Consider the following 144,179-nt stretch of genomic DNA (forward strand, 5'->3'; position numbering starts at 1 on the left):
TCATATGTGACATATTTCTGCAGTATTAGGGGCACTGATGCTTGCTATATTGATTGTGACTCCAAATTGAATGTTGTTGGGGGATACTGTGCTTCAACCATGCTTAGCATGGTAGATTTGTGCAGCTACTGAGTTATCAAAGAGGTTTCTTATACTGCACTCATTTTGTTTTTCCAGATCCACACAATGTTTGCTCATGCTTAACCACTGAAACATTAAGAGCAGGGAAGGACTTCTCCATCAGCAAGCTAATGGCTTCCTAAATGTGAGTTGTTGTCCCATGGTAAGAACATCAGAACATAAGAATAGCCATGCTGGATTAGACCAAGGATCCACCTAGTCCAGCATTCTGTTCACACAGTGGCCAACTAGCTGTTGGCAAAGAACCCACAAGCACGACATAAGTGTAACAGCAGTCTCTCACCCATGTTCCCCTGGTGTGCATAGTCTTATTTCCGCTGATACTGGAGGAGGCAAATAGCCTCCGTCTAAAAGCCAGATTGCACCTGGCATTAATCACATAGTTTGCCCTCAAGTGGGAAGGGGGTGAACCTTTCACCACCTGTGAGCGGGGCAGGGAAGGATAATCTGGACTGAGACCCTGACATGGACTACAGAGTTGTTAACATGTTGCGCCCCCACCCCCCCGGGAGGTTGTGACCTGGATAAGGGAGCCCACTCCTTCTATCTGTCCTGAAGAAGCCGGTCTGAAACCAGCCACTTTTGCTTATCTCTTTGGGCAGAGTGCCCAGACTGGGAAGCACGCCAAGAAACAGCAAACACAGCAATTAAAGAAGTAACTAATAATGTGTATTGGTCACACAGCTGAAACAGAAATACATAGAGCAATTGCTGGTTGCTTACGCAAAACACAAAGGCAGTCCATAAAGCATTCCAGATGTCAGTGAGGGTACGAGAGAGTCACGAAAATCCATAAGCCAGTCCAGGTTCCAAAGGGCAGGAGAGAGTCACGAGGTCCAAGAAGTCCAGAGTCCAAAACGATACAACAGGAACACGGCACGGTCACGGGTACACGGTCCAGAGCTTCTCCCAGGCAAACCAGATAAGCTCTGACCATTTCCTGGCCTGCGGACTGCTATCTAAATACACCAGCTCAGCCTCACAGCTGTTCCTTGTTCAGCTGGCGTTTATTAGCAATCCGCTTAGATCGACGTAACGCCTCCTTCTCTGCCCTTTGCTGTTTGAACGAGGGCACGTGTAACAAGTCGGTTTGCTCCTCTTCTAAGTCTGCACTGGATGAGGCCTCTGCTGGCTGTTGATCAGCCAAGCTGGTACTGGGTCCCGCCTGTGGCTGCTCATCCCCAGAGTCCTCATCCTCAGACAACTCACCATTCCTTACACTATCAGGAGGGGGGATCCCATTGGTGCTTTTATTTCCCATGTAAATGGCAGGTTCAGAGAGGGGCAATCTGCAAGGGGGCAAAGGGCTAAATCCCATTTCTGACTGGGGGGCTTCACTGGTGATTCATGAAAGAAAAATGTTGCACTGAATGGCAAACCACACAATTAATGTTATGTGTAGTTTGCCCCTACTTAACACTAGCTCCAGTTTCCAATCTACTTCTATAAGGAAAGTGTTTGAGGAAAGACTGGAAAACCTTCCTCAACTGTCCCATTCAATTTCATTCACATTCCCACTTAGATCTTCAGTTCCTTTTAATGGGCCTCGTCGTCTCTTTCAACACAACTGAATCTCTGGCTGTTTCAAAACCAATTAGATATGTAAGGAAATGTTCCAGTTTTATTGGACTCCTGTAATATTCCAAAACAGAAATCTAGCTCAGGCAAAAATGTTTCATGCCTTTACATATCGAGATTTGATTGCACATTCCCTCTGATTTAAGGAAGAATATATTCATAGCTGCATCATCATAATCTAATCATAATCTGTTTTAGGTTTAGAATATGTGATTTATACATTTAAGCCTTCTAAATTATCCTTTTTAATTACAAGATCATAATATATTGCAATTATTTGAATGTTGAAAAAATTAAATGCTTTCCAGTGAAGATCTTGGCAAACTCCTTTTTCAGCCATTAATAACAAACCCAAACTATAAAACAGTAAAGTCACTTTATTGAACAGTGAACACAAAAACAGATCCTGAGACAATCAAAGGCAATGCAGAACGAATTGCATTTTGACCTCCTTAGATCCATTTATATTGAACCTATCAAAATGATCTTGGCTTCAAGAAACCCATCCATTTTAACTTGGGAACTGGACACATTTTTGGTAGTAAACACTTGGTTCCATCAAAGCCAACCAATCCAGTAAGTGATTTCACTAAGCAAATACAAACCTCACTGGAGCAAGCATAGTCCACCGACCCACTCCTGAAAAAAGACAAGCCCACTTACAACAAGAGCAAAGGTGCCATTCTTTCCCCGCCCCGCCCCCCCCCCCCCCCGCCGTTTCTCTATAATACTGCTTAGCATTTATTTCCATCAGAACAAATCCTCATGCCAAATAGGCATTCAGGGAAGGAGGCAATTTTCACTGTATGGCACATGCACCAAACCAAGTACATCATACCAGTGAACACTTCAGAAAACTTAACTTTGAGCAAGGACAGAAGGGCTAGATTGAGAGTGTCATCAGACGGGGAGGAAATCATGTTTCCTTACCGTCGCTTTTTCCCCTGCTTCTGTCCCACGATACTTCCTCTTTCTTCACACAGGGGAAGAAAGAGGAAGTAATCAAGGACCACGTGGCCCATTCAGTGGGCATTTTTATCACGCTGCTTTTCCTGCACATAGCAGGAAATGGTGGCACATTTTACACACACACACCAAAAAAACAGATTTACCGGGGTCTTATTTGTGACAGAGACCAGAAGGAGCGGGAGACATGCAGGAAGTGGACAGCATCATCAAAAGGACCCACGAAAAATGGTGTACGGGCAGTAAAAAGTGTGTGATAAAATGCTCGTATGATGACGCTCTTACACTACTGCTTTATAGTGGTATTGAAGTGCACAGATAACTGTTGGGGCACAATGCACATTCTATATACTGCTTCTATAGTGTTATTTCCTGCTTTTTATTCTGCATTCGTAATGATTTGACATAAGGTGTAGATCTGGCCAAAACCACACACTACCTCCAGCCTGGGCCAGATCTGCACCGACAATGACACCTTGAAAGCCATTTGAAAACTGTATATGCAGTGTGTCCTGGGCCCCGACAGTTGCCACTACTATTATAAACCATTTTAAAGCAGTAGTGTAGATCCTGCCCTGGCCCAGGTCCCTTCTCCAACTGAGAATCAATATGGAAGCACTTGCTACTAGTGGTGGGTGGACCTTTTAATGCAGGGATGGACAGCTTCAGATGGTCCAAGGGGGGATTTTCACCTGACACAAAGACACACACACACTGCAGGCTGCACTCTTGCTGCTGCAGTGCCCCCCCCCCAAAAGAAAAAGCTTGAAAATAAGCTACATTTGTCCTTAGTAAGGCTCTTTATTGACTTGCCACTGAAATTTGCTTGCAAATTGTCAGCTTTTCCATTGCCCCCCACCAATGTTTTGGGGTTGACCAGTGATGGAGTGTGAGCATCATGTAGACCATGGAACAAGTTGTCTACCCCAGTTTTAATGGATCAAAGCTACCACAACTGTCTCACTTCACTAATTTTTGTGCTGGACTTGAAGATTCGTGCACTATGATATAAGGAGTTTATGATATAGGAAGTTAGGAAAAGCTGGTCCATGTACCACACATCAACCTCATTTCTGAACGAGATCTCAGCAATACGTTTCTGTTGTTACTGGATAGAAAAATGTAAGATAAATGATAATTGTGAAGTTAAAACATGAAATTCCATGATGGCTCAGTAGGAATATATGGGGCTGTGGGTTGCCCATATATGCTCTAAGTTCACAGTACATCTTACAGCCAGAGTCTAACATTGCACCTTCTATTTCTAAACACATCCATCAAAACATATCTGTGTGTGGAATCTTATGATTACTTACATTTATTTAAATGTTGAAAAGGATTAAAGGGTGGAAAAGGAAACACTTAAAGAGATTTTCTGTGTTTGCCTTCCTAGCATTCAGCTTGCATTTTCTACACCTTGAATAAATGCACTACCTACCTCATGTATATTTGAAATACAAGATACTTGCATCAAAAATAACGACACTATTTTTTTTTTGGTGTTAAAAAGTTTTTTTTAAAAAAAAATGTGCCCAAACACACACACACCGCCATCCCTGGGATAGCGAAATTACTGCCAGTCAGACATCTTGGTAACTTACCAAATGCTAGGGGACACTGTTGAGTAGGGTGACCCTATGAAGACATGATAGCACTCTTCAAATACTTAAAAGGTTGTCACACAGAGGAGGACCAGGATCTCTTCTAGATCACCCCAGAGTGCAGGACACGGAATAACGGGCTGAAGTTACAGGAAGCCAGATTCTGGCTGGACATCAGGAAAAACTTCCTGACTGTTAGAGCAGTACAACAATGGAACCAGTTACAATGGAGCCCTGTCCTCCTTTTCATATGGTCACCCTACTGTTGAGTTACATCAGAATATGGTAGTTTGTCACACCACCATACTCTCCCATCTTCTTTTAGAAAGAATATAAAGATTTCTCGGTCATATTTTTTTCTTGACTCTTTGTATCCCACTGGCAGTTGGTTGCCCTGGCAACACATAGTTATCCTCTGAGGACCAGCATTCCGGAACACTGGCTGCAAACTGCCATGTAACAGGAGAGTTTGTAAGGTGCTTTCCCCCTCCCCTATAATGGCTTATTTAGAAAGTTAGTTTGCTTTAAGAAAATGGAACCTCAAAGGAAAATGGAATTGTCATATCTTTATGGCTTGAAAATAGATAGATTATGAACGTTGATGTTGAGCCAGCATAAGAACAAAGAATGTAATATTTTAGATACAAAATTGACAATTCTAGGAAATTAAGGTATAATCACGTTACACTAAGGATATGTTCTTATAATTACAGTAGACTAGAAGTTACTTTTGTGGATAAAACATTCTCCTCAGCCTGACCAGTAAAAAGGGAAAGAGTTATTAGTTTAATTAGGTTGAATGTCTCTTAATCTTTTTTTTCTTGTACAGTAAACTTCCTCTTGTAACCTTTTTATTTCATACTGAACAAGTTGTTAAAACCCAATTATTTCTCTGTATCATTACTTTAATTTTAACTTGTTCAGGAGCTGTTTTAAAACACGGTGTAATTTGAGCATACTCTATTTTATATTTTATGCTTTTTCAGTAAAATGTGTTAAAATTCATTCCTGAACTTGGTTTATTTCCTGGTAAGGTAGCTTTATATGTGCATCCCTCCAACTATAAGTAAGTTATTGAGCCAGCAATGCAATGGAAATTAAAAGGCCTGCTTTGAATGGTACTCTGCCTTATTCACTGTGCCTTGGGGTTGTCTCAATCCTCTTTTATGTCGCCGCTCTGACCTCTGGAACCAGTGGTGTTGCCTGGAGCCCACATAGGGATTTTGGAACATTCATCCACCTCATGAGTAGACACAGACAGCTATCTGATCTGTGGGATGAAAATCTCAGCTCCTGCTTCGTAGGGTGACCACTTGTGAATTGCCAACAAAGAGGACACATATCACCAAAAGAGAGGACAAAATTGCATAACATTTGCATATGCCAATTTCTATGTATAGATGTCAATTTAGAAATAATTATCATGATTTCAATAGAAATACAGTACATCTCACCACAGTGTGGAAGACTAGCCAGGTGACCTGCATGCCTTGTTCAGACTGCTGTCCAGGTGCTGTTGTTGGACAATTTCAAGGCCCAGCTCTTCCTTGTGATGGTTCTTTAACTTTAAACCCGAGTTGGGCTGGACAGCCCTTCAAACACAGGACAACTTCAAAATAGAGGACTGTTCCCCAAATCCCCTTCAAATAGAGTACTGCTGTCTGTAAAAGAGGTCACTTGGCCACCCCACGACTAGAACATAATCTCTCACCACTCTTTGAGTTCGTACCTGCTATTTCCTTCCAAGCAGGGCCATCTGCTAGGGAGTGAAACCATTCTGGAATTGCTTATCCAGATCCATGGACATCTCCCTCACCTTTGAAGAATGTTGGTTAGCACAGATTTCTGAGCTCATTCTGTGACAGGATTTCCTTGTTTCACAGATGCCCCCTAAACAACTCAGGTATCTAGTGTGGTATACAGCATCACAGGACTCCATACTGTATGTATGCATACTTATTCATCATTTGAAACTTCAGTTATCTGTGCATATAACATATTTGGGTCCCCCTGTCCCTAGATCTATATACATCACTTTATTCATATATTGCTGAATAAAAATATTGTTGTAATTCACTAAAAGAATGGAAACAAGATTGAATCCAAAGCTTGCTGTTGGAGCATGAGGAATGACAACAACTCTTTATGCTATATTATAGAATTCTGAATGCCAAGTTGAATTTCAACTGCCTGGGCTAAATAAAATTAACTGATACGTGCCACTAGCATTGACTGAATACTTTTCACACAGTTAAGGAGACAACACCACTCTGGAATATAAACAGTACTTTCCCCCACTTCCTGCAATGTGAAACAAAGTCTGAGCTGCATACTGATAGCTCTGTAGGTAATACCATTGATTAATGTGACCTGTAATACATACTTTATTGGTTTCAATCCCTCTCTTCTTGTACTCTCTTCTTGTACACTGGATCTTGCAAATATCATATAGTAGATAATTGCCAGTATGGTATGTTGACACAGGTCCAAGAATTTAAAAAAAATCTCTTTCTTTTCCATCTCAGCTGCCTTTCATTAACACCAAGACTTTCCAAGGTCAGCTTCAAAGCCAACTTTCTCATTGGCTGGACGCAAGTGTACATCCTTGAGTACACAAAGGTAAAGAGAGAATCATTCCCAGGACACAAAATTTGCAGCCTCAGAGCTTTTTTTCATGATTCTCCAGATCAATTTGTGCTTTGCAATCCTGGAAGCCATGCAAAGCCCCATCCAATATCAGAGGAGTTGCAACACATAGAGTCAATTGTTGGGTTAAGGCTTGCAGTACAATCCTAGACGTGTGTACTCAGATGCAAGCTATTGAGTTCAGCAGGACTTGTTCCAAGGTAAGCATGAATAGGGTTGCAGCCTTCATAAGGTTTTGAAACTGTTATCCAAAGATGGCACCGTTACTGACTGGCAATCCAAATCACTGTTTAATGCATAGCTAGACAACCTGATGACCTCCAGATCTTTTGGACTACAGCTCCCATAGATCCATGGCTAATTGTCAGGTATTATGGGAGTCACAATCCAAAATGCCTGGAGGTTACCATGTTGCCGACCCCTGATTTATGGTTATGCCAACACCATGGAGACAGAGGGGAAACCAATCACACACGTACACTATCTCCATACAAAGTACCATGCAGAATTCAATGTTTTGCATAGGTCAAGAGTAGGCAACTTGTAACTCTCCCGATATTTTGGCCGATAATTCCCATCATCCTTCACCATTTGCTGTGCTGGCTATGGCTAATGGGAGTTGTAAGCCAAACCATCTGGAGGGCCACAAGTTGCCCACCCTGGGAATAGGTGTTACATGGGTACACCCAGGTTGTGCTCCTAGTGCCAATGAAGCCTGACATCAGCCAAGGGTCTCTAGCGGACAGGATGTGGAAGAGAAGGGACACACCAGACTTTCATCCCCTCCTCATCCTGTGCTAATTGTTGTAAACACAGTGCAAGGATAGCACACAAATAGGAGACAGATTGGGCTGTGCATGACACAGCATATGTGAGAGATGCCCAGATTTCCAGCTAATCTAAGTCAGCATGCTCCTAAGAAAGTCATATTCAAAGAAGCTTCCATACATCAAATAAATATTGACGGGGTTATGAATGAAGATTATGAGCCTCGTTGTAACTGGATAGTATAAGTGACAGCTGGAAGAGTAAGGTGAAAAGATGTGTGCTATATCTTTTAACACACACACACACAAAGTGTAGTCTCATTTATAAAGATGAGCAGGAAAAGTATTTCTAGCTCTAAATATATTCATTGAATACATCTTGATTTAGAACTTGAACTTCTTGGATTGCTATGTGTCAGCTCCTTGTTGTCAATCACCCTGCTTTATAGAACTGTGTGCTATGTGATTGATGCTGCTTGATGCCATACATAAAAATTGCAAAGTGTAAATAAAGCTAGCGGTGGTTAAAAACTGAAAGCAGTAACATGCTTATTATATGAGCTGAACAGAACTTTTTTTCACTTAATAGGAAAGTTGAAAAACTAAGGCTGCAATCCAATGTATACCTACCTGGGAGTAAGCTCCAGGAATTGGCATGTGCTTCTTAGCAGACATGCGTAGGATTGTGCACTTAGAGAATGGAAATGAATCTGGAGCCAAAAAGACACCATGGAAATCACTATGGGTGGTGAAGTTTCAAAAAGGATCCACAAACATGGAAAAGGAATACAAACAAACAAAAATAATATCCACTATGGATCATCAATTATATACTCCAGACTTTTCTGCATGAGGCTGTTGATTTGGTATATCTGCTTTAGGTTTCGTCAGAGAATTGCGATCCAAGCACTTACGCAAAGTGTTTCCTTTCCTGTTTGTCTGCTATATAACCTCTAGGTGGCACTGTGGTATAGGGAAATAGTGTGATGACACAAGTAGAAAAAGTGTTTTCTTTTGCTTTCACAAATAATACTGCATTTTCCCTTCTCTGGAAAAAAAAACTCACTGAAAGTGTTGTTGAAAAACTGAAGTGAAATTGGAGGTCACAATGTCAACTAAACACCTGCAAATCACCATAAGTAGGGCATGACAAGCACACATAAATGTGTCATGTAGAAAAGCTTTCCAGAGTGAAATATAAAATGGTTTCTCCCATTGGACTTAGAAGTGCTTAACTTTGGCTTGAAATGTGTTCGAACACAGAATTCTGGAGGGAAAGTATTATTGATTTTTTTTAGGGGGGGAGATTTTTTTTTAATATGAAAATTCTGCAAATATTGGTTATATTTTGGAAATCATTTTCTAATTGACCTCCCCAAATATCAAACTGAACTGCTCAAAATAAAATTATTTGAGCAGACCACTGACCAGTTTGATCCATTACCTAATAAAATCAGAGCAGGCTCTCAGAAATGTTTTGAGTGATCTGATGTAGCGCCACCTCTAAAGCACTCATTGCCTTAAAAGGAGGCTGAGAATTCCATATACAGCACTCCGAGCAACTTGGCGGAAGATCAGGATCAGTTTCCAAACTATCAACTGATTAAAGTCATGTTGCATTTCATCTAAGCTATTTAACAAGATCAGGCTGTTGTTACAGTGCCATCCTATGCATGTCTACTTGGGAGGGGGGAGTCCCATTGAGTTCAATGGGATTCAGGATTGCAGCCTTAATCATTTACATTACTGTAATAGAGAAACATCAAGCATGGACATATAGCTAATTTTATCCCATTTCTTTACACCATGCACAAAATTTACATTTATGAACATGGCCTTAGACAAATGAAACCCCATACATTCGGAGTCAAGACCATACCACATGGTAATTCTAACTAAATCTTCAGTGGAGAGTATTTTTTTCCCATAAACAAGAGTAAAAGCCCAGTTAGCTGTGCATCAGCGCAACAGTTTGAGTCACCTTCTTCATACACACAGACTGCGAACTCAGTGCCTTCATGTCTTTCTTTAGGACACATGAATGTGACATGTGACACATTTTAGTCCCATGGTCTTGCCGTCTTCTATTTCACAGAATGATCTTAAATCTGTTTGCCTAGATCAAAAAAGAGGAGGGACGTTGTAGTCATTTTCTGCACCTCCTTCCGCTATTCCTGCGCCTGGCTATGCCAAGCTAGGCCTTGCCTTATCACAAAGTTGTCTAACCTGCCAGTTTTCTTCGGACTCTATTGCTCACCAGGCTCAGGGACCGAGAGCTGAAGCACACACCAACTGCTGCTGAATGCCTCCCCGTGATGAATGATTCCTCTGCTTGGCCATTACATAAGAACATAAGAAGTGCCATGCTGGATCCAACCACGGATCCATCTAGTCCAGCACTCTGTTCACACAGTGTCCAGTGCCTATGCATTTTGGACACAATGCATCCTTCCTCGGGGCTTGTTTTTAACAAGGTTTTTGCAGTTGTCTGCTCCGTGAAGTACTAGGCTTTCATTAAAGGAAAGGAAAGGAACCTCTCGTGCAAGCACTGAGTCATTACTGACTCTTGGAGGGACGCCAGCTTTCGCTGACGTTTTCTTGGCAGGCCTTATAGCGGGGTGGTTTGCCGTTGCCTTCCCCGGCCGTGATTACCTTTCCCCCAGCTAACTGGGTACTCATTTTACCGACCTCGGGAGGATGGAAGGCTGAGTCGACCCGAGCCGGCTGCCTGAAACCAGCTTCCGCTGGGATCGAACTCAGGCCGTGGGGAGAGTTTCAGCTGCAGAAACTGCTGCTTTACCGCTCTGCGCCACACGAGGCTCATAGGCTTTCATTAAACTTTTTTACAAATAATATTTTGCAGAAGATATCCTTGGTCCCATGCTCACCTTTGGCTTGTTTTTCACTCCCTCACAGAGTTTTCCTTCTTTTTCCGCACCACAGTGTCCACAGCTGTTAACTAGGGACCAACAAAGCAGGACATGGTGCAACAGCACCCTCCCACCCATGTTCCTCAACAACTACTGCACACAGGCTTATTGCCTTGAATACTAACTTACCACATGGATCTTCACCTTCATTTTGCACGTGGGATTGATGGCAGAGATCCCCATGGTAAACAGTTTCATTTCTTCTTCCACTGCAGTGATCATAGGGACCTGAGATCTTTGAGGGGATGAGTTTTATTTAGGAAGGTGGGACAATTATACAGGCATTCTGCAATGTGCATGGATGTGTGCACACTGACATGTTGAGCATGCGCAGAAGCATGAGGCAAAGGAGTGTTTGAATTCTATCTCCAGAGCAGTTTCTTGGAGAAATAGTGTCCATTATTAGTCAGTGGAGAATAGTATCATTGGAACACTATAAGATTAGGGCACTAGCTACTATCGCAAAAGATCTTCACCTTTCCTCAACCATGGTGTGGATTCCAAACAGCCAATCTCCCAAAGTCTACATTAGACCATCTATCATTTCTACACTGCAGCACTTTAATACTAGACCATGTATTGCCATTTTTTCTTAATTAACTCAACTTGAGAGTTTTCAATTCAAAACCTGCATTGTTACACAGATTTTTCTGCAGCAGCCTTCTGCACCTAACATTTTCATGGTTTCCCATGTTCTTCTTCCCACCCAAACTCTCTCTCTCTCTCTCTCTCTCTCTCTCTCTCTCTGTGCCTTTCTCCCAAACCATTTTATTTTCCTGGGTTCAGGGTGGGGTGAGGAGTGGGAGCGACTCCTGGTGTGTTATAGAGTCTTGCACCACTCAGGATCTGAAGAACCTGCTGCGAGTGAAAATTACTAAGACCATGTGGTTCATTTCTATCACAGCAGGTGTCATAAGAACAGCAAAACAGGAGCCCGGTGCTTTCCCTAATGTTAACAACTGGCCTTTGGAGCCAGCTATTAGCAGACAACCTCTGTGAACAGCCTAATGTACACACACCTCCTGTGAAAAGAAGTCACTTCTTTTCCTAACTGGCTTAAAAGTGAACTACACAAACTGAGCCCAGTCTGGTCTTTTCAAGCATTTGGAACAACATTTCACTGCTAGCACATCCAGGTGCTTCATTCAGCTCAGTGTAAAACTGGTTTCCCTCAAGAAGGTCAAAAGAAAACGCAGCAGACATGCACAATGATCATTCATGGAAGCAGGTCTGATAAGAAAGTTTGTCAGGCGCATATCAGGCCTCAAAATAGCCACTGGAGCAATAGTCAACTGCTATTTTAATAATCCACCAGGAATTTCTCCTGAGCAAGTCACTAAAGAGAATTAACTGTTTGCACGGTCTTCTTCCTGAAAAGCATTCTGGGTACTTTCACAGGATCATTGAGTCGGACATGATGACAGACCTGATGACTGTAGAGGCCTACAACATGCATGGCTTTTTCTCAACTTTCTCCATTAGTCAAAACCAATTCATCCAATTAGCCCTTTATGTCAATGTCTATTTTCACATCTCTCCACTGTCTGCATTGACTAGAGCAATATTGAAATTAAGTCTAATTAAGTAGACTTATGGATTCTCTCTAATGGTTATGTATAAGTACATGTTCCCCACAGCTATTTGTTCAAGGCACTCTTCGTATCATTTAGCTCACTTTAATTATGCATATTATAGCTTGTCTACCGATGCCTTTGCATAATTTTTAAAATATAAATAAATGTGACCTACAGCATTTTCAATATTAACTTAAGGTCTGAAGATATTTGTTTGACATGCAATTTTAGTTTCCTTTCTTTGAGTTGGAACTCTCCTTCGAAATTTAATTTTATAGTGGCACGACTGGGCTTTTCAGGAAGCAGATAATGTAAAAACAGATAGAATTTTCAAAGATATTTCTAATATATTAGTAAACATGCAGTCAAAGGATTGTGTTGTAAATCACTTTGAGAAATCATTGTAGTGAAAAAGCAACAAAAATAATTACAGAAAAGAAATAATAATATGACAAAGTATAGTCTCTTTAAATGGAATTAAATTATGCTATTGGCATGAGTCTGGCTGACATCGTATGGCAGAATCAGTTGGGTTGCTTGCTGTTCACCTTACCACAAAGAAAGTTTCAGATGCAGCCCTTACATTAATATGTCCTCTAATCATTATAGCTAAAAACTAAACGCAGAGTAGCCACACCTCTAGATTTCTTAAATCTTCATGCGAGTTAGAAGAGAGCCAGTGTGGTGTAGTGGCTAAAGTGTTGGACTGGGAGTCGGGAGATCCGGGTTCTAGTCCCCACATGGCCATGGAAACCCACTCGGTGACTTTGGGCCAGTCACAGACTCTCAGCCCAACCTACCTCACAGGGCTGTTGTTGTTAGGCTAACATGGAGAGGAGGAGGATTATGCACACCACCTTGGGTTCCTTGGAGGAAAAGAGGCAGGATATAAATGTAATAAATAAATAATAAGATGCCATCCACCCTTGTTATTTAACTCAGCTGTCTTTAGGGTGGGACTTACGCATAGGAGAGGGACCAGGATCCTCCTCCACCACACCCCATAAGGCTTTACCTGACCTGGCTCATGCCAAGGAGACTGAATAGCTGGGGCCCACCCTCTGTCTTCTTGCTTCCCCCAGTTACTGATGATGTAATAATAATCCAAGCAGTGGAAAGGGCAAGGAGTGGAGGAGGCAAGGAGACCTGCTGAGGCAATAGGCAAATGAACTTGGGGGAGGTGTATCTGGGCAAAGTGAAGAGGGCTGGGCAAAATGGCATCCATCTAAGACCCAGGCTATGAGCTGAATGTGTGCAATTGATGAATGTTCCACTCCCTCTGATTGTCTGTGCTTCTAATACACCACCTCAGGTACGTGCATGTGGAGAAGATGCCTTCTAGCTTTTTCTATTTAGCCAGACAGCATGCAGAGTTTGAGACTGGGATCGCATGTGTGGTATAAGATCTGTACAGTTATAGTGCGTTAGAACTCCAGGTGAAGTCTTCTTAAATTTAGTTTGATCCATGGGGTGGGCAGAGAGGGCGGGGCGACCCCCTGCCCAGGTGGATGGTGACCAATCAAGGGTCGCCATCTGCCTGACCATGCCTCTGCTGTGACTCCGGAGTGAGGATAGACAGTGAATGCACCATATTCATCTTGCTCTGCAGTTTCATAGGGACATCCTGTTATGACTGTGAAGTGGCTGATGCATCGTATAATCTATGTCGCTAGAGTTGCCATATTCTGAATCCACAAAACCAGAACAATTTTTTTTTGGGGGGGGGACTTTTCTTTTATTTCTCCCCTCTCTCCTTTCCTCTCATTCACCCACTCACCTCCCACTCACCCCCACAAAACTCTCTTTCTTTCCCCACAAATAACCCAGCAGCTCTGCCCAGCGTTTACCCTAAGGCTGTGACTGCAACCAGTCAAGCTCACCAAACTCCTTTGCATTGCATGGGACTCAGGCAGCCTGAGGAAAGCACGTCCACCTTTCCTTGCTGTTGTTCGTCTTCTATGCAGCTGCAGGTGCAGTAAGGTGAGTCGCGGTGAGTGACTGAGCTGAGCGTATGCAGGCGCGGTGGCACTCTGGAAAAGGTGCCAGTTTGATGCATCATTTTCTCTGCTGCTGCCACTCCACTGAGCAGGCTCGAGGCTAGGGTGACCATATGAAAAGGAGGACAGGGCTCCTGTATCTTTAACAGTTGTATATATGGAGAACATGGTGAAATTCCCTCTTCATCACAACAGTTAAAGGTGCAGGAGCTATACTAGAGTGACCAGATTTAAAAGAGGGCAGGGCACCTGCAGCTTTAACTGTTGTGATGAAGAAGAAATTTCACCAGGTTCCCCATATATACAAATGACACCTGCTGAAATTCCCTTTTCAATACAACTGTTAAAGATACAAGAGCCCAGTCCTCCTTTTCATATGGTCACCCTACTCAAGGCACCATTTCGGAGGTTGGGATTTCTCCGGCCGGCTGGATCAGGAATCCGAGATTTTTGACTGACCAGCCAGGACTTTTTGGAAATGCTTGGAAACTGTGACATTCCCGGTTTTCCAGGACATATGGCAACCCTATATGCAGCACAACCATATACCCCTCTGGGGCTTTCTATGTCTATAGACAGCCCCAGCATGTCATGGTTCAGGTCTCATGGCAATTGCAAAGGCCCCACAATGTGCCTTTCTCTTGGCTGCTTTGTGGATTGGAAAGTTTAGGCTTTAGTCCTGCTCCCTGCCCCCCTTAGGCATCTCAAATAATTAGTACCAGCAGAATACCTGAATGATAAACTCTGCCTTCTGTTGGTTACTACAAACATCTCTCCATGGTGGGGCTTGAATTCCCCTTCCTATTTCCCACATGGTCATGCTCTTTCCCCCAATGAACTGCCAAGGGACTCCTGTTGTTGTCTTCTTTGAGCTTTCTGCTATGAATTCCATCCTTACTTTTGCATATGGCACATACCCTATCAAAAACCTGGCTGCCTTCACACGGGCACTGATTTATGTGTTTGATGCTTGGGACTGATGCTAGTGGTGAACAACCAAGAAAGACATCTCAGGGTTTTGGTGGACAGATCAATGCAAATGTCAACCCAGTGTGAGTGGTGGTTGTGAAAAATCCAAATTCCATTTTACTTATAATTTGGAAAGGAATTAAAAATAAAATTGCCAAGATCATACTCACCTTATACAAATTTATGATGCAACTACACATAGAATACTGTGTACAGTTCTGCTCACCACATCTCAGATTTATTTGCAGAAAAAGGCAACTAAAATGATCAAGGGGCTGGAGGAACTCCCCTATGAGGAGAGGTTGTTGGGATTGCTTAGCTTGGAAAAAGGGAAAGTAAAGGGAGACATGTTAGAGGTGTACAAAATTATGCACGGGGTGTAGAGATTTTCTCCCTCTCTCATAATACTAGAACCCAGGGTCATCCCATGAAGCTGATTGGTGGGAAGTTCTGGTCAAACAAAAGGAAATATGGGCGGGGGGGGGGTGCTGTTGCACCATGTCCTGCTGGTTCAGATGGCTGGTTGGCCACTGTGCGAACAGAGTGCTGGACTAGATGGACCCTTGGACCCTTGGTCTGATCCAGCATGGTACTTCTTAAATACTTCTTATACTATGGACTTTACTTCCACAAGGTGTAGTGATGGCCACCAATTTGGATGGCTTTAAAAGGGAATTGGACAAATTTACGGCTACTAGTTCTGAGGGCTATGCGCTACCTCCAGTATCAGAGGCAGTAAAGCCTATGTAAACTAGTTGCTGGAGAACCTGGGTGGGAGGGTATTGTGGTACTCATGTCCCCACTTTGAGATTTCCTGTAGGCATCTGGTTGGCCAGTGATCCAGCAAGGCTCTTCTTATGTTCTTACTTTGCTGCTGGGTGTGCATGGGATTGCAACTGCATTACACCAACATTTTGCTGGTGTTAGTGGCTGCTGGTGTATTGGGATTCAGGATTGCACTAGAAGTCTCATCTCCAATAGTTAATTCAGCATAGTAGGTTATATTTTAAAATCCATTCAAAGGCTCAAGTACCATTTAGACATTTGAAAACACTTGGGTGCCTTCAAACCACAAGCAGGCATCTTTCTTCTGGGACGGTGGGGGGAACCTGTGAACACTTAAAGTTCTGTCTTGAACCAATGACTTCACAGCAAGTATGTTAAAGATACTGGAACTGAATGACTCCACTTTAAATATTAAGCTCAAGAATACCACCAAACCCCAGTCAAAAAGAATCTCCTGTTAGCAATGTCCACACTTCATCTTAAGGAACAGAAACTGGCTTTCCTGGGGCTTTTTATGTAAATAGTTGCAAAACTTGGGGAAATGTTTTGACACATTTCTATAAATATGGCATTAGAAGACAAGCAGTCTGCTTTTCAGCGCTCTTTATTCTGTGCCTTATGGAATGAATAGAGATGATTGGCCATAACCCTTGACTTTCAGTGGAACATAAAACAATGACGCTAAACGTTTGCTCAATCAGTTGAATTCAGTGAGATTCTGTTACAGTTAGTTTTGAATAAGTACGTTTAAGATGCTAATGAGAATATACCTGGCCACTGTAACACCATTTCCTTTCCTCACTGCTTGATCACCAATTTACACTTCAAATTATCTGGAGGTTTTACTGTTGCTATTATTTTATTTGTTTGTTTGATGTTTTGATTTATTGCTTTGGCTGTATATATTAAGAAATGTTGGGAAGTCTTGCCTCGGATGCTTAAATTGATTTCTACCACCCTAGTTGCAGTCTGTGTCTACAAGTGCCTGCCCATACACAGATTCCTCAACTGCACAGACATATTACACATGGCTGCATGTACACCTAGTTTCTCTGAGAGCTGTACAACAGTGGAATGGTCTACCTATAGAGGTTGTGGGTTCTTCATCTCTGGAGGTTTTTAAGAAGAGGCTGGACAGCCACCTCTCGCAGATGGTTTAATTGTTTTTCCTGCACATTGCTGAGGATTGGACAAGATGATCCTTGTGGTCCCTTCCAACTCCATGATTCTGTGATTCTATCTACACCTCACTCAGCCTTTATTAGGAATCAGGTGGAGCAGGAGCAATGTCAGAAGAGAGTTACAGTGGCCAGATCCATTTTCATCAGCATCCTTGGGATTTGGATGGTCAGTCAAGGCAGCAGAGACAAAAGGTAGAGGGGATAGGTTAGGATCAACCAGGCTGACATAGCAAGGAGATAGGCAACACAATGAGAATGGTTAGTACCATGGAAAGTAGTAAAGGCTGCCTGAAATCTCTCGAAGTGTGCAGCAGCACCAATGTTATGTTGACAAAAGCTAAATTTGTATGCTTTTATTTGTACACCGCCCAGAGATCCCAGTGATATAGGGCGGAATACACATGATTTAATAAATAAATAAATAAATATGAAAGGAGCTCCCACTTACATAGGTTGAGTGGAACCTGTGGCTACCAGAACCCTATTCTCTAAACTGGAGATGGGGAAACCTCTGGTCGGCTGGGGTCCCCATTCCAGCCCACCAAGCTTCCTATGATGGACACCCGCCCTTCCCCCATACTGTTTCACTTTGATCTCCCAGTATTCGCGGGAAACATCCGTCAGTATGTTAAAATCAGTTGACTTTTGCTTTTTTGTAAATTGACGGAATGTGATGTGATCTTCAGCCTCACACTCCAGCTTGTTCCCATAATGTATCAACTTCCCAGAGGGCCGGGGCAGGGAATGGTCATGTTCCCACAACCTCAGGTGACCTCATAACTTTTTGGAGCATGACAAAGCCTGTGGGGAAAAGACTGGTTGTGTTCTCACATCCTTGGATTTTTCCAGGGCTTCCTGGAGCATCTATTCCAATCCCTCTGAACTCTCCTGTGTCCACTCAGCCACAGCTAAGCATCACTTGCTAGAATGATTGTTTACAAGATACAGTTTAGTGAGTGGACCTCTGTCCTCTGTTCATGTGATGCTGTTACTGTTAACTGATAGTTGTTTTAACTGTTCTGCTTTGATTTTTGTGCTTAAGCAAAATTGAGGGGTGTGGCGGGGGGACTTTCATCAGCTGAACAGAATTTGAAAAAGAAATGGTTGGGGTTTCCTGTGCTCTGCTTCTACTTTACTTCCTGTACTTGTATGGCGATGGTTGGATTTTTAAAATCCACGACTTGATCATTCTGCTCTGGGGTTGCTGTGACTTATTTCTGAACAGGCATTCATAGCGAAGAGTTGTCTGAACTGTGGCTAGGGATGGGTAAGAATTTTGTTTCAGTGTAGTTTTGATAAGAATTTATTGAAATTTTGAAAGTTCTTCATATTCAGGAGAGAAAGAACTTGAGATTTTAACATTTTGAATTGGAAAAATGCAAAACTGAGAGATTCGCCCATTCCTAGCTGTGGCTTACTTCTGCCACATACGTCTGGGTAAACATGGATAGCATGTACAACAGAAAAACTCCCTGCTATACACTGGTAGAAATTGGATCTTTGGGGATTTGTGGCCCTGCCCACTTTACCTTTGGCCCTACCCACCCACTAGAATGCCGGCCAAGCGCTTATTTGAAATGAAATTCATCCCCCACCCTAAATTAAAGATGCAATGGATTTAAAAGGGCAGCACTCCTTGATGTAATACTTTATGCAGGACACGGAATAATGGGCTCAAGTTACAGGACGCCAGATTCCGGCTGGACATCAGGAAAAACTTCCTGACTGTTAGAGCAGTACGACAATGGAACCAGTTACCTAGGAAGGTTGTGGTCTCTCCCACACTAGAGGCCTTCAAGAGGCAGCTGGACAACCATCTGTCAGGTATGCTTTAGGGTGGATTCCTGCATTGAGCAGAGGGTTGGACTCGATGGTCTTATAGGCCCCTTCCAACTCTACTATTCTACGATTCTATGGTTCTACAGGCAGACTTCACACACTCATGAGATGAAAGGGGGCAAGGACATTTCTCAATCAATGTGTGGCTTTCAGGCAGGATTCAACTCTAACTATCTTTTGGGGAAAAGGTGGGTGGATTAATAATCTGAAGTCACTTATGAAATGAAAAAATCCCCACATATTTCATTCTAGCTGTTGCAATTTTACAACTGATCTCTAGTGAAAAATACACTGTTTACAGAGAAAGCCCTTCATATCTTGAGTGTATAGTTTTGCCCCAGTGCTATAGTTAAACCATCACACTGGGAGATTGCCCAGATTTTGAAAAGAGCTCAGTCCCTTTTCATCACATACAGTGAAACATCTCAACTGATGGAATTACTCATCATGCAACAGTTCTTAAAAATCTGGCCAGTAGATTGATGCCTCATCAGGAAGCCAAACAGCTCAAGAAATCTGTTTCAAAGTGCCCAATAAATACACCACCCTCTAAACTATATGAGGGGGAAGCAACATTAAAATGAATTGAAAGTAAGGAACAGATGCACACAGAGCTAAAATTAGCTGGTGTTAAAAATTAAGTAAAGAAAAGTAGGGGGAGCGGGAAAAAGATGATCCAAACGTGAGGGAAAGAAGCAATTGTGAACCAAATCACCACTAATGTCAGTCTCTCAAAGTACACACCTGTTCTCTCCACCCACCCCTGCTGAGTACATGAAAAAACCAATTTCAAAAGACTGTAGTGAATGTGAAAATTACAGGCCCATCCATCACCATTATTCCCTCTATAGAAACAACTGCTGAAAAGGGAACAGAATAAATGCAATAAACCCTTTTTTATGATATGAAAAGACACATTTTCTATAGACTATGTGCTGAATCATCGAGGGCAACAATATGCTGGAACTATCAAGTAATGTTTCAGTGCCAGGAGGCCTGCATTTAGGATTTTATATAGCGTAAGAATCTGTCCAGAATGGATATATTACGCAATAACTTTGTTAGATAGATAGATATTAGAAAACTTTTATATCGCTTAATAATTTATTTATTTATTTATTATTGCATTTATATCTCACCTTTTTTCCTCCAAGGAACCCAAGGCAGTGTACATAATCCTCCTCCTCTCCATTTTATCCTCACAACGACAACCCTGTGAGGTAGGTTGGGCTGAGAGGTTGTGACTGGCCCAAAGTCACCCAGTGGGTTTCCATGACCAAGTAGGGACTAGAACCCAGATCTCCCGACTCCCAGTCCAACACTTTAGCCGCTACACCACACTGGCTATTAAAATCCCTATTAAAATCCCTAAGCGATATATAGATGGATGGATGTTGTGATGAAGGCCTAGCACTGCTGAATAAAAACAAGCATACAGACCAGCAAACCAAAAGCTACGTTAAATTGAGCTTTTCCATTGCTTCCAGATGAATGATGAGCAGAGTTCTGCTCATGGGATGCTCCCACTGAAAAAGGAGGGGGGACAATTTTCTGTGATTTCTCCCTCTCCTAGTGCCCCCACCCCCCAGGGAGGGCTAGTGGACCCTCTGGAACAATGTGGCTGGTAGCATGGAGGCTGCAAAGGAAAGAGGAGTGGCAAAACCCCTTCCTCTAATAGAAATTTCCACTGGATCCCAGTCCCTTCCGGGAGCAAAAGGGCGTATTTGGATCCAACCCTATTAGGGTGACCATATGACCCGGATTTGTCCGGATATGGCCGGATTTTTTGCTGCAAACCGGCAGATCCGGGAGGGGGAGGGGAAGTCAGGATTTTTTACAAAGAGCAGCTCTAATGGGAATTAACAAAAATGCTTATAACTCCGTCATTTTTTAAGATAAAGACATGAAACTTGGCACAATGGTAGCTCTTAGGAAGGGCTTTAGTCATACCAAATTTGAAACAGATCTGTTCATCCACTGATTTTTTAGGAATTTTTTAAAAATTAAGGTTTTAAAATTATTATTTTTTAAATCGTCATTTTTAAAGATAAAGAGATGAAACTTTGCACCATGAAAGGACTTAAGTAGAGCTTTAGCCACACCAAATTTGAAACAGATCTGTTCATCCACTGATTTTTTAGGAATTTTTTAAAAATTAAGGTTTTAAAATTATTATTTTTTAAATCGTCATTTTTAAAGATAAAGAGATGAAACTTTGCACCATGAAAGGACTTAGGTAGAGCTTTAGCCACACCAAATTTGAAACACATCCGTTCATCCATTGATTTTTTAGGAATTTTTTAAAAATTGAGGTTTTAAAATTATTATTTTTTAAATCGTCATTTTTAAAGATAAAGAGATGAAACTTTGCACCATGAAAGGACTTAGGTAGAGCTTTAGCCACACCAAATTTGAAACCGATCTGTTCATCCATTGATTTTTTAGGAATTTTTTAAAAATTGAGATTTTAAAATTATTATTTTTAAAATCGTCAATTTTAAAGATAAAGCAATGAAACTTTGTACCATGATAGGATTTAGGTAGAGCTTTAGCCACACCAAATTTGAAAGAGATCCGTTCATCCATTGATTTTTTAGGATTTTTTTTAAAATGAGGTTTTAAAATTATTATTTTTTAAACTGTCGTTTTTAAAGATAAAGAGCTGAAAGTTGGCACCATGATAGCTTTTAGGTAGAGCTTTAGCCATACCAAATTTGAAACAGATCTGGGGCCAGTAGCAAACCCTGTTAACAACAACAGCAGCTTGCAATGAGTGAAGATACAGTCAGAAAAAATATTTGAGGGAAGGGGAGAATGATATAACACTTTTTATACTGTTGTTTTTATACTGTTTTTATGTTTTTAAAATTTTTGTATACTTTTAATGTTTACTATTTTTAATTGTTGTAAACCGCCCAGAGAGCTTCGGCTGTGGGGCGGTATATAAATGTAATAAAATAAATAAATAAATAAATAAATAAATAAATAAATAAATAAATAAATAAATAAATAAAATAACACAAAGAGAATATCAAAAGCTTCAAAGTACAGCAAAACCTACAAAAGTAGGAGTGAGTGAAGTTAATTTCAGATACATTGAATCTCTCACTTGTTCTTTATTTCAGTGATTTTAACATTAAGATGTTATGAAGAAGAGATTTGTCTTAAATGTGTGCTGTAAAATCAGACATGTAAAATCAGACTATGTTCGGGTGGGCACGCCCCCTTGGTGCTGGACACGCCCCCTTGGGGGCGACCATGTTGTCCTCCTTTTTGTTTTCCAAAATATGGTCACCCTAAACCCTATATTCCTGATTTTTTAAAAAAGTCAAGGCTAAAAGCCCTCTTTGTTTGTTTCTTCCTTCCTTCCTTCCTTTTTCTTTTCTTTTCTTTTCTTTTCTTTTCTTTTTTTTTTTGCAATTAGGCAGTATACAATTTGCATAGAAAACGCTTAACCTCTAAAACTAGTGTGATGCAGCAATGAAATGGAAGTAAAATGTGATGTGTGTGTGTGTGTAAGTAAACTGCATTTCTGTGCACATTTTTCAAAAGTATGGACTTTTGCCCCATTGACTAAAGCTAGAAAAAATGTTTGTTTGTTTTAAAAATGCACATTTCAAAGTATGCATTTTTCAAAATGTACATTTTTCAGACATAATTGCAATTTGTAAACTTTTCTTTTTTTAAAAAAAATGTGATTCTGTTCAATGGGGCAATTTCAAATGACTTGTGAATTGAAACAAAATTCTTGTACATCCTTACCCCTACCAACTACAAAGAAACATGGTTGGGCGGCCAGGTGCTCTTCTTATTCTCTCCCTGCCACTGCTGCCTCACTTTTTTCTTTTTCAAATCCTGGTTGGTGCTGTGCTCGGGGGGGGCAGGGAGGGGGGTCTGCTTAGCTTTGCTCCTGGCTGGGTGGCAAAGTGAATAAGGCTGCCACTAGCTGGAAAGCAAAACACTGAAGCAGCCATCTTCTAGACTGCAGCCACGTGCCATTTTAATTTAAATCATTCCATTTATTACATTTCTATACTGCTAAATAGTCAAAGATCTCTGAGTGGTTTACACAAATTAGAAACCGTAAAAATAAAATATTGTACATAATATAAAAATCAGTTACATGTGAACAATTAAACAGATCACACACACACACACACATCCCTAAGCAATTTCAACCATAAGAAATCCCAGGGCCTGAATAAATGCTGCCAAAAGGCTGAAAGTAGAGGAAGGTCTTAACATGGCACTGAAAAGATAAGAACGTCGGCGCCAGGTGCACCTCGCAGGGGAGATCATTCTATAAGGAGCCACCAATGAGAAAGCCCTTTCCCTTGTTGCTGCTCTCTGGGAGGAGACACCTGGAGGAAGGCCATAGAAAATGAATGTAGTGAACAGGTAGGTTCGTGCCAGGAGAGGCTCCCTGTCAGATATTGCAATGCTGAGCCATGTAAGGCTTTATAGGTCACAAGCTTATATACACAGTGTTGCCCGTGTTCCTGAATAACTTGAATATTTGGAACCTAATAATGATCTTTGTAGTCCGCTCTGCTCCCCAACTGTCCCAAGAGCACTTTGAAATGAAAGGAGCAACTGACAATTCAGCTGGAATTCAGAGCGTTGTTTTATTGGCATTATTGTGACCTCAGAAATTCATACCTGTCTTTATTTTAAAGGGATATACCATTTTTCTGCTGCAACAGCCTGCAATCCAGTTTACCAACATGAAGTAAAAATTACAGCAATAGATGATACCTGATTTTGGCTGGCTTGTTGCTAGGCATGGCGAGGGGAGGAATGCCTCAGTCCTTGAGAAATGGAGTCTAATATTATTTTACAAAGTGTTTTCTATCTCAAAATGGCCACCAAAGGCTGGTAAGTCTGGCCTCCTGCCCAAGTTGGGAGTTATAGGTGTAAGCCTTGGTTTTTTATTAAATTCTTACAAAATACTTAAAACCCAAAATTTCATGCTTTTAGATTTTTCTGCTACATTGTAGAACCAGACCTATCAACATGTCAAATTTCAAGTTTCTAACTCATCTGGAAGTGGGTAAACATTTCCAGACATGCAAGCCCAAACACAAACGTTGAGCTTTATACATAGAGAAAACTAGCAACTTGAATTCACCTTGGACACGTAGGCAGCCAGTGCAATTGGGCCAAAGTCTGTGTTATATGTTTGGACGGTCTGTTATCAATCTGGCTGCTGCATTTTGCACAAGCTGCAGCTTCTGAACCATCTTCAATGGCAGCCCCACGTAGAGCACATTGCAGAGGTCTAACTAGATCCCTTCCCACATGAGAGTGGAAGCAAGTGCAGCCAATCACATGATCCCTTTTAGAGCATGGACTTTGCCACTCTAGTTCTGGGGATGGGGCATTGATTTAAATTAAAATGGCGTGTGGCTGCAGTCATGGCCTGTGCTGTAATCTTTTCTGCATCAAGAGTTTTTTTATTCTCCCAGGCCTTTTGGTTACATGCCTTTAGTGTGTTTTAGATTTTTGGCACTGATCATTTCTTCCCCTGTTGGGTTCTATGCTGGGTTTGTGCCATTTTGGGGTGGTTTTATGTTGGTTGTACTACTATTGGTTTTAAATTTATTTCTTGCTGTGATTGGATTGTATGTCATGTTGTATTGACGTACAACTTTTTGTAAATTGCCTAGAAGACTTGTTTGATGGGTGGTATAAAAATGTCAACAATAAAATAAGAGGAAAAAATATTCTAAACTATGGCTAGAGATAATTCACTTCTAATAAGTGGGAATCAACAAGTGGTGGGTACACTTTACTTCTACGCTATTATGAAGACAGATGGCAACTTTCCTAGGGTAATAAGCACAAAAATGGGATATGTGCACAAACCTTTAGGGGCATAAAAGCCTCAACATTAATTGCCCTGTCATGGGATTTGGAGAACTGCTGCAGAAATAAAACCTTCACATTTAAATCAACCTAGGGAGGTGAAGACAGACAATATCTTTCTTTCTATAAACACTGTTAATATTTTACTAACTAATTTGTGCCCTACAGGGTATGCCTTCAATCTTGTCAGTTTCACAAACATGCACTGAATATACAGTATTTTTTAACACGGGGTAGGGGGGAAAGAATGCCATTAAATATGTACAGGTACAGACAGAAATTAATCTGAAATTAATCATGTAAAGCAATGCAGTTCCGCTACAGAAGGTCTGTGATTTCCTACTCCTAAGTAAATTCACATTTGTTAAAAAAAAAATGCAGCTCTTGAAAAACAAGCCAACATTAAACATTCAGGAAATGTTTGCCAAATCTGCTGGAGACAGTGTAGACAGCTAAAGGCTGTCAGTGGGGAATATTGTCATAACACTAAGAATAATGTGTTATCTGGTGCCTAACACAGAACACTGTGTAAACAATTAATCATGGGACAAAAAACCCTGCTGAAAATCAATAGGATTTGAGTTGCGTTTACAGCCTTCCACCGATCAAGAAATTTCTGTTGCTTACTGCATATGATGAATAAATCTTGTTAACCTTTCTTGACACGATATGTCGTTCTCTGAAATGTATGCATCTCACACTGGCATTTGTAGGAGTTGAATTTTAGGTGTTGGAAAATGCAACCAGGGGTCCAGGTAGGTTAGTTCATATAAGAGATGAGAGGAGTCATCCGTAGGAATGAGCCAAGCTCACTCCATCCTGGTTTCCACCACACACTCACACACACACAGCAAAATGTGTACATATTATTGTACGCATTTTGGATGCATGCTCCCAATGAGTAAAACATGTTTGCATGCATTTTGGAAGTCTATGCATTTTTCATTGCACATTTTTCAAAAGAGCACAAGTTTTTTTTTTTACATTGAGGAACGCAAGCTCGTAAATGTATAGACCGATGACTGGAAATTTTGTTCAGGTCTGCGCTTGGTTCTGGAGAAGTACAAAATGGGTAAATCCATTTTTAAAAAAAAACTCAATGGAGCAAATTCTTCATACATCCCTAGTCAACATCAATGCCAACCAAATGACTAGTATGGAGGAATGAACACATGATTCTTCCATTCACACAGGGTCTGTTTTATTCCCACGTATGTATGGACCATAACCCTTTGAGGAAGTGAGGTGCTGGCCATTACAAAACCTTAAGTTTATTGATAGCAGGAACCGGTAAAACAGGCTTATTACCATATTAGAAAAATTAGCAAAAAACTATCTCAGTGTGCATATCTCTTTCTCGTGTGAACTGGCTAAATACATTATGAACTCAGACTTCAGGATTAGAAGCCTGTGTTCAATTACTTCTAGGTAACAAGTTACTGCTCATGCCTGTCTTTTTCTTTAGAGTATACACTGTTTCTACACAGAGCTCCATTATGATTTCAAATATATAGTTCAACACTAAACTCCATTCTGAATTTCCATCTTAGATTTCCTCTAAGTACAACACAGACTCCATTTTTAAGTTTTCAATCACACTAGTAGTGCCAAGAAGCAGATCATAAGCAGAAGCTAGGTACCAGGCATTTCATACCTGGCTAACTGATAATTTATAGGTGGACTGTCCTAGCTACCATGTCAAGTAAAGTGAATTGTGGCTCCCCTTTCTGCAAGATGCCCAGTTTCCTTACCTGCATAAATGAATCAAATTGTATTCCTAGTTCCTTGGTTTCATAACGGTGATCTGTATACCTCCTACAATTTTGTTGTTTAATTGTACCTTTTGTCTTATACCTGACTATAGAGAAGGATCCAGCTTAGACATCTGCAGTCCAGGCCCCCATCTTGACGATGGCGCTTCAGAGCTGTGAGGCCCCCAGCTCCCACACTTGCGTTCCTTCCCAGCATCTGCATGGGAAGGAATGCAAGTGCGAACTTTCCTCCACAGCACTGAACACCGGGAGGGATCAGGGAGGAACAAGGCAGCCAGAGGAGGATGAGGAGAGGAATGCAGGGTGACCTAACTACCTCTCTTCCCTTTGACCTCCCTCGGGCTGCCCATTCCTCCCCCCACCCCATGTTTTCTTTATTATTATTATCTGTATCTGTCAGATACAGCTTTGCAGATACAGATTAAAAAATGGGGGGAGGAGAGGAATGGGGCCCAATCCCCCGAATTTTTTTCAGTGGAGTTTCTGGGGCTTGCCCCTGCATGGCTTCGCAATGGCAGTTGCATGACCTGCTGCTACTGCAAATTCACCCTGAGGCAAACCCTTCACCAAGACAAGCCCCAGCAACCCTGAGTTTGGTATGCTTTTCTCTTCCATTTAATCATTCAACCAGTGACTTTTGTGTTGTGGCATGCTGTGTAGTTCTATACTATAGTGTCTATAGCATTGTAAAAAGTGTGTGATGTCAGCTATCGATAGGCTTTCCCTCAAACTCCTCTTTAAAGATCTCTCAATTTCTTTCTTTCTCTCTCTCCATTCATAAATGATCAGTGTCTGTGTTGAGTACTCTTTTCTGACATGGAGTTCTCCAAACTCTAGTGAAGTAAATTGGGTGCCATTATCTGAGGTCAATTCCCTTGGATCTCCTGCTCAACTGAACACTGAAGAGAGGTACTTAATGACCGTAGCAGAAGTAGCATGTGGAGTTAAAGCCACTTCAGAACATTTACTAAAATAGTCGCTAAGATGATAGCATAACAACAACCAGCAAGTCCTTTATCAAATGGCCGCAGGCCGAATCAGGAAGTATGACAGACTGAAATGGCTGCACGCGTATGGATGCTGTCTTGTCATGAAGCTGGCAAGTCGTACAAGGTAATAGCAGCAACATCCTGCCACTGGCCCTGTGACCAGTCGGCAGCAGCTCCTTAACCATCTGTTAGTGCCTGAGGCCTAGTACACCTGCTTCTGAGTCCTAGACTGCACAGCTAGAGACAGGTCTTCAGAAGTAGCCTTGCACTGGTGGACTATAGGACTCCATTTCCTCCATATTATCACAGAGGCTTATTTAAAATTGTTTATTGGTTTGAATGTTAGTTTGGCTTCCTCCCCCTTTTCCTTCCCTGTTAAATAAATTGTAGCTCTTGTTTTATTATCCCAATAAGTTGCTTGCTACATTTTTGGCTAACCCCTTTAGGGAAAGGTCTTGAAGATTTGCCCCTGCAGATGTGTAAGATACCTGACAGCATTTGCAAAAGTTGATGGCAGTAGGAACAATTACAGAGTCACGGAGCCCTTATGTGTCTGTCATTGTAGTTGTGCAGAAAACAAATACACAGACAGGTATTCTGGTGAGTTGGAGATAGGGATGTTAGAGGAATCCATTGCGGGGGGGGTAGAGTTCAGCAAGTTTTCACCAGCTCAGCCCCCCAGACCCTGTCTCACTCATCCACGAGTTGTCTTGACTCACCACGAGAATTTCCATTACAATTTACCGTCGCAATTTTGCGCAAATCGCAACTCACTTTTCTTTCTTTTTTTAAAGCCAGCAAAGTTCCCAAATGCGAGCTGAGACAGTACAGGTAATGTAGATAATTCTGAGCTACATGGATCAATGGTCTGATCTCAGTATAAGCAGCTTCCTGTAGGTAGTTTGATACACATATGTTAAATAAGTTGGATACACAAGTGTAAACTGCACATGAGAGGGCCTTCTCTGCAGCGTCCCCACACCTCTGGAATAACTTGCTGTCAGGGGGCCACCATGCTCCGTCATTGCAGGCTTTTAAGAAGGCCTTGAACACATATTATTTTACTCTGGCCTTCTCTTGAAATGATTATTGTTGTGGTTCGTATTACTATTTTTATTGCTGTATGTCACCTCAGGTGGACTTCTGCCCTGAAAGGCGGACAAGAAATATTCTAAAGAATCTCTGCTTTAGGCCACTGGCTGACTTACCAAAGCAAGTCTGGAGCTGTAGAATATATCAGTCCCCAGCAACAATTGATAGAGCTCCAGCAACTCAATCAGTCACTCACAGAGATTTGTTCAACCTCGAAGTTCCAAGGCCCAGTAGGAACAGGACTGAGGCTAGATTTACACTACTGCTTTATAGCAGTATTGAAGTGCAGTGATAACTGTTGGAACTCATTACCGATTCCATAAACCACTTTCATAGAGCATCATCACATGGGAGGGATTGTGTTTGCTTACTGGCGCTTCTCAGCCCGCGCATTTGTCCCTCATTACTTCCACTTTTGAAAGAGGAAGTAAACAACGTGCACGGAGCCCATTCAGTGGGCCGTTTTGATCATGCTGCTTCTCCTGCACACAGCAGGAGGTAGCAGCAACTTCCATCTTTAAAAATAAGTTGGACTTACTGGGGTGTTTTTTGGTCGCATGAAGAAGACTAGAAGAGGCAGGAGGCAGATAACATTGTGAGAGGGACCCGCGAAAATCCGTGAGCGCCCAGCAATGAGAGTGCGATAAAACGCTCATCTGATGGAGCTCTTAGTGTTATTTCCTGTGTTTTATTCCACATTATGCCAATTACCATAATAAATATAATTGTGTGTCCTACAGGTTATAAATGTGCAAGAAAGATATATTGTTACCATGATGTGATCATAATAATGTGTCCTGAGTTTTGGTAAGAGCACAACCACTTTAGGTATTTTTCTTCCTTATCACGTAAGTGAGCAGGCAAACCGCTAGCTTACAACTTAAGCAACTGAAGTTTTAAAAGAAATTGAACCAATTTTGGTTTGGGTTAAAATGTTCTCTGAAGCAGGAAAGATAAATCTCCAATTAACACTTGCCTATAGCTTTTTTTCTTTTTTAAAAATCCAACAACATTTGTCAGCTTCAGGCAAATTAATTAATCCTGAAGGGAATGATCTAATGTTCTCACTATTCTTTCTTTTGTCTCTCTTTTTTCGAGCAAAGACCTAGGTCCTTCCTGGGCGACAGTGCATTTCAATGGCAAACAGCTAATGAGATGCATTTAGAGAGTACTGCAATGACCTCCTTAGCTTGATGGAACTATTATGTAAGACACATGTCCCTAAGAAGGAATTATTGTTATGCTATAAAGTGAAGCTACTTTAAACATGCCAATTTATGAGGTTTCATTTCTGATACTGAAAAGATCCCTGGGTTTCTCCATACTTGATGGACACTTGTGACAATCAGCTGAATTTGTCACCTGACACCATTCTAAACCATTGTGCTTGAGGTGAGATCAAAAGGTTTTATCTGTGCTGCTGGAACTGTGATTGACAACTCACTCATGCAGGCTGCAATCCTAAACACTCTTACTAAGGAATAAGCATACGATAGCATTGGCACGTGCCAAATTTTTGTTGTTGATTGTTGGTTTTGTACAAAGCTAACTCAGCTGTCTTTTTTTGAAGACAATGAGGTGCAGTTATTCTATTCCACCATATACTCTGCTATACAGGGGCAAGGTTAAATTTCCATCTCTGCTGGAAAATTGCAGCTATTTGGGAGGTTAAATTGGAGCCATCTCTTCACTGCCAGATAAATTAGATCTATTGGGTTTACCTATTGTTGCTGCTTTGGATGTTGATGTATTTAGAGTTAGCACTGTCCTGATTGATACCTGTTGCTGAGAATGCAAATGCTATGGCTTCTCAAAAGTCTCATAGCAGTTCTGCAAAGCACCTCAGGAAAAAAAACAAGGGCTTTCCCTAGATATACACACAGCAAGAGATTTTTTTTTCCAGGGGAATAGTTAAGTACAGATCGCAAGTAGGCCACCTTCTGCACCTGGCTAATTACTTTGGGCATGTCTACACCATGCATATATCCTGGGGTCTTCTCTAGGTTGTCCCTGTGAATCCAAATGATGTACAGGGGATCCCAGGGTCAAGCAGGGACAACCAAAGGCTTTCCCTGGGATAACTGGGACCATGGGTTTCCTGGGTTTTCCCACAGTCCTGGGACACCCCTGAGGACCGTGGCACGTGATCACTGGTCATCCCTTCTTCCCCATGAGTAGAGGAGCTCTGGAAACAGGCACAGAGCTGCACGGGGGCAGTCCGTACTCATCAGTGGTGGGAAGGGAGCAGTTTCAAGGGTGTGTGTGTTTTAAACTTACTTGCGGTGGACAGAGCTGGTGCCAGACTATTTTGAGCCCTAGGCAGGTGAGCGGCTTCCAGACAAGTATGCCGTTCTGAACCCGCCCCCTGCCCCAGCGTCCTGGCTTCAAAGCCAGCGCCCAGCCGGAAGTCGCTCCTGGCTTCGAAGCCAGGATGGTGAGGTTGGGAGGGGCGGGGGGCAGCTTCGGAACGGTGCACCCGGAAGCCGCCCCCTCAGAGCCACTGTGGCAGAGCAGCTTCCGGGCGCGCCGTTTGGCGCCCCCCTTTGCTTGGCGCCCTAGGCCGCCCCCTGAGCTGCCTCTATGGCAGTGCCGGCCCTGGCGATGGAGCACACTTGCGCTCCCATCTCCATTCAACGGGGGGGGGGGGGGAATGGCACCTGCAACATCCTTCCTTACTTCTGGGATGTCATGCTGGCATTTAGATGCTGGGGGAGGATCCCAGAAGCTGGAAAGCCTGAGATCCTCCCCACCTAGATGACCCCTTTCTCTAAATCTGTAGCAAATACCTTATCAATCACACCTTACTGCAAGAAAAAGGGGGTGACTTTATTATTTAAGCATTTACTAGTATTCCTGATATTCCTGTTGTTAGTTTTAGAGATAAAATTAGTTTGTTCAGAAAAGAGGGCCATTCTGCCAAATATTCTCCACCATTTTTTTATGGCAGCCACCATTTCCCCCACACAATGCCCCAGAACGATGCTAGGTCTGAAGCATTGTAGAGGTCGCTAAAATGGTGGGTGGGCTGTCAACACAGGAGCATCGCTGACATTTGCAGCAGTGGCAACAGCAACAAAAAGCCCACAAAAGTTGTGGGGGGAGAGAATGAAGCTGTACTGCTTCTAATGAGCAGCTGCAGCCTCAAGAAACTGTGGGAAAATGTCATTCTCCTCGCTGAAAAATATTTCACACACACACACATTTCTCTGCCCATACAGTGGACAATTTGAGATGTGCATTTTCACTCACCTCTTTTTTCTTAAAAGAGGGAACCTTTAAACTACCATCTAAACATGTACTCCAATTGACCCTATTCCCTGCTATCGGTCCCAGGTAAATCACTTTCCATATTAATCCCTTTACTTATACATAGCAAATATTTTCAAAACCTGAATGCTTCATTTCGTAAATTCTTTTGGGCTTCCTCTCCACCAGGACTATCCCTGAAAAGGATGCAACTTCCAATTAAAGATGGCGGGTTTGGCTTTTCGGACCTTGCTACATCCCATCGGGCTTATTTGCCTCCCTGCATCAAACTTTGGGCTTTTCCACTTAGATTTGGTTTTCCACCTTGGTCCATTTTGGAATCATTCTGCCTGGAGCCTCTTTCCAGATGGGTGGCATTAGGTTCTTGGCATATTATGGTGGAAAGTGCTCCTCCCACAATCGTAGCAATTAGAGATGTGTGGCATGCAACGTCATGCCAATTATAGTTTGACCCCTTTTCTTATTCTAAACTGACTATATGGGGAAATCCAGATTTAAAAATTGGGGGAAAATGTTTTTGTGGTGGACTTGGACAGGCAGAATGATTTTTACCCTGGATCAATTCTTGGGTACAGATGATCAGTTTTTGTTATTTTCAGCTTTGTGAGATAAATTTAAATTACCCGCCAAGCTGAGTGGCAGTATTTGTAACTGGAACACTTGTTAGAATCCAGATTTGTCCCTGCAGCTTGAACTGCTTCAGAATCTCCCTTGCTATTGGAAGCACCTATTGAAGCTGACCGGGTAAATCGACCCACGATTCATGTTTATAAGTACTTATTATCAGTGAATAAATATGATACGATGGGGCTTCAACAGGAATGGAATAGGGAAATGGAATGTCCTATTTTCTTAAATCAACAGACCACTGTTTCTGGATAAGATGTTTCTGGATAAAATGGATAAGATGTAACCGAAGATATGCAGGTTGCTTACCTGTAACTGTAGTTCTTCATCGTGGTCTCTATGCATCATACATTTGGGCTCTGCGCCTGCGCGGAGACCTGAACCGGAACCTTCTATAGCTTAGGGAAACGTTTTTGGTGGGAACCCCTCCCCCACGCTATTGCGCATGTCCCTGGGGTTCCCGCCCTTACCTCAGTTCTTCGTCGTCCGCCATTGTGCAAAGACCCCAAAACCGTTCCTCTAGCGTTTTTCTCTAAAATAATCCTCTTCTCTATTACTCTTCTAAACTTTTCGTAGATATCCTTCTCCTCTTCTCTTTCTATCCTCTATAAAAAAAAAAAAAAATTATACTTTTCTAATATATATATATATATATATATATATATATATATATATATATATATTCTTCTCTTCTCCCATTCCTCTGAGCGATCCTCAGATCGCAAGCGCCTCAGGTACATGGCCGTGAAGGCCCCTTTCAGAAAATGCGGCGCTAAACTACCACCAAAAGACGGACACTCTCTTTGTGTAGTGTGTCTAGGAGAAGGCCACAAAGTCCAGCAGTGCCACCACTGCATGGCATTTACCAAGTAAACCCGCAAAAATAGAGCGGATAGACTTCGTTCTGTGCTTTGGGAAAAAGCCCTGAAGTCAAATGCTAGGCATCCTCAGCGGCTCTTTGCGTCCTTCAATTCTCTTCTGAAGCCTAATCCACCATCTCTCCCCACCTCTCTGTCTGCTAATAACTTTGCCTCTTTTTTCAATGCTAAAATCCAAACTATTTGCTCTGATCTGGCCAGCTCTGCTCCTCTTCCAGTTCCTGTTCCTCATCTGTCGGTTCCTCCTGCAAATTTCTCTGCGTTTCCTTCGGTCTCAGCAGATGAACTGTCTACAATACTGCGCTCTTCGAAGCCTTCCACTTGTTCTCGTGATCCGATTCCTTCTCGCGTCTTTATTAATCTTATCCCTGCTATCCTCCCTTCCTTGCTTCATATTATTAATTTTTCTCTGTCCTCTGGTTCATTTCCTTCTGCTTTTAAACACGCTACAGTCTCTCCTATTCTCAAGAAACCTACTCTTGATAGGCTATCTCTGTCTAACTACCGACCTGTCTCTTTGTTGCTGTTTGTTTCAAAGATCCTGGACCGTGTGGTCTACTCTCGTTGTCTTGATTTTCTTTCTAGTAACTCTGCTCTGGATCCTTTTCAATCTGGATTCCGTCCTTTGCATTCCACTGAAACAGCCCTTACTAAGATTACCAATGATCTTCTTACTGCCAAGTCTAAAGGCCATTATTCTGTTCTTATTCTCTTTGATCTAACTGCAGCCTTTGACACGGTTGATCATGATCTTCTTTTAGATTCCCTTCATGACCTTGGATTTTGTGGCTCTGTCTATAACTGGTTTGCCTCCTATCTAGCGGGTCGCTCTTTCAGCGTGTTGGCTAATGGCAGCTCGTCTTCTTCTTTTCCCCTTTCAGTAGGGGTTCCGCAAGGCTCGGTGCTTGGTCCGTTGTTGTTTTCTTTATACATGTTGCCCTTGGTTAATCTTATTCAATCTCATGGCCTCCAATATCATCTGTATGCCGATGATACACAATTATATCTTTCATCTCCGGATCTTTCTCCTGATGTTCACGATCGTATCTCGGCATGTCTTTCAGATATCTCAGCTTGGTTGCTTCATCGTCGTTTGAAACTTAATATGGCAAAGACTGAATTGCTTGTTTTTCCTCCTAAATCTTCTCCTCATCTCCCATTCTCTCTTACTGTCAATGATGTTACACTTACTCCAGTCAGGGAAGCTCGTAGTCTTGGCTTTATATTTGATTCCTCGCTCTCCTTTATTCCTCATATTGAGGCAGTAGCTAAATCCTGTCATTTTTTCCTGTATAATATTGCCAGGATTCGATCATTTTTGTCTGTCTCTTCTGCCAAGACTCTTGTTCATGCATTGGTTATTTCTCGGTTGGACTACTGCAACCTTCTTCTCACTGGCCTTCCTTCTTCTCACATCAGTCCGTTGGTTTCTGTTCACCACTCTGCTGCTAAGATCATCTTCTTGGCTCGCCGCTCTGACCATGTAACTCCACTTCTGAAATCTCTTCATTGGCTTCCAATTCACTTCAGAATCCAATATAAACTTCTTCTGTTGACCTTCAAAGCTTTTCACGGTCTAGCTCCTTCCTATCTCTCCTCTCTCATCTCACACTATTGCCCCGCTCGTGCTCTTCGCTCCTCTGATGCCATGTTTCTCGCCTGCCCAAGGATCTCTACTTCCCTTGCTCAGCTTCGTCCATTTTCTTCTGCTGCCCCTTATGCCTGGAACGCTCTTCCAGAACATTTGAGAACTACAAGTTCAACTGCAGCTTTTAAAGCTCAGCTAAAAACTTTTCTTTTTCCTAAAGCTTTTAAAACTTGATTTTGTTCTGACTTTATACTGTTAGTTTTACCCTACCCAGTGCCTGTTTACCCTACCCTGTGCCTGTTTGTAGTCTCTTCCCCTCCTTATTGTTTTATTATGATTTTATTAGAATGTAAGCCTATGCGGCAGGGTCTCGCTATTTACTGTTTTACTCTGTACAGCACCATGTACATTGATGGTGCTATATAAATAAATAAATAAATAAATAAATAATAATAATAATAATAAGGCTACTGAACCCGCGCCTCAAAAGCACATGGAGAAATCCTCCTCGAGGACAATGAGCAGGGACCACAGCCCTGAAATTCAGTCCTTCGTTATAACCGAGGAGATGATGGCGGAAAACAGGGCCATACCCCTGACGCCAGGCCGATCCCTTGCGGTATCCGCAGCCAAAAAGATTGCCAAAAAGGCGTGGACCCCAAAATCGGCAGAACAATCAAAAAAGAAGAAGAAGAGAAAGGAAGTCGACAAACATTCCTCCTCGAGGGTTGTGACCGTAACAACGGCGTCGCCCAGGCCTACGAGGCTGATTACGGTACCGACGCAAACCTCGGTACCAGAAAACTTGTCGGTACCGACTCCCATACCGACGGCCAGAAGCTCAATGTCGGAGGGAGAGGTCCGTGACTCGGTATCAGCCATCTCGATACCATGTGCTGCCGCACAAGAACAAGTTCCTCAACCTACGGTACCGGCACCGCCTGTTCATCGAGAGAGACCTGCACCCTCTCGACCAGACTATGATAGAATCTCCCAATTTTCGGGATATCATAGACAGGACTTGTATGACTGGGAGAATTATCGACCCCAGGAATACTATCCAGATGAATGTAGACAGGAGGAGTACTATGCACACCCTCCTCCTCCTACCAGGGTCATTCAAGTTTCACCTCGGGCCCCAACACCATTACGGCACCGTAGCAGAACCGAAGCTTCCATACCGAGGGCTACTGCATCGTCTTCGGTACCGCACCACGAACAAGCTTTGCAGCCGATCCAAACAGCTATGCAACCTACTGCGTCAAACTCACCTGACGATGATCTCATGGAACACACTGTGCGCAACTCAACCAACTTCCAAGCGACTGGAAGCAATGTATAAAGTACAGGAGGCTAACGCACAATTTTTATTCCAACACCCAAAGCCAAATTCAATAATTGTTGAATCGGCTCAGGGCAAATCACAAAAAATACATTCAGCTCCGGTTGACAGGGAAGGTAGGAAGTTAGACTACCTGGGTAGAAAAGTGTATGCCTCTTCCTCGCTCGGAATACGCACCTCCGCATACAAAGCAACGGAGCAACTATGGCGAGATATCAAATTTTACTTTGGGGAAAAATAGGTTCCCTCTGCGATCATTTACCCGAGGAAAAATGCGAATTAGCTAGGATTTTTCAATCCAAGGCTACAGCCATAGCGAGGCTACAGCTAAATTCTGCAAGGCATCAAACAGACTCACACTCAAAATCCATGATGGGGTCAGTAGCACTTCGTCGCCATGTGTGGCTGAGATCGGCTAATCTTGCCAATGAAACAAAGTCAAGAATAGAAAACCTACCCCTCGACGGTGAGGGTTTGTTTAATACCAAGACAGACGAGTCCTTAGACTCTATATATAAGGCCCGCACAACGGCAAGAAAGATGGGGTTCTCGCAACCAGCACCTCAATACAAACAGAGACGCTGGACAAGACAGCCTTACCCGCAAATACAGCAACGACCCCAATACGATAAGCAGCCTGCCAAACAACAACAGCAGTTACAGAGAAAGAGGCCTTATCATGGCAATTACCAGCAAAACAGACGACAACCTGACTTTTCCAAAAGGCAGCGTCTTTGACTTCCCTGCCTGTGAGGAACGGTGAGTTTTCTGAGGATGAGGACTCTGGGGATGAGCAGCCACAGGCGGGACCCAGTACCAGCTTGGCTGATCAACAGCCAGCAGAGGCCTCATCCAGTACAAACTTAGAAGAGGAGCAAACAGACTGGTTACACGTGTCCTCGTTCAAACAGCAAAGGGCAGAGAAGGAGGCTTTACGCCAATCCAAGCGGATTGCTAATAAACGCCAGCTGAACAAGGAACAGCTGTGAGGCTGAGCTGGTGTATTTAGGTAGCAGTGCGCAGGCCAGCAAATTGTCAGAGCTTCTCTGGTTTGCCTGGGAGAAGCTCTGGACCGTGTACCCTTGACCGTGCCGTGTTCCTGTTGGATCGTTTGGACTCTGGACTTCTTGGACCCCGTGACTCTCTCCTGCCCTTTGAAACTTGGACTGGCTTATGGACTCTGGTGACTTGCTCTCTCATGCCTTTTGAACCCTGGACTGTTATATGGAATTGGCTTGGAACTTTATGTGAGCACTAAAGACTGTTCTATTTGGTGTTTAACTTGTGTGAATACACATTATTGTTTATCGTTTAGTGCTGTGTTGTCTGATTCTTGGTGGGCTTCCCAGTCTGGGCAGTCTGCCCAAAGAGATAAGCGAAAGTGGCTGGCTACAGACCGGCTTCTTCAGGACACTGCCCCAGGTTTACTACCATTCACTGACCGCCTAGCACCCCTGTACCATCAATGGGAGTCAATAACATCCAACTCCTGGGTGCTCACCATCATCAAAAAGGGGTATGCCATCGAGTTCGATACCCTTCCTCCTTCTTCGGGAGTGAGAGTAACAGTGCCATCCCCTCCTCTACTGCTCAAGGTACAGACCTTACTAGCAAAGGGAGCCATCGCACCTGTGCCCGCAGAGATCAACCAGGGGTTTTTTTCGCGCTACTTCACGGTCCCGAAAAAGGATGGGGGTCTTCGACCGATCATGGACTTAAGACAACTAAACAAGTACATCACCCCCAAAAAATTCCGTATGATAACAGTTACTTCCATTCTCCAACTGTTACATACGGGAGTTTGGTTTGCGATAGTAGACCTGAAGGATGCATATTTCCACATTTCCATCAGGAAATCGCATCAAACTTACCTGCACTTCACCATCAATACTCGACAGTTCCAGTTCACCATTCTTCCCTTCGGTCTCGTGACCACACCGAGGGTCTTCACGAAGGTGATGGCTGTTGTATGTGCACATCTACGACAAAAAGAGATTCACATATATCCATATATAGACGACTGGCTTCTGGTTGCGGAAGACAGCCATACACTCCAGGACAACATAGAGACAATTGAACTTGCCTACTCTATATCCAAACTAGAGCTACAACTTCCTGTGACAGCTCATTCTGCCAGGGCGATGGCAACATTTGTGGCTTTCAACAGGGGTGTTCCACTTCGGGACGTTTGCAGGGCCGCAACCTGGTCCACCCCTTCCACATTTGTAAAGCATTACAGCTTAGACACTCGTTCCAGACAGGACTGTTCATTTGGAAGGATGGTGCTTTCAGAAGTTTTAAAGTAATACACCAGCCCACCTCCAAGGTATGTTAGCTTGCTACTCGCCCATATGTGTGATGCATAGAGACCACGATGAAGAAATGCAGGTTGCTTACCTGTAACTGTAGTTCTTCGAGTGGTCATCTATGCATTCACACAACCCACCCACCATCCCCACTTGGTGGTGTGAAACTTACAAATGACACAGTTAAATGTACAACTTTACTTTATTTATTATTCACTCATGTTTATGGGGGCACAATGTTGGACTCCTGTAAATTGAGGTAAGGGCGGGAACCCCAGGGACATGCGCAGTAGCGTGGGGGAGGGGTTCCCGCCAAAAACGTTTCCCTAAGCTATAGAAGGTTCCGGTTTAGGTCTCCGCGCAGGCGCAGAGCCCATATGTGTGAATGCATAGATAACCACTCGAAGAACTACAGTTACAGGTAAGCAACCTGCATATCTTCGGTTACATCTTATCCATTTCGGGTCTATTGGACGCCACAGTTTAATAAAGGTTTGTCCAAATCAACACATTGTTGGAGGTGTCACACAGCTAATGCTTCTTTTGTTCATATGTTCTGGAAATGTTCAATAATTGCCTCCTTTGGGGAGGAAATGATCAGATGCATAAATTTTGTATGAGAAAGCTCTTTAATATTTTCAGGTGTACATGTCATCTTAAATTACATACCGGCTTCATGGAAAAAAACACATGGTCAACGTAAATGGGTTTTTCATGCCCTTTTTACTGCCAGAAGACTGATTCTGCAACATTGGAAAGATAAAACCACACTGCCTATAATGCCATGGATTGAAGACTTAACAACTTTAGCAACATTTAAAAGAGTGGTATACCGGCATCATTTACGAATGGAGTTATACTCAGACATTTGGTCTGCCTTCACGGACATTTATGTGTAATTTATGCTACGTTCCTTTTTTTCTTTTTTCATTTCAAAAGTTGTGATATTTGAAACAGGCTTTTGAAGTATGTAGTTGCATATGTCCATTTTTTTTAATTCTTATTTTTATTTTTAATTTATGGTTTATTTTGTTAAAAAAAATCGCAATAAAATTAGATTTTAAAAAATCACTCTCCATATTTTGCTCTTTGAGGAGATCTTGGAGAGCCCTTTTATAAATTGCATTTGTATGCCCATGCATGTACTAGAGTTGCCACTGCTGAGCTTTTCGTTCTCTTCTCTAAAAGTTCAGCCTCTGAGTGGGAGGCAAACACATTTTGATTCTAGTGCACATGCATTTGAATGCCTGCACATGAAGGCTGCAACCTGTGCACTCTTACAAGGGCACACGTTCCACTGAAAACAGGTGGGGGGTCTGAGTAAACATGCATAAGGCTGCACTCAAACTCTGCAGCAACATCATTGCCTGTCATTACACATTTATTTATTTATCCATCTATTTATTACATTTCTACACTGCTCAATAGCCAAAGCTCTCCTGGTGGTTCACAACAATTAAAACTATAAAATATGAGGTGATAAAATACGATATAAATGTTCTGTCTCAGGCAGTATCTACGCTACTGCTTTAAAACCGTTTATAGCAGAAGTGACAACAGTCGGGGGCCAGGACACACTCCACATACAGTTTTCAAACCATTTTCAACGTGTCATATCTGCTTGGTGTAGATCTGACTGAAGTCTCCCTACTTCCTCTATAGATTTACCTAAATAACTGCTGGTTCAGTTTGATATTGCCCAAGTGCTTATTCCAATAAAACGCATATTCAAGTCTCCTGAACTTGAGCTTGTTGGTTTTGTTGCTTATTCCACCTTTTGGAAATACAAGTTTTGCAACGGTGCACAGTGACCTTTGGTTAAAGGTCTGTACTCCTTGAGTGTACATGTGTAGTGCTATACCTGTGTTGACAAGGATGTATGGTATCAATGATAGCTTTTTTCTAGTAAATCTTTAACAAAATATTAGTCTGTCCTTTTAGAATCAAGTAGCCAGAAGGCCCAGTCTGTGACTGTTGCTTCCTTTCTTTTTTGAGTGTATAAATACTAAATGCCAACATATGTTCTCCTTATACACCTCGCCTTTCCTCAGTAAATTCCTATCCTGGTAGTAAATCTTGCTGGATATTTCTGAGTATAGAACAAGCTATTGTGGGACAAGTGAATTTAGCAGGCAGAAAAAAGTCTTCGCCAATGCTTAATGGGGGATAGAGGGAAAATCCTTCATAATATTATATAAGTTTTTCATCTGTGAAATACTGAAGGGTATGTCATGACTATGACAAGTAGGAGATCATATATCATGATTATGGATGAACCTGTAGATACTTGAGTAAAAGGGGGAAATCTGAAGTTCCAATCTCTCTTCCTCAATATGGCTATAAGGTACAAATGGCTATAAAATGGCTATTAATAATCCATCCATACACACACACACTTATTATATTTTATTAATTAATTTATTTATTTATGCCGTTTATATCCTGCCCTTCATTAAAAAAAAAATCCGAGGGAGGGGGTTAACAATATTAAAACATCCAAAAATAAAATATTAAAAAACTAAAACCAATTAGTCAGTAGCAGAGCTAACCACTCATACATGTGTGGTTAAATAAATAGGTACTATTCACCTGATGCCATACACCATATTTACACCAGGTATACATCTTGGGTGAGGGCACTCCAAAGTTGGGGTACCACCACAGAGAACATCCTATCTCATTTCATTATGCTATGTACCCTTCCCAGTGGTGGGACAATGAGATGTGTCTCCCCCACATAAGAACATGAGCCATGCTGGATCAGAACAAGGGTCCATCTAGTCCAGCATTCTGTTCACACAGTGGTTAACCAGCTGTCAATTAGGGTCCCACAAGCAGGACATGATACGACAGCACCCTCCCACCCATATTCCCCAGCAACTGGTGTATATAGGCTTACTGCCACTGATACTGGAAGTGGCACATAGCTATCAAGAGAAGTAGCCATTGATAGCCTTCTCCTCCAGGAATTTATCCAACCCACTTTTAAAGCCATTGAAATTGGTGGCCATCACTACATCTTGTGGCAGAGTATTCCATCCGTGTGGCCTACTACCTGTCTTATGCGTCGCAACAGTAAGAGCCAGATGATGCAAGGGTGGCAGGGGGCAGCGGGGGGCGGCGGCGGTGGAGGCAGGTAAGGAGACTGGTGGAGAGTCGGGGTGGGGCCACCTCCGAAGCGCCAAGGCGGCCCGAAACTTCAGAGCCAATTGGCTTCAACTTTGGGCCGCCTCAGACTTCGCCCGAACTGGTTCGGATCCAGTTTAGGAGGGTCTGAAACACCCTGATCCGCTTCTTATTAGGGGTTCGGACCTGAGGCGGTGCACAGCCCTATTTAAATCAATGCAGGTACCTCATACGAAGAGCCCAATGGACTTCAAGAGCATGTGTGGAGTTTTTTTGTTTTTTTTTAAGGAGAGACCACAATAACAGCAAATTATTTCATTACAAGGAGGTCTTCAATTGATTAAGGGTGAAGGCCTGACCTAGGCTACCAAGGGAGGTTGTGGGCTCTCCCACACTAGAGGCCTTCAAGAGGCAGCTGGATAAGCATCTGTCGGGGATGCTTTAGGGTGGATTCCTGCATTGAGCAGGGGGTTGGACTTGATGGCCTTTAGGCCCCTTCCAACTCTGCTATTCTATGATTCTATGATTCTATGTACCTTTCAAGCATTTGTTTCCACCTCTTTTATCCACAGATTGTTTAGCAGTAAAAGAGGTAGATGTGCATTTTACATTCTGAAACTGCTCTCCCTACCCCTTTCTTTAACAGGCTAATGACAGAGAGAGAGGGAGAAATCTCCACTCATTCATTTGTTGAATTGCCATATGGCCATTGACTTGAAGCAATCTGTGCATTATTATTTTCCTACGTTACTCAAAAACACATCAAATTGTCATGATGATCACCACCAAACTGCAATACATGAAAGATTGAGAGGACTAAAAATGCAGATGGCAATCAAATTACAATACACTGGGGTTTGTTTTTTCTTGTATGCCATAAGATAGAATGGTAACTCTAATTATAGGACTAATATTCATGGCTGATAGAAGGAGTCACTTGCCCCACACTTATAAGAAGAGATCGGTGTCAGTTTTGTTTTGAAAAGAAGTTGCTGTGATCTGAATAAATTTTAAACAAATGTACATTCAACTAGCCACTAAATGGAGACTGGGAAAAAGAACCCATGCAAAACTAGTGTTGCACCGAAAATTTTGACCATTCCATTTTCAGCATTTGTGTGTGGGGGGAGGGACTAAAACTCAGTCAGAGGAGACTGTGAAAGCTGAAAAAATTGGAGAATTTTCTCCTTGTGGAGGGGAACAGGTTTTCGACATACTTTTTAAATGTAGCTACTTGTTGAGAGGTCTTCTTTCTTTTTATTTATTTATTTATTTATTTATTTATTAAACATCCCTGGCATTTTCAGAAGCTCAGGAGTGCTTACTGGATGCTTATTGGAGAGGGGGAGGTCACATGGTTTAAGAACTGCTGGGTTCCTCCAAATGCTAAAAAATAAGAAGGGCCCTCAGCAACCAACTGTCCACCTCCCCAAGGAGAAAATTCTCTGAATTCCCCCCCCCCCATGCAAAAGAGGCAGAAAAAGCAATGCCTCTTTCGCAGGGAGAGAGAATGTTCACAAAAATAGGGGGCAGGTTTTGGCCCAGCACTATGTAAAACTATACTGGCAGTTTAGAAAGCAAGAGAAAGACTGAGGACAGGTTGAGCATCAACCAAGAGAAGAGCTCAAAGCCTTTTATAAATTAACCCAAATTACAATAATCATTTGGAGAACAAATGGAATAGGTAGAGGATGAAGCGACTGAAGGCCATAAGATGGGGTGGGCAACTTGTGGCCCTCCAGTTGTTTTGGGCTACAGTTCCTATCAGCACTGTCAGAAATATCTGGAGTGGCACAAGTTCCCCCCCCCCCCACTACCATAGGATTTATACCATAAGAAATATACTAACCACCTCGGCGGGGCGAATTTCACTTCAACTTCAGTGCTGAAGCGAGGTCGGCAAGCCTTGAGGTGGCCCAAGTCGAATCAGGATCATTTTGGAGCCTCCAAAACAGCCTCCAAGGGAAGTCAGCGGAGCTGTGCACAGCCCTATTAAATACTGTCATTAAAACACAAGCACTTCCCTCCCACCCTTCCTATTACATCACAAAGCACACCCACTCAGTTCTAACATTCCATACTCACCAGACATACTAATCTAGATGTATACAAGATACTCAATTGTGGGGTAACACCACAGTGGGCCCCATGGGAATGTGGGCCCTTGGCAGGTGCCCGACCAAGCCGACCCTTGAGATCAGTCCTGTGTCATCCTGTGTATGTATGTGTATAAAACCATAATACATTAGGGAGCCCCTGAGGAGGGAGATTATCTCCAAAACATTGGGCAAATGGCACAGAATAAACTGGTACTCGTTGGATCATGTATTATTATTGTTGTTGTTGTTGTTGTTGTTGTTGTTGTAGTGCTCCCTGTCATTAGCTCTATTGTGTAGAGAGAATCTCTAAAGCCTGCTGCAGAAGTTAAATTAGGTAATATTGCCAGGGCTAGGGGGAGAATGACTGGAATATGCAGAACACTAATAAGATCTGGCCAAACTCTACAACTTTGCATAACAATGCACCATTCTCTTACTAAAGTATTCAGAGAAGAGGAGGAAGGCTTAGAAAGCAATGTAGAATGGTTGGACCGCATTCAGAATACTATAGAATGGAGGAAGGGCATTTGAAAACTGTACAGGAGACAAAAGGTAGAAAACGTGAATGGCACCACAACAGAGATTGTGCTTAATGCAAGCTGGATAGAATTGTAGACATTGTCATGTTTTCTCATGCAGATATGGTCAACCAGGCATGCAATTAGACCACGGTTGTTCCCTTATCAGATATCGTATTATTCTTAGACCACTCGGAGAAGGAGGAAGAATGAATCTGGAAGCCAGGAAATGGGAAATATGATGCCGTGATGATATAGCAGCAGGCACTGTTTGGGGAGTGAAAAACCTGGAGACATGGGAGCGAGGGTGTACAAAATGTGTGGCGATTTAGAGACCAGAGGAGGCACATGAGGAAGGGATCCATGTGGGCTCAGAGCTGTGAGCAATGGTGGGCCTGGTAGCAGCAAGAGGAGGGGCCCAATGCTGAATTAATCTGCTTCCCCCCAATACAAGGCAGGCATAATTCATGTGGCTTCAATAGGACTCCCAGTCCCTGACACTTACCTCTGTAAAAGGGATGCAGAATCTCAGCCCTGTGGGCCACATTCAGCCCTCCACAGGTTCCATCTGGCCCTCTGGGGATCTCCAGATGGCCCTGCCCACTGCCCCACTACCCACTTTCCCCAACCACCAATCATCTAGTGGTTTCATAACTTTTGCATGCCCCTCTCCTCAAAAAGGCTGAAATGCCTCTCCTAAAGCTAAGTTACTACAGAAGGAGCTTTAGTCTAAACTATGCTAGTATTTGGGGCGTTTGGGCCATGTCCCCTTTGGTCCCAGCCCATTTTGCCTTCAGTGGCACACACCACTAGAATGCCACCCCCAAGCGTTTCTTCCAAATTGAATCCAGCCCATGGACTGAAAGAGGTTGAGTGCCTCTGCCCTATATCAACACCTAAAATTGTACAAGAAAATATCAAATTCCCTGTTCCTAAAAAATAAATAATTCTACTAATTTCCCTATGCCAGATTGGCAGTTTAGCTATCCAGCAAATTAGACAAATGCAATAGCCGATCAAGGTTATGTAATATGAGCCAAACGGGCTATGTTAATAGCCAAACATATGCAGCAGTGAAAGCACCTTCAGAAATTGACAACTACACCTTCATACCTGAGATCACAGCAGAATAGGAACTCATAAACTGCTAGGGTCATGAGCATTCTTTATCATAAAACGTCTAGGGCCATTTCCCAGGGTTATGTCATAGCTTCCACATTTAGGCTTAATTCTTTTCCTGCACCATCTGTTTTTAAATGATACTCGCAGGTGGTTGGTTTACTGACAATCACCTCCTGCATTTTCTAAGATGCGTTGCAGGTTGACAAATGTTATCCTAATTATGTTGCATTCTTTAGAGGGTTGGTAACAGTAGGCGATGACAAAGAGAAAAAAGTACCTTCATTCGCCATCCAAGTACCAGTGTCATAAGGAAGGGGGGAGAATTAACCAACCACAGGTAACCTACAGCATCAATGCCTGCCGCTTCAGTAAGGCAAGCAAGCACATCTGCCGACATATTCTACTTCTGAAAGAATTGGCATCTTGTAGGCTTTGGGGGACCTCCTGCACTCTCCCAATAGTATGGCAGGGAGTTTTAAAAATTAGTCCTGATAAATGCCTGGAATGTTTGAGAGGAGATCAAGTGACAGCAGCATTCTAAGGCCATAGCTAGACAGGGTGATATCCTGGGGAGATCCCCGGGATCATCCCTGTGCATCTACATGATGCACAAGGGATCCCGGGAGCAGGGAGGGATGATCCCGAGACTGCAGAACGTGTGGGCGGGTGTCCCGGTTTGTCCCGGCTCCTTGCGGTTATTCACAAGGAGCCAGGACCTGTGCATGGGAGTGCAGAGCTCCTCAGGAGGTCTGCGCCCATCGGGGGGGGGGGGGGGAATGGGAAAAATAGTTAAAAAAATTTAAAAACCTACCTTTTGCGCACAAGCGTTCGTGAGCTCTTCTCCTTTAACAACAACAAAACCACAAAATGGCGGGCGCGAGATCCTCACCCCTCCGTCACGCTAGACCCGGTAGGTCTAGCTGAGGCCTAAGGCAGTTACAATCAGTTAGTTAGACTGAGGGAAGGATGTGGGTGGAGATGGGGAATTCATTCAGTTTGTATTTTAATCTGTTAACCTAATTTTGCACTTTCAAACCACTATGCTAACTGAAATGTAGCTGTCCTACAAAATGGGCACATTTCCATCTCTTGCAATGGAGTTCTCCCATCAAAAAATGTGTAAAAAATGCATATATTCGAGGAAATAACATTAAAATGCATTATATTAGGAACACTGCATGCAGAATCTATGTGTATATCAGGCCAAAAATGCATGGTTTTGAAGAAATATGCTCAAAAATGCCTGTGAATTTTCATGTGGACTTTTAAAAATGAATTCTCAAACTTGAGACAAACCAAACTAAAGACTGGAAAATACTCAGAGTTTCAGACAAACCGAAGTTAAGTTTGAAAAAAATCAGAAGCAGAGAGAAATAAAAACAGATATGTCCATCCCTAACTAAGGATGCCATGAATGAAGAGAGTTAGAGTCTGTGATTGATGACATTTAGTCAGAGGAGGAAGGAATTAATAATTAATGAGAGAATGTCTGTTTGTTCTTTAAAATTACAGACAAGGCAGAAAGGGTGGTTATCAAATAACTTGTGAATTATCATTGAAACAAGATGAAGTCAACTGATTCTACCATAAAACTTGCCTGCACTGGGGCATGACACTAATTAATAAAAGGGGGGGCATCATTTGATCAGTTAAAAACAAAAATCCTAGAATTTCTTAGCCTATTCATGATTACAGAATTGACTGCAACTAGGGATTTACAGATTTTGTAAAATCTATTCCGTCTGCATGGAGCTTTTTGTTCCATCAGGTGCTTTTCATTCTTTGCTCATTGGCAAAATTGATTCCCCCCCTAAAAAATTTTTTCAAATTTGCTCAAATTTGTACAAATCCCTCCCAAGATGTGCAAATTCTTCCCAAAATGTTCCCCACCCCCATGTATATTTTCATGTTTCAGCCTATGGAGAATATTTGTTTTCTGCTGCTGTCTTCTTATTTTTCTATGACTAAATTTGTGTAGAGCGCCAGAATTTAAAAAGTAATTCTTTATGATTGCAAAATTCTAACCCCAAAAAAACTTTCATGCCTGAAAATATATTTTAGATTGAGTAACCCTCTTGGGACAGGGACCTGTTAAAGCTCTTCTTTGCAAAGTGCCACATACACAGAGAGTGCTAATAATGTCAATAATAATTTCAATGTTATAATGCAGCAAAGTTCTCCAGTTTTCATGTGCTTCATTTAGGCTGAAGTCCCAACAATGTGCAATAGTTCATACACTGCCTTCTGGGAGAAGACAAGATTACCACTGGGCTCATACCTTGGCCAGGATGACAGGGAGGCACCATTGGCATGAACTAGTCCTTCCACATGGGTAGTACATCTGCTGTATGTATCCCTATTCCCAAGATGGTGGTGGCTCAAGAAGGTGCTACTCTCATCACAGCCATCAGGATTGCTGAGGATGTGAATCTATGAAGCTTATACTGAATGAGACCATTGGTCCATCCAGCCCACCCAGTATTACCTACTGGCAGCAATTGTCCATCCCCTGCTATCTGATCCTTGGACTTGGAGGTACCAGGGACCAAACCTGAGACCTTCTGCGTGCCATGCATGTGTGTTCCCACTGAGCTATGGCTCTTCCTCTAAGAAGATTCATCATCATCATGGCTTCTGCAATGGTAAGTCCTACCTTTCAGAGTTCTTTGTGGATAGACGATCATTTCTTTCATTTCATTTATTATATTTCTGTACAGCCCCATAGCCGAACTCTCTGGGCAGCTCACCAAAATTACATGAATGCAGCAGATCAAGCCATGTGATTTTCTGGTGGTGATCAAGCTGGGTTTGCTACTTGTGTGAACCAGCCCAATGCAAATGAAACATACATACATACATTCATAGCTGTGTGGATTCTGGAGAACGAGAGTCCCAGACAAGATGACAGAGCATCTGATATTGGACCAATTCATTGTTTACCAAAATGTTGTTGCATTTAGCCATAGATTCGTAAAGTAAGACAGGTTGATCCATGCATTGTATCTCCAGATGTCAACATCCTTCCTACTGTAACGGAGCATGTGCTAAACTCCATGCCATTCCCTGTCCGCTTAAATCCTGGTAGTTTTGGTGACCAGCAAGGTTGAACAAGTTCATTATCAAGATGGAGCAGGGAAGACACTCACTGTATAAGCCTGCAAATTAAACATATAAAATTGTAAGACCTATCTGTACCATTTCTGAAATTAAACATAAAATTCTTTCATTCTATAGTGTGTGTCGATGAAGAATGGGGTCTGTTTCGTGACTTTGTCCTGGGCCTGGTATAATGCTGCTTGGAGAGTGATGAAAGATATAATTTCTCCTACTCTTGGTGTAATAAGAGATCTGTCAGAATATGACACCTGGAATTAGAATTTCTGCTGTGATTAATCAAGTCCACTCAGAGCAGTAATGCTGCCATTTCTCACCACTACATAAAACCAGTGGGATGCGATATATGCGTAAGAAAAAGGCATTTCGAGAACTACTGTGGAAGCAGTTATCTTCTGCATTGTAAGGCATTTTGCCTGTGGAAAAAGTCTTGCTCCTGCTATCTACGTTTGAATTGATATTAAGAAGTGAAACTCTATGTCCAGAGACAAATTCTGTATAACTTTCTTCAGATTAAAAGGAAGCAGAAGGGGCAACAGTTCTTGCCAGATATGGCTTTCATGTCAGCATTCTATCTTCCATTTCTTCAGATATTAAAAGCTATTTCAGTAAATAAATCGTATAAGAATTCAGAAACACAGTTCTACGAAGTGTTAGGGGAAGAGTTAGGGGAATGAGCTATTCCATCCTCGTTATAAAACAAATACTCACGATGATCCCACTAATTGTGCTTTGTTAGAAGGATATTTAAACTTTGTACATTTGTTTTAATGTTTACTGTTTTCAACTTTTGTAAACCGCCCAGAGAGCTTCAGCTGTGGGGCGGTATATAAATGCAATAAATAAATATTTAATTTATACATTGTTACTTTTTTATATTGATCTTTTACGTTTATCTCACTCACCCAAGCAGATCAGGGTATCTTAGAAGCCCCCTTCCCCCAAATCTTCAACCCAATCCTTTGTGCCTTTAAAAGTAGCCTAACAAACACAAAATTAGCATGTGAAACTCTTCCCATCAACTCATTTCTATCTAAATGTTCTTACTCAAATCAGCACCAACCTTGTCTGTTCTCAACATTGGATCCTTCTTTTGTTATTCTGTTTAAACATCTTCTATTGATTTTCACATGTCTTTTTGTTCCACTTATGTAGCTTCTCTCTCTCCATTCCCAATATTATTCCCTTTGTTCCTTTTATATCATTCTTATAAACTGCCCAAATATCCATACAGATGTGCCCTTTCTCCATTTGTTCACATACAACATACTGAGGGGGGGGAAGGAGAAATAATACACAGAGAAAACTAGCTTGTCAGGATAAAGACTTCTAGCATAGACATATCCCTGGCATGCTAGTATTTTCTATGCAGGGAATTGTTTTATGCTGGCAGACCATTCAGTATGAGCTTCCACCTCTAGTTTGAAATGCTACTGAGCTGATGGGTGTTTATCATGTCATCTGCTGTTAGTGAGTGTCATTCTCTCAAGAAACTTTTTTTGTGAAACAGCAGCTACGCACACACACATATATGGTACTTCAACCACAAAGCCTCTTTCCCCAAGAATGCTAAAAAAAAAAAAAAAATCATCCATGTCTTTTCAGGGTGTTTGTTCAATGCAGACAAATGGAAATGTTCAAATTAATTTTATGGAAGCGCTCAAGTACCACCAGGCCATCTGTTTTGGGGATAACATTGTTTCCATAATACATCACAACCAAATTCCACTGCAGGTTTAGGCATGGTGAAATAATTTCAGACAATAGTTTGGCTTATTTGTTAGAGAAGGTGCGTATTAGGCTGTTCAGGGGATTTGGCAGAAACAAATATAGAACATAAGCTGTACATATTTAATATATATAGAAAAGTAAAATGAGATAAGAAGATCTACCCAAATAAGACAAAGCCAAAACAGGTAGGTATCGACAAAGACAACCTTGTTTTAACTTGTGCCTTCACTACTTGCAACCTGCCAAACCACCAAACATAAACATTTATGGCAAGGATGGGGAATGTGTAGCTCTTCAAGATGTTTTTTGGACTCAAAATCCCATCAGCCCTGGCGAACATGGCCAATGGTCAGGGAAGATGGGAGTTGCAGTCCAACAGCATGTGAAGGGCCACCGGTTCTCTGGTTCTGCTTTATGAGAAGCTATCAATAAAAACCTGCTTTTGCTGCCTGCCTGGGCCTGTAAAAATGACAAAGCAGGATGGTGCGCTGTCCTTGGCTTGGTAGGTGACAAATTGCACAGGCCTGCTTTCATGATCACATGAAGACTACATTCAAAGGAGGGGGTCATCTAAGAAGTGGTAGTCACTCAGCATCAGTACAACTTACTCTTCTTGATTAAAATATCTTATGGGGCAAGTTGCTATATAAACGATATTAAAAAGTTCCGCAAATTCAGTCAATAATGAGTTCGCCTGATGCTAATTGCATTCAAGAAGTTAGAGGCAGATATTGGTCTTGAGTTATGACTTAGTCACAACTTTTATTTTAATTACTGGCATAATAAGCGGTTAGATTGCGGGGAGGCATTTTGAGTCCCCTGGACGTATTGCTCAAGCTTGTCCAGTGGATGGTGAGGCGACATTCAGCTCACCCTTGAGCCCCCTATCCTTCTGATGAGGCCCTAACTAGTACCTTAGTAGGATCAGTATGGTTCCCCATCTCCACAATTGCCCAAAATCTGCTGTGTGGTTCCTAGTTCCCTCTCCCACCCTGCCATTCTATACCCACCAACATTGAGAGGTTTATATTGTTTTCTAGAATATTGTCGCTTACATTTACATCTTTAAGGAGATACCCAAGGGAAGGTGAAAAAGATGCCAACCGCCCTTGACAACTCTGTTTTAATTCCATGTATTTTAAATGTTTTCATATGTTTTATTGGTCTGTTGACTGTAATAAAAAGAATTGAATTGACAGACAGGTTACCATGAAAAAATCCTTCCTGGTACCCAATAAAATGATGATGATGATGATGATGATGATGATGATGATGATGATTTTTGTGCAATTTCATCAAAGCACTGTGACCTAGTTTGTATTCTGTAATATGCCATCAGGAATGCAAGAAAAGGGTTGTGATTGGGTGAGGAAGACATGTGTATAAACCCTCCAGAGTAGGATGGTGGGAACTATCCCCTCCCCAATGGCAGCCCCTTCTAAAATCTATCTCTAGCTACCACCATTACTCTCGGCTAGTATTTTCTTCTCTACTATTATAAATTCTGAACCTAGAAATGGTCCAGCTGCCTCAGTCAGTCTTGAGAAGTAGGTCAGCCAGGCATAAGTCAGGGCATATCAATGCAACAAACTCCTGTTAGATTCATACCAATTTGTTATGCCTTCCTCCCAACTTGCCTCCATACCTGTCCCACTGAAAGTGCTACCAGAGCAGGTAAACTTGGGGTATATGCATGGGGGAGCAGTGAATGTAAAGCTTTGCCTTATCCTGCTACCTCATAATGACAGGAAAGGCATTTTGCTCCCCAGGAATGACTTAGCACTTTGCCAGGTTATTGCTGTGGGCAACCACACACAATGCATATTGTCTCTTCAAGTTTCATTTGACGTTTTCCCATCTTGAAGGTCATCATAAATCAATACACAGAAACCCTTCTTTGTTAGTATTGCAATTCTCTGATATATATCTCCTTCAAATTCACGTCTGCAGAGAGGAACCAATCCAAGCTTTTATTGCCATTTTCTTCAATTGCTGAGGGACAGTGTTGAAATCTCCCATATGCCGGAGCTGGAAAACTGCACAGGAAGATTTCAGTTATGTGGGGACCTGGCAGATCTTTCAAGAGCTTCCCTACTCATTTACTCTGTCTCTCTCTTTTTTTAATCTTTAACCTTTCATACAATGGGTAGTATTCAGCTAGACACTAATACTAATGTAAATTAAGTTGCACTAGTGTAAGGGACTTCTAGCACAACAGCATTAGCTGGTGTGCCAAGTTTGTCATGCCACCAACCTGTTGTTCCACCTATCATGCTAGAGGTTCCTTACACTAGCACAATGTAATTTATTTTAGCTTTAGTGTCCAACTAGATGAGGAAAAAACATAAAGGGAACGCAGGACTGCTGAGGCCAGGTCATCCCTCACCCAATGTGCATTCGGCGTGTTATGTGAACAAACCCTGCATGCATGTTCAGAAATCCTGCAAAAAGCAGGGATCTCCATCTGAAGCCCTTTCTTCATACAGAAAATTAAAACACCTGGCTTCAGAGGGCAAGGGCCAGCTTTGAGAGGGGCTGCAGATAGGAATGGAAATTAGTTATTCCACCCCACCTACCCAGAACAAGTTGAAGTGCCTTCTGTTCTCACAGTGGAATCTTTGGATCCAAGCCATAACACATGTAACTAAAATGAAACACACAAATAAAAAATACCCCCTCAGTGCTAGATAAAGAACCTTGCCAAGTGTCCTATTCACAGCAAACTAACAGGCCTCTTAAGAACATAAGAACATAAGAAGTGCCATGCTGGAAGACCATAGGTCCATCTAGTCCAGCCCTCTGTTCACACAGTGGCCAACCAATAGCCTGGCCATCGGCCAGGGACCCACAAGGCAGGATATGGTGCAACAGCACCCTCCCACCCTTGTTCCCCAGCAACTGGTGCACACAGGCTTACGGCCTCGAATCCTGGAGATAGCACACAACCATCAGAGCTAGTAGCCATTGATAGCCTTCACCTCCAGGAATCTATCCATCCCCCTTTTAAAGCCATCCAAATTGGTGGCCATTGCTACATCTTGTGGTAGTGACTTCCATAATTTAATTATGAGCTGTGTGAAGAAGTACTTCCTCTTATTTGTCCTGGATCTCCCACCAATCAACTTCATGGGATGACCCTGGGTTCTAGTATTTTGAGAGAGGGAGAAGAATGTCTCCCTATCCACATTCTCCATACCATGCGTAATTTTGTACATCTCTATCATGTCTCCCCTCAGCTCTTCTTTGCCAAGCAAAACAATCCCAACTGATATAACCTTCCCTCATAGGGGAGATGCTCCAGCCCCTTCATCATTTTAGTTGCCCTTTTCTGCACTTTTTCCAGCTCTATAATATCCTTTTTTTTTTACTAGGTGTGGTGACCAGAACTGTACATGGTATTCTAGTATGGTTGCACCATCAATTTGTATAAGGGCAGTATGATACTGGTAGTTTTATTCAGTTTTATTTATGGTATGGCGAATAATAGAACTGCAGCTTTCATACTGGCGCATGTTGTTTTTGGATGTGATCCAGCCAAAGTTAAGACATTCCGTTCTTTTCGAAGGGAGAAGTTCCAGACACGTGATTCTTTCTCCCATTAAGATCAATCAGAATTTAAAAATTAAAATGAATGGCATTTAAGTTCATTTAGCAAATTTTAGATTATATTAGGTTATGTGCCTTCAAGTTGGCTTCAACTTATGGAGACCCTATGAATCAATGATCTCTAGTAGCATCTGTTGTGAACCACCCTATTCAGATCTTGTAAGTTTATGTCTGTATCTTCCTTTATGGAATCGATCCATCTCTTGTTTGGTCTTCCATTTTTCCTTCTACCTTCTATTTTTCCTAGCATTATTATCTTTTCTAATGAGTTCTTTCTTCTCATTATATATCCAAAGTATAATATCCTCAATTTGAACAATTAACAGATATTAAGGAAATTCAAATTAAATTATTGTGAAAATGACTTGTGTATCTGTCTACTCAGGAGTTCACCCCATTGCACTCAATGGGATGTACTGCCAGTTAAGTGTGCACAGAATTGCAGCTTATATGAGGCTGTTTGATCTTCAGTGTTTGATCTGCTGGAATGTTCAAAGCATAGTTGTGAACACAGAAGAAAACCATTTATTTTTTAAGGAGATCATTTAACCCCTGAACATCATGTTTCAGTTAAATAAATGGTGTTTTCCCACAGGGTTTATAAATATGCGTATTTGTATAAAATGTTTAATATATCATATCTGAATAAAACCCTTTGTTACATTGTAACATTTTCAATTTGTGAAGGGCAACTTGTAAGACCATTGCTTTCAGAAAGATGGGAAGACCCTTTGTCCTACCATGTTTACTGAAAAGGCACAATCAATGCATTCACAAGAAAAGGAACGCTGGAAAGATATATTTGCGGGAAATTATTTGATATAATTAGCTAGCTTAAGACTACAAGTCATACGTTTTTGTCTTTCAGCCTTTTAGAATTAATACAAAAACAATAACAATAACAACAACAACATATCCACATGAAGTGAATTCACACAAAATTTTACACCAGAATTCCAGAGTATACCAAGCAAAAGCACTAGTGAACCCTGCCTGTTTGGCTCTTCCTAGGAGAGAGAATAGCTTCAGTAATCAGAAAATCACCAGCAACAAAAATGTTAGCGTCATTTCTGAACCCAGCTCTTGACCTGTTGCTCCCAAACAAGCCAGGAATTGTAAATTGACCTCAAATTCTAGCTTCAGGCTCTGACTTGTTATGGCAGTGACATACCAAAAGTCCCTGATCAGAAGTAATATGAAGTTTTTTCCTGCTGGAGATTTCCTGGGCAGGATCTACACTACTGCTTATAATGGTTTATAATGGTTTTGACAACTGTTCAGACCCAGGACACATTATTTATTTTATTTATTTATTTATTTATTTATTTCATTGCATTTATATACCGCCCCATAGCCAAAGCTCTCTGGGCGGTTTACAAAAGTTAAAACAATGAACATTAAAAACAGATATACAAAAAATTAAAATCATCAAAAGCATAAAAACAATATTGATTTAAAAACAATACCATTTTCAAACTGTTTTTAAAGTGTTGTATCTTGCTTGGGTAGATCTGGCCCAGGTTACTAAAGCCACTCCCATTAGTGGGAGGAGCCAAGTGGGAGCAATCAGACTGTGTGCACTAGCATGTTTGTTCATGAATAAATCAAGATTCTACAAAATACTGGCTTATCATTTTGTGCGAATGAGGCCCTATATAGCTTATCATTTTAATTTACTTTGATGTTTGCAAGCTTTGAAATATATGTTCAAATTTGTATGCAAATTCCTGCTCCCAATTACATACTCATTAGTTCTTCTAGAATGTGATCTTAATATTCCCGAAGTGATTAAAAAATTCCCTAGGGCCATAATCCCATACCCACTTACCTAAGAGTAAGCCCCCATTGAACTCAATGGAACTTTCTTCTGAGTAGACATGCATAGAGCTGTGTTGTGTTTCTTTCCTTTTTGGTTGCTCAACAATGATACCTGATCTATATCGAAGCAGATTTTGAAATTATTAGAATGCAGGGTTGTTGTTTTTAAGGATCATGGTTGTTATATCTGGACACTTAACTTAATCATCCATACAGCACCTGTTGTTATTGAAAATGAGTCCATAGCAACTTACTGTATTTCTTCAATTGTAAGACGCCATCGATTGTAAGACACACATTAATTTCAGTACCACCAACAGAAAAAAAAAAACCCAAGACACACCCGCGATTCTAAGACGCACCCTATTTTTAGAGATATTTATATGGGGGGGGGGAGTGCATCTTAGAATCGAAGAAATAGGTAGTTCCTGAAATAAATTTTCCCGTGTAACAGTAATGCTACCCAATGCAGTAATGTTTCCACAGGGATGTGTACCATCTACATTCTGCTCCAAGAAAACCTGGATTCTGCAACTTGTATAAATGATGCAGAATGACAAAAACGCTCTTATTTTGCATGATTTAGTATGGAATGCTTACATTTTTGCATGACTTGTTTTGGTTCTGCTAACAATGAGGGAGTGGGGAACAGAGCCTTTCATGTCAGGATACTGAAGTTCTACCTCCAACCACTAGAAATCTATCAGTCACTTCTTTGGCTTCATTGCTTTCAAGTATATCTCCATAGCTACCAGGGCTAGAAACTTGCTTTTCTTCTTAATGGAAATGCAAATGGTAGGAAACGGAATTCTCTGCCTAATGTTTTGCATTTTTTTTCCTGTGGCCTCAGTCCCACAGAATTGTGCCAGACACAGAGCCCTGCTTCATTACTTCTCAGTTTCCGTACACCTAAGATTCACCTCAGGAGCACTTGCAATAGTACTTGCATTTTGTGTTGCAACACCCACCCTCTGAACACTTTACCAATTGACATTAGAGAAGCCCCCACAGTTCTGACATTCGGATGTCTTCTTAAAACTCATGTCTTCACGCAGGCTTTCCCTGGAGTGTGACCCAGCCAGCTCTGGTTCGTTACACACAGTCGAGCGTGCGCTTTTATCACCAATTAATTTGCATTGTGCTGTTTTTATTGTTATATGGATTGCTGTTTGGATGCCATTGTGGAAAGCAGTATATAAACGTGAACAACAAATAAATAATAAATTCAGACAAGTAACACATGCTATGATCACTTGCATCCCACTTCAACTAAGGTCATACATGCACAAAAGGGTGGAAGGGTGCTGTTGCACCGTGTCCTGTGTGTTGGTCCCTGGCCGATGGCTGCTTAGCCACTGTGTGAACAGAGTGCTGGACTAGATGGACTCTTGGTCTGATCCAGCAGGGCACTTCTGATGTTCTTATGAAGCTGGCTCCCATACGCCTGCCCCTAATTAGCTGAGGATCCATGGATGGAAGCTGGTGCTGCACATGTGATTCCTAATCCTACCTAGCAGTGGGATGCTGCATATCCAGAGCTTACTTGAGGACATAAGAGATAGTACTGGAGCAGGAGGCCAGATTAAGTAAGACTATCATTATGACGCTCCTCTAACCTCCTTCAATGGAGAGGTGGATAAAAATAAATGAATGGATGACGGCTGGTATGTTGTATTACTGTAATATGATACAGAGGCTATACACCTTTTATGTATTTTAATTATTATATCTTTCATTACCATCTGACACCTTCAGTACTTGTCCTGGAAAAGAGACTTGCAAGGCTAGATCTACACTATTGCTTTATAGCAGTATTGAAGTGCACTGATAACTGTTGGGGTGCAATCCATATTCCATATAATGCTTTCATCGTGTTATTTCCTGCTTTTTATTCTGCATGTGTAATGATTTGACACAAGATGTAGATCTGGCCTAACGGCTGAGGAGTGCTGAGCCTTACAGGACTGTTTTCTACCTGAACTTGCATAGGATTGTGCCCTAACAGCACAAATCTCAAAAGTGGGGTGACCAACCATTATTTGTTTGCTCATTTGTCCCAGCAGTCTTAGGGGCAGTCCCAGCTGCAACCTGAAACCTTCACATCACGTGGTAGAATTTGAATGTGTATAGTCTCCTCATGCATTTCATCTTAGACTCGGACCATTCAAATTTCATGTTTTCATTATCAAGTCAGACTTCCTTTCTTTTTCCTCTTCTCCCGCCTCCCCAACCTTGTCTTGCCTGACGAAGAGATCTCAACTTCTCAGAAGTTTGTACATTTATGTGAATGAATTGGCCTAATAAAGTCATTACCTAATACACATTTTGGTGGGGGCGGGGGGTTGTATCATATCACTTCTGAGTAAAAAGCAATATGATACAATATGACAAAAATCCCAAAATCTGTATTAGGGTAATACCTTTGCAAAGGAAGCGAGGCAGGTGGCTACCAGGAGGAGGGCCTTCTCTGCTGTGGCATCTTAGCTGTGGAATGAGCTCCCTAGAGAGGTTTGCCTGGCACCTACGTTATACTCTTTTCAACATCAGGTGAAGATCTTGTTATTTTCCCATCATTTTTACAGATTATCATCTCAGTCTTTTCACTTCACTGTTTTAAATCTATATTTTAAATCTGTATAAATCTCTGCACTGCTGCTTGGTTTTATCCTAGTTGTGTTTTTAAATTGTACTTTGACATTGTGTTTTTATATGGTGGCTTCTTTTGTTCTGCAGATTGTATTTGATGGTTTAATTCTTGTGAACCACCCAGAAAACTTCAGCTATTGGGTGATATAAAAATGCAATAAATAAATAAATAAATAAAAATAGAGACTTTATTAGGAAAAGTCCCACCCTGTTCAGTTAGGCTTACTCCCAGGTAAATATGTATAGGACTGCAACCTAAATCATGTGCATTACTATAAAATCATACACAACATATTTGATACTCAATTAAACCATCCATACTCAAAACACAATATCTAGTTAAACCAAAAAGATGACCACCCTGTTGCACTTACATTCAGATAACAGCTCTGATGGAGGGAAAGATAATCTGCAAAGGGGGCTTGTTTGAAGGAAAGCAGTGCCCCAAAATGAATGAATTACATTTGCTGTGAAGCCTCTATAATGCGAAACAAAATGTGGCACGTTACCAGCGTATGAAATAATAAAACAGCTGCAAACAGCAACAAAGATCAAGGGTGCATATGGGTCAATTATCAGCATAATTCAAGCCCAAATCCTCCAAATAGCATTAAGAGCCCCCTCCAGGTAAATGAGATACAGCCAATATAATTTCAGCCAAATTGGTCCATTGGCTGATAACAAAGCTCAGCATAATCAGAAATAATTGATTGGTCTATAAAAATTCCAGAATGTTACGTGAAGTGTCAATAAAAGTGGTGATCCATTGTTGCTATTCTCCCCTCACCAAGGGAAGGGAAAGCTTATGCCAACCAGATGATCACACTTATAACCTGCACTTGGAGTGTCCCGTTCACAAGCTATTTTAGGCACAGAGGAGGGAAGGAACAGGCACCCTTTGCTTTTACCATGTGAACTGAAGGCTGCCTGAGTAAAAACATAAGAACATATGAAGTGCCCTGCTGGATCAGACCAAGGGTCCATCTAGTCCAGCGCTCTGTTCACACAGTGGCCAACCAGTTGTCAACCAGAGACCAACAAAGCAGGACATGGTGCAACAGCACCCTCCCACCCATGTTCCCCAGCAACTAGTGCACACAGGCTTACTGCCTCGAATACTGGAGGTAGCACATAACTATCAGGGCTAGTAGCCATGGATAGCCTTCTCCTTCAGGATTTTTTCCAACCCCCTTTTAAAGCCATCCAAATTGGAGGCCATCACTACATTTTGTGGCAGTGAATTTCATCGTTTAACTATGTGCTGTCTTCAGCTGGTTGTTGTTGTTGTCGCTGCAATATTTATTCCAGTTGGTTTGAAGAATTCAGAAATGACACATGGCTACACATATATTTTCTTGAGAACTGCTTACAGTTGTTGCTAAAGATAGCCTTTATTGTATTGTAATGAATATTTTTAATTCTGTAGCAATAAGGCCCAACATGGCAAATGAGATGTTCACTATCTGCTAAAGTAAGAATCTAGCAGGTACACCCCTGCCAACACATGGTTTTTAAAGTAAGAATAAAAAAGAGCTTTTAACTGTCATCTTCATTTTGCTAAGTATCATTTTCTTATGCTGCAAACTGCACCATCTGGTCCAACTATACCATGTTGGTTTTCTGGACAAATGAAGAGCTTGGTCAAAATACTCTTCCCACCACCCAACACCTACAAAAATACCTTTGTGCACCTTACGTGCTGCTACTTTGGTTTTGGGTTGTTGTTGTTCTGTGATCCTAACCAAACAGTGATCCTGTAGTGACAGCAATGAAATCAGAACACTATGTTGCCAATGACATTGTCACATTGCCCATATGATGCCAATATGACAACAGGGCAATGCCAGTAAGCCATTTGAGAGTGAGGGCAATGCTTCCAGGATCAGCACATTTCCCCCCTTTTGCAACTCACCCCAACAAAATTGCTAAAGGACGACCACTTTCCACACCTGTCACAATTTATTTTTATGAAAAGTGCTTCTCTTTGGCTGAGCCTTAGTTGAATAACATCACCATCATTGTTGATTATGTGCAATTGCACTTAAGGGAACAATCCTATGGCCCCTAGACATTCTCTGAGGGGCCATAAAATACTAGGGATTCCCCCTCTGAGGTCAGAGACAGCATTCGATCCTTGGAAGAGGGAGTAGGAGATCCAAGCCCTTTTCCCATCCCCTTGCAGCCAGAGGATGGGAGGCTGGCCTCCAAGGTCAGAAAATAATCTTGGTGATGAGGGAAAAGAGGGCATTCTGGTGGGCAGAGAGAAGAGGAGACTAGAGAGGCCAGGAGATGAACTATCCTGAGGTCTCTCCAAACTCCTTCCTTCTCCCTCTGAAGCAACATCACTAGAAAAATGCAGGGCTGGAGGACGGGTGGTGGGGTGGTGATAAAGACTACCTCCACCGTTCTTCCCACCTTGCGTGGGATGATCGGAACCCTCCAAGTTCAGGGGCTTCCAGTCATCAAGGGCACAATCAACAGGATTGCACCCTAAGGTTCACAATCTAAATTTAAAAACATAGAATAACAGTAAAGGCAACGTAAGAAGGAAAATATTAAAAAGCTAGAAGGAATCTAGAAAAGCATTACAAGATTTTATACAAAAGTTAACTTTAATAAACAAAAGTGGTCTCTCTTCCTACTTTAAAACATTACATAGGAATACACGAAGCTGCCATATACTGGTCCAACTTGCCCAGGATGGACCCTTGGTCTTGCCCAGTACGGTCCACAGTGACTGGCAGTGGCTCGCCAGCAGGCTTGCAAAATTTGTGACCACAAAGTCAAATGCATCTCACCAGCTATGCATTCTGCTCTGCTGACTGCTTGCCACTCAAACCCCCCTTTTTCAGTCTCTGCTGGACCACCATCAGAGGTTGGTGGTTTGCACTCATCTTGATGGCTCACAAGTTGTGCAAATCTGAAGTAGACACTCCTGGCAATTTTGTGACATTAATTTATTCCAGATTCCTTCTGCACTAATATGCCATCTCAGAACATTAAGCAACATTTTCTACCAGAGCATCTGACAGATCGAGATAATTTAAATAGTGAGAGAATGTAACATACACTGAATAAGAAGTTTCATGTGAAAAGGAACAAATTGGTAGCTTCAAGCCTAAGGCAAAGTCAAGATCCATTAATAGTTTCTGTGCACCAGTTTGGGGGGGGGGGAACATAATTGGCTTGAATGAAGTTCAAATATATCTGATCTTTTACCCATTAAACATTGGATGGGCTTAATTGGTGACTTATGCATGATTTCATGGTTTATCAGACTCAAGGGATAACAGGAATTTTAAATGCTTTCCACATCATCCCAACTTAGCTAATTAGTTTTCAAAACATTTTTGAAAGCAACCGAGACGGCCTGCATTTAGAACAAGGCTTTGGAAAGAGCACATAAAGTGAATGGGTGAACTTTCTGATGGGTTCCTTGCTCTTCATTGCATAGAAAGTAAATGAAAAAGACGTATCAAGCAATGAAGATGCACTCCCAGAGGTGGCGGTGGAAGAGGAAAGCCCGTACCACTCTTCTTCTGGTTTTAGTGCAGGAGGCATTGCATTTTTCTTTATTTCTCTACAATATTTATACTTCATACTTCCGTTTATAACATTTATCAGTGCAGCTCACAATAATAGTAAAAATAATATGAAGTACAATCAAATCAGCAGAACAATAGGAGCACAGCAAAGGGATCAATCCTGCAAAATCTGTAAAAGAAAAGTCTGTTTTTGTTGTTGTTGTTTTTAAAAACACCTTTGATGATGTTGTGCAGACTTCCCCAACCTGGTTCCCTATAGATGTGTTTGAACTACAGCTTTCACCTTCCTCAGCCAGCAAGGCAATTTGGGGCCACTGGCATTAGGGGAATAGTGCATCAGCATTGCAGTGGGCCTTGTAGGCCAGAACTACACCTTGGCCAGATCTACACCAAGCAGGACATAGCACTAGGAAAGCAGTATGAAAGCAGTATATAAGAGGCAGGAGCCACACTACTGCTTTACAGCGGTATTGAAGTCCACTGACAACTGTTGGGGCCCACTGTCACATCTCATATACTGCTTTCATACCACTTCCATAGTGCTATATCCTGCTTATACTAACACTACACACACCAAAACAAAAACAAAAAACAGGTAAAACATGTCCACTCAAACATACCAAGCACACACTACATCAAAACAAACAAATGAACAACAACCTACACTTCACAGCCACACTACACAGCCTAAAAAGGCGAAGCCAATATTCACAGCAGAGCCAAAACATTTCCCATCATTCCCCACCAACTCATCTAGCCACGCAAGATGCTCACAACCATCCCAGGCTTATCTTCTCTTTGACTGGGGGGGGGGGGGCTGGGCCCATTTCAAAACAAAGCAGTGGGCTGGAGCTGGTCCCCATTTTTATTTTCAAAGAATGAAGCATGCTTGGAAATAAAGATGGCACTGTTTTCTGTAGTCCTTTTTAACTAGATAGGCCCAGGAATGAACATGGACCTCCTGCATAGGAAGTGTGTCCTCTGCTGACCTTGTGCTTTATGGCCAAGGCTAAGTCATGAATTGGATCCAGGTCACCTGAACCATGTCAAGTCCCAGTGAATCACTCAGCCATCCTTCAGAGAGCAGCTCAACAGTCATTCATAAATATTGCTCAAATCAGAACATAAGAAGAACCATGCTGGATCAGACCAAGGGTCCATCTAGTCCAGCATTCTGTTCACACAGTGGCCAACCAGTTGTGGACCAGGGGCCTACAAGCAGGACATGGTGCAACAGCACCCTCCCACTCATGTTCCCTAGCAACTAGTGTATATAGGTATACTGCCTCTGATACTGGAGGTATCCAATAGCCATCAGGACAAGTAGCCACTGATGGTCTTTTCTTCTATGATTTTGTCTAGCCCCTTTAAAGCCATCCAAATTGGTGGCCATCACTACATCTTGTGGTAGCAAATTCCATAGTTTAAGTATGCATTGTGTGAAGAAGTACCTCCTTTTATATGTCCTGAATCTTCCACAAGGTCCCATCAGGTCAGCTTTAAAACTCTCTCTGCTTGTAGGCACTCATTACAGGTGTGTCATGCAAACTGTCCTGCTTCATCTAGTAACGGTTCACATTTCAAAGAAGATCTCTATCAAAGACAAACAGTGACAGTGATGCCTTTTACACAGACACACATCCCAAAGCTGGGGGCTCACCATCATTGCTGTGAACATGAAGCTCTTCCATGACACTCAGAGGAATCCTGCAGTCTACTCCTCTACAGGGCCCTGCAAACAGGTCACTTGTGCTTCTTGAGAAAGGACAGGAGCAGGCTACTGGATTTCTATGTGAGGCAATGGCTAGGCGCAATGCAGTGCACCCAGTAGGGATGCACACACAGAGAGCTGAAGTTTCAGCAGGCCGTGGAAGGAGAAAGGGGTCATTAAAGTGGGGAGCTACATGTTGGGAAGCTAAAGTGGGGAACCACATGTTGGGAAGGAGGAATAGATTGTCCTAAAAATGAAAGTCTTGTGCCTAACTTTAGTCGGTGTCTCTGGAACCAGTCATGGCCTAAGCCACACAGTGAGGAGGGAGGGAAGGGCTAGAAATATAGATTTCCACTGAATTTAAAAACAAGTAAACCTATTTGATTGTAATTAAATATTGACTTCTGAGGCAAGCAGCTTCCTTTCTAGGGAAGGCTCAACCTGAGAAGGGCAGAGGGCTGTAGCGAAATAAATTTTCCCATGGAGAAAGGTTAATGTTAGAATACACACATCTATCACCCCCATCATGGGGGTCTACATGTTTAAAGGGGCAGTGGGGTCATCTCGTTGCCCCTAAGGTTGTATGGTGTCCTAACCACACTCCCCTAATATCCAACCATTGCTAACCCATGCTTTATTTGACCCATGGTAACCCCACATGGTTTGTTGCCCAACCCAGGGTTTGTCTGGAAGATGACTGAACAAACAGTGGTTTATATTCTCAGTCCCTGGTTTGTTTCCCTCCTTCTTCACCCACTCCCTCCCTGAATCCCAAATGCCTTTCTGGCACAGTACTATTGACATGTATTACCACTCTTGCCTGTCACCTCTGTAGCCTGGCATAACAACCCATGAACAACCCAAAGTTCTGGGTTCATACAGAATGACAAGCCATGTGTTCAGAGCCCAACAACAAACCATGGGTTCTCTTTCTGGGTTGTTTGCGGTTAGCAAACCAAAGTGTGTTAGTGTGATTGGGTCCACACATCATGTCAACCCAGAATTGAAGAAACCATGGGTTAAATAAACCATGGGTGTTATTTGTGAACCAGGTTACTGTATCTTTTGAACCTCAGGGTGGGGCGAGCAATGGCACTCCACTGACTCTTTAATCATGTGGATTTATTCTACCTAATTCAAGTATGAAAGCAGTTTATAAGCTCTTATTTCCTGATGTGTGCCTGTACCTGGTTTATAATCCCATTAAAGAAATTTCTCCAATACCGAATTTGGCTGTAGTATTATTCCCTTCCTGTTTTCTGGTATTATCCTTAATTAGATTTTCCTCAGGGTACTTCTTTGTGATTGATGAGGGCATTGCATGCTTTTGTATTCATTTTTACCCATACACTTTAATTTGTAGGAACGACATGTTTTGAAACAAAATTAAAAAGAGAGGCCATTTTATTATTATGTCAGAAAGTATCATAGAAATATCCCCACCAGGGACATGTATTTCCATATAGCAATAGATTATCCGGGGAAGGAAATGGATTCCAACTTGACATTGATTTTATAGGTTCATTGCAGCTATAGTATTTTGCAGTTAAATGTTAATTCAACGAGACCTATCTGGATCGTTAAAAACCTGTCTGGCATAAACTTGTGGCAAATCACATTTAATCCATGGTTTTACGTTTTATTACTCTGATTTAAATAAAAGCCGTGATAATAAACAGCGTGGAAACTCACAGCACCACAAAGTGCTTTAGGATATTTTTCTATGATTCCAAATTATCTGTCATAGTTTAAAGTAAGGAAAGGAATGCCGTTGCCTGGAATACCAGAAAGCGTTGTTCCGCCTCACATAGGCTCTTCCTTCACAGTGCCACAGCACCTCCGCTTTGCTGATAAACCCTGCGGGTTGCTGCTGCAAGGTGGTGGCAGGTAGTATTGATGGCAGGAAGCAGTGTGGGCTCTCCAGTGGCCTTCTGGCTTGCCAGACCTTCCCCACCTTCTGCCAAGTGACAAATCAGGGGTTGCCATCTGTCATGGAATGCCCCCCGGCTCGATACCAGAGTGAAGTCACATGGTGGAAGGGCTGTTGTGATCTCACTTTGAAGAAAAAAGTCAGGGTAAGTCACCAACTTTTTTAGGGTGCAACTTTGTGTAAAAGCCTCACATTGACTGTGAGCTGGCAGCTGTGTTGTATAATCAATGCAGCAGCACCACACAGCCACTGTGGGGCAAATGAGCCATATAGACAGTCCCACGGATAGGTCAGAAAACCAGGTACAATGCAGAAGTGACACATAATTTGGTGGAATCCATACAGGCTTATTTATTTATTTATTTATTTATTTATTTATTTATTTATTTTCTACGCTGCCCTTTCCTCACAAAAGTGTCTTCCAGAGCAGTGTACAAGGATGAACAGGCACATCATCAATAAGTTTCAATAAAACATCAGTCCAAATGTAAAAGGGATTTTTAAAAAATGGCTCTTTTCTTTGTGAATTTCGCCTGAGTTGCCAAAAGGGGTTTGCCAAGTGGCAACATGAGGGACTGCTACTTATGAAACACAACCTCAAAAAACCCTTTGTGCTCATGGAAATCATTGCGAGGTTCTTTGGATCTGGGCCTTTTCTTTCCGAACCCAAGTGCAAAAATAATCCAACATGCGCATTGCTGTCAGTCGTGAACAGAGTACAGCCATTGAAAGGAAATTATTGGACCCCGTAGAGCTGTGTAACAACAGCACTGGGCCATTTTTAGGAGGGGGGCATAACCTCTTTAGTCCCAAGGAGAGTCCCACATGTCCCCCACACACACATACATCTCTCTCCCTTGCCCACTGAGAACTGGGGTTCGCTGGCAGGTTGGAGCGAGGAGTGTTCACCACTGAGATTTCTGTTTCTGATCTCACAATCCAGGAAATAGAACCTGCTGGCTTTGGGGACTTCATAGGGCGTGGCCAAGGGCTGCATGATACACCAAGGCTGCAAGTCATGCACTCTGGAGTTATATGAATGAGCCAAGCAAACATCGTTCTCAAATTAGAGCACATTTTGCCATTTAAACCTGGCTACATTTAAAAAGAAAAATAGGGGGGGAGCCAAATTTAACAAGTAAAACATGAATTGGCTCTTATAATCATGAGGTCATCCAAGTGTTCTGCTCATTATTAGCTATATGTTTGTTAGCTAAAGCATCAGGCTACTGGAAGATTTGCAGAACATCCATCGATTTTGGTGATCATTTTTCATTCATCAAAATCCCTGTGCGGTTAAGCTTTTAAGTATATACCAACATTTAAACATGTGCTTAATCCCATCAATGTAATTAATTACTCCTTTGCTTAAAGACCTTGTGAACTAAGCCTTTGGGGCACAATATTATGTATGACCCCTTTCTCATTGGTAGCATTCATTAGAGAAACCACATCTTTCTTGCCACATGTCACAGGAAATTTCCCCTCAGCTCAGCTTTATAAAGAGCCTTCAAACAAACCTTCAGAGCAAGCATTTGCATTAAAGCACTCAATTATTTATTTAGATGCAGGGTGCATATTTTTCCCTTTTTCCCCCTTAGAATAACATCATGTCAAGATCTGCAGAAATTAAAATTACAAGCGCACAATTAAATTGAAAGACTGTATACGTAGTGAGCTGGTGACATGCATTTCAGAATTCATATTCTTTCATCACACCGTATTTATGATTAACAGGAAGAGAACTTTGGAGACCTGAGCTGGGTTGTTTTATTCTTTTATGCCCAAATAGCCAACCATCCTGTGTTTTTCTCCCCGGCTCCACCCGGCTCCTCCATGCCATCTATTCATTAACTTTATGAGCAGCTGGAGACCTTTTGAACTGAAATCTCAGCTCTGAAGGTTTCTTAAGTTTTCTGTAATTCTAGCTATTACTAAAAGTTAAGAGTAAAAGTTACTTATCCCAGTGCCATCACAATTCCCCCAGCAATCTTGTTTCCTTCCTCCAAAATCATTCCCTTTTCTGTTTCTTTGTGCCGTCTGTTCACAGAAGCATTAAAGAGGTGGGGAAATAGCTCGCTCTGTCTTGTGCTGATCTATTAGAATCTTTTAAAAGATTCCCATTGAGCCCTCACTAAGAGCTCCATCCGACGAGCGTTTTACTGCACGCTCGTTACTGGGCACTCACAGATTACTCAAATGAGGTTGTCTGCCTCTCACGCATCTTCTGCCCCTTTTGGCCTTCATTGCACTGCAAAAACCCAGAGAAAAAGTCCAGTTGCTGCTCTCTCCTAAGGGACTGAATGGGCCTATTACTTCCTGTTTTCAGGAAGTGATGACAGAGAAGCGACGGGAGCCGCATGTTTCGACCTAGATGTGATGGGGCTTTAAAACAATAGAAAGAGTACCACTGAGATCAAAAGCAGCAGCACCCTGTTGGCAAATGACTGTTGTGTACCTGCTTCTAGGGACGTATCAGAACTTTTGAGTCATGCCCACAGAAATGTGCACTTTCCCCATTCAAGTGAACTGAAGAACAAATCACAAATGAAAACGGGAGCAAGAGGAACAGAGCTTGTTGGGGCTGTTCATGCAATATTTATTTATTATTTATTTGTTTACAATATGCGCAGAGCGGTAAAGCAGCAGTTTCTGCAGCCGAAACTCTCCCTACGGCCTGAGTTCGATCCCAGCAGAAGCTGGTTTCAGGCAGCCGGCTTGGGTCGACTCAGCCTTCCATCCTCCCGTGGTCGGTAAAATGAGTACCCAGTTAGCTGGGGGAAAGGTAATCACGGCCGGGGAAGGCAACGGCAAACCACCCCACTATAAGGCCTGCCAAGAAAACTTCAGCGAAAGCTGGCGTCCCTCCAAAAGTCAGTAATGACTCAGTGCTTGCACTAGAGGTTCCTTTCCTTCTTTTCCCCATTCAAAATTTCAGAGTGGTGTGCAAGACAAAATAAAATAAAAACAGAATAAAACACCTTAAAATAGATTTTTAAAAGAAGCAAAATGAAAAGTGAACCATGAACCATGGCTGGTCATTAAGGAAAGGGAACAGTTCTCCTGAGACATGTTCAGGCCACATAATAGCTATATTATGATTAGCACTACGGAAGGAAAAAGTCTAATCATTTTAGCATTCATTAATTTCATTTTCTATTCATTTGAAATGTATTAGTTCATCCGTTTTCCACTGATTTCAAGGGGAAATCCAGCCAATCTTCAGCAGCCCATAACTTGGGTGTTTTCCATCTGAATAGCGGGCAATTCACAGATATGCTACTATCCCCGGGGCATCAGACCTGATAAATTTGATTGATAGGGATTCCTGTTTTATAGGCAGTTTAATTTAAAAGGTGCATGTACTATAACCTTCCCATTTGTTTCAATGGGAGATCCAGCTTCATCTTTTTCTGGTTTTAAGTTTTGTTTTTAATCTTATTGGTGTGATTTTTACAGCATTTTAATCGATAGAGAGATAGAGAGATATAGGGCCTTCCTAGATGAGGGTTTAGCCCGGTGCGAGGCCTGGGCTCCCTGCTGTGCATGCAGATGACACACAGGGGATCCCAGAGTCAGTCTGGGCTAAACCCTCCCTTGACCCAGGATAACCGGATCCACTTGTGGCCTGGTTTTTCTGCAGCCCCGGACTAAGCCCGGGGCTGTGGAAAGTCTAGCTGGTTCTGCGGCTTTTTCCGGCTGCTCGCTTACTCGCAAGCAGCTGGGAAAAGCTGCGCACTGGGCACAGCGTGAGGGAATCGCGGGGGGAGTGATGGGGGCCAGGGGGGAAAGAGCGGACCTGGCAGGAGAGATGGGGGGAAGAGCGGAGCCAGGGTGGGGAGATCGTGGCTGTGGTGGTGGTGGAGGGGGCATCGGACATGGCGAGTGGGGACGAGCGAGTGGATGGGAGAGCGGGCGGGCGGGCGGGCGAGCGGGCGAGCGAGCGGGGCGAACGAGCCGGCGAGCGGGGGGTGAGTGAGGGGGCAAGCGGGGGCATCAGACATTGGGGGAAAATTGGGGGCAGGGGGGAGCGGGGAACCCCTTTTTTTAAAAAAAAGACCTACCTTTTCGTTGGTGCACTCCTGCGCACAATGCCCAAATCATTGCAACAGACTCCATTTTTCTGTTTTAAAAAACTGTTTACTGATTGTCCCTCTCTGACTCTAATCACTTTCTGATGATTAAATTTTGTATTTTTTAAAAAAAGATACGAAATATCAGCATATTTCAATATTTCAATCAGCATGTATCCCGACATCATTTTGGTCTTTAGAATATCTTCTTCCCTATCCAAAACACAACAGCAACAACCAACCATATAGATATTCTCAAAGGAACAACACCCATTTATATACATCAGAAACCAATATATTTGCTTTGAAATCTCTTATAAAGAATCAATATTTTCCCCAGTGATCTTCCCCTCAGAGATTTCACAAATGCCATTTTAGGAAAGATGATTTCTTTCTTCTGCTAAAACTAGACCAAAATGTTTTATACATAGTTTCTTGGAGTTTTCTGTTTTGTTGCTTTGTTCCCAGATGCTGCATGCAGAATTAATTTAAAAAAAAACCTTTCTAATGTAAGTTTTCAAAAAATTTCATAGAGTGCCTTCTCTAAACAACTTACGATTTATTTATTTTCCTTTGTTGATGGGGTGGAAAGCGACCAACTCTTTCCTGCTGTGGGTTCTTTCTAATGAAGTCAAAACACTGTTTTCACTCAGAACTCCATTTCAGAAAAACTTATAAAAAAGAGACATGTGCTCTCATCAGCTTCCCTGAAGGTTTACTTACTTTGCAAACTGATCTCTTTATTCCCAAAGTAAAATGACAGAGAGAGAAAATAGGTCTAGCACCGGTTTGTGCTCAGAATCTTCACCATGCAACAAAATGTAACACTCTTTATTATTTCCTTCCGGAGCTAGCTCACAGAACACAGGCTTCATGGAGAATATGCAAGACATTCTCATCTTGACTGCAACTGTTTACTGTGACCCTGTTCAGACAACACACTAAGCCATGGTGGCTAAGCTTTTTGAGCTAAAAATTATGGCTTAGTGTGTCATGTGAACCCTGACTTACCTTGTTGTGTGAACCATTCCTAACCATGGTGGCTACATAACCACGTTTAAACATGCTCACTAACCATTTGCTGCAAAAGGGTTAGCGGCCTAACCATGGCTTAGCATGTGGACTAAACAGGCCCTGTAAAGTAATTAGGGCTGTCCACTAGGCTGGCCACTTACACATTGCAAAAAAAGAGGAACTGCATCACCGAGAGGGAGATCAAGAGAAGACACCAATTTGCATAATATTTACACTTGTAAATTTATGTACATAGGTGTAATTTAAATAGAAATACAATGCATCTCACCATAGTGGAGAAGACTGACCAACTGATCCATGCGCCTTGCTCAATCTGTTGTCCAAGTGCCAACTCTTGATGGGCAACTTCAAGGCCGAGCTCTTCCTTCTGATGGTACATGATCTTTAAACCAGACTTGGACTGGACACCACTTCAAATAGAGGACATCTCCAAATATAGGACTGTCCTCTGTCATCTCTCCAAAACAGGACTATCCTCTATAACAAAGGACACCTAGGGGGGAATCCGCACGTCATTCTGAGATCGCTTCTAAGCGACCCCAGTGCGGCGTGAAAGCGAGCGTGTAACTTGCCTTTTGAAGAGCCAACGAAGAGACGTCCTTCCCGCCACCCCCCGCAGCCGCCACCCAACTCCCTCCTTGCCGGCTAGGACGGAAAGCTCAGGGGAAGAAGGCAGGGTTGAGAGCGGAGAGCTTCTTCCACTCTCAACCCCGCCTTCTTCCCCCGAGCTTTCCGTCCCAGCCGGCGAGGAAGGACGTCTCTTCGTCGGCTCTTCAAAAGGCAAGTTACACGCTCACTTTCACGCCGCACTGGGGTCGCTTAGAAGCGATCTCAGAACGACGTGCGGATTCCCCCCTGGTCACCAACCATTGGTGGACTTGGCGGGTTGCTTGTTTCTGTTTGTTTGTTTCTGAGTCAACATCCAAAATGTGAGGGGCAAGCCTGGTCTCCCTCCCTCCCTCCCTCCCTCCCTCCCTCCCTCAGACATTGTTTTGATCACCTTTGGTAAACAAACAACCTTTACGCTGTGCTCTGCCCCTGGGCTATATCCCAGCCCTGTTCAAAACAGCTAAGCTCCAACCCCAGGTCCATCCCAAACCAGTAGGCTCCACCTCTGACTCCCCACTCTGGATCCATCTCTGGATCCTCACTCAAACCACTCATCCCCAAACCCACCATGGTAACAGCATGATCTATGGCCATTCTCAACATAAAAGACTTTGAGTTCAAATGGGCAACATTGCCTAAGGGCAAACTTGATATGTTGTTGTGTTCTTAATAGAGGTTGTGTAGTAGCTATGTAGGATACATTTATCTGGAGAAAGCCTAAAGAAAAACAGGGGGGAAGAGCATATAATTTGTCCTATCCGATGATAATCCTATGTTGCATGAGGCACTGTTCATAGAGCTGTTGTGATGTAGTAGTTGGTTAGAATGCTGGAATAGAACTAGGGAGATTCCGGTTCAAAACCCCACTTAGCCATGAAGTTCACTGGGCAACCTTGTGCCAGTCACCAGCCTCACAGGGTGGTTTTGAGGATGGAGGGAGAAGAACCATATATGCTACGCTGAGCTCCTTAGAGGAAGAATGGTGTGTAAATGCAATCCATTGACAAAAGGGAGAGGGCGTGCACACAGGGTTGGTGTGTATTTTGAAAGGTATCAGTCTTCTGATGCAAAAATCTGGAAGCAGAGCTCAAGTCGTGAGAGGGCAAAGGAACATTCGAATGTGCAGTTCACTGTTATGTTCTTGACAGACAAAGCCCTGAGCAACTTGGGAACAGGATACCTATCAGACCCCATTCCCCTATATATATCCAGCCAACCATTAAGATCTTCAGCCATTGTGCAACCAACAGAATGTTACCACGTAATATCTCAAAGGTGGGACTTTTCAGTGGCAGCACAAACACACACACACCATGGAAAACCTTCCCCACACAGCTTGGGAGGTAGAAATATCTCCTGACAACATACTTGTTCACCCAGGCTTTCTCTGGCTTGCTCATATGCTGCTCCATCTTACTGTTCCTCGTATTACTTTGCATTGTTATTGTAGTTTGAATTGTTTTAATAGTGTATTTGAAATGTGCTTTTAAATATGCATATATAAACACCTTAGAAATGTTATTGTACTAAGTCGCATTTAAGAATTATTAATAAAGAAATAAATCACTCAGTCAAGATTTTTGTCAGTGTTGTTTGGGCTTCCCCCCCCCCCCCCCCCGTCAATGAAGGCACAGGGAGATAACTACAAGCCTGAATATTTTCTGGATGGAGAGTTGGAGACCCATATCTAGGGTGACCATACGGAAAGGTGGACAGGGCTCCTGTATCTTTAACAGTGGTATAGAAAAGGGAATTCTAGCAGGTGCCATTAGTACGCATGCAGCACCTGGTGAAATTCCCTCTTCATCACAACAGTTAAAGCTGCAGCAGCCCTGCCCTCTTGACCAAATACAAAAGATCCTGCTCACCCTACCCAAATCCTTAATGCTTGCAGGCTTTTGAAAGAATCGAATAACACGGACAATACTAACTGGTTAATTCTGTTTTGCTGGGAGGATGGGGCAGAGCTCCTGTTACTACTCCAAAGGGACTAAGTGCTAATATGCTAAGAGCATATTCTGTTAAAACCAGTTTGTGTAAGTCACTTAAGAAAGGAAAGGGTTGTGTAAAAAGCAGGGAGGAGTAGGTGTGTGTTGCAGTAGTAGTAGATCTATGAAACTGTATCACCGTTCTGATTTCCCCAGAAAATTTTTACTTGCTAAAAATTCATGGTTTCCTTCGGCCTGCGAGAAGACAAAATAGCATTAAGGAAACCTTGTTCTAGAAAACAGTGCCTGGGGCCAAACTTCTGTGCTACAAGAAGGTCATAACAGACCAAGACATTGAAAAGAAACCAGAGTTGTTGTTTTTCCACTTGCAGACGCTGGTAAAATTCTGCTCCTAAAAACTACTTTTGTAGAGAACTTGTAATTCCTTCAAAACACTACCATTGACTTTAGAAAGGGTTCAGCTTCAGTTCACCCATGCAAACCCCTCCAGGAATTCTCAGCACACATCTGCACATTTCCCCCCCATCATGGATGACTTTCAGCCATTTCTTAATAAGGCTTCAGACCAGGGCAGGAACTATGGTAGCGTTTTAAAATGGTTTATAACAGTAGTGGCAACTGTTGGGGCCAAGGACACACTCTATTTACAGTCTTGAAACTATTTTCAAAGTGTCATATCCTGCTTGGTGTAGATCTGGCAAAGTGCCCTATAGTGCTTCCTGCCACACACACTGGTGCCTCTTCCAAAGCTTGATGGGGGTGCAGGGGAACGGTATGGGGGGGGGATGGCAGGTGCTGTGGGGTTACAATGTGTTCCGTAAAGTTTCCCATACAGGCTCATTGATCTCACTCACTCTTACTGTCTCTGGACTGATTTTATGTTGGTGAGGGGAGGCTCAAGGCATTCCAATACTAAATTAAAACTTAAATTAAAAAGGGATCCCAACTGTACTGAAAACACAGTTCATGAATATTACACAAAGGCAGAAGAACTAGAAGCTCACTGTTCAGGGCTCGTCCTCTTCATTCTCAACCTCAATTCAGGTTCCTTCACCCTGTAGCCACACAATGAGCTTTTCAACATGAGACGTTTATTGTGCGTTCATCATTCCCTATTCACGGTTGGTTTTGTGGCTTTTAGACAATGACTTGACCCTCCAGTTTCACTTCTGTATCTATCCATCCAGCACTTTCTGATAATCTATTTAGAGGAAAGGAAATGTGGTATTGTTTGTAAGAGAGGAAGGGAAAACACTTTTTCCACTTGTGTAATTGTACTATTCTGCTATACAACAGTGTCACCTAGAGGTTAAGTAGCAGGAAAGCAGGAAAGGAAACACTCTTTGTGTAGTGCTTGGATCCCCATTCTACAATGAAACCAAAAGTAGACAAGCAGATTAACAGCCTCATGTAGGAAAGCTCATTAGCTCCTCCCTCCACAACAAAACTCTGCCCCCAGGTCAATGCAGTCAGTTGCTAGGGCCTAGAAAATAAGCTGCACCTCTTCTTTATCAATAATCTTTGACTAAACCAGCAGACATTTTTGCCTGGTCATCCCCTGGGCAATCCTTGGGGTATGTTCTAGTCCCCTCTGCCCCCCTCTTCCAGTATCAGCCTCTCTCTCTCTCTCTCTCTCTCTCTCTCTCTCTCCACACACACACACACACACACACACACACACACACAGAGAGAGAGAGAGAGAGAGAGAGAGAGAGAGAGAGAGAGAGAGAGAGAGAGACTATATATTGCTAACTGATATTCTAAAACAATTCTATCCACATCCAGCATGTCGTAGCTTTTCCAAGGCATAAGTTTGTTCTGTGACAACTGACAAATGTGGCAGTGTTTGTGGATGAAGAGGGTAGACAGGCTTTTGAGGCATCAGATATGGCTAGCAAGTATTCCCCTGTCAAGCCCTGTTCAAGTCTGCTTTTTAGATTACAGGGCACAAGGGCAGAACCCCCTGCGTGGAGCGCTTGTGACTGCAGGGTGCAATTATTTTCGTGCTCTTACCATGCAACCACAGCTACTAAAATACACTTACATAATGAAAACTGGGCTTACCTAAACAAAAGAAAGCTGCAAGCATAAAGAGAACCATGTTTTACTATGGCTCTTAAATCCACAGTCATACACAGGTCAAAAATTTCAGCCATCAAGTAGCTGGAAGCGGTGGTGGGTACCCAATGAAGAAGAAGAAAATAATTGGCCATATTCTATTTGTTAAAAGGAAAAGCAAGTAGAACATCTTGAATCTATCTTCTGCTACGGCCCTTAGAACTCCAAAAGTTGAACTTTGGGGAAAGGAGCATCTCGGCCCTTTAGAGCTATCATGGAAGCAAAAAAATAATAATAATAAAATTGAAAATGAAAAATACATTAGCTTTAAGGCCTGAAGCATATTTGCTAGCATTTAACAAATGATGAGCTTCATTTCAATACTGCCAGTAGCCAAATATATTAAATTCACCTCGTTAGGCTTTAAGTCAATGGCGTTAAACGTTAAATGACGGGGGCTTGTTTTAGTTGATGTCAAGGTACATTTCTACAAGCACAGGCAGTATCAATGTCTCCCCAAGTTAGAACATGGTAGAGATGAGAAAGCACTTCAATAAAGGGCAAAGTTCCATGAGAAAGTTAGGTGTGATATTGACAAGCTGAGGGATGCAGATCTGTCTAACCTTTTGCCTTGCTATTTCCCCCACCCTCTCAGCCACTAGCCTCCTTATTTCTACACACACACACACACACACACACACACACACACACACCTCTTTAGCTCACCTTTGACTAGCCAGGCTCCCACAGCAGCCATTATATGATTAGTCATATTCTCTGTGGGAGCCATTTTGAGGTGGTGCTCACAAAAGTTTCTCAAATTCCAAAATGTGCCCATGGGTCCCAAAAATGTTGGAGATGCTCAGTGAGGGAGCTACCGAAATGCCTCCTTCTCATGGTTCCTCAAGGGTGTGGGGGGGCACTTCTCCGTATGGCAAGAACTGGAACCACAACAGCCCTCTTTAAGCAGGTGGAAATAGAATGTGAGGAGCAGCAATGCAAACGCTTTCTCCAGCACCACTCTTGGGGCATGTCTACACCAGCCCGATATACTGGGATCATCCTAGGATCGTTCCTGTGCATCCAAATGCCACACAGGGGATCCCGGGAGCAGGCAGGATGATCCCTCCATTTACCTGGGATAACCCTTAGGTGTAGAAAGGGCCTTGACCTCCCCATGTTGCCTGAGGAATAACAGCAGTGACTAGCCAGGAAAGACCCATGCAGACTCCCTCACCCAGTTACATGAGGACAGGCCCTTAGTGTCCCTTCAGAGGCTCCCATAAATAAAGATGGACAAATCCATCAAGCTTGGTGTCTCTCAGTTTCTCATTTTTTCAATCTCCAGTTCATCCTGAACTTTGAGAATGGTTCCAATGTTAAGTTCAGTCAGTCCCAACCTTTGAAGAAACAAACATTTGTATGGCAATTTCTTACACATTTTTGTGCACGTTCCTCCTAACGCACACATTTTTTAGGCAACTTTGCTAAATATGCACTTTTGTGGCACTTTTCCTAATATAATGCATTTTTGACATTATTTTCACTAATATATGCATTTTGTGAGTGTGTGGTTCCCTAATATATGCACTTTTTAAAAAAAAAAAAAAAAGGTGGGGACCCCATTGCAAAATTCAGAGAAGTGTGAATTTCTAAGGATAACTGTTCCAGTTCTAGTATGAGTTCGAAAGTGTGAACTTAAGTAAATTCATATTAAAATGCGAACCAAACTAATTTCTGCCCCATGACTCACCAGTTTGTTTACCTCAACAGCTTTACCATCTCTGTCTGCTTCTACATGGGCATCCAAAAGGCCAATTCACATACTATCCTTTCAACGAGCAGCAAAGTGTAACTTTCAAACATATTACCCCTGTCCTTGCTTTACTTCAACACTCTTGGGAAGGAGCGCTTCCCAGCTGCTGTTTAAGGCCAAAACAGGAATTACTTTTAAGTCAATATCTACCAGCTACATGTTGTTGTTTTATTTATTTTTTACTCTGGAACAGGTGCAGGGAGCCTGTTCCAGATCTTTAAAGCCCCCTATCCCCATGCTAGGGGACTGATCCAGATTGCCCCCCCCCTGCATCACTTAGATGTTACTCCTAGGTATGGATATAAAGTAATGTCTGTTTTGACCCTCAGCTACCCTGCCTTCACTCTCTCCATTTGCTCTGGTGGCAGCTACACCTTCCCCTAAAATAAACTGGCAGACTCTTCTTGGCACCCCTCCCCTATCCCCACTCATGGACTGATTCTCACAAGCCATAAAAGAGAGGATGATGACAAAGGTCATTGGGAAGAAGTCATTTGACCCATTCATTTCAATGGATCTACCCTAATTTGGACTTTAGCTGGATTCTACCCAAAGTACCCCATAGTATACAAGCTACCATTCTTTCTCTTTTTTAAAAAAGAAAATGCTGTTCATGCACTATTGTTTTTCTGTAAATAATTATTATTAAATCCTTCCTCCAAAGAGCCCAGGCAGGGTCCTACAAGCTTTTCCCAGTTTTATTATTATTATTATTTATTTATTTATTTATATAGCACCATCAATGTACATGGTGCTGTACAGAGTAAAACAGTAAAACAGTAAATAGCCAGACCCTGCCGCTTAGGCTTACATTCTAATTAAATCATGGTAAAACAATAAGGAGGGGAAGAGAATGCAACAGGCACAGGGTAGGGTAAACAGGCACAGGGTAGGGTAAAACTAACAGTATAAAGTCCAAACAACATCAAGTTTTAAAAGCTTTAGGAAAGAGAAAGGTTTTTAGCTGAGCTTTAAAAGCTGCGATTGAACTTGTAGATCTCAAATGTTCTGGAAGAGCGTTCCAGGCGTAAGGGGCAGCAGAAGAAAATGGACGAAGCCGAGCAAGGGAAGTAGAGGCCCTTGGGCAGGCGAGAAACATGGCATCAGAGGAGCGAAGAGCACGAGCGGGGCAATAGTGTGAGATGAGAGAGGAGAGATAGGAAGGAGCTAGACCGTGAAAAGCTTTGAAGGTCAACAGGAGAAGTTTATATTGGATTCTGAAGTGAATTGGAAGCCAGTGAAGAGATTTCAGAAGTCTTCAGAAGTCCCCTGTGAAGAGTGAAGGCTGGTGGCTTCAAGTTCAGCAGGGCTGTGAATCCAATTCCAGGTTTCAGGCAGAACCAGCCAGAAAGGAGCTTCTTTAGGCTTCTGGCTGGTTCTGACTGAAACCCAAAATCGGAGTCACCATCCTCCACTTTAGATGCAAGTCTCCCTACATCCAAGCCTAATACTATTCACTACCCAACATGCAATGCATGCCATACAGTGGTTTCCTCTATAACTTAATCAAGCAAAAACGTCAGTTATTGCCATTGCTAGAAATAGCGGATTAAAAGTACCTACAATGCAACATCTTCTACCTAATTTTTATGGCTAGTTTCTGGCTACTGCAGGCACAAGCAGAATTTCGTTTATTTCAGCTTCTCAGGATTTTTATGGCTTTTCTACCCATGAGGTCATAATGGAATGGGGGGAAAAAAACACAAAGGGAGGTGAGCATTCAAAACAGGTCAGAAAAAAGAGAAACAGGTTCTCAGGATGCAAAATTTTTATTTTCACAAAGCCCATCTCATTTCAGCCTGTACTTTATTCAAAGGCCTTCCTCAGAGGGTTGTTTGAAGATAGCGTCTGCAGAATTTCCTCTAATAAAAACATTGTCTCCTGAGATAATCTATGGTGAGTGAGACAATTATTTTGCTAGAGGAAATTCTGCAGACATTATCTCCCAACAACCCCCTGAGGAAGGCCTTTGAATAAAGTACAGGCCAAAATGTGTCGGTCTTCATGAAATTAAACATTTTCCATCTTGAGAACCCATTTCTCTTTTTTCTGTCCCACAATGGAATGAAGCAAGATATCAATGCCTCCAGTTAAATGTCTCAGCAGGGCTAGGAATGGCCTGAAAGAGACTTTTCCAATCAGATTTCTAGGCTAGATGGTTTGACTCAGGATAAGGCTCTTCTCTATGGCAGCCTTTCCCAACTTGGTGCCCCTCCAGGTATGCTGGACTACAAAACATATCAACCCCCAGCCAACATGCCCATACTAGCTGGGAATGATGGGAGTTGTATTGCATCACATATGGAGGGTGTCAGGTCAGGAAAGTCTGGCCTTTGGAAATCCAGAGGAAATCTATCACACCTCTTTCCTATTGAAGGAAGGGATTGGTAGCTGAAGCACTGGCTAAAAGTGCACAGTGAAGCAACAGAGGGAGAAGTGACAATTTGTATAAAAGAAATATTGTACCTGCTTCAAATAAACAGCTTGCTCAGCAGTGATAGCACAACTTCCCCCACCCGACCCCAAACAGGGCTCTACTCATGTTTTTCCCCCACACCACCCTTGAAACGGTTGCCACATTTTGCTGACACTCGAGGTCTTCTGTCCTTGCAGGTCAGTGCTACTCAAGAGGGTTTATAACTGCTTTGATCGCCAACTCAGAACTCCCTCCTGTGTTTGGCATGCCATCCATCACAGAGCTTAGAGGGTGCAATAGAAAATAATGCAGGCTTTCAGCCATCAGCAGCCAGAGCAGTGACAGGGCGAATGACACCCACAACAAGCTTTTTAAATTTAACAACACCTCAAACTGTGTGCACTGGTTAAAACTAACTCTGTTGTCCTGGATGAAACCTCTAAAGAGCGATGTTTCTCAAGGCTTGTTCTTTTATTCCACAGTGAATAGGCTGAACCGGTTTAAGGGGGGTGGGAAATACGGTGAGTTTTTCCATTCCCGTGCATGAGGTCACATCCCACGTACATGACTAGAGGGGACTATGAACGCTGGATAATGGAGCTGGAAAAGCACACCGTGGGTAGAGCCGCCAGCTTTTCATTTCCAAATCAAAATGGGCCAGGAATGAAGTAAGGAGATAGGCAGAGCCAGGACAGCATCTGGTAAATTAATGGGGATAAAAGGTCAAGGCAAGTGGATTATCTTCTGTGCTCCAGCCCAGCACAATGGCAAGTGTACCAGCTTTTCATCACATTCATACACACACATGCAAGAAATATTGGTGACTGGCAAAAGTAGCAAGAAGTTGTGGAGTTGCATGACTATTATTAATGCCATTGATATGCACACCATCTGGGCCTACACCACATCCCTCTCCCCTACCCTTATTTGGAGTCATGTTAAATTTGGCCTTCAGGCAGAGGTCTTTCCAAGTTTTATTGTCATTGCAACCCTAAGCATGTTTACTCAAAAGTAAACGCTCTGAACTCAATGGGTGGGCCATCTAGAGAATCCAAGTCTTTGGATCTCTGCTAAGAATCCCGTTTGTAGACCAATATCCTCGGTTTTAGGTCCAATCCACTTTCCCAGTTTAATCCCGTTTCACAATAGCTGTCTGAGCTGGCTAGCTCTTTTGTTGGGATAGTCCATGTAAGGGAAAGGCGAGGGTTAATTGGAACTTGGGACTGGAATGTATTTTAACTATATTTTATGGTTCCGTAGGAAGAGAGAGATAAGGATGCCAGGCCAGCTGTATGGGGGAGAAGACGCACGGACACTCAACTGTCTTGTCCTTGAGTGATTAAGCAGCCCGAGCGAGAGGTGTGAAGACACGCCATGCATCAAAGCTGGAGGGAGGGGGGAAAGGAGTGAAAAGAATTGTATAAAGTTCCCTGTGAAGAGAACAAGGGGTGATTGTCGGCTGTGATCGGTCTGAGGTGACGTAAGAACTGTTAGTTTTAGTTTTAGCTTGCCTGCGCTGGGTTCATATATATGCATGATTTTATGATTCTTTTATTCTGCTAATCCCATGTATTCCTACCCTTTTCCTAATAAAAGGTCTTAAACCTCACATTGTGAGCTGAGAGTGTCTGTGCCTGGGGATCCGTGCTAAATCCAGTAATGAAGCCAGCTAGGGGCTGGGAGTTTCTTCCTTTACAGTCCAAACCCATTAAGAAGGTAGCACAATCTTTCTATATAATTTCTGATTGGCTATCTTCTTAGACCTTGTTCAGATGACATTCCAAACCACAGTGGTTAAGCATTTTGAGCTAAACATTATGGCTTAGCATGTCATGTGAACCATTCCTAGCTAGCTTCATAACCACAGTTTAAATACACTCACTATTTGCTGCAAAAGGGTTAGTGGCCTAACCATGGCTTAGTGTGTTGTCTGAACAGGCCCAGAGAATCATACGGGAGGGATCTTGGAGATCATCTAGTCTAAACCCCTGTGATCTGGACACTATATAGAGTTAGACCATTACTCTATTTAACCCAGCAGCACCTACTCTGGCAGGAGTTCTCCATGGTCTCAGAGAGGCAGTCTCAATCTGCTATGTATTCCTTTACTTTAAATGGAGATACCGGGGCAGGGGCAGACAACTTGTAGCCCTCCAGATGTTTTGTCCTACAACTCTCATGAGCCCTCACCATGGACTATTCTGGCTAGGAATGATGGGAGTTCTAAGCCAAAACATCTGGAGGGCCACAATTTGTCCACCCATTTGCTAGGGATTAATCCAGTGATGGCTAGTGCCCATTGGGGCTGCTAGGCCAGAAGACAGGGCAGATGTTCAATGTGCTATTGAGATTGCCAGAGGAGGACAGGAGAAGTTCATGTATGGCACTCGGCAGCTGACATGTTCCTGATTGTCTCTGCCACAAGTGGGTGGGGGAAAGTGGGGGAGGTATTGTGTCCCACTTGCCACCAATACAAAACTGCCTCTGGATTAAATCTTAGGTATGCAAAGCATGTCTTCTACCACTGGGTTTGGGGCCATCCCCACAGTTTGGCAGGATTTATTGTGGATGGTCATTTTGGACCTTCTCCAGTAAGGAGTTCACATGGACGAATTGATTGCTTTGATGAGCTACCCTCACATATGAAGTTACTTTCAGTTTATCATGTAGTCGCTCAAAGATGGGAAAAGCCCGGTAGGTTAAACAACTTGCTGTGCAGGTGAACGGAAAAGACTGCAAGGGTAAAGACAGGATTTTTAAAAAAGGTTAACTTTGTATTAACATTCATAGAACAAATGCTAATTTCAGTGTGCTTTGAAAGGGCACGACGGAATTGATTTTACATCCTTCCCTAAGTGAAATAAGGCTGATGGTACCACATAGATATTTTAACACATTAGCATTTTTGTCAGTTGATGAGAAAGCATTTCATACAAAAACTCATATGATCAGCAAAACATGAGCTCTTCTAACTTATTGCCTGTCTGGTTTTCATTTCCCATTCAAAGCTCTGAATTATTAATCTCCTTCTAAGTCAACTGATGTAATTTCTTTTCAGAGGCAAAACAAAATGCTTTGCGGGAAAAAAAAATTCTGAGACTTTCAGAGATCTAACACACCAAACCTGCTAATCACATCCATCCATTAAAAAAAAAAATTGCAGAGTAGTGAAATGATTTGCCCTGATCATAATTAAACTGTCTTTCGGAGCAAGGAAGATGTATTTTGAGACATTGCTGGCCTTTGTAAAACATACAGAAAAGTGATTGTATGGTGACCTTTATGGTCACAGCCATTAAAGGTGCAATCCTATGCCTGGTAAGGCAGCCCTATAACTTCCAGCATGGCATGGTAGGGAAAGTCCTACAACTCCCTGAAGGCTGAGAGCTGGAGGGAATCTACACGTCGTTGTGAGGGCGCTTACATGCGCCCCCAGTGCGCCCCCACAACGACTGTGTAGACCAAGAAAGAAGAGACGGAGGAAGAAGCGGAGGAGGAGGAGGCTGGGGAACCGGCCGCGTCCTTGCCGCCACCGCCGCCTCCCCGCCGGCCTTCTGCTGCCGGGGTAAGAGCCACCCAGGTCGGAGAGGTGGTGGCGGCAGCAAGGACGCGGCCGGTTCCCCAGCCGCTGCCTCCTCCGCCTCTTCCTCCGTCTCTTCTTTCTCAGTCTACACAGTCGTTGTGGGGGCACACTGGGGGCGCATGTAAGCGCCCTCACAACGACGTGTAGATTCCCTCCTGTAAAACCTTTTTCTGTCTAAACGTGCATAGGGCTGTGTCCTAAGAGGCTGTTAAGAGCTATCCATAGATTATGGGATGATGAAGAACATAGGAAGCACTTTGCTGAATCAAACAAAAAGATCCATCTGGTCCAGCATTCTGTTTCCAAAAGTGGCCAAGCATGGTATGAAGGAAATGCCCCCAACTCTGTTTGTCTCAAGCATTCAGTATTATTCAGAGGTAAATTTGATGTGGTTCTACATCCGAATCCAGAGGTTTCAACTAGGGATGTGCTCCGCTTCTAATCGGACCGGAGAAGCAGTAGCGGAGCGGGGGGCTTCGCCTGCCCTTAAGGCGGAGGCGAAGAGGATTGGGGGGGCGGCGGAGCGTGGTGAAGAGGATCGAGGTGAAGGCGGATCCTTCGCCTCGATCTGGAGCTCCGCCGGAAAGGTAAGTGGGGTTTACCGGGCCCTGCTGCTGTCGCTGTCGCCCATGCGGCGACAGCAGCAGGGCCTGATAACGCCCCCGCCCTCCTCTCCCTTACCTGCCTCCATCCGTAGTCCGTCAGCGTCTCCAATTGAGCCCGTGGTTCCAGCAGGAAGTCTGGGCCACACTTGCGGCCCAGATTTCCTGGTGGAACCACGGGCTCAATTGAAGACGGTGACGGACCGCGGACGGAGGCAGGTAAGGCCCCATCCCCCTTGGTCCCTTACCGGGCTCTGCCGCCGTCGCCGCATGGGCGGCAATGGCGGCAGGGCCCAGTAACCCCCCCGCCCTCCTCTCCCTTACCTGCCTCCGTCCGCGGTCCGTCAGCGTCTCCAATTGAGCCCGTGGTTCCAGCAGGAAGTCTGGGCCGCACTTGCGGCCCAGACTTCCTGGTGGAACCACGGGCTCAATTGAAGACAGCGACGGACCACGGACGGAGGCAGGTAAGGCCCCCCTCCTCCTTACCGGGCTCTGCCGCTGTCGCCGCATGGGCGGCGATGGCGGCGGGGACCGGAGCTCCGATCCGGATCCGGAGCTCCGAGCGGAGCGGAGTGGGCACAGGCGGAGTGGGGGCGGGGCGGAGCGGGCCGATCCAAAAATGGCAGATCTTAAAGTGAAGCGGAGTGGGGAGTCCGTGCACACCCCTAGTTTCAACTAGCTGTCCTCGACTCTGAGGGGGGAAACGTATCAACATGTGAAGTCAAACCAGTGATGCAGCAAGTCCATCCAGTCCAGTATTGTGTACTCCAGCCATCCCCCACTAGCGCCCTGCAGATATGACTACAACGCCTATCATCCCTAACAACTGGCTATGCTGGCTGAAACTAATAAGAGTTGTAGTCGAAACACAAAAGAAGAGCACTCCTGGATCAGGCCAGAGGCCTACCTGGTCTAGCATCTTGTTTCCTACAATGGCCGACCAGATGCCCAAGGGAAGCCCACAAGCAGGGGCAACAGCCCTCTCTTGCTGTTGTTCCCCAGTGACGAGTATACAGAAGGCTGTCTTCCATGAATTGCTCTAATCACATTTTAATGCCATCTAGGTTTGTGGTAGGGATGCTCACACTCATCAAGGTTCTCCACTAAAGAATATTTGATCTACCATGAACATTGATCCCAGTTTCATCGAGAAAACACTGGGATGCAATTCAACTGAAAACAGTCTTTCAAGCAACTTTGATACCGTCCAAAAGATTTAACCCAAACATTCAGCACATTGAAAGTTGACAGCAAACCCCATATAACTCTCACTTGGCATCTTATGCTGGATTATTTTCATAGGCTTGGAGTGTAATGGCATTTTGAACCCACACTTACGCATCCTTTCCCAGCCAAATCAGCCAGTGAAGGTTCAAAAGCTCTTTTTTTATTCAGAGGATTACATCACTCCAGAATAGTCTATCCATTCTCAGCCTTAATCTAGTTTTATGAGTTTGGGGTCAAGGAGCAACACAATAAACTAGCTCCTCTCCTGTTTTAATGGCAGGAAAATGTTCCAGCTATGAGCGTCAGAGAGGATGGAAATCCTGCCTGTGGCAGCTTTTCTCCCTACTGTTGGCCAATATAGGCTTGGCGCAATCTAGACGTCTCTTTGCGCCTGGCTGAAGTCTTAGCCCTAAGCTCATCCCTTTCTGTTCCCCTCCTTCTCCTCCTGTCATTCTCCATCCTGTCCTCTCGTTCTATGAATCTCTCTTCTCCCCTTCCCCTCCTCCAACTTTGCATCCCACTTGCTTTCTCAACCTCCACCTACTCCGTTTTACCTCTCTTGCTCCATCTCCCTTCCGTTTCTCTCTGTGGCTCCACTCTTTCCTGCTCTGACCTCTGTTTTCCTGTCTCTCTCTTTCAGTCAGTACGTCAGTCGGTCGGTTCATTTCTATACTGTCCAATATCTGAAGCTCTCTGAATAGTTTACAAAGATTTAAAACCTTAAAATTATAATATATTCAGTATAAAACCCGTTTACATACAAACACATAAACAGGCAGTGTGTGTGCGTGCATGCATACACACACACACACACACAAGCAATTTTAAACAATCCACAATAAGAAAAGAAAAAAGATTATTAAAACCTCATCTTATGCTGCCAAATGTTTGAGTAGAGGAAGGACTTAACCTGACATCAAAAAGATAACAAAGTTGGCTCCAGGCAGGCCTTTTTGGAGGGATGGTTCCATAATTGGGGGGCCACCACTGAGAAGGCCCTCTCGCTTTTTGCCACCTTCCGAGCCTCTGTTGGAGGAAGCACCAGAGGAGGTCCTTAGATGATGAACATAGTAAATGGTTAGGATCATGCTGGGAGAGTGCTCTGTCAGGTCCCAAGCCATGTAAAACTTTATAGGTCCAAACCAGCATCTTTCACCCATGTCTTCTTCCTTTTTCTCCACACCAGGCTCACTCATTCAACTACACGAGGACATTGAAAGGTGCTCCCTTCAATGGGGGGATGAAAATAAGTTAAATTACTTCATCCCCGAGGAGGAAATTATGCAACTCCACCCCCCAATCCCAAAAAAGCAAACTTGAACTGGATGATTAAAAACATACAGAGTGCAAAGCCTGCCCTTTAAATACCAAATCCTAATTGCAGTGATGTGAATATGAAAATCAATGATGTATGTTTATGAATTAGGCATTTCATTAAAATGGTCTTGATGTAAATAGCACAATCAGGTCTCCCATCAAGACTGATCGTCATTTTCCATTCTGGTATTTGTTAATAATAACTGACAAAATACCAGAGACTGCACAGCTGTAAGCCTTTGGTAATGGCTTTTCAGCACAGATATATTAAATACTCTGATGGTAAGCGCCTGATTATTGATGATAGATTAATGTCCGGTGTGATAAGAATAAAAGGAAGTCTTTTGATTGGAAATAGGTAGCATAATATTTATTACTCCCAAGTGTTGCTAAATACAATTCATGACTTGATGCAGGAGAATGCTTTTGCCTTATTGCCCTCCTCGCCACTCTCTGTCCATATCAAACTATTAATTTCATAGCAAGTTGAGATCAGACTGTAAATTCAACAAGGTTGCACATTGTTTTAATTGTTTCTACTGCTTCTAAATTCTATATTGGTTTTAGCTTGATTAATGGCTTAATTTGTTTTTAGCTATGTTTATTTATTGTTTTATACTGTTTGTAGGACTTTTTATGGTCTTAACATGTGTATGATTGTGCCCTAAGGCTTTGCTCTTGATTGTTATTCTCTATTCAAGAATCCAAAATTAGACTGAACTAATGCCTTGCTGAGAAATATTAATACCTGAGGTTTGTGCATCTGTACCAATTCTAGTCCACCCACATTTTATCTGAGATCCCAGTGATATAGGGCTGGATACAAATTAGGGCTGTGCTCCGCTCCGATTCAGATTGCGAATCCGGAGTGGAGCGACCTGATCCGCCTCCACCAAAGGCAGATCCAAATCGGGTCAGGGGAGCTGCAGATTGAGGCGAAGCGGTTGACCTCCATCCGGACCTCCAAATGCAGGTAAGTGGGGGGAGGGGGCTCACCTGGCAGCGGCGGTGCAATCCGTGCGGTGATGATGGCGGAGCCAGGTAAGGGGGCAGGGGGAGGGGGGCTTACTTGCCTCTGGCGCACACCCCAAATGCTTCCCCCCCCTTTTTTTATTGTGAATATCAACAAAACCGAACAGAAAATACATCATGAAAAAGAAAGAAAGAAAAAAGAAAGAAAACACATTACATATATAGGAATATTGTCATTTTTCCATCAAGTGGAAAAATGACAATATTTTTCCATTCATTAAAAAGTGGGGGTGGGGAGTTATACATAGGTTTTGAGAAAAGCAGTCCAAATATCCATGTATTTATCCACTCACAAGTTGCACCTATATAACACCCATTCAAATATTGATAGTTTTATTAGGTCCTCAATCCATTGCATTATGGGAGGTGAGCATTTGTCCTTCCAATGCGAAATATAAGTCTTTCAGCAGACATAAGGGCTCTGAAGATCCATCTGCGCTGACCATACATTAACTTCCAAGAAGCCAGTAGGTAATTTAGAAGGGCATGCATGTTGTTTCAATACAAAAAACACCCCAAATGCTTAGAGGGCTTGTTTGAGGTGACAACGGCTGCGAGGAGCCTTATCACACCAGCGTTATACTGTGCAGTCACTGCAAATTGCATGCAAAGGACTCAGAAGTTTTCCACTTTATAATCTGCTTTGATTGTGAAGCACTCCCATGCATCCTGCCTTAATTGTGCAATAAAGCCAAAAGATTCGCTGTATTTAGCCCCTACTTTTTGAGCGTATCTTCTGGGCTACCGCTGGGACGCAGGAGCAGGATTTTAAAGAAATGCTTACATCTGTGTAAGCTTTAAAGATAAAGACACCAAAATTGGCACAGTAATAGTTATTAGGGATAACTTTAAGCATACCAAATTTGAATTGAATTGGGTCATCCGTTGATTTTTTAATGATTTTTTTTTACATTTCCCCTCTTAAACTCACTTCCTGGTATGCAAAGGATCGCTGTCGCCTGGTAGCAAAAACAACAACAACGATAGCTTAGCTCTGCGGGGATAATCCGAGTGAAGCAGTTACATGGGATAAAGCTCTAAGTGCCATGTTGACAATTTAAATAATCATCATCATCATCATCATCATCCAGCTGAGTGTGCAAAGCCTAGGAAGTTGGTTCAAACTCTGCTTGGGGTTAGGCCCCTGAGAAGGGGCTTTTCAGGATAGGGTGACCATATGGAAAGAAGGACAGCGCTCCTGTATCTTTAACAGTTGTATAGAAAAGGGAATTTCAGCAGGTGCCATTTGTATGCATGCAGCACCTGGGGAAATCCGCTCTTCATCACAACAGTTAAAGCTACAGCAGCCCTGCCCTCTTTTGTATCTGGTCAAGAGGAGCAGGGGTCTGCAGCCAGAAAGGAGCTGATGCAGTGGTTTGGATCCTCATCTCTGTGAGTAATAAGATCTCATCTAGTAGAATTTGATCACCTTAACGGTCTCCCCGATTATTGCACACTTAACGGCAATTCACATACCCTTTATTTTTGTTGCCAACCTTTGCATTTCACCTTTAAGGTGTTCACAGCCTTTGCACATAAGAGAGAATGATTAATGGCTACTATTGATTTCCACCTCCTCTTCCAGAATGAGGAAATACAGTAACATGAAGCAGAAAAGAGTGAAACTGAAGTGCCTTGAAATGCGTTTCCTTCAGGAAAGGGTAGCCGGAGAAGACCGGCTCTTTCAGAATGTCAGTGAGTTTGCAAATATTAACAATCTCAGCACATGTTTCTCTCTAAAGGTGACAAATGTTTCCATTTCTGCTTGCTGCACAAGTTTGAGCACATTTACTTGGAAATTGATCAAACCCAGCAGAAAGATGGGAAGTAACAGTTCATTTTACTTCTGTATTTTTCCTTATCTATATAGATCATGATATGAGACGCGCAATCAAATTGTAAGGAATAATAGTATGGATCCACCACTCATTTTTCAAAGACATGTGATCATTAGAAAGCAATTCCTATGGTGCAGGTGGAACATTTTTTACTAACCGTGTCCCAGCAAAGGTTTAAATGGCCATTAATTAATGTTTAACTGGTTGTTAATGGCAATGAGATCTTCTGATGCTTTGACATTAAAATTAGCCTGACACTTGCCCTGTGGAACAGGGGGAAAGCATCATTGTTGATCTGGCAGGAGAATTAATTATTCTGGTGTCTTAATTCCACTATATTGGAGGGCCGTGGTGCGAGATACCATCAGTGGTTTGAGGAAGAGATATATCAAGAGATAGAACGAGATATATGTTAGACGTGCACCAGAATAAAAGTCAGAGAGAGATTAAAATTGAAAAGCAGTGGTATTTGTTTTGGATTTGAATGGAACAGCTTTTGCAGACTCGCCAACAAGACGCTGCTGAAATGTTACTTACAATAGAGCATCTCAGGCTAGGCACAAGAATAATAATTTTTCAGGGATAAGTCACACAAAATATTGTTGACAGAGCCAGCAATTCAATAAAGTAAATACATTTGCACATTACATCTTGCAAGTAGGAACACAGCTACACAATCTGGCTTTAGTGGTGTGTCTCAGTTGCTAAGTGCTTTTCCTGTTATGTTGGAAACCTGCAGTGCCAGCCCAACAAAATGGCAAGTGGAACATTTGTCCCAGGTACTATGCCCATGGAGATGGACTGGGCAGCTTGCTACTGGGCAGCAAGTCTTTGGTAGCCCCTAGCCAATGCCAGTCCACCATTTTGCTAGCACTTGCAACTTTAACCCCTCTCTCCTTCCTGGTGGTATTTATGAGATTCATAGGGAAATAGTAAGACAAAACCAGTTGCCTACTGGACACCTCCTGTAAGTTGGCACAATTAACTTTGCCACAAAGCAACAGTGGTATGAAGAGGACCTCTCTGTTTCTACCTCTCTGCACTTGTTACATTTATCAAAATAGGCATGTATACAGAGACAGTGTCCAGGTTCGGACAACACGATAATCAACGGGGAAGGGGGGCATGAGGCAACTGCCCGTTGAGTTGATTATTGCGTTGTGGGGGGGGGACACACAATGAACACACAATTGTCAGTACCTTATTTTCTTGAATTAAACAACGCAGAAAAACGATGGGCTACTCTGTTGCTGATCCATTAATCAATCGATTAAAATGTCGTGTGGAGGGCTCCCTCCCTCCATCGAGTGCACTATTCCATTGGTCATAGAGTTCTCCAGCAGGAGTAGCCGAAAACACCCAGGCTGCTCCTGTACAGCCATCAGAAATTGCAATGGCTGATGGGATACAGCCAGGAGGACTGAGGGAGGAGGGAGGGAGGAGCACCAGCAGCCCAGAAGGACACTGGGACTTTCAGCCATGTGATAGGGGAGGGGCAACATGTCATGTGGGGAGTACTAGCAAAATAATCCACGGTGAGTGTGTTATTCCCCCCTCCGTTGCCTAATATGTCGTCTGAACTCGGCCAGTGACTGGAAGGTATGTTTTATACAAATCATTCTTATATCTTAAGCACAGTAAAATAGCCATGCCACTGGCCACTGCCACATTATTAGCCCACCAACATAAAGTCCAAAAAGTGTGATCTGATAATAGAATTATGGTCTACATGAGAGCGATGATCAACCTATCCAATGCTGGGGTGTTAGGCAGGGAGGCAGAAAAACGTTTCATCTAAAACTCAGGGGAGGCTGAAATAACAGGAGCTAGAATGTAGGAAACACAAGGAACCTACGGTCATGCCTTTTGTTTTACGATGCTGTTATTGGGTAGATGGACCAGATACAAAAGAGGGCAGGGCTCCTGCAGCTTTAACTGTTGGGCTGAAGAGGGAATTTCACCAGGTGCTGCATGCCTACAAATTACACCTGCTGAATTTCCCTTTCCTATAAAACTGTTAAAAATACAGGAGCCCTGTCCTTTTCATATGATCACCCTAATTAGGACAAAGCAGCCATTGCCTTCTCCTCCAGAGCTTTAATTATGACAACATACGTGGCTTTGCCAAAGCCAGGAAAAGAAAAACATTTGTTTAAAGAAATGTTTAAATGTAGTGAATTATTTATGTTTGAAGATTTTCTCTTTGATCTGAGTTCATTCATTAATTTTAGATGACTTTAGAGTCCTTGGTTTTAAATGACAATATCTAGATGTCAAAAGCATGACAGGGTATGACACCATGCAACCCCCCACCCCCAGGTGTTCTTAGTTGCCCAGCAACAGTAGCCAGCTACAGTTAGGGCTGGGTAAACTGAAGGAAAAGGGATCAGGACAGGGGCTCTTTAAATGGCTCAAGCACACTGATAGGGGAGCTAGAATGCTAGAAGCTCTGGAGAGGGGAGGGAAAAAAGAGTGACTGAATAGGAACCAAGACCAGAAGCTAAAGAAATGGAAACAGCAGCCAGCTGCTTAGAAGCCCAAAGAACTGAAGCAGAGGAGAGATTTTCCAGTAATCAGAAACACATCAGAACAAGTGGACAAGAAAAGACTTGCTCAATTCCACAGCAAACTCAGTATCAGATCATTGTGGCTCTATAGCTACTTATCTATCATAATTACATAGTAACTTACTTTTATTGCTCTATGGACATCTGCCTAGCCCTGCAGCTACTTAACTACATCATGGACCTTCATCCTGATCTTGTCAATGTGTACCAGTATTATACCATAGACATCCATCCTGATCCTGCAGACACTTATCTTGCTTTGCGTGCATTTAGCCTGATCCTGCAAACACTTACCTTAGCATTTATCCTGGTAATACTCACCTGTATCACCCTGCAAGCATCTATCCTGGTCCTGCAGCTACTTACCTCACTCTGTGACCTTTCACCCTAGGTCCTGCAGCAACTTGCCAATATTCCACCAGAGACATTTTGCCTTTTCCTGCAGCTATTTGCCACAATTTCTAAGAAGTGAGTCTTACCCTGCAGCTACTATCTTGAATGACCATGTTATTTAACCAGGTTTAATAAAGTTTATAGTTGCTGCATTTTTGTGGTCACATATTTCATTTAGGATGAGAACAGGGGAAAGGGGCATTGCCCCTTTGGTTGAGTGGGTAAACTTTATGACAGTAGTAGATAGGTCTCCCCTCATATCTTTAATGCAGGCCTGCTCCAAAGAATATGTACCACTTGCATTAGTGAAGGATCTGGTTCTTCTTACACATTTTTTACTTTGAAAATCTTGCAACTTATCTTAGAGGTAACTGGAATAGTGTTATGCCTACTGACATTTATTTGATTTATTTATTAAGACATTTGTATCCCGCCCTATATCACAAGGATCTCAGGGCAGCATACAGATAAAATCATACAAACAATATAAAACAATAAATATACACAGCTAAAAACAAATTAAACCATTAATAAGCTAAAACCAGTACAAAATTTAAAAACATTAAAAGCAATTAAAACAATTAAAACTATGTATAGCCTTGGTGAATGTTAGCCACCAAAGGCTTTGTTAAAAAGCCATGTCTTAACTTGGCGCTGGAATAAAATCAGTGTTGGCAGCAGTCGGGCCTCCAAGGGGAGGCCGTTCCACAGCCAGGGTGCCACAGCAGAGAAAGCCTTCTCCCACGTCGTACCATAGTGACATGTGAGGAAATGTTTTGTTTTGTTTTGTTTTAACCCTATGGACATCTAATGAACTAGTAAAACAAAAGATGAAAAACAATCCACAAAGAGGAATTTGCAGCATTTGCCATTCATACACATGTGGTTCTTTACAATACTTCAGTAGTTGAATAGATGTTGCAGCTGCATTCAGTTTTCTCTGCCATTTTGTTAGATACTGACAGCATGTCTTTGTTGGTACATAATTTCTTTAACTTAACACCCAAACCATATCCAAATAAAAGAAAATAATATTACATTATATAATGAGAGGCTGACATCTGATTGATGTAATACCAGCCAATTCAATCAAGTAAATAATGTTGGATTTCAACCTTGAAGAACTATCTCCCCAACCTTTCCTCAGACTAGGGTGACCATATGAAAAGGAGGGCAAAGCTCCTGTATCTTTAACAACCCTCTTTTGTATCTGGTCACTCTAGTATAGCTCCTGCAGCTTAACTGTTGTGATGAAGAGGGAATTTCACCAGGTGCTGCATATATACAAATGACACCTGCTGAAATTCCCTTTTCTATGCAACTGTTAAAGATACAGGAGCCCTGTCCTCCTTTCCATATGGTCATCCTACATATTATAGAAGTAGCAAATTCACTTCTGAATTATTGATCCTACACATTATTGAGAGTCATTGTCTCTGTTTAATGTTTTGTTTTACGATGCTGTTACTGTAACATTTGTTTGTTTGTTTATTGTAAGATCCCACTGGGAACTGTTTGAAGGGTGAGGCACAACTCTCTAAAATAATTAAATTTTATTTATGAAGTCCACATGCTCACCACAGCATATTTTCACAGTGAGCACACTGCAGCATCAATGCATGTAACTGCCTAATATATTTCAAGGTTAATTGCAGAAACACATAGTAGCTTCACTAATCTGGCTGGCAGCCCAACTACACATTACACTAGACTTGGTGCACACCAAAACATTCTTCCAACTATGTGCCCTCTCCCCCAGTAATGTGTAGATTTACTTCCCTGTGACATAACTGGTCAGGGTATGCTGCCCTGACTTGTATTATTAGGAGCCAAATATGGAGATGTACAGCGTGACAATGTCACATCCCAGATAATTGAAACTATGTTAGGAAGAGAAATTAGAGACAGCACGTTTTAGGAAGGCTATTTTCACTGACCACACCAAGGCTACTGTAAGGTATAGCTTACCAGTTGGAATGACCTGCTGATTGAAATGCACCTGTTGGCTAGGGTGACTGTATGGAAAGGAGGACAGGGCTCCTGTATCTTCAACAGTTGCATAGAAAAGGGAATTTCAGCAGTGTCATTTGTAGGCATGCAGCACCTGGTGAAATTCCCTCTTCAGCCAAACAATTAAAGCTGCAGGAGCCCTGCCTTCTTTTGTAGAGTGACCAGATACAAAAGAGGGCAGGGCTCCTGCAGCTTTAACTGTTGTAATGAAGAGGGAATTTCACTAGGTGCTGCATGCCTACAAACGACAGTGCTGAAATTCCCTTTTCTATGCAACTGTCCAAAGACACAGGAGTCCTGTCCTCCTTTTCACATGATCACCCTACTGCTGACCTCCTTGAATATATTTAAGCAGGCACTAAAGACTATATTATTCCAGGAGGCCTTCCCTTTTTAGAATCCTATTGCTGACCGGTGTGTATTGTTTTTATGCTGCTTAGCTTTATTGATTATTTTATCTTTTTAAATTGTTTTTAATATTTTTGTGCTAGCTATAGTACTGTATTGTTTTAATTTGTTTAATTGTTTTAAATTTGTATGGTGCCTATGTTATTCTATATATAGGTGGGGTATAAATTGAATAAATTGTAGTAGTAGTAGTAGTAGTAGTAATAATAATAATAATAATAATAATAATAATAATAATAATAATAATAGTAGCTTGGTTTCCTGAAACATGACCACCTTGAAGGCCATAAGCAGCAGAAGGGAATGGCAGAAATATTTAAATTAAACAACCTAAAATTGGTTAGGGATGTGCGTACAAGAAAAACATGAGTTTGTCGAAGTGCTCCAAATCCCACCTTGAAGCTCATTCCATCTCATGTCCATAGCAGATTGTGATCTTTTTTCTGTTTGCATGAAAACAAGGAGCCCGAGGCCCATTCAGTCTGGCAGGAGAGAGCAGCAACTGGACTTTTTCTGGTTTTTCTTGCGGTGCAAGGAAGGCCAGAAGGGGCGGAAGAAGTGAGAGAGGAAGACGATGTCATGTGAGAGACCTCCGAGAAATCCATGAGTGCCCAGTAATGAGCATGCAATAAAACGCTCGTCGGATGGAGCTCTATGTTAGGTCCTGAAGGTATGGAAGGTAAACCTTGGGGTGGGAGTGGAGAATTAACTGAAACATTTAGGTCTCATATATGGCTAAAAGTGTTTTTGCTTTGTTTGTTTTTAAACTAAAGGTGTTTCTCCAGCCCTGGAGCTTGCAAATCAAGGCTTTATTGGAATTGAAAAACCTTTCAAAGCATAACTAGATCAAGCCTGCCCTCTAGAGAACATTGCGTTTTCGGATTCCTTCACACTATCTAGCTAAGGACCTATGAACTTGCTCTTGGCTAAACTTCAAAAGCAGAACTGTAGTTTGAAGTCTGTGGTTAAAGAAAAAACAAATTAGCACATTTTGTATGAGGAGTCATCAACAAGCCTATAGCTAATGCAGAACATAAGGAACACTGCTTTCCCTGTCAAATTTGTATACTCCCTCTCAAATAGAAATTGGATTATTTATTCCCCTGCAGTTGTACAACACAGGCCTTAGCTAGACCTACCTTCTATATCCCATGACGGAGGAGGGAAGATCTCGTGTTATGATTAACGCGAGATCCCTCCTCTGTTTCCACGTAAGGCGCGACGACCTCAGGAGGAGAGGCGTCGCACCCGCCATTATTTTTATTTTTTGAAGAAGATGGAGCGCACGAACAGTTGTGCGCAAAGGTAAGGTTTTTTAAAAATTTTAACTTAATTTCCCTACTCCCCCCCACCCTACCCTCGATGGGCGCAGCGCTCTTCCTGGCTCCGTGTGAGTAATCGCGCGGAGCTGGGTCAAGCCGCACCAATGGGCCATTCTGCGGTCTCGGGCTCAGCTCGGGACCATGGAAAAAGCGGGCCCAAAGTGGAGGGTGAGATCCCGGGGCAAGGGAGGGATCATCCCTCCCTGATCCCAGGATCCCCTGTGCATCATGTGGAAGCACAGGGACGATCCTGGGGTTCGCCCTGCAATTTTGCCTGGGGGGAATCCGCACGTCATACCGAGATTGCTTCTAAGCGACCCCAGTGCGGCGTGAAAGCGATCGTGTAACTTGCCTTTGGAAGAGCCGACAAAGAGACGTCCTTCCCGCCCCCGCCGCTGCCGCCGCCACCCACAAACCTCCTCGCTGGCTGGGACGGAGAGCTCGGGGGAAGAAGGCGGGGTGGAGAGCTTCTTCCGCTCTCAACCCTGCCTTCTTCAGCCGAGCTCTCCTCGCCGGTCAGGGAGGAGGTCTGTGGGTGGCGGCAGCGGCAGCAAAGACGTCTCTTTGTCAGCTCTTCCAAAGGCAAGTTACACGATCGCTTTCACGCCGCACTGGGGTCACTTAGAAGCGATCTCGGTACGACGTGCGGATTCCCCCCTGGTCTAGCTAAAGCCACAGTCACATTTAAAGTGAGGTATTACTGTAATGAATGCCTAGAGTGGCTTGAGCAGGGCTAACCCAAGACTCTTTCAGCTCCATCCAACAAGCGTTTTATTGCACACTCGTGACTGGGCACTCATGGAGTTTGCTCAGGTCCCTCCCATGATGTTGTCTGCCTCCCGCGTGCCTTCCGCCCCTTCTAGCCTTCCTTGCATGACCAAAAAAAAGAAACACCTGGTAAAGTCCAAAGTATTTTTAAACTCGAAATTGCTGCTCTCTCCTGCTGTGTGCAGGAGAAGCAGTGCCATTAGAACAGCGGATTCAATGGGCCTTGTGCTCATTGAGTAGTTCCTCTTTTTGAAAGAGGAAGTAACTGAGGAATGAAAACATGGGTGGAGAAGCGGTGGTAGGAGTGTGTTAACCCCCGGTGTGATGGAGCTTTTTATTGCTTGACGCAGGCGAGTCAAACGCTGCCCCCATCAAATCACCACAACAAATAATGAAACGCAGAAAAGAAAAGAAAATATATGGTTGAAGTGGGAATTCAATCCTGGAATAGTGATAGTGAACATGGTGTGGGGGTAGCACAGCTAATGTTTCTTTAGACCATATGTTTTAACAATAGTTGCCTTTTTATGGGAGGAGGTTATTATACCAATAAACCTTGTATTGGAACAATCTTTAATATTTACTGATGTACTTGTCCTCTTAAATTGTCTCTTTGTTTCCTGGAAGTTAAGCTGTGAACAGGTCCAGCATCAGCATTTAGACCAGCATGACACTGCTCAATGCAACACACTTTCTTATTTTAAAAAATGTGTTATAGCTGGGGTCTGGCTGGCTGGACATGTACATGGCTATAGATGCTCATTTGATTGTTTTTACTTTAAATATATACTATCCTTTTCTACAACAATTTATTCCCAAGTAAAAATGTTAGGGCAGCAGAAGCAAACTCCATTTTATGACGGGACTGTGATTTAAGTGAGTTTAAAATGTAAAAAAATATCTGCACATGCTGACAGTTTAATTTAGTTTAGCTTTCAAACCAGGGTTGGTAAACAGGTTCCTTCCCCCCACACACACACCTCTAAATTATCAGGAATTTAGAAGCACTTGTAAAACATGAAAGGCTGGGGGAGAGGGCAAGGGCATAGAAATGTTAGTTGTACGTGTCATGGCTGTCTAAAAACCCTGTCCCATAAGTCCATTAAGTACAGGGTCTAAAATTGCCTAGCTGCACCACTGACTGTATCCTACAGTAGCATATTATGCAATGCCAATAGAACACAACTAACCTACCTGACACATGCAATTCCATAATAATTTGTTATAATAATATAAAAGGCAAAGAGAATTTCATCTGTCTAGTTGACTTTGTGGTGGGCCAGTTTGTGTATGGTACATAATGCAGTGGTGGCTGGTGGCTCTGATTTTGGTGGGGCTGTGAATCCATTCTGGGTTTCAGTCAGAAATCCAAAGGAGTTATCCAAGGTGCAGAAGCTATTCTGAGGATAGGATCCAGAACCTTGGATAGCTCCTTTAGAATTCTGGCTGGAACCCAGAATGGATTCACAGCCCTCAGCTATGTATCTTGTCCCTCAGGGAAAGTGTGAGCTTTTCTACACAAGGCATTTATTGTGTGCTCAGCATTCCCTACTAACAGTTGTTTACAGGTTTTTTCACTTCCATTTCTTAAGAGCACTTTCCCATGATATTTTTTTAGAGCAAGAAAAATGGATTATTATTTCTGATGGCAAACGAAAAGATATTTTCCTCCCTATGTATTTGTGCTATTCCACTATAGCACAACACCATCTAGAGGTAATGTAGCAGAAAAGCAGGAAAGGAAATGCTCTAGTTGTAGCACTCAGATCTCAGTTCTGCCACCAAGCCAAAAGCAGATACAGTAGACTAACGGACTCAAGCAGAAAAGCTCTACAAATCCATCCAAGACTACGAAAACCCAGAACCCTCCTGAACTAGCTTGGGACTGATGTGCACACAGAAAGTCTTCAGAAATGTCAGTAAGTAAAACAAACAAAATCAAAGATAGCTATTCTAGTCCATGAGAGGGAGTGATCCAAAATCCACAGTTTGGTAATGCCTGTCATGTTCTAAGCAGCAGCAGCAGCTGAAGTTGATTCAAAATCCACTTTCCAATTGCCACTGTATTTCACCTAAATCAGAATAACTTGCCTCATGTTCAAAGGGTGAAGCCGGAGGCAGGAAGTGGGGCTGGTTTTGGCTGAGAACAGGCAAAGGGATTTCCGTGGCCAAAAAGATTGGCAGCAAGGATCCAATGATAAATTCAATGTTGAATTGCAACATTGCAATGTTGGTTGCTTTAAGACCACAGAAAGTTGTAGGTAAAATCCCTGGGATTTCCAAAGGATCTGGTAATAGATGTGTGGAAGACATCTGCCTGAGACCCTGGAGCCAGTCAGACAATACTGAGCCGAATGCTCTGAACTGGTATAAAAGCAGCTTCCTGTGGTTCCAGTATCATTCGTTGTGGTTGCTGCTTCACAAGAGCTCGATATACGAGCACTCCTGAGGAATGGCCATGTATCCTGAAACATCGCGGGTGGTGTCCCTATGCCTCAATAATACCTCTTGCTCAAGGATTTTAGCACTTTATATGCAATGAGAAATATTTTCAGATTGATTAAGGCAGAGTGCCACACTAGATTGCCAATTAATTGCATGAAATCCTTAACTCCCACAGCTTATAACGCCACATTGAACTGAGCTGCACACAGGCATTATGGACCGAGGTTAAAACCAATGGCAGGAATGAGGTGCTCACCTTCATTAAAGTGCTTTAGTGCCTTCCCGTAATCTTCATTCATGTCACTAAGTGGCATTTCCTGTTCTGCTGAAAAGGCCACCGACATAACAGATGAGGACGCGGCACTTCCAAAATTTCAAACTGTAAGGTGCAGTGACATGAAAACAAAAACATGTTGTGCTCAAACTGATTTTCATTCTTTCCATCATCTGATTTTAAATCCAGGCACTTAACGCCACAAAGTGCAGTCATTCTACGGCAGCAAACGTGCATCCCTCTTTTATAGCTTAACCGAGTAAGCTTTACTCTTTCATTTCGTTCGGCATGTAGCAGCCAAAAGCTGTTCCCACTCATGATGTTAAACCCAGGAATGCAGCTTGGTAAACACAATACAGCCATTGGCTCACAGAGAGGCCTTGTCTAAAAGCTTCATCCCCGTACCTGCTTCCCTCAGATTATCCCCATAGCGCTAAACTTTCACCGTTGTTGTTGTTTTTGCTACCAGGCGACAGCGATCCTTTGCATACCAGGAAGTGAGTTTAAGGGGGGAAATGTAAAAGATCATAAAAAATCAACAATGACCCAATTCAATTCAAATTTGGTATGCTTAAAGCTCTCCCTAATGTCTATTACTGTGCCAATTTTGTTAAAATCGCAGGAAGAAACATTAACAATCTCAGATATGCAGATGACACCACTTTGATGGCTGAAAGCAAGGAGGAGCTGAGGAGCCTTATGACAAAGGTGAAAGAAGAAAGTGCAAAAGCTGGGTTGCAGTTAAACCTCAAAAAAACCAAGATTATGGCAACCAGCTTGATTGATAACTGGCAAATAGAGGGAGAAAACGTGGAGGCAGTGACAGACTTTGTATTTCTGGGTGCAAAGATTACTACAGACGCTGACTGCAGCCAAGAAATCAGAAGACGTTTACTTCTTGGGAGGAGAGCAATGACAAATCTTGATAAAATAGTTAAGAGCAGAGACACCACACTGACAACAAAGGTCTGCATAGTTAAAGCAATGGTATTCCCCGTAGTAACCTATGGCTGCGAGAGCTGGACCATAAGGAAAGCTGAGTGAAGATAGATGCTTTTGAACTGTGGTGTTGGAGGGAAATTCTGAGAGTGCCGTGGACTGCAAGAAGATCAAACCAGTCCATATTCCAGGAAATAAAGCCAGACTGCTCACTTGAGGGAATGGTATTAAAGGCAAAACTGAAGTACTTTGGCCACATAATGAGAAGACAGGATACCCTGGAGAAGATGCTGATGCTAAGAAAAGTGGAAGGCAAAAGGAAGAGGGGCCGACCAAGGGCAAGATGGATGGATGATATTCTGGAGGTGACAGACTTGACCTTGGGGGAGCTAGGGGTGGCAACGGCCAACAGAAAGCTCTGGCATGGGCTGGTCCATGAAGTCACGAAGAGTCGGAAGCGACTGAACGAATAAACAACAAATCTTTAAAGCTTACACAGATGTAAGCATTTCTTTAAAATCCTGCTCCTGCACTCCAGCGGCGGCTCGGAAGATACACTCGTAAAAAGTAGGGGCTAAATACAGCAAATCTTTTGGCTTTAGAGCACAATTAAGGCAGGATGCATGGGAGTACTTCACAATCAAAGCAGATTATAAGGTGGAAAACTTCTGAGTCCTTTGCATGCAATTTGCAGTGATTGCACAGTATAACGCTGGTGTGATAAAGCTCTAAGTCATGGCATCTTAACCTCAGTGCCCTCTTGATAAAACGCAAAAACAAACGAACAAAAGAACACCCTAAGTTTGCCTCACAGAATATAAATGGCAAAATAATTTTGACCCAAAAGATCTGTTTGCAAGGGGAAGCACATACTGCTTTTAACTGTTAATTCTATATGGGAATGAAGTTATGTCGTCTGTACAAAATGGTCATAGAAAGAAAAAAATAACTCCTGAAGGCTTGAAGAATGGTCAGAAACTGCAGCTGGTGCAAAATCTGGCAGCCAGGTTAATAACTGGGACCTGAAGATCTGAATATATAACGCCAATTCTGGCCTGCTTGCTTTGGATGACTGGATGTGTCTGAGCCCAATTGAAGGGGTTGCTTTTAACCTATGAAGCCTTAGGCCATAGCTAGGTGGGGTGATATCCCAGGGATTATCCCTGTGCACCCACGTGACGCACAGGGGATCCTGGGAGCAGGGAGGGATGATCCTTTCCTTTCCCCGGGATATCACCCTACCCTTTAGTCGTGTTTTTTCCGTGGTCTCAGGATCATCCCGAGACCTCGGAAAGTGTGGCCCATTGTCATGGTTTGTCCTGGCTCCTTGTGGTTACTCACAAGCAGCTGGGATCTATGCACAGGGCACAGAGCTCCTCAGGGGTGGGGTGGGGGGAGCGGGAAAATTATTATAAACTGTGTGTTTTTCAAAAAATTAAATGGCAGGCGCAACATCCTGTCTCTCCGAGGTCGTCACGCGCCACGTGTAAACAAAGGGGGAGATCTCGCGATAACAATATCGCAGTATCCTCACCCCTCTGTCGCGTTAGACCCATAGGTCTAGCTGAGGCCTTACACAGCTCAGGACTACACTATCTGAAGAAGCACTTCTCCCAATATAAACCTACCTGGACACTACAATCAACATCTGAGACTTTCCTTCAGGTGCCTCCTCCGAGGGAGGACTGGAGAAGGGCCTTCTCAGAGGTGGTCCCTTGGTTATAGAATGATCTCTCCACTGAGGCCTAGCTGGCACCAATACTGTAATCTTTTGTCCGCCTCTAATCCCAGGCTTTTAATAACATATGATGGGGCATTTATGTCAGCTGCCTTTACCAGGTCCAGTCTCTGATTGAAATTGTTTTTACCTGTTTAAATTGTTTTAAATTTTGTATGTTAAACATTTTATACTGTGCTTTATTATCTTGTATTGGTGGCTTGTAATTGAGAACCACCCAGAGAGCGTCAGCTATTGCGCAAAATAGAAATGAAATAATAATAACAACAACAACAACAACAACAACGCAATCCTATCCACATTCACCTGAGTGTAAGCCCCCCTGAACGCAGACTTACTGCTGAGTTAATATGCCTAAGGCTGTGCTGTAAGGCTGTAAAAGTGTGTGTAATGGACTTGAGTATACTTGGCAGGCCTGCTGCCATTTTATAGTGCTCAAATGCCTGTTTTGGGAGTTAGGAAATGAATCTGTCTTCCTTCTCCTGTGCAGTTCTATCTATGACCTCTAGATAATATCTGGGAAAATGTGGTCGGACAACTCCAGAGAGCAATTTCCAATTTAAATGTTAAAAAGCCTTTGTTACCACTCCTACTATGCCAACCACTAAGGTGGGTCTTTGAAGAGGTTCAAATGGTGTGAATATTGATGAGTGAGTCTCAGGAGCTCATAACACTCGCCTCAGGCAAGCAGCAAGCATTATGGCTCACCAATGCTTTTCAAGATCAAACTAGAGAAAATTCCCCTCTTGCTCCCTCCCACCCAGCTTGTCCACAAATCCTTTCACGCCCATCCTGCTTACCTGCTTAACTATGTTTCCCAGATTTTTCAGCCTGGCCAAGTGCACTGCTATAGGGCAGACCAGGCTTCCAAGAAGAGAAGAGGCAAAAGAAATTCTCTTTCCTGCCCTTGAAGTTTGTTTCAGCTGGCAACCAGGGTATTTCTACCACTCCAGCCAGTACAGAGGGCAGGAGAGACTAGGGAAATAATGGATGGGGCGGGGGAAGCTCCAACCACCTCTGAAGCCAAGCAGGAACAGAGAGGGCCCTAGAAATGCATTAGAGGCAGCATGAGTACACTTTTCTGCCATACTCAATGAGGATTTCCACATGTAGCTGTTAATCCGCTGCCTCTACTTTCGGTTTAGTCCCAGAATTGAGATCCAAGCACTACACAAAGAAGAATGTTTCCTTTCCTGCTTTTCTACTACATGACCTCTAAGTGGCTTTGTAGTACAGGGGAATAGCACAAACACACAAGAGGGAATTGCATGCCATAGAGGTACAGTGGCCATAGAGGTATTAATCACTCAGAGCCCCAGCAATATCTTAAAATCGCACGCAGCCTGGTTCTTCTTACATGCAGTGGAGGCGTCGGCAATGGCAGTAGGTAAGGCCTAGGGCTGTGCCGCTCCAAAGCAGTCTGAGGCCCCCTGAAGCTTTGGAGCCGATCGACTTCAGGGCGCCTCGGGCTGAGCTAGAACCGCTTCAGAACCAAGGCGAGGCAGGCCCCAATCCTCAGCTTGGCCCGAGGCGGTGCACAGCCCTACATTTAACCCTTTTGTGGCTAAGTAGTCCTTAACCACACACTAATCACAAACTGGTTAATTGAGCACCTGACTCCTCCAAATGATCTGGCCCATATCCCAGCAGCCCTAGCACTAGGAGCCCTGGCAGTTGTGCCCACCATTTAGTGCAGGCAGCAATGTAAGCAGCAATTACTTACATGCATCAGCCCATTTAGTGAATGATTACGTCGGCCATTTTGAGAGGGTAGTCATCACAGGGGAGGCAGAAGCCTTCCAAAACGCACATGCGAGCCGCATCATCAAGCAATGTCACCACAGTAATCTGAACTCGAGGGGTGTAATGGCCCTTCAACAAGGTAGGAGAAATGGCTGCTTCATATTGGGAAATTGCCAGTGGAGATTTAAGAAGTTATACAGCTATGAAGACCAAATACCACTCCAAAAAACTGAATGGCAGCCGCAGTGAGCATATCAGTCAAGTGGCAGTCCAGAGTAGTGATAGAGCCCACCGGCTAGTGCAACCCCACCTAGTTAGGCCGCTCTCTACTGGAGGCTCTATATCTTTGGCCGCTTATCCACACACACGTGTCAGATGACATTTTAGCCATGGTTAGTGCCACTAACCATGTTTCACAACACAGTTAGTGAGGCTAGCCACATTGCGGTTAGCGGCAGCACATGGTTAGGGAAGACGTGTGTCAGATGACACTGTTAACCACACTGCCCTAACCATACTAACCACAAAAGGGTTAACGGTGTCATCTGAATGGGGCCAGTATGTTTTCATTTAATGGAGGTTTTTATATATATATATATATATATATATACATACATACACCAGGAACAGGAATGAACATATGACGTCCAAGTCAAAGGGGTAGAGTTTCAGGAGGGTTACACCATGCAATTTCTCTCTGTATGTAGAAAAGGTGAGAAACATGTGATCCAACACCAATAACCATTACAAACAAATCTTCTTGTCCTCTTTATGTATACATATGAATGACTGTGTGTATTCTATTATTACTTTTATAAGAATTTCATCCTACTTTTCCACTATACAGCACTCAACAGCTCACAAAAGAATAAATTAAAACAGCTAGCTCTGTTCCCAAATATTCAAGCTTGAAGGTTTGAGAAAAACAAAGCAAGCATGGTAGTGGTGCAACTACTCCACAGGTTGACATCACAAAGGGGGATGTTATATAAGGTAGAGTTTTGTGTTAAGGAAATCTCTTTTTCCTCAGGCTGGGGTGGGGGTGGGGTTTCCTCTCACATTTGTCTTTCCCTGGTCCGCTAGAAATGAAATTCCATTTCCCATTATCCAAACTTCTCATTTGGCATTTCTTTCCAACCATCAGGGACTAAGCTTGAAATCTGGGGTAGCTGTGGGGTCCTTACCATGTCAACTCACAAAATATTCCCCCAGTGTTGACTTCAGCAGGATGTAGAAAGCAAAGGAGTGGGGGAAGAGAGCAGAAATGCTCATGTCACATAGTGTTGAAAGGGCTTCAAGGGGAAGGACAATGGGATCCATGACGAAAGTTCTGATCGACTTGTCATGGTGATGAGATCACAAAGCTCCACTGTTGCATCATTTCCATTTAGCCATTTGCCAGGCTAACAGTGCCAGTAGGCTGCGTCTAAGGTTGCCAGCTTAGACTGGAGCAAAGCCAGACAGAAGTCCTTCTTCGCAAGCTAGCATTCTTTCTCACTGGCCTGTCGCATGAGGCAATGATGCTCCTGGGGACCAGGGGATTTCTCAGCTCCTGCCTCGTAGTCCCTTCCTCCCCCCCCCCCCCCCCCACGATGGGAGCAGACCTAGAGCCATCTCCCCCAAGGATCCAGGCTTCTCCTGGAGGGCATCTGAACGCTCTATTAACCTGTAGTAGCTGCAGAGTACTGTTGCATCGTTTAAATGACAGAGCAGCCACATTGGGATTTACACACACACACACACCAAAACTGCGCATTTTGAAAGTGCCAATTTACTGCAACTTTACCTTTGATCCAGGTTATCTGTGGGTGTTGCAAAAAAGCTCCAATTGGTAAGAGATCGTCTTTTCTTGTTATTGGGATAGGAAAGCATGGTAACGGGGCAGGGGGCAGGGGGCGGGCTTTCCCAGCCAGATAGCCCATGCTCCCTCCTGCCCCCATCTAGCTTTAGTGGTTTAGCCTCACAGCAGCGATTCTATGGGCTTTTGAGCTGTGCCCTTCCAAGGTGTCGTCATACAGATACCTCTATGGGCTGGTGACAGTGATTGATCTGGAGTACCCTCAGTTTCTGGGAGCTCCAGCTCTTCCTCTGAGAAGGATTCCTCCAGTGGGGGCATGGCAATTATATTATCTTATGGAAAGGTATGTGCGTATGTGTCTAGCGGGGGGACGGCACATGGTTTGTATATGGCATGGTTAAATTATTGCACTTCTTAAAATTTAATTTTGGTGAACCACACAGAGAGCTTCAGCTATTGGGTGGTATAGAAATGCAGTAAATAAATAAATAAATAAATAAATAAATAAATAAATAAAATAAAAGCATGACAATGGTTTTATTGGATGGACCAGTAAAACACTGGCTAGCTGGAAAACACTAGCTGGGCCCCATTTCCATTAAAGCGTTGCTGTGGAGTGCTTTTTCCAGATCTTTAAGACTGAACACTATACAAGGAAGAGTAATCAAAGCTTTATGCATGGCAATGCTCCGGGTAGCCATGTCTCCTAGACGCATACAGATCCATTGTTGACGTAAAAGTTAATAAAGGAACCTGCAAGAGAGAAAAGTTGATAAGCGGCTCTGAATTAGATTTCAAAATATGCAGTGTTCAAACCGTAAGTGACATTCTGTCAAGGAGCCAATTTGTCAGCGCCTTGCATATTATTTTTGTATCATAATCCAGCAGCATGCCTTTTTGCAGTTTCCTCTTATTTCTCATTTCCATGAATAAAAGATGTCCTTTGCAACTAATACAAGCTGACTTTTAGCCACCCACCCTGCCCTGTGTGTCCCTGCAGGGAATCGGTTTACTTCCAAGCTTAAATGACGGCACAGGGGAGCTCTTTTTATGCCACAATATCAACAAAGAGCAACTTTGTGGGGCTGGATGGTCTTCTAAGGGGAAAAAGACCCCGTGATTTAAATTAAGACATTTTAGGCACACTCACTTGTGAGTAAATCACACTGAAATCAATAGGGCTCACTTCTGAGTAAAATGGTATCTTGCTGTGTGATCCAATCACTTCCTACCCATAAGGACAGGGGTGCAGATCCTCTGGCCCATGGATACCCCTGGCCCATGCTGCCTGTTACGGTTTCTCCATGGGGCAGGATTTAGGTTCCAAGCTCTACCCCCTGGAAGAATCCCTGCAGAGGGTATCTCCACTCCTATCTCTGAGACTGAAGATAAAAAACAGAGAGTCTCCTGCTAGCTACGATCTCCAGTAATACGTTAGTGTACAGCTTGAGTGTACAGATATTCAAGATCTACCAGACCAAGAGCTTTATCACACCAGCATTATACTGTGCAATCACTGCGAAATGTGTGCAAAGGACTCCAAAGTTTTCCAGCTTATAATCTGCTTTTATTGTGAAGTACTCCCATGCATCCGCTTCTTAACCAAAAGAAGTACAATATTTTGCTACTAGTTTTCAAGCGTATCATTTGTTGTTTTCCGAGTGGCCACTGGGGTACAGGAGCAGGATTTGTAGAAAAATTAAACAAATGCTTACATCTGCGTAAGCTTTAAAGATCAAGACATCAAAATTGGCACAGTAATAAATATTAAAGAGAGCTTTAAGTATACCAAGTTTGAATTGGATTGGGTCATCCATTGATTTTTTATGATTTTTTTACATTTCCCACCTTAAACCCATTTCCTGGTATGCAAAGGATCTAGCTGCCCAGTAGCAGCAACAACAGCGCTGTAGGGGATAACTCGAGGGAAACAGGTACGTAGGGTGAAGCTCCAATTTTGCTTAGTTTTGTTTTAAACAGAAGTGTGAGCAGTGTAGACATACAGAAAATTTTGAAGTTCAAAAAGGTTCAAAGCTCAAATTTTAATAGCAATTAATTCCCTCTGCGCCAAACAGGCAGGGCACCTTGTGTCAAGTCATTACAGCTACATCTACACTACTGCTTTATAGTGGTATTGAAATGTACTGATAATTGTTGCGGCATGATCCACATTCCATATACTGCTTTCATAGTGTTATATCTTGCTTTTTAATCCACATTCATACTGATTTGACACAAGGTGTAGAGCTGGCCTACTATCTCACCATGCTAATGCCATATCCCTCTTGTGTAATTGTACCCCGTAGAACACACAATGACATTTATTGCAGCGTTTTTGGATAATGAGGAATAAAAACCAGGAAATAACACCATGAAAGCGGTATATGGAATGTGTAATGTGCCCCAACAGTTCTCAGTGCACTTCAATACTGCTATAAAGCAGTAGAATAGATCTAGAGGTCCTCCTGTAAACAAATGGAAGATCAACTCAGAATCCAAGCTGTTGCCTAAATGGTTACAGTTGTATGCAATATCTGTATACTAGGATCCACATAAACCATAAACACCAAGGCCTGACGTTTTTATCAAAGAACGAAGCATTATAAACACTACAGTAACAGATGCAGCTGGCTTTACAATAAGTAAAGTACATTCAAAATAAGTACATTAAGTACAAAATAAGTACAATAAGTACATTCAAAACTTTGAATGTTTTTAATTTTTTTGAACCTCCCAGAGAGCTCCAGCTATTGGGCGGTATAGAAATGTAATAAATAAATAAATAAATAAACTTTGCCATTCTCATCTTGAAACAGCTTAATGGTCCAAAAGACTTGGCCAAGTGACAGGTATGGTTGTTCTGACAATATCTTGATACTCATTTTTTTAGGTATCAGATTTGGAAAATGTAATAGAAATAAATTAGAATCCAAGAGTCATTTTCCAGGTTACATTCACAGACCTGAGTTTTTATCTATGTTTCAGCAGGTTGGTGATTTTTTTTCCAATAGCAGCAACAAGATCAGCAAACAACTCTCAATATAATTAACTTCGTTCTTTAGATTTAAGTGTAAATTAAAGTAGGGTGACCATATGAAAAGGAGGACAGGGCTCCTGTATCTTTAACAGTTGCATAGAAAAGGAGATTTCAGCAGATGTCATTTGTATATATGGAAAACCTGGTGAAATCCCCTCTTCATCAAAACAGGTAAAGATGCAGGAGCTATACTAGAGTGACCATTTTAAAAGAGGGCAGGACACCTGCAGCTTTAACTATTGTGATGAAGAGGAAATTTCACCAGGTTCTCCATATATACAAATGACACCTGCTGAAATTCCCTTTTCAATACAACTTTTAAAGATACAGGAGCCCTGTCCTCCTTTTCATATGGTCACCCTACTTTAATAGCTAATATGGCAGGATCTGCAAGATTAAGGCCTGTTTTCTAATGCTTTTGAAATAGTTAAGGTGCAATCCTATCAGGAGTTTGTTTATTTATTTATTACATTTGTTTGCCGCCCAATAGCCGCAGCTCTCTGGGTGGTTCACAACAATTAAAACCACAAAATGCATCATAACATACAATATAAAATATAAGCATTTAAAACTACACTGTTAAAGTACAACCCAGAATAAGGTGTAGCATCAATGCAGAGATTTAAAACACAATAATAGATTTAAAATAACAGAGCTAAAAGATTAAAATGCTTGAGAAAATGAAAAGGTGTTCACCTGGTGCTGGAAACAGCACAACATAGGCACCAGGTGACTCTCTCTGGGAAGCTCATTCCACAACTGGGGTGCCACAGCAGAAAAGGCCCTTTTCTTAGTAGCCACCCACCTCATTTCCTTTGGTAGCGGCTCACAGAGAAGGATGTCTTAGGATGAGCTTAGGGTCCAGGGAGGACATGATCCTTCAGATAACCAGACCCCAAGCTGTTTAGTGCTTTGAATGTTAATATCAGCACTTTGAATCAGGCCCGGACATGGACTGATAGCCAATGCAGATGGAAAAGTACTGGCATAATACAATCACATTGGCCAATCCCTGTTAACATTCTTGCTGCCCTGTTTTGGACCAGCTGAAGCAGAAGACCATTTTTGAAGGCAGCCCCATGTAGAACACATTGCGATAATCCAGAAAAGAGGTTATCAGAGCATGGATAAATGTAGCTAGGCTATCTCGGAGATCAGCAAACTCGGAGGCTTACAGCCATCCAATGCAGTGGGAGGAGCAGCGGAGAGGATCTTCACCTCTGTGCTCCTCCTGCTCTGTATGGCTAGATAAGCTTTTTCCACCTGTCTACATATGGGGCACACTGGAGAGCAAGGGAAGGAGGCTGCGTGGGGCAAGGATACATCATAAGCCAACTTTACCAGTCCCCTTCCCAGCCACCGGCACAATCCTTTCCCTCCTCTCCAAGTTCACTTTTGCAAGCTCGGGAAGGCAGTCAGCAAGGAGCTTGGATTCCTGGGTCCAACCTCAGATCCAGGAATCCAAAATATCCTATGCCTCCTTCCCCAGATTCTGTCTAGGGGCCATAGCTTTACTCTCTTAATAATGTTGCCAGTTGTTGTTTTTGCCATTTAAATTTATTTTATTTCTTGTGCATTTGCTTAGTGCTTGCAGAAACATGAATCAGAAACATGAAAAATAAGTATCATCATACCTACCAAGATAAAAGAGGCTTTGGTATGTTAAGCATACATGGGCAGCTACTCTTAACCTCTCAGGCTCCTTGGAAAAAATGTATATGAAGAGTTCTGAGCTATAAACACTGTTGCCAAAAGGCAAAGATTCGCAGGAAACCTTACACAGATAGCAATTCACGTCAACATGCCCAACGGTTCCAAGAAGTTTGTTTTTAATCGAGTCAAACATTTCACAAAGCAAAGGACACTGAAGGTGAGGCCAAGAAGATAAAGAGGATTGTCAGATTAAGGAGGGGAAAGATGTGGGCAAGAAGAGTAGCTATTTCTACTTGCTCATCCCAGGGCCAGAAAAAGAAAACGTGTCTACTTGTGGAGTTGAAGCATCGATGCATCTTTATATTAACTATAGACTCATTGCTTGAACTCAGCTGCAGCTATGCCATTAATGAAATGGAAAGTTGAATGTAGCCCTCATCTATTGGTTGGAAGACGCTATCAGTGACTGACAATATAAGATGACGTTATCAATGGCAAATGTGTCTGCCTGGCATTTACAGTCTCTAAAAACTAGGGATGTCAGAGGATGTTGTTTGGAGGGTGAAACCCAAAGCTCCATCACACTATGGGTTAACACACTCCCTACCTTTGCTTCTCCACTGGTGTTTTCATTCCTCAGTTACTTCCTCTTTCAGAACGAGCACGAGGCATATTGAGTTCGCTGTTCTAATGGTGCTGCTTCTCCTGCACACAGCAGGAGAGAGCAGCAACTCCGTATTTAAAAATACATCGGACTTACTGAGGGGTTTTTTGTTTTTTGTTTTTTGTCACACAAGGAAGGCCAGAAGGGGCGGAAGGCAGATGGCATCATGTGAGGGACCTGAACAAACTCCATGAGTGCCCAGGAACAGCGTGCAATAAAACGCTCATCAGATGGAGCTGTCAATTATTATTTTTCCCGTTCAACCCTATGGATTTTGTTCCACTTCCCTCTGCTGGCACTGAATTGCTCTGCAGCGAGCCAAGCCAATACATGGATTTTCAGGGTGGGGGTTATGGTGGCAATTTGCACATTTTTCCTTAGTTCTGCCATTTGCACTATTTGGGCAATTTTGGTGGGTCTTGAAATGTGCACAAATATCGTCAGCGTCTTCTTTTTAATTGCTGCTCTCGTGCAAAGTGCAGCATCACAAGACAGGTCTAGGGTGCACCCCCTTTTTGGGCTCCCATGTTATTGCAAATGGGAGACGCAAAAAGGATGTGGGGTCTAGATCTATGTTAAACACAGTTGCTTGTGACTCTGGCAAGTGTGCAATGGAAGTGTCAACATTTCAAACCCTGAGGATCAGGTTTCTAAGGGAGCAATCTGCTTCCCTTTCCCTAAGCTATGAGGGGGTAATTTGTGCATGCTTGACACTGACAGCTGTCAAATCACATTCTGAGTAAAGGGGGGGGGTGGAATTGACAAGAACAGAAGATGACTCCCTAGTCTAAAGGAAGCAATGTGGAGAGGTGAAAGTGACAAGGATATTGACAAGAGAGGAACATGCCTGAGGGTTTACAAAGTGGATACAGGCAGATTTGCAGTGCCAAGCAGCTGTGCAAGAGTGGGGATTTATAAAAATGAAAATATTTCTAATAATAATAATAATAATAATAATAATAATAATAATAATAATAATAAATTCATTTCTTACCCACCTCTCCTTTTGGATCGAGGCGGGGAACAACAATAAGTATAAAATACATAACACTGAGTATAAAATACATTTCAAGACCTGCCGAACCAAATATTTCCCTGGAATCTGGAGGGGGATCCAATTCAGTCCATCCCCACTTACCAGATAGGCCATGCTACAAAAATCCAATGGAGCTGGGGAAGTTGTAATTAAGAGAGAGTTGAGAATTTAAAGAAATGAAAAGGGAACAGCAGTATGAAACCCCTGAATGACGATTTATCAAGACATTCCATTCTATTACCTGTGGCCTGAAGTGGGATAACAGGCTGTTATCACCCTACATGTGTTAATTAGCTTACCAAAGCCAGGCTGTTTGTGTTATCATCAACATGGCTTTGTGAGTGGGCCACCATGAATAATGCAACCATCTTTAATTGCACTGCTTTGGAAGTAGCATACATTTCCATGATAAACATTTTCCCAAGCCAAAGTTCACCGGACCACATTGTAGTTCATTAATGCCAATGTTACAAACAGCTCTCTTAGCACCGCAAACAGGATCAAGAAAGCAGCCATCAGACAGAAGAGACCCCAGGGCTTTATGCGGGGCAAATCCCAGAATAGTATAGGAGAACAAATGCTGCTCCAGAGAAGGATTTCTGGCATAAACAATGTTTACACTCCCAACGACTGTTCCAATACCAGCACCAAAACCAGTCACTCCTATTGTGGCAACACCAGTACCAGCACCAGCAAATATGGCAGCAGTGTCAACATCCTTGCTGCTAGCACTAGCCTGAAACTCCCTTAGTGCTAGTTGACTTCCAGTAAGGAAAGCTGTGTCGCCCTCTCCAGTCCTGCCTTTCAGCCTAGACAACACCAATGCAGTCATTGGTCTGCATAGGATCCTTCACCCAGTACGGATTAATGCGGAGTTGCTGGCAGAAAGTTTGACACAGATGAACATGGTTGCTGCTATGGGTGCGGATGCACAGGCAAGCGAGTAGGCAGCCAGTGGGGAACTTGGGACTGGGCCTTCTAGCTCATCAAAAGCAGCGGCTCCTCTGGCTGAGCTGGTGCAGCTGTAGAGGTCAAAGGGACTGCAAGCTCCTTAGCAATGCGACTGTCACTGGACTCTTTGCATTTCAACCCTCCACCAGCTGAACTGTGTGTATGTATTTGACAGTTTAAGGTAACACTTCATGCCCCTGAAGGAATTGGCTCTAAGCCAAGCAAGGGTGCCCCAAGAGGTTTTGCCTGGATTTTTTGTTGTTGTTTATTCGTTCAGTCGTTTCCAACTCTTCGGCCATTGCCACCCCCAGCTCCCCCGAGGTCAAGGCTGTCACCTCCAGAATATCATCCATCCATCTTGCCCTTGGTCGGCCCCTCTTCCTTTTGCCTTCCACTTTCCCTAGCATCAGCCTCTTCTCCAGGGTATCCTGTCTTCTCATTATGTGGCCAAAGTACTTCAGTTTTGCCTTTAATACCATTCCCTCAAGTGAGCAGTCTGGCTTTATTTCCTGGAGTATGGACTGGTTTGATCTTCTTGCAGTCCAAGGCACTCTCAGAATGCCAGAATGCCTGGATGCCGCCTAGTAGGCATCACCACCAAATATATTAGATTACTGCAATGTGGTCTACATGGGGCTGCCTTTGAAGATGGTTCGGAAGCTGCAGCTTGTGCAAAATGCAGCAGCCAGATTGATAACCAGAACCAGAAGGTTCAAACATATAAGACCAACTCTGGCCCATTTGCATTGGCTGCCTGTACATTTCCGAGCCCGAGTGAAGGTGCTGGTTTTAACTTATAAAGCCCTACATGGCTTGGGACCACAATACCTGATGGAACGCCTCTCCCAACATGAACCAACCCGTACACTATCCTCAACATCTAAGGTCCTCCTCCAGGTTCCTACTCCAAGGGAAGCTCGGAGGATGGCAACAAGGGAGAGGGCCTTTTCAGTGGTTGCCCCCCCCCCATTATCGAACGATCTCCCAAACAAGGCTCGCCTGGTGCCAACGTTGTTATCTTTTCTGCACCAGGTCAAGACTTTTCTCTTCTCCCAGGCATTTAACAGCATGAGTTAAAAATGCTGAGTTTTTTAACTGACCTCAGAATAGTTGTTTTAAATGGATATTGCCTGTTTTTATGTTTTTTATGCTTTTTATATTTTGTATACTTGTTCAATGTTTTAATCTTTGACTGCCCAGAGAGCTTCAGCTATGGGGCAGTATATAAATGTAATAAATAACAATAATAATAATAATAATAATAATAATAATAATAATCTGATGCAAGGTCAGATTACGAAGGTACAAAACACATAATGAGTATCTGGGTGGTTTATACTCTCCTTTATGTTTGGGGAACTCCACAAGAATACTTAATCAATTTTATTTTACACCTGAACACCTATCTTTTTAAACAATTGAACCTTTTAACCTCCAACACACATTCCTGATGCAGGAATATTTTCATATCTAATGCACTCTCAGAGCTCCATCACACCAGCAGTTTAACGTACTTTCGCCATGTTTGGTGTCTCGTTTTGCAGCGCAGGACTCACATGATGTCATCCTGTCCTGCACCCATCTCATCTCTTTTCCTCCATTTTGCATATTATTTTGGTGCGGGAAAGTCTGGATTATTTTCCCCAAGCAGATTAAATGCACTCTTAAGCCTCCGTGTATTGCCGTCCTCTCGCATTTTCCTTTGTTGGGGACGTATGCTTTGAAGGGAGTCTTGCTGACGAAAGGGGAGGGCAGGGCGGTTCTCCTCCAGCATGCCATGTCAAATGAATGGAGTTGTGCTCTGTCAGTTGAATGGATTTTTACTGCTCCAACCCCACCCTCATTGCCCACAGAAACGGAGCCCAGCCAATAAAACATTAAAACAGTAAATCGCTATACAACAAAGCCAGAGTGAGGGGGAGAAGATGCCCAAGCTCATCAGAGTACCACAACCAATGGACTGGAGGCAGAAGGAGAAGGGGCAGAGTGGAAGAGCAAAAAAGCGAAAGGGCGGTTTCCCGGTGCAGTGCAATACCACAAACCCACATGAAAAGGACCATTACCTTGACGTCCTTATGAAACAGAGATAACAAAACACGGAGGCAAACCAAGGGAAAAATAGGTGTGATGGAGCCCTCAATACCTGGCTTGAAAATACTGGGCAGAATCTATGCATATTTATTAAGTGGTCATTGTACAATTGCAGGCAATGAAATAAGCATCTGCCTAATGCAATAACCTATGAATTATCAGGCAATGTAAGTCAGAGTCAAACCCAGGCAGCAAGCAGGGAGCCCTCGGAATGTCTGCCTCCCTTTCCAGACGGTGGCTGCATCTCCTGCGAGCGATCCAATAGCACTAGTTTCTGCCTCTTCACCAATAAATAAAAGCACCTGAAGGAGAATATTTAAAGTGGTATACACCATGGGATATTTTGCATACTTTTCATGCATTACTGCTAATATAATAAGGCATAATCCCATGAGAAGGTCTCCTACGACTGCCCCTTTGAAATTTAACAGGAGCTATGTGATGGTTAGATTGGCCTGTCTGTTCGTGTCAATTTTGACCTGAAATATTCCCACCAGACTTGAGGGGGGGTGTCTACATGGCTATTTTATGCCATAGTAGCTGCACAGTGGCACTGCATTGTTTATATGACACAGCCATCAATTTGTAGCCATGCCAGGCTTCCCCCCCCCCCCCCGAAACTACACTTTTTTGTGTTGCTGTTTTACTGTGACTTTTTCAATTTCCCCCAAATGTCACCACATTGTTTCTTCTGCACAGGGTCAGCACAGGAACCAGGGCAGGGCCAGGGAGTGAGTTGGACAAGCCAAGTAATGGCCACCGTGGCCATATTACAACCTGGGGAACAAAAGTGAGGGCAGTTGTGATGTCTAACACATCAGTTCAATGAACTGTAGTAGTGCAGATGTGCTGCTACAGGCTTTTAAAGTTGTGCAGAGTTCCCAGAAAACAAAAACACAAAATGTTTCACAGTTTTCAGTCTGCTGCCCATTCCTGCCATCTGACTGCAGCACTGCGATTTTTCCTGTCCTGATAGCCCATGCTTAGTCCTGCCATTTAAACACATCTGTGCTGCTTCACAGCAGCGATGCTGCAGAAATTTGGGGGGGGGGAAACAGGGCGTAAAGCGGTGGCGTAGAGTCACGGCCCTGGAAACCAATGAACAGTGGCTCTTGCAATTTTTCTTATCATCGAAGAACCACAGTCCCATGAAAGTCCTCTCACCTAACATGTCATTGCTCATGTAAACAGAGCCTTTTAAAGACCTGCATGGATCAATTGCGCTTTTCTTCTAATCTTTTTACTTGAATTGCTCTAGATTTCAGAAGAACTGAGGCACTGTATTCTCAAAGAGAATACTTTTTAAATAAAGTACTCATGAAGTCCCTTTTAAAGAATATTTTCCTACTCTTTAAGGTAAATTATTACTTTAATAACCAAGCACTTGAGTCACACCGCCTCTTAACTATCTGTCTCAACAAATTAAAGCATTAGTCACCAAACTGAGGAAACCTACCTTACTATTCTCATTTGATCCAAGTGAAAACAGAGGCCTCCCCCTCTCCTGACTAATGCACAGAGGAGATTGACTTTTTGCAAATTTCCCACTTCCTGTAAAGAGTAGGGTGATAAATGAAAACCTACATCTCACTTCCTGTTAGAGGTGGAGTGATAAATGAACACCTACAGTATACCAGGCTTCCCCAACCTGATGCCTGCCGGATTGGCCATACTGGCTGAGAATGACGCAAGTTGTAGCCCAACACATCTGGAACGCACAAGTTTGAGGAATGCTGACTTACATCATTGCATGCATCCTCCACTCTCCGACCTTGACAGGTCTATGATAGGAAAGAGACGAAGGATTGAGTCAAACGAATGAGCTAGAACAGGTCTGCACAAGGCACAGATCCCTAAGTCAAACACAGCCATGTGAGGCAGCTCAAGCTATCATTTGATAAGCCTCCCTACTAATTTGTCTGCCCTCCTGGGCCTGTAAGAACAGGGGAGCTCTCAAACATCTGACAGGCCATATCATCAGGCTGCATTTGGCTTAGCCTGTGCTAGATGGGATGAAAATGGATTGGAAGGATAAAGTCTTTCAAGCTGCTGTCATGGCAGCCACTTGCTTCCCAGAGCTATCATATTTATTATTTATTTATTTATTTATTACATTTTTATACCGCCCAATAGCCGAAGCTCTCTGGGCGGTTCACAAAAATTAAAACCATCATAAAACAACCAACAAGTTAAAAATACAAATACAAAATACAATATAAAAAGCACAACCAGGATAAAACCACGCAGCAAAATTGATATAAGGTTAAAATACAAAGTTAAAACAGTATAATTTAAATTTAAGTTAAAATTAAGTGTTAAAATACTGAGTGAATAAAAAGGTCTTCAGCTGGCGATGAAAGGAGTACAGTGTAGGCGCCAGGCGGACCTCTCTGGGGAGCTCATTCCACAACCGGGGTGCCACAGCGGAGAAAGCCCTCCTCCTAGTAGGTCACCCAATGAGAGTTAGAGCCCCTGCACAAATGCATATAAACAGTCCAGGACAGGGATGAGGTTGCATATGGAGCAACACCAAAAGCCAGTTACAAGCCTGCCCCACAATGTAGAGTGGGGTGGATTTTGTTTTTTTAAAATTTACTAACGGGCTGGCCGACGAGACCACATCACGCCAGTCCTTTTCCAGCTTCATTGGCTGCCAGTCCAGGTCCGGGCCTGATTCAAAGTGCTGGCATTAACATTTAAAGCCCTAAACAGCTTGGGGCCAGGCTATCTAAGGGAACGCCTCCTCCCGTATGTACCTGCCCGGACCCTAAGGTCATCTTCAGGAGTCCTTCTCTGGGAGCCCCTGCCAAAGGAAGTGAGGCAGGTGGCTACCAAGAGGAGGGCCTTCTCTGCTGTGGCACCCCGGCTGTGGAATGAGCTCCCTAAGGAGGTTCACTTGGCGCCTACATTATATGCTTTTAGATGCCAGGTGAAGACCTTTTTATTCTCCCAGCATTTTAACAGTCTATGAAAAAATTTAACTTGGTGTTTTAAGTTTGTAATTTTGCATTACTGCTGTTTTTATCTGGTTGAGCTTTTATATTGTATTTTATATTATGGTTTTATACTGTTGTTTTATACTTTGAATGTTTTTAATTTTTGTGAACCGCCCAGAGAGCTCCGGCTATTGGGCGGTATAGAAATGTAATTAATTAATTAATTAATTAATTGTGGAATGAATAGGAAACATCATTTCCATTCAACAAAAAAACCCACCAGGTTCCCCTTACAAAACCCATATGGATTCTGCATTCCACCCTTTAAAAGTGTTTAATTTCTGCTGTTTCACACAGCTAAAATGTTCTATCCAGCTCAGGCCCAACTGTATCTGTTTGGGGCTCACAAATGCTGTATGTGCTAATGAGTGCACAGGATAGGGGGCTTCAGGATACATCTGTAGCACTTCATCTGGCTAGAAGACTAAAAAAAATTGTGCAAGAACCACTGATGTAAAAAGGAGAGACCACAGTTTGTGACAAGTAAATATTAAGTGTGAGCCGAGCTATGACATTTGTTTCCGAGAGGTGAAACAAAGATTAGTATTGCAATGACACAATGTTCTCTGGAGCAGTTTCTGTAGAACGCATTGGTGACAAAATATATGCTAAGTTGCTGTGACCCTTAGCAGCCATGCCTAGGAGTGACAGCACAGCCTAATTAATTGTGTTTAAAATGCAGAGAGACTGGGGGTTTAAAAAGTCAAGTGAAAATCTTTTAGTACCCAGAAGGAAAGGAATCTGGCCAAGACTTGCTGATTAACCTTCTACAATGTGCTGCCAAAGTGAAAAAGGACAACTACCAGTTTTAATCAGCACTAACAAATGTAACCGATCTGCTCATCCCCTGTCACCACTCCAGGGACAAAGTAAATGAGCACAGGGAGATTTAACCCTTCAAAGGAATGAGATAGCCACATAGAATTGGAGGCAGACAATGGGCTTCTCCACATGGAGCATTTTATCCTGCAATTGAGATTGGTGACTCACAGGTTCTTTACATGACGTTGTCAATCTCCAGTGCCTCTCCTGTGTGTTTTTTTAAGTGTTTCCATGACTTCCAAATCACATGAGGTACAGGTCCCCTTCTATTCGGCATTGGTAAGGCCTCATCTTGAGTACAACGTCCAGTTCTGGGCACTTCAAAAAGGATGCAGACAAGCAGGAGGGGGTTCAGAGGAGAGCAATGAGGATGATCAGGGGTCTGGAAACAAAGCCCTATGAGGAGAGCCTGAAAGAACTGGGCATGTTTAGCCTTGAGAAGAGAAGACTGAGGGGAGACATGATAGCACTCTTCAAGTACTTGTGGACTTCTAACTTTTCTTGAAGGGATGGTTTCGGCCTGTAGAATTGGTTCAGCCACCATTCTTCCCACCTTCAGTAGGAGGGGGAGTGGCTCTGTGAGGAGGAAGTTGGGGGTCTGACCTCCATTTCTAGCCATCCTCGACAAGGTTGCATCATCAGGCCTTTTTCCCCCCCTCAGGCAAACCTCCACAGCTGCAAATAATATTAGAAAAGGCACATGTAAGAAAGTGAGACAGAGAAGAAGAAGTGCCCATGGCTGCTATCAGCTGGAGGACCCAAAGCACACCGCCAGTGTTTTTTAGCACCTACAAAGTTTGGCAGCTGCAAATAACATTGCTTGCACAGTCCTATGGAGCTGCAATGCTTTGTCAGTGCTCATAAAAGAATACTATTAAAAAATTGCTGACCATGCACCATCTGCAGTCCACAACTGGGAGAAAAAGTAGGCCGTCTCTCCATGAGTTGACAGCAACAAACAGCTTTCCTGAACAGTTTTCCCATCTCTCTTCAAAAGGCTCCCCCCCTCCTCTCTCTCTCTCTCTCTCTCTCTCTCTCTCTCTCTCTCTCTCTTTCCGCCTTGTGCAACGTAATGGGGAATGAAAGCAATGTTGCTTCTTCCCAACCCTATGCCTCCTTCAATGGAAAGGAACGTATGGAACGACTTTAAGCCTTCCCAATTATACCCCTTTTACTTTCATTTCCCTGCCTCAAAAACCTTCTGACAGTGCAATTATTTATTTATTTATTTATTTATAGAATTTGTATACCACCCCATAGCTGAAGCTCTCTGGGCAGTTCACATAAGATAAAAACACTTAAAAACAATATACAAAAATTAAAAACCACAAAAACATGCAAAATGCACCTACATTTAAAACCCACTATAACAACTTTACAAACTATGAGCCAAAAAACAGACCCAGGCTCATTGGGTCTACTCAGATATACAAGTCTACTCAGAAGTAAGTCTCGTTGCCTTCAATGGTGATTACTCCGGTGTACGTCAGTATGGACGGCAGCAAGCAAGCAAGGCAAGAAGAATGACATATGACAATAGAGGTAGCATGGGAGAGGGGCACAGCGCCTTTCATGTTTGCTTGTGGAAGGGATGGCAAGATGCTTTTGGGTAGGGTGACGATATGCAAAGCGGGGCAGGGCTCCTGTATCTTTAACAGTTGCATAGAAAAGGGAATTTCAGCAGATGCCATTTGTATAAATGGAGAACCTGGTGAAATTCCTTCTTCATCACCACAGTTAAAGTTGCAGGTGCCCTGCCCTCTTTTGTATCTGGTCACTCTAGTATAGCTCCTGCAGCTTTAACTGTTGTGATGAAGAGGAAATTTCACCAAGTTCCCCATATATACAAATGACACCTGCTGAAATTCCCTTTTCTATGCAACTGTTAAAGATACAGGAGTCCTGTCCTCCTTTTCATATGGTCACCCTACTTTTGGGTGGAGGGGGAGATGGGAATTTGGGGGAAGCGGGAACAGAGAAAACTCTTGATATTACTAGTTGCAAAGGAAGAAATGCAAAACAGCTCCAAAACTGTAGCTGAGACACTGGCCGGGTTCAGACGATATATTAGGCAACGGAGGGGGGAATAACACACTCACCGTGGATTATTTTGCTAGAATTCCCCACACGACGTTGCCCCTCCCCTGTCACATGGTTGAAAATCCCAGCATCCTTCTGGGCTGCTAGTGCTCCTCTCTCCCTCCTCCCTCAGTCCTCCCAGCCATATCCCATCAGCCATTGCAAGTTCTGTTGGCTGTATAGGAGCAGCCGGGGTGTTTTTGGCCACTCCTGCCAGAGAACTCTACGGCCAATAGAATAGTGCACTCTGCGGAGGGAGGGAGCCCTCCACACGACATGTTAATCAGTTAATTATTTGATAAGCAACAGAGCCTCTCATGCAAGCACTGAGTCATTACTGACTCATGGAGGGACGCCAGCTTTCGCTGACATTTTCTTGGCAGGCCTTATAGCGGGGTGGTTTGCCGTTGCCTTCCCCAGCCATTATTACCTTTCCCCCAGCTCGCTAGGTACTCATTTTACCGACCTCGGGAGGATGGAAGGCTGAGTCAACCCGAGCCGGCTGCCTGAGAACCAGCTTCCGCTGGGATCGAACTCAGGCCGTGGGGAGAGTTTTGGCTGCAGAAACTGCTGCTGTACCGACAATTGTGTGTCTGTTGTGTGTCCCCTTCCACATAACACAATAATCAACTCTGGTTGAGCTTTTATATTGTATTTTATATTATGGTTTTATACTGTTGTTTTATACTTTGAATGTTTTTAATTTTTGTGAACCGCCCAGAGAGCTCCGGCTATTGGGTGGTATAGAAATGTAATAAATAAATAAATAAATAAACTCATTTAGCAGTTGCCTCATTCCCCCCACCCACCCCCCTGTTGATTGTCGTGTCGTCTGAACAAAGCCACTGAAGAGGAAAGCTATAACAGAAAAGTACATCAGCTCCCCAGACCAATGGGATGGTGTGTGTTTTTAAAAAATAAGACACAGGTCAGCAGAACAGACTGCAATCATAGTGTAAAAACCCTGTTTTCTCCAATGACAGTAATACTGCCTTTTACTGGTGCGCATGCATTCAACAGTGAGAAACAAAAACAAAGCCCTGAAGCAGCAAGATTCATCCTGCAACCACCTCCCACTTCTAGCACAATGGAAGCAACGCAAAGCAACATGTCACACAAAATTGTGTTATAAAGTAATACAACTCCGTTCGCATGGTCTTGAGAATACCATCATTTTTTCCGTGATTGCTACACTGTTGTAAACACAAAGGATACTGCATGGTATTTGCTGACATGGGCCCACTGGGAAACAACCATGGTATGGGGAAAAAAATACCAGCACAGTGGTGCCTCAGAAACAAAATGAGATCCAGTGTAGATCCCACCCTCGTAGCCTATATAAGACTTACTATCAATGGTACTTGAATGTTTCTGAACATGGAAAGGCTTTCACTTGTGTAACAGCAAGCAGTGTTACCATTTCTATGATGTTTTTGGTTGTTCATGGAATCATTTCTGTCTGGAACAGATGGTCATTATGTTAGCAATGTGTCCACATGATGCCACACTCAACACAACTTGGAAGGCCTCTAGTCTGCCTACTTACGCCTCTCGTGTAAGCCACTCCAACTTGTAGTATGGAGAGGAAAGAAGCAATATTCTCCCCTTTGTCAGGCCCCAGCTTGGCCTCAGCTCAAGGTAACCAATTAGCCATCCTCCCCAATCTGGTTTAACTATAAGTATGCCTCTGTATGCCAATTGCTGGGGAATATGAGTGGGAGGATGCTGTTGCCCTCTTGGCCTGCCTGTGAGCTTCCCATAGGCATCTTGGCCACTGTGGGAACAGAATACTGGGCCAAATAGGCCTTTTGTCTGATCTGACATAGGGTGACCATATGGAAAGGAGGACAGGGCTCCTGTATTTTTAACAGTTGTATAGAAAAGGGAATCTCAGCAGGTGTAATTTGTATGCATGCAGCACTTGGTGAAATTTCCACTTCATCACAACAATTAAAGCTGCAGTAACCCTGCCTAGCTTGACCATATACATAAGAGGGCAGGACTCATGCAGCTTTAATTGTTGTGATGAAGATGGAATTTCACCAGGTGCTGCATACATACAAATGGCACCTGCTGAAATTCCCTTTTCTGTACAAGTGAACCGCCCAGAGAGCTCCGGCTATTGGGTGGTATAGAAATGTAATAAATAAATAAATAAATAAATAAGTGTTAAAGATACAGGAGCCCTGTCCTCCTTTCCATATGGTTACCCTAGACATGACTCTTCTTACATTCTTAAATACTGCCAAACCCGGGTCTACATTCAGACAATAGCTAGTTTGCTGTTACTTTCCTTGTCACTGGGTTTGTTCCTAGCTTTGACCCTGGTCAGTGAACACATTTGTTTGGGACTGTCCTTGCCACGCAACATTTTGAAAATTGCTCCTAAAGTTACCTGACAATATTTACCCCAGATCCTGCCAGTATTCAGTCAAGATCCAGTTCAGCTGTCTATGTCCTAACACTAGCCCAAGGCTACTTAAATGGTTTCTGCATAGGATCTCAGGACACATTCAGACTTCTGTGTTATATACCCTGTGCCATACTACAGAGACTCTGCAAGTGTTTTCTTCCTTGTTTTTGATGTGAAGTGGAGAGAAGACACACAAGTAATACAACACACACCGCCCATTGATGATCAATACTTTTGGAAACAGAAATAAAGAATAAAATTTGGCATCTCTGTAGCATCATCCTGAAAAGCAAGAAGTGACTGCAGGTTAGTCCTTCACCCACTGCACAACTGGCAAAGAGAACTAACTCTCCCCAAACTTTTATCCTGTTGAGTAATTGGAACAAAACAGCTGGCTTTAAATTCAAGAAATAGTAGGAACTAAAAAGCAACAGCGTGGAACGTAAGACACACGACCCTTGACACCTTTATTCTTGTGATATTTCACTTGAGCAAGCTGAGCCAGTGAAAATGATCAATGTCTATAGAACCAGACCCTATATTATGAAATCTAGAAATGTGCTATTTGGGGGCGTGGGGAGGGGGGGACTGCCATTGTAGAGAGAAATAAAGTACCAGTTTGCTCATTTGCAGCCCTTAACAAATAGAACGAGGCTGCAGCAATCCTAAATATACCTGGAAATAAACCTCATTGAACTTTTGAGTAGGTACACATAGGATTGCACTGTGGATGGTGCATTAATAGTGAGGAAGGAGCAGAGAGAGAGTGCCAGTGTGGTGTAGTGGCTAAGATGTTGGACTTGGTATTGGGAGATCCAAGTTCTAGTCCCCACTTCGCCATGGAAACTAGAGTGACCATATGAAAAGGAGGACAGGGCTCCTGTATCTTTAACAGTTGCATAGAAAACGGAATTTCAGCAGGTGTCATTTGTATATATGGGGAACCTGGTGAAATTCCCTCTTCATCACAACAGTTAAAGCTGCAGGAGCTACACTAGAATGACCAGATTTAAAAGAGGGCAGGGCACCTGCAGCTTTAACTGTTGTAATGAAGAGGAAATTTCACCAGGTTCTTCGTATATACAAAAGACACCTGCTGAAATTCCCTTTTCAATGCAACTGTTAAAGATACAGGAGCCCTGTCCTCCTTTTCATATGGTCACCTTAATGGAAACCCACTGGGTGACTTTGGGTCAGTCACAGGCTCTCAGCCCAACCTACCTCTCAGGGTTGTTGTTGTGAGGATAAAATGGAGAGGAGGATTATGTACCCCACCTTGGGTTCCTTGGAGGAAAGAAGGTGGAATATAAATGAAATAAATAAATATCAAGACCCTATTTACCTTTACATCTACCCTTTTTCATCTTATGCAAAATTAACAAGCACCGCCATAATCACTTGTGCCCAAGCATAAACTTCACATCCCATACCTGGTGCTTCACACGAAGTTCCATTTTACTTACCGTTAAGATTTTCCACAGGATGCTGCCTGAATGCCAATTAGTTTTCTAATAAATAAAGAGGCAAGAAAAAGAAAACACCATTAAATAATCATAGTGTAACAGAAATAATGACTCAGGCCAAATATATTTTTTCCCTGGGATATTAATGGATGGCTGTAGTTAATGGCCCTTGGTTTCACTTCAGACCATCAATTCTCAAAGCCATCATTAATCCCCAGAAAAACATCGAGCTTTGATCATTATTGCTTAATTACACAGAAAAACAGACAGATTGTTAATATTAATTTGCATTACACAACCGGTCAAATAGGAAGTTTGCCAAGGCATCCCCTACACATTCTGCTGCCACCACTCAATATGGGGGGCGGGGGGTTGAGAGAGCATGGAACAAAATAGTCCTGGGTTGATGCAAGTGGCCTAAGATAGTAGGATATCTCCTATCTCAGCCCAAGGGTGCACAATGTTTTCATCTCTGAGGGCCACATCAGGTATTGCTGGAGTGCCATTCACGCACATCCACATACAACTCACTCAGATGCACACTGCTCACTCACTCACACTGGGCATGTCTAGACGAGGGGGTTGGAGGGGTATGATCTCACAATTTCATGATCATGAGATTGTCCCCCTCGTCGACACATGGCACACAACATCCCAAGAGGAAGAGGACGTCATGGCTGCCATTTTGTTTTGTTTTTTCAATCGGAGAGGAGTACAGGAGCACTCCTGTGGAAAACTCCCATTCCCTCCACCCCACCTCCGAAGGGCACAAAGCTCCTAAGGAGCTCAGTGCCCAGGTACTGGCTCCTCATAGATACTTGCAAGGAGTCGGGACACAAACGGGACAGCGGGCCACACGTTCTGCGGTCTTGGGATCATCCCAAGACCACAGAAAAAAATGTTATTTATTGGTAGGGTGATATCCTGGGCCAAGGGAGGGATCGTCCCTCCCTGCTCCCAGGATGCCCTGTGCATCATGTGGATGCACAGGGACAATCCTGGAACGATCACCAGGATATCGCCCCATCTAGCCATGCCCACTGTGCTTGTCCTGTATACATTCTCATATATATTTTATTAGTTTCTGTTTTAAGACAGGGGGCAGCCTGTGCTGCATTCCCTTGGGGGAGAGGGAAAGAACCACCAGGGGTCACTGTACAATCCCTCAGATTTCTTGGTTGCTGAGCAACAGTAGCCATTCACAGGTAGGGCTGGTAAACAGAAGAAAAGGGAATCAGGACAAGGGCTTTTTAAATGGCTCAAAGACTCTGAGGGAGAAGGAGGAGGCAGGGTAGAAACACAGGATAAAAGCCTGAATGCTGGAAGAGAAGAAAGATGAAGGAACAGCGAAGAGCCTCAGGAAGAGTGGCTTGGAGGGAGCAACCAGAAAGGAACAAAGCACAGAAGGTACAAAAAGGGGTAGCAGGAAGGGAAAGGGACCAGTGAGCTGAGGAGCTGAATCTATAAGACTGGCTGCTGGGAATGGTAAAAGAGACATTCCAGTAAAGTTAGAAGACAGGAAAGTACAAGAACAAAAGGACAAGAAAAGACTTTTCCACTTCCACAGAAACCTCAGTTCCAAGTCAGCCTAGATAACTCCATCCCAGCAACTTTGGCTAACATTGAGATCTCACCAGAGGTTTATCTACTAGCCTCTCAGTCTGTACAGTCTCAAACAGATAACTGGCCCTGGAAAGAAGAGCTAACCACCAAAAGCAACAAGCCCAACTGGAACTCCAGAAATGAGAAGGAGCAATTTGTTGTGCACCACTAACTCCTTGAAATAACAATGGTTTTTGGCATTTCCACTGCAGTCTCAGAGATTGAGACCAGGAAGTTCTTCTGCCAGAGGCCTGCTGCTAGTCAGAGTGGACCAATGACAAGTTGTTCAGGGTATTTGAATACCTTGGAATTCACTGCATGGTTGCTGTTATTTTTAAAATCATGTTAATAATATTAAAAGGCTACATTTCAGAAGCATATGGGAACTGAATAATGTGAACCCTGAAGGTTTGCATTAAATGAAATCTTTATGCAAATCTAATGTGCTTGTATTGCAGATAACCCATAATAGATACAATGAGATCATTTGAGAAATTAAACATTCTCATATATATATATATGGAAACTGTGGCAGAGCAAATGAAAATAATGTAGGAAGTGCTTTGATGGGTGTGTGAGGGTGGGGAGATTAGGTGGTTCAGGTAATGCGCCTTGGAGAGAGGACAGGGCTGCAACCCAGACTAGATCTACACTCCTGCTTTATAGCAGTATTGAAAAGCAGTGATAACTTTTGGGGCACATTACACATTCCATATAATGCTTTCATAGTGTCGCTTCCTGCTTTTTATTCCACATGATCCCAGTTACCACAACAATAAATACTTACTTGGAAGTAAGCCATATTGAACTCAGGGGACCTTACCTCCAGGTACTCAAGCATCAGCTCAGATGATACTTGTTTAAAATATCCAGGGGTCCCTTGAAACGTTGGAGGGTGTGTCTTCTATCAGCCCCCTTTTGCTATACCCATCTGCAGATGTATCTGCTCTGCCTACAGAGGAACACTGCCACATACCTACGCTCATGACCTAAAGACTCCGATGCTATGTAGCAAGGAGAAGACTTCTCCATCACATAACTACCATGATGGGAAAAGCTGTACCTGCTGAACGCTATTGAAACTAATGACAAGTAACGGGGGAAACCTGTGAATCACAGTGCCTCAGTAAAGCTAGGGGCAATAGATTACCTTGTGTAAAGGCGGCATAAGGCCAACTGTGCCATGTTACCTCTCTAATAATGGGGAGTGAAGGTATGGTAAGGTATACAGCAGGGGTGGGCAACATGCAGGCAGCCCCTGCAGCCCCCAAAGTGTTTCTCAATTTAGTTTTTTTTTAAAAAAAAAAACCAATTTTTGAATGGAGTTCATAGCAGCTATGGAACATCAAATGGGTCAAAATTAGCTTGCAAATAACTGAATTCCCCAGGAACAGGGATGTCAGAGAAATCCACAACACAATCAAATGAGGCGGAATTCTATGAATCCAGCCCACAGATTCCAAAGCAGACTAGATTTTTTGAGTAACACAGAATCTTTGGACTTGCACACCATCGTTGTTGGGGTTTCTTACTTTCTGGAATTTTATGCGAATTTAGTTGTAGAAAAACACATTAAATTTTTTTTTAAAAAAAACTACTGACATGAAAATTCAAATTTCCTCCATAGGCTAAAGCAAGAAAATGCACATGGGCGGGGGGAGGGGATTACACATTTTTGCTATTGCAAATTTGCACAAATTTGTGAAATTGGGGGGGGGATCCAATGAGCAGGCAATGGAAAATTTGTGAAATGCAGACGGAATGGATTTTACAAAATCCATGCATCTCTAGGCTGAGGAGCCAGTTTGATCATTGTCATGGTCCTCCCGCAGAGGTCCTGGGCATATAAATTGTGGCTGATATTAAATGACCAGTTGCGGAATTGAAGCAAATCTTGTTTGTCTCCTTTTGGTTCATCTCTCTCTTTCACTCCCTGTGTCCCTCTCATTGTCAGTTTTCTTGTCATTTGTATCTTGATGTATCGTGCCACTAATACATTAACATTGTCAATTCCTTGTCATGGTTAAAATAACAGAGGCACACAGCATTCTAGGAAAGACGATAACAAGCTCCTACAGAATAATTAGATGTCACCTTCCCAATGTAAGGTGCTCTCTCTATACCTTTCATTGGGTTTCTGCACTTTTGGCATCCAGTTACTTGCATGGATCAGCAGAAGCAATCCTCTTTGAATGCAAAGATTTTTTAAAGACATCTTATAGAACACATCTTATTGGGCTTGAAACACTCAGCCAGGTGTATTGTTAAAAATTAAATTATTGTAGGGTTTTATTATGGATGATATTCTGGAGGTGACAGACTTGACCTTGGGGAAGCTGGGGGTGGCGACAGCCGACAGAAAGCCCTGGCGTGGGCTGGTCCATGAAGTCACGAAGAGTCGGAAACGACTGAACGAATAAACAACAACAACAGGGTTTTATTATAGGTTACTGGGTAATTATTGAGGAGCCTCTGAACACAAAGTGAACATATGCAGCAATGAAACATAATTAGGTTCAGCATGACTTTCCTCTTACATTTATTTGGAAGCTAAGGAAGAAACATCCATAAACGAAGACAGGGAGCGCTCCAAGGAGGATGCAGCCCTTTTCTTCATCCATTTGGAGACCCTGAATATACTGCACCTGGCTTCCCATATAGGCTGCCTTCAGTATGCAGCTCTGGACTATATGTACATGATGCCAAAATGTGCCGCAGACTGTGGAGTCAGAGAGAATTTGGTATACAGTGGCACATGGCTGTTATATCAACATGGCTAAACTGTCTTTCAGGGACATTCCTCTGCTATTATTGTTCATCTCAATGCAAAATACCTGAGATTACCTCCAGGGTTTCGTGAAACACAGTTTGAAAACCATAACACTGTACCATGGACCATGGGTAGGCACTCAGATAACTTCCAGATGTTTTGGACTACAAATCCCATCAGTTTCAGCCAACATGGCCAATGGTTAGAGATTAGTCCATCATAAATGCTTCCCAGAGATATATCTCCTGAACCTGAGGTTCCTGAAGTTCATCCTAATAAGAAAGTGGCCTTGATATTTCAGTCTTTCTCATTTTCCAAAGGACCACATGCCTGTACACGTCTCCTGCTTACAAAGGAACACAGAGAAAAGTTGCATTCATCTAGCAAGGAGGAACAGAACAGTATGGCTCTAGAGAGCTCAGCTCATTTAATTCAGGTCAGAAATACATGAGACTTTGAAGTATGTGTGAATGATTTTTGTGACATGAAAAGTAATGAAAAACTGACAAGATGGAATGAAACCCCCTCACTGTTACAAGTTAGACAATGTGACCCAAGGACTTGTCAGCCTAACACAGCTGGGCACTGCAGAAACAGAAAACTAACTACTTGTCATTCAGCTGAAAACCTCTTTTTTCTGTAATCTCAACCACGATTCCCCCTTCTCAACATTCCCCTAATTCCATATATTAGGGCCATTCAAGAAGTTTCTCATTATCAACAAAAAGTCAAAATGTTAATAAACTTCCACCAGAGATTAAATCTACAGATTTGGCATAATATACATGGTTTGGGTAGTAGCTATGCAATTTTGAGCAGAAATATCTAACAGAAAGGAACACACTCAAAGGCAGAAAATGTTGCCCTTCCTCTATACATTTGTTCCTTTAATGTGATAGGTATTATGCCTTTTCGTGAAGTCCTAGGGTAATTTGCAGCATAGTAAAATCAGCAACAAAATTACCACATAGACACACAGACACACACACACACACTCCAACAAGATCTGTACCAAAAAGAACTTCTAAATAGCAAAATCAACCACAAAAGCTGTATAGCACATGTAGAAGATGCTCAAAGCTTGGGTGAGTTTCCAAAGGGAAGAGATGTCCCTTGCGAACTCCTGGCCAAATGAATTGGGAGCTCCTTCTCTGTGACATGGCCCCATACCTCTTGAAGAACAACTGTTAAGAGAGACCACAGGAGCTGGACAAATTATATTGTTCCTCCTCCCAGTCTCAATTTTGAATGCTGAATATGCTCCTCCCCTGCTAGTTTTGTTTTTATTTATTGTGTGACTTGTTTTATTGTTTTATGTTTGCTTTAAATACCCTTTTGTAAGACACTTTGAAATCACTTGGGGTGTTGAAGAGCAGGATAGTAAATAGCCTAAATAAACAAATATGCAAATATTAGCATGAGGAGGAACACATTATATGGCCAACGTGTGAGAAGTGGCTCCCACAGAGTTCCAATAATGTATAAATTGTGGTTTGGTGCCCTTATGAAATTATTTATAAAGCCGTATTTTGTATACAAAATACTTCTTTAAAAAAACTCACAATCCAACTTAGCATTTATATTATTTATATGTTTGTATTTACAAGATGCCTATAAAACAGGTTCTCTAGGCCTCATACAATTATTTTAAAGTAAAGCAATTGTACAATAAAATACGGATATAAAAAACATAAAAGTACAAAACCAACAAGGGATACAGTGGGAAACATCCTTACCATCGATGCCATCATGTCGTGGACTCAAAAACTTCCATGAATGACCAATCACAAGGGTGCAATAAATCACCTGTTTAGAGGTGCCATATTCAAAACACACTTGCAAACCACTTTCTTACTAGAAAGGAAACCAATGCAATTAGGATAGAATGGTGGATATGCCTTTCTCCAGTGTCTGCTGTTGCTGTTGATATATAAGGAGAACTATTTATTCGTATACAAAACACAGTAAATACATGAAACTTGCTATGCCATTTTAGATGCTGTTTACAAAAATTTATGATAGTAATAATCCAGGGCTGTATTGCATGGTGTTTGTTGTTTGTATGTTTGAAAATATTTATATCCCTTGGGTTGTATCCAAAGTTAGCCTTCCTTAGAGTAGATCCATTGAAATGAATGGGATTTAAGTTAAATTCATATTGCATTACAACCTCTTCCCTACTAACCAAAGTTCCTGAGCCGTTTACAAAAATAGACAATTAGAATGTTAAGAGTCCCTCAATACTTGAGATAAGCCTCAGCCCTAGGGCTCATCTACACCAAGCAGGATATTCCACTATGAAAGCGGTATATAAAAGGCAGGAGCCACACTACTGCTTTATAGCAGTATTGAAGTGCACTGACAACTGTTGGGGCCCATTGACACATACCACATACCACTTTCATAGTGTTATATCCTGCTTGGTATAGCTGTGTCATGGACCCCAACAGTTGTCAGTGCACTTCAGTATCGCTATAAAGCAGTAGTGTGGCTCCTGCCTTTTATATACCACTTTCATAGTGGAATATCCTGCTTGGTGTAGATTAACCCTTAAAGACAAAAGTCGTGTGTGTGTGTGTGTGTGTGTGTGTGTGTGTGTGTGTGTGTGTGTGTATACAGTCAGATTTAGAAGTTGGAACATTCTTTAAAAATGAGACCTAAATATAAAGAAAGTGCAAAACAAGAACTGGGGTGGGTGGGTGGGTCATGTAATTACAGAATGTCACCATCATTAATCACAACTGAAGGACCACTGACTGAGCACCGAGTTAATGATACAGACCATTCTGAGCAATTGAAAAAGCAAGCTATCACACCGCACTAGCCAAATTTTGTTTATGACACAGTTTGCAGTTTTTCATAATGTTTCAGGGGAGTGTATTGCTCACGTTTTATTAGAGTTATTTTTCATCTCTGTGTGTGTGTGTGTGTGTGTGTGTGTGTGTGTGTGTGTGTGTGCGCGCCTCCAAAGTCTTTTTTCTCAAGTCATTTTGGAAAAGACTTACTGTATCCTTTTCCTCTCTTAAGTAGCAGAGTTATAACTCAAACTGTCTAACAGGACTAAGACTTGTGGAGGATTTCTTTCCTCCTCAGATAATTATTGACCTTTAATCAATAGGCATTTTTCACATTATAATTACACATGGAAATCTGTTCATAGCTGCTTGCGAAGAAAAGATTTACTGCAGACATCGTGAGCTTTGGTACAAAAGCTCACCTTTATTTACAGGTTCCAAAAGGTGGAAATAATATTCAGCTATAAAACAAGCATATAAATCAAGCAAGGCAATGAGAGCGGAAGCAACTGATCCCAGAGGACCTTAGAGGAGCTACCACCTAGGCTATTCTGGGCAGGTGAGGACAACAGAAACGGAGGTGGCTACCAGCCAACAATGGAGGTGAATCACACTGCCTAACTAGTCTGGTTTCCCTTTTTAAAACGTTTTTTTTAAATCCTGGTGTTCAGTGGAGTTCCAAGAACAAAGGAAGGAAGGAAGGAAGGAAGGTTGGTTACAGGTTTTGCAAAGCCCAGTATAGCAGAGGTGTTCCTGCTCCTTGATTGCTAACCAATGTAAGAACATAAGAAGTGCCATGCTGGATCAGATCAAGGGTCCATCTCATCCAGCACTCTATTTGCATAGTGGCCAACCAGCCATTGGCCAGTGATGAACAAGCAGGACATGGTGCAACAGCACCCTCCCACCCATGTTCCCCAGGAACTGGTGCACACAGGCTTACTGCTTCTAGTACTGGAAGTAGCACATGACTATCAGGGCTAGTAGCCATTGATAACCTTTGCCTCCAGGAATTTATCCAACCCCCTTTTAAAGCCATCCAAATTGGTGGCCATCACTACATCTTGTGGTAGTAAATTCCATAATCTAACTATGTGCTGTGTGAAGAAGTACTTCCTTTTCTTTGTCCTGGATCTCCCACCAATCAGTTTCATAGGATGACCCCAGATTATAGTAGCACACACAATGGTTCCTTCTTCTCCACTACTCAGTTCCTGGTATATCCACAGGAGAAGCCCATAGGGGGACACAGAGGGCACTTTGTCCAGGGCCCCCTCAAACCTGAAGCCAGCTCTGTATATGTAGAAGAGCTCTAATTTGCTAGATCAAAATTTACCAGAAAACAACGAACTTTCTATTGGCCATGAAGCAGTGCCTTGATTAGCTGGGCAACAGTACATGTGTGAAAAATATCTAGGTAGTGGATGATAAGCGGAATATGAGCCAGCAGTGTGATGCAGCTTCTTTAAAGGCTAGCACAATCTTAAGCTGCATTAACAGAAGCACGGTGTCCAGACCATGAGTGTTTACAGTTGTGCTCTATTCTGCGCTCATCAGGGAGCAGCATCTGGAGTACTGTGTTCAGTTTGTCAAATTGGACTGTGCCCAAAGAAGGGCAACCGGGATGGTATGGGGTCTGAGGAATAAGTTGCATGAGAAACAGTTGAAAGGGCTGGGTATGTTTCACCTGAAGAAGAGTAACTTAAGGGGAGACATGACAGTAGTGTTCTGCTGTCTGGATGGCTATCACACAGAAGATGGAGCAGGCTTGCTCTCTATTGCTCCAGAGAGCAAGACTAGAACTAATGGGTGGAAGTGGTAGGGAAGCAGATTTCAGCTATCCATTAGAAGAAACTTTCCAATGGTAACAGCTGTTCAACAGACTGGCCCTGGAAGGGGTATACTCTCCTTTCCTGTAAAAGGCTACATCTGTCAAGGATGCTGTAACTGGAAGATTCCTGCAATCAGACAGAAGTGGGAGTCAAAGACTTCCAGGATTCCAACTCTATGATCTTATGATAACCCACATGTTTAGAAGGCTTCTTTGCAAGGATGTCCTCCCTGGGTTGGGTCCCACTGAGCTAGGACTGTGCCTGCACTAATCCATAGTGAATCCAACAATTCCACAGAGCACCTTAAAATTGCTAGGCACACCTAACAACTCTCTGGGTTTACCTGCCCTTCCAGATGATCAGCATAGTCAAAACCAGTCATCTAAACTCTGTTCTTGTGGATTGGGGTGCAGAAGTTAATCCCAGTGGTGTACGAGAGCCTGGGCTCATGAGGATGCAATGTGCAGTGTGCTAACCAGTTCTTGGTTAGCAGGGATACTGATGTCTTCTGCCTGTTCCCTCTGAGTTTAGCTGTTATCTTCACAGTAGTAGGCCAGGTGCAGGGGGGGATTTTCTCAGCAGCTATATGTAGTTGTGAGCTATCCCTGCTGTAATCCAACATAATTTGGGGTGGTTTATTCCTGAATGAGCAATTAAGGCCCAATAGCTTTACAGAAGATCTGCTCCTGGTAAAGATGAAAACTGCTAGAACTGGTTTGTTGACATGGATCTACACTGCTGCCTGTATTGGGGGCTTCTCCTTAGGGGGTGTGGCTATGGAGACTGTCACGATGAGCACCTGCACTTCAAAATTCACCACTACACCACAGGTTAATCCCAAATCCGGTATAGCTACAACCATTCAACAATCCAAGATTTATCCCTAATCCTTTTCCTGCTCAGGATTATTATTCATTGTCTGAAATGAATAATGAAAAGAACTTTACATAAATCTCCTTAATGATCATGCTTTGGGGCAACCTTTTGATTAAAAAATCACTTTGACAGATCAGTATGCAGATATCTGATACTTAGCACACTGACATGTGCTCCATCTCATTAACACACCATTGTTAAGGTCCTTGAAAGTGATGGGTTAAAAGTTATCACATGTCTCAGGCGGAGTAAGAAATGAATTAAGTACTGTAAGAAACATGTTAAATACGCAAAATACTCAATACTAGGTGCTTTTAAAACACACATACACACACACTGCCATATTAACAAAATTCATGTTACCAGATTTATCAGGGCAATAACTTTATTATGGTATCCTTTTGGACTGCCTGATGGAGCTCAGCCGTGGGGATGTTGCTTTGCAAGGGATCCCATCCTTTCTGTCATGTGGTGTCCAGGCCCTCGGCTATATGGAGGCACTTTGGCGCTGGGAGGCACCCTGCACCCTCATTTGCCTTCCTTTCTGGGGGTTGCACAGGAAGGAAGGGAAGTGTGATTTTTCCTGGAGGTTGCCCGGTCCTCTGCATATTCAAACTCTTTAAAAAAAATTAAAAGGAACAGGGGGGAGGAAAGGAAGAGGGTCAGCCCTCCCCTTTTTTAAATTTAAATAGTCAAATCTGTGCCGCTTCGCATGAGGGTCATCCAGTTCTCCCAAATAGATTGGAGGTTGCCTGGTCCTCGCAAATTTATATTTGTTTCTGCTGAGCTCCACAGGTTTAGAGCATAAAATAAAAAAGGAGGAATGGCACTGTTCCTCTCCTCCTCCTCCTCCCCCCCCATCCATTTTTATGGTTTTTTAAAAATGTTTTTTGGCTTTTTTACAGCTGCAGAGCTGCCTCCGCTGCCAAAAAAAGTTGGGGTAAACGGCCAACTTTTTTGGAACGGATTTTCCAAGGTTCGCCCATGGATGGCTTCGCATTTGCGGCTTCGTCATCTGTCCAAATATGCAAAAATGCGCATTTTTGGCACAGTAAACAGCTGTATGGACAATCCCCAGTAGGTGGTGCTGGGAGATTGTAGTGCAACTCCATGGCCAGTGACCTGTGCTATCCTACATGGTTCTCTCTTTCCCCCCATGTTGTTAATACTTCAATGAGTAGTATTATCAACAATTGAGAGAGGCCATTTGGTGATTCGGAGTAACCTGCCACCAATATGCTGATGGCACCCAGTTCCATTGCTCTTTGTCACCTAATACCAAGGAAGCAAATGAAACCCTTGATGGGGGTGAACAAGCTAAGGTTAAAACCAGACAAGATGGGAGTGAGTTGGTCAGTAGAAAGCATGACCCAGGGTTTGGAATTTGGCCTGTTCTGGAAGAGGTTGCTCTCCCCTTGAAGGATTTGGTCTGTGGCTTGTGAGTGCTCCTTGATCCTGCATTTTCCCCAGAACTTTAAAAATTGTTGTTACATTGGCCATTCTCCAGTCCTCTGGAACAGAGGCTAATCTTAGGGACAAATTACATAGGGCTCATCTACACCAAGCAGGATATTCCACTATCAAAGCGGTATGAAATCAGTACTTAAAAGGCAGGAGCCACACTACTGCTGTATAGCGGTATTGAAGTGCACTGACAACTGTGGGGGCTCATTGACACATACCATATACCACTTTCATACCACTTTCATACTGTTATATCCTGCTTGGTGTAGATGTGTCACGGGCCCCAACAGTTGTCAGTTCACTTCACTACCACTATAAAGCAGAAGTGTACATCTGCAGTGCACTTCAATACTGTTATAAAGCAGTAGTGTGGTTCCTGCCTTTTATATACCACTTTCATACCACTTTCATAGTGGAATATCCTGCTTGGTGTAGATGAGCCCATAGTTTTGTTAGGAGGTCAGTAATTTCACAACTGAATTCTCTAAAAACTCTCAGATGGATACCATTAAGTTAGACTCAGCTAACATGTCCCTTTGATTTTGCCAGAACCAAACCATGCTATGGTTTCCTGGATGTCTTGTGCACATCAACTCAAACCTAGAGCAACCCAAGACTTAAGGAAATGCAGTCATGAGACCCTAATCTAAACTTGCCTCCCCACAAAATGCTGGTGTACCATTTTTACCTAAGTCCTGGTGTGTGGTTTTCCCCCTGCCCTGTACTAACTCTGATTAACCCATGGGTCTCATGAAATGCCTTTGACAAAATCTTAAAACCAATTCATCACTGGGAGTCGACAAATAAAGCAGTTGTTTGCCTCACCTTTTGAAAACAAAGCCCTAGCTGAAAATGAAGGAAATGGAAGAAAGAAACGGCTGTTGACATTTCGAGAAGGGCTGGTTACAAAGTTGCTAAAGAAAAATATAGCTTCAATTTGGCTCTAGCAAAAAAAGCTCCATTATACTAAATCTTTCCCCCATGGAAAGAACTTCATGTTATGAAACTGTCAAAAAAATCTCCATCATACACATATTGACAAAATGCAGAGTAATATAAAACTAACAGAGGAACAGGGAAGAAATAAATGAACACTTGGGTAACTGTTACATGGCAAAGGGTCAGAAGAAATCTTCAAGCCATTTTGTGAAACATTTCTATTATCTTCCTAACTCAGTGGCACATGGGAAACCATCAATAAATGTCCGTATGTGTTTTATGGAGATAGCTCTCCTCAGCCCATTTCAATTTAAACCAACTTGCTGAAAATAAAGAGAGTTGGGCACAGCCTTCTAGGACAGGAGCTGCAAAAAAAAAATGTTCCTAAAAAAAAAAACTTTTCTAGAACAATCAGACTGTATCGAATACATAATGTCAACAACCGTTCCTTTCTTCCGTTTCCTCTCTCAATTGTTTCATCGAAGTATTATACAACATGCAGGAAAAGAGAAAACCCCAGGATAAGCCCTCGTGTAGGCATGTCCATAAGCCCCTGTTCATATATTCACCTAGGGGAAGTCCTGAAATAACATGGTGGAGGCATGTGCACCTTTCCCCTCCTTTACACAGTGGCACAGTGAGAAGTGGCACAGTATGTCATGTCTAACCCTACTGCCCCTGTTTTGAGAGAAGGTGTTTCAGGTAATCAATCAAATTCAGAAATAGAGGAGGCGGCACCAGACATCAGCCAGCCTGTACCAGTGGGGAAGGAAGCTCTCACGGACAATACCCCATCTGAGAGTCAGCCCTCTCCAGAGCTTATCTCCTCAAGGCCAAATCCTACACACTCAGTGGGAAGTGAGCTTTCTTCCAGAGAAGAGCATCCCGATAAGCTAGCTGATGCTAGGGTCTGCTGGAAGCTCAAATGCATGGAGTGGAAGGAAGGCATGAGAAAGTCAGTCCGACTAGGACTGCACCAGAACCTGCCTCCGCACCAGGCTCTCTGAAGTTATGGGCGTTTGAGAAGTGGATTCCTATTCTTCTTGAGCAGACAATTGTCTTGCTTAGTTTGCATAGTTTTGCCTTGAGAGAAGTTTCCAAGAGATTAGACTTTCTTCAGGTAGAAAAGATGTTTGTTGCTTAATAAAAGCTTTGTAGATTATTTAGCAAGCCTCGTCATTTGCCTCCCATCGAAAGCAGGAGTTTTCTGAGAAACACGACACGGTAAAACAATCCAGCCTACTTATCTCTAAAAAAGGATTGAATTATGGCAGAGTAACCACCCAAGCAACAAACAGAGGCCATATCTACATCAGCATGATAGTCCGGGCTCGTCACAGCTGAGTCCCTGTGCACAGGGACTCCCAGGATCCGGGGGGGGGGGCGATGAGGGTGGGTTTTCCAAGGAAAAAGAAACCCTGCAAAAACCCAATTCTTGGGACTGGCCATTTCCGCCCCCCCCCCCCCCCCATTGGTTAGCAACCCTAATCCCACTGTAGAAAAGATATTTAAAACTTTGGAGGCGTGTCTGGGCAGATGGCGAACCCTGATTGGTCGCCATCGGGCCAGAAAGCGGGAGGGGGTGGGCCTGAATGGCCACTGACCCACAACACCTCCTCTAAAGTAAAGTAAAAACAACAGCAATGGGGATGCGAGGAGGCGCAGGCACCCCGTGCAAACATCTACTCCAAAGGAAAGGGGAAAATAAAAATAAAACAGGGATGCGAGGAGGCGCTCCTCCTTGCATGCAAACCCCTGCGCTCATGAGGAGTGCAAACAAATGGGGGGAAGGAATGGGCCCGTTCCTCTCCCCCCTTTTTTATTTTTTAATCTGTAGATGCGAACCTACAGATACAATTTTATTTCTTCTACTAAGCGGTGTTGTTTTTCTCTGCTCTCTCGTTATTAGCATTTGCGTTCCTTGTTTTATGGACAGTCATACTGAATGACGTCTATTTCATTATTGCTTTTGAAGACAAATTTTAATTAAATGCTTGGTATAGAGATATGCTTATTTCAAAGATTGTTGCGCGGGGTGGGGGGACCATTGTATGGAATGTCCCATTTATTGCCTTTGAATGCTTTTAGCTTTGGAATTTTCAAATCATTCTGAATTTTCACTTGGGGGGGGAATGTAAAACGAGCTTGGAAATATACATTTTACAGTTGCTGTTGCTGCTGCTGCTGTTTTGCTCTGTAAATTGAATGGGATCAGGGGTGTTTTTGTTTTTTGTTTTTTGATTTTTGATACTTAAGCAGCTAAGGCGAGCAGAATCCACACTTTCATCTCAGAAGAAAGGAAGCATGATCAATAGGCAACCAAAATAGCAACAGCAGAACCATCTTAGTATAAAAGCTAGCAAGGAGGAAATGAGTAAACAAATTTGGGGAGGGGGGGAATCAATCACATTAACAAAAGCAACACACAACAGCAAAGACAGTAAGGTCCCCCTCTCTAATCCTCTTCCTGCATAGGGATGTCCCGTCATTGTTCTATAGACATTGCACATTTTATTCCAACAGTTTATGTTTCCCTGAAGTGCTGATAAAGAAGAACAGGGAAATTTAGAGTGAAAAGTCACATCCCTTTATCTCTATCCAAAATAATAATGTGATTGAGAACAAAGCTAGCTCGCCACTGTGCTTTCAAGGCTTCAAACTTCTTTAGCTTTTCTTTACCAGCTCTTTGCTAAGCTTTTTGTACAATGCACTTGAAAGGCTTATCCTTCAAAGGAGTGCTCCCGTAATATTCAGAGTGCAGAATGGGAGGTTTTGCAGCAGGTCGCAACACCTGTGATCAAGCGCTAGCATTTCACCAGCAGTGCAGAAAAATGGCTTCTAGGTCATGTCAGGCATCGCCTCCTCCTTGCTGCTGAATGGGACAATGCCCAGGCCCATTGTACGATCTGTCATTGGCAACACAGGGCCAGCCCTTCCGTTAGGCAACACCATGAGGCAGCCATCTTAAACAGTGGATTCAGGGGGCAGCAACAACAGCTGCAACAGCCATTCTTCACCCTCAGGCCTTTCCCCTCTGTTTGGAAAGCTTGCTGCCCTATTATTTATTTATTTATTTAGTTAGTTAGTTATTTAGTTATTTAGCACCATCAATGTACATGGTGTTGTACATAGTAAATCAATAAAACAGCAACACCCTGCCACATAGGCTTACATTCTAATAAAATCATAATAAAACAATAAGAAGGGGAAGGGAATGCACCAAACAGGCACAGCGGACAATAAAACTAACAGTGTAAAATTAAGATCGAAGCCAAGTTCTAAAAGCTTTAGAAAAAAGAAAAGTTTTCAACTGAGCTTTAAAAACTGTAATTGTCCCCAAGTGCAGCAGAGGTTGCTGTCCCATCCTCAATGTTGAAATAAAATCCAACTGACAGTCCGGTTGGCATCTAAGCAGTGGAGGCTAGTGGCTCCTATTTCAATGTCTCTGAATCTGCTCTGGGTTTCAGTCAGGACCCTAAAGGAGCTAGCTGTGGGCTGAGCTCATTGAGGGATAGGGACCAGCACTTTGGATAGCTCCTTTGGAGTTCTGACTGGTTCTGACTGAAACCCAGAGTGGATTCACAGCCCCACTGTACCAGGAGCCGCTAGCCTCCACTGCTTCTAAGTACATGGAATGTGGGGACCATCATCCTGTCCTTTACTTCAGTCAACAAAATGTCTTGGGCTCCATTGTGGCTGCCTGCTCCATTTTTCACTGGGACAGACCAGCCAACACCTAAAATTCCAAAATAATGGCTTACCCAAAGGCTTACCATATTTTTCTAGGGTGGGGAAAGTGCGGTATTTTTTCTCCATGTGGGATAAAACTGCCTTTCCATCCCCGTGTATTGCCGTCCTCGCGCTATGTTGCAGAACCTCCCTTCTTGGGGGCATCTGCTTTGAAGGGCGGTCTTGCTGATGAAAGAGGAGGGCGTGCTGAGTTGCTCGAATGACCAGGCTTGTGCTGAGTTGGTTGAACATACTCCCGCTGCTCCAGCCCCACTCTCACTGCTCTCTCATTGCTATTTCTCCCACTCAAAAGGCAGAAACTGCGCCTAATCGATCAAACGCTAAATCGTTAAACAACAAAACCAGAGTAGACAACAAAACCAGAGTGAGGGGGTGAAGGTGCCCATGTCCATCACCATGTCCATCAACCACAAGAACCAATGAACTGGAGGAGGAAGGAAAAGGGGTGGGGTGAGCACGTTGGCGATATCAGGAAGCACGTCCTGGCGCAGGTCAAAAGGCAAACGAGGGGAAATAGCACAAGAACATATGCACGTGAAAGTGACCAGCGCTTGACACACTAATGAAACTGACGTAGAAATTGCAGATGCATACCAGGGGGCGGGGAAGTAAGTGTTATGGAGCTCTTCGTTATAGCAGAGAAATTTTTCAAAGTCTTTACTAGTGAAACAATACTGGCAGGCATTTTATCCTTGCAGGTAGCATTTCTCTGGCAAAAGAGGAACAAGATTGCTGTCACTTAGAAGTTGTTAGACAGATCACTATTGGCAAATAACCGTGACAGAAAGTTTACAAGAACACTCTGTTTGCTTTCTTCTAGCCTGTGTGAAGGCCAGTGATTCTGATATCTGCATGAATAGGTAAAACCTCAAGTGGCTATGAGCCCACCGCTATGTCTTGACTTTCAATATATTATCCAATCTTCAGTATATTATCCAATATATTTCAATGTTCATTGAAAATGAAGAGAGACAATCTATGCCCAAAACAAACAGGTTTGTGGTTGAGTGAGTGGTGGGAAAATAAAACGAACCCTCTAGAAACTCTAGGTTTGCCTTGTGCGACTGTATCCTGGGCTATCCTGAGACAGGATTTGAAGACAGTCACCAATTTTGAGTCTGAATATTGAAAATAACCAACCTGGATAAAGTCATGTGTAGTGTCAGTTTTCTTAACTACCACAAGTGTGTCATTTATGTTATTTAAGTAATACTTACAACCACTATGTGGTGGTTGCAAAGCTCTCCATGCCCTGCTCCTTCACACAAATAAACCTTGGGAAATGTAAGAGCAGTCTTCTTTCTCTCCCTTTCTAGACTCATTGATCAATCCCCCCCCCACCTCTTTAGCTCACTGTTTCCTCCTCCCCTTCTTATCCTCTAGCCTTGCCCTTTCTCTACATAAGAGCCCTGCTGATCAGACTAAGGGTCCATTTAATCCAGCGCTCTATTCACATAATGGCCAACCAGCTGTCAACCAGAGACCCACAAGCAGGACACGGTGCAACAGCACCCTCCCACCCATGTTCCCCAGCAACTCTCCTATTTAAAACACCCAAGTACAGGGGTAGGTGAGCTTTTGGGGTCATGGGTAACCTTTTGGTGCTTGAGGCAATTCCACATTGGGCCATTCAGAGACCAATTTTGCCATGTGCAAATATTCAAAATTTGGCCCTTCAGCCAAGAAACATTTGACAATTTGAGAAACTGTCCTGGGCACCACCACAAAATGGCTGACATGGGAGGTCTGGCAAAGAGCAAATAACCTGCCCAAAAGTGTCTGAGCGCCAACACACTAAATAATTCCTTTCAAAGCATCGTTTTCAGCACCAACAGAAACCTATTTCACAGCAATTCCAGCTGCCAGTAAGAAAGTGTGTTAATTAAAAAAAAAAGTGGGCAGGTATTGCACCAAAAAGTTGTCCATGGGTGCAATGATATCCATGGGCACTATGTTGCTTACTCCTGCACAAGAGATTCTCCAACTATTCTCTAGCTTTTAGCTTACATTGAGGAAATACTAGCTGCCCATCCTGAGCCATTAACAATCCTTTGTCCAATTCCAAACCATGATCATCCAGCATTGCTTTAAGGCAAATCTTTAATGACACAGTAGTCAGGCAGCAATCTTGCCACAAAATATTTCCTGCTGGGCAATACCCACAGTAGTCCTGTTCAGACATCACACTAAACCATGAAGGTTAAGCATTTTGAGCTAAAACATTATGGCTTAGCCATAATGTGTGAACCATTCCTAACCACGGTGGCTACATAACCACAGTTTAAACATGCTCATTAACCACTTGCTGCAAAAGGGTTAATGGCTTAACCATGGCTTAATGCATTGCCTGAACAGGCCCAATATGAAATCAGACTTGAGACAACTCCACATTGGGCCATTCAGAGACCAATTTTACCACGTGCAACTGTTCAAAATTTGGCCCTCTCACCAGGAAGCAAAATTATTTAAGTGATGTTAAGCTAAAATAGCCTTCCCCAACCAAGTACCCTCCAGTTCAAGGTGATGGAAATTGTAGTCCAACCCATTTGGAGACCACCAGGTTGGAGAAGGCTGTTCTAGAATAAGGCCTTAGCTAGACCTAAGGTTTATCCCGGGATCATCCTATGGTCATCCCTGCTTGCTCCCGGGATCTCCTGTGTGTCATTTACATGAAAAGGGATGACCCCGGGACAATCCCGGGATAAACCTTAGGTCTGTCTAAGGCCTAAGTCTCAGTGCTCTTTTGCCCACCTCCCTCTCTCACACACACATCCAATACAAGCTCAACCTCACATTCAGTACCATGACTGCTCCATTATGTTTGCCAGTGCCTCTACAGCAAAACATATTCATTTGAATTCTAAAACCTGCTGAGGTCAATTTCCCCAATAAGTACATCAGACAAAATACTTACCCTTTTCCCTGTAATAAGGATGCAGCTAACTAGCTTCTAGGTAGAGCTAGGCAGGCCACCCTGACTTCTCTTTATTTTCTGTAATCATGGCTTTGTGGGCCCACTTATTTGTATTCTTTGTGCTTCCATTTATCTGCACTCACTGTGCTTAGTGCAAGACAGTCATACAATTGATTAGTCATTCTTATTTTCCCCTCATGACTTTTCTCCATTTACTAGGGGATGCATAATATCTTATATTTGGACAATACGAGATCATTAAGCCCCCTCCTTAATTGAAAAAAAGTGTCTTATCAACAAAAGCATAGGTAACTACAGAAATTACTACATAAAAGGCCAAAACATAAGGAGATCTACTTTCTGCCCACCCCATATAGTGCCATCCACTGATTCTTGTTACTAGCA

At 42.9% G+C, this 144,179-nt stretch overlaps 1 pseudogene; it reads right to left on the reverse strand.

Moving 5' to 3' along the window:
• Positions 1 to 36,688: 36,688 nt before the first annotated feature.
• Positions 36,689 to 112,924, reverse strand: LOC134402319 (ATP synthase F(0) complex subunit C3, mitochondrial-like; annotated as a pseudogene).
• Positions 112,925 to 144,179: the final 31,255 nt, after the last annotated feature.

This window comes from Elgaria multicarinata, chromosome 8 (genome assembly GCF_023053635.1).
Source record: "Elgaria multicarinata webbii isolate HBS135686 ecotype San Diego chromosome 8, rElgMul1.1.pri, whole genome shotgun sequence".
Taxonomy (NCBI): Eukaryota; Metazoa; Chordata; class Lepidosauria; order Squamata; family Anguidae; genus Elgaria; species Elgaria multicarinata.